This window comes from Podarcis raffonei, chromosome 13 (assembly GCF_027172205.1).
Source record: "Podarcis raffonei isolate rPodRaf1 chromosome 13, rPodRaf1.pri, whole genome shotgun sequence".
Classification (NCBI taxonomy): domain Eukaryota; kingdom Metazoa; phylum Chordata; class Lepidosauria; order Squamata; family Lacertidae; genus Podarcis; species Podarcis raffonei.
In genome coordinates, this window is record NC_070614.1 from 16,194,266 (window position 1) to 16,306,514 (window position 112,249).

General features: G+C 45.0%; 3 protein-coding genes and 1 pseudogene across 8 annotated transcripts; all 4 read left to right on the top strand.

Annotated features, from left to right (window-relative positions):
• Nucleotides 1-2,424: 2,424 nt before the first annotated feature.
• On the top strand, nt 2,425-17,993 carry LOC128400953 (tRNA N(3)-methylcytidine methyltransferase METTL2-like). The gene is made up of 9 exons (XM_053363706.1): nt 2,425-2,526; nt 3,920-4,011; nt 6,131-6,492; nt 8,677-8,726; nt 10,394-10,454; nt 12,171-12,310; nt 13,078-13,184; nt 16,098-16,163; nt 17,647-17,993. The coding sequence occupies exons 1-9, from the start codon at nt 2,435-2,437 to the stop codon at nt 17,838-17,840; spliced, it is 1,164 nt and encodes a 387-aa protein (XP_053219681.1). The 5' UTR covers nt 2,425-2,434; the 3' UTR covers nt 17,841-17,993.
• Nucleotides 17,994-22,195: 4,202 nt separating this feature from the next.
• TLK2 (tousled like kinase 2) lies at nt 22,196-57,446 on the top strand. Of its 6 annotated transcripts, none has more exons than XM_053363695.1 (22): nt 22,196-22,642; nt 28,392-28,474; nt 32,892-32,963; nt 33,420-33,489; nt 35,198-35,241; nt 35,585-35,680; nt 38,909-39,076; nt 41,194-41,289; nt 42,936-43,028; nt 43,476-43,586; nt 44,608-44,744; nt 45,511-45,663; nt 47,144-47,210; nt 48,055-48,152; nt 49,626-49,707; nt 50,289-50,380; nt 50,980-51,069; nt 51,933-52,102; nt 53,473-53,611; nt 54,323-54,434; nt 55,368-55,475; nt 56,360-57,446. In XM_053363695.1, exons 2-22 carry the CDS (start codon nt 28,394-28,396, stop codon nt 56,531-56,533), a joined length of 2,253 nt encoding a protein of 750 aa, XP_053219670.1. In that variant the 5' UTR covers nt 22,196-22,642; nt 28,392-28,393; the 3' UTR covers nt 56,534-57,446. The 6 variants fall into 6 exon arrangements, with proteins under 6 accessions (XP_053219670.1, XP_053219671.1, XP_053219672.1 ...); XM_053363696.1 differs by lacking the exon at nt 22,196-22,642 and adding an exon at nt 22,771-22,849; XM_053363697.1 differs by lacking the exon at nt 22,196-22,642 and adding an exon at nt 23,042-23,060.
• A 10,141-nt stretch (nt 57,447-67,587) lies between these two features.
• METTL16 (methyltransferase 16, N6-methyladenosine) lies at nt 67,588-78,765 on the top strand. The gene is made up of 9 exons (XM_053361684.1): nt 67,588-67,951; nt 69,884-70,086; nt 71,054-71,194; nt 72,087-72,202; nt 72,437-72,579; nt 73,390-73,459; nt 75,510-75,599; nt 76,828-77,001; nt 77,123-78,765. Exons 1-9 carry the CDS (start codon nt 67,824-67,826, stop codon nt 77,831-77,833), a joined length of 1,776 nt encoding a protein of 591 aa, XP_053217659.1. The 5' UTR covers nt 67,588-67,823; the 3' UTR covers nt 77,834-78,765.
• Nucleotides 78,766-101,766: 23,001 nt separating this feature from the next.
• LOC128400146 (40S ribosomal protein S23-like) lies at nt 101,767-102,235 on the top strand (annotated as a pseudogene).
• The last annotated feature ends 10,014 nt before the right edge of the window (nt 102,236-112,249 follow it).

Genomic DNA, 112,249 nt, shown 5'->3' on the forward strand with positions numbered 1-112,249 from the left:
AGTCATGCTCCCCAAATCTAACTCAGCCATATTTGAAAGTTAAATGAGACTGATATCAGGTCTGGGTTTACAGCGTGCTTCTTAAAAGATTGTGCACCACACAAACCTGAATTTTACAACCTAGGTAATTTATACAAAGCAACATGTGTATGTTTTTGCACGATTTAGGTTGTATACACATTACTGCTTAACTCTGGTTCCACTGCACACCTGCTGCTGGTATTTGAAGCTCAGTATACACATAGGATCCTGAAGCTGAGACTCCAATACTTTGGCCATCTCATGAGAAGAGAAGACTCCCTGGAAAAGACCCTGATGTTGGGAAAGATAGAGGGCACAAGGAGAAGGGGACGACAGAGGACGAGATGGTTGGACAGTGTTCTTGAAGCTACCAGCATGAGTTTGACCAAACTGCGGGAGGCAGTGGAAGACAGGAGTGCCTGGCATGCTCTGGTCCATGGGGTCACAAAGAGTCGGACACGACTAAACGACTAAACAACAACAACAACATACACATAGGGTTGCCATATTTCAAAAAGTGATAATCTGGACACAAATGTAAAGTTGTTGAGCTTTTTATGGCAAAATCACAAGTTTTTGAGCTATTTTTAATGAACATTGCCAAAAATGACACTGCCGACATGGGTTGCCATATGTCCAGATTTTCCTGGGCATTTTTTAGTCATTTCTGTCCAGACACTGCTTCCAACTCAGTACCTCTGCTATGTCCGTGAAATTCCAGCAACCCTACATGGAATTACCAGCAATCCATACCTGCCCGGTAGTTTATTCAGAAATGCTGCTGCTTGATGCATTTTCCCTCAAAACAGCTTCCATCCGATTTGAAAACGGGAGCCACATTCACTTTGCAGTTAAGCTTAGGTGTGTACGTTTGAGACAGCCATTGCATGTGTGCAGATGACAGCTTCATGAATAGTTCACAAGGGTTGCAGGTGTGGGAATACCAAGCAGGTAATGTGCATCAGGTGGAAGCATTTCACCCCCCGGCCTAGGATCCTCGTACCTACAGGACCGCCTCTCCTAGTATGCCCCGCAGAGGACCTTAAGGTCCACAAATGAAAATATTTTGGAGGTCCCAGGTCGCAAGGTGGTTAGATTGGTCTCAACTAGGGCCAGGGTCTTTTCAGTACTGGCTCTGACTTGGTGGAACGCTCTGTCACAAGAGACCAGGGCCCTGCAGGACTTGACATCTTTCCGCAGGGCCTGCAAGACAGAGCTGTTCTGCCTGGCCTTTGGTTTGGACTCAGTCTGACCCTTATGTTTCCCTCCCCTTATGGTTTTGATCTATGGCCTACTTTTAAAATGGGGCTGCATTTTAAATTGCATTTTAACCTGTATTTTAAATTGTGGTTTTTTCCCCTTTTCCTATTATGTTTTTACTGTAATTTTACTGGTGTTAGCCACCCTGAGCCTGGCCCTGGCCGGGGAGGGCGGGGTATAATGTTGTTGTTGTTGTTCTCTTTGTTTGTACAACAACATGCAAATACAATGAGGGAGGAAGTGACCTCATTGTGCTTCAAGCCGCTGCATAACTATTCTGATTGTGGTAATCAAGGTAGAGGGGACACCAAAGGAATGCAGGGGACTGAAGCCGTACCTTCTCATTACAGTGGCACCTCAGGTTAAGTACTTAATTCGTTCCGGAGGTCCGTACTTAACCTGAAACTGTTCTTAACCTGAAGCACCACTTTAGCTAATGGGGCCTCCTGCTGCTGCCGCACCGCCGGAGCACGATTTCTGTTCTCATCCTGAAGCAAAGTTCTTAACCTGAAGCACTATTTCTGAGTTAGCGGAGTCTGTAACCTGAAGCGTATGTAACCTGAAGCATGTGTAACCTGAGGTACCACTGTACTGGAAATCTTGCTTGCTCCCTCCACTTTCCCCATCCCGCCTTAAGGTGTAGCAAACTGCCTTTTTTTTACGACTGCATAATCGCAGTTCACCACCACAAACAAACATTCTGATTTCTCAGGGCCAATGGACTGCGCTTTCCTCGCAAGGCACCTGAGGCTGCAATCCTGTATCCACTGCGAGAAGATGGGATACTGGACCTTTTTCGGCTTGACCCAGTTCAGCTGGTCTCTTTGATGCAGAGTGACTTCCCTCCTCTAGGCGGAGGGAAATACAACAATCTACTGAAAAACGCGATTCACTCCACGTGCCGCTCTGCAAGTTTCTAGCTCTACGAGTCGGGAAGCTTAGACGGGGCCGAATAGTTCTCATTCTGGTCCACCCGAGGAAACGCGCCGCCGGGAAAATTAAGCGCGGAGGAAGGAGGCGTTGGCAAGCCCGACTGCGCATGCGCATTCCGCGCGTCTTTTCCTATTCCGCGCAAACGACAGAAGCGTCACACTGCGGTCTGCTTCCGGGTTCAGTTCCCTCCCGCCTTCTTTCCTTCCTTCCTCTCGTGCTTATGGCGGCGCCCAGCCAGGACGGGAGGAGAAGGAAGCAGTTTGGGAACCGCTTCCTCACCGACCCGGCTCGCCTCTTCCAGCACAACGCCTGGTAAGGAGGAGAGGTGGGGGAAATGAGGACTGCGGTGCGAGTTTTTCCGCTTTGTACCGATCTAGCTGCCATCAAAACCAAGGAGGAAGGTCCCTGCCCGCGTGGAGCTTGCAGTGAAAGAGGAGGTCGTGCACTCTCCTCCCTTCGAGGTTTTTAAGCATGGCCATCTGTCATGGATGCTATAGCTGAGATTCTTGCATTGTAGGGGGTTGGGCTAGATGACCCTCGGGTCCCTTCCGATTTCTGTTGGCAAGGCTTCTCTTTCATTTCAGAATCTGTCAGTCCACCCGCCCCCATCCCCAGATTAACACAGTTGTTCAGGACTATGTTGCCCTAGATCTTCGAGGCCAGTTTGTCTGCTGGTTAATAGTAGTAGTAATAGTGGTAGTTAATTATATATTTATTTATTCGTTTATTTATGGATGGATGGATGGATTTATTTATTTCTTACTTACATATACCCTGCCCATCTGGCTGGGTTTCAGCAGCCACTCTAGGAGGCTTACAACAAAAGGGTAAAGGTAAAGGGACCCCTGACCATTAGGTCCAGTCGTGGCCGACTCTGGGGTTGCGGCGCTCATCTCGCTTTATTAGCCGACGGAGCTGGCGTACAGCTTCCGGGTCATGTGGCCAGCATGACTAAGCCGCTTCTGGTGAACCAGAGCAGCGCACGGAAACGACGTTTACCTCCCTGCCGGAGCGGTACCTATTTATCTACTTGCACTTTGACGTGCTTTCGAACTGCTAGGTTGGCAGGAGCTGGGACCGAGCAACAGGAGCTCACCCCGTCATGGGGATTCAAACCGCCGACCTTCTGATCGGCAAGTCCTAGGCCCTGTGGTTTAACCCACAAAATACATTAAAACATCAGTCATTAAAAAACTTCCCTAAACAGGGCTGCCTTCAGATGTCTTCTAAACATCAGTTAATTGTTTACAGTGGACCCTCTAGTTACGTACCACTCTGGATACGTAACTTTCGGGTGCCGTGCGAAGAAGCAGCGCCTCCACCTACGGACTTTTCAGGTTGTGGACAGACCCCCAGAATGAATTTAATTCGTATTTGGAAGGTCTACTGTATTTCTTTGAAATCTGATGGGAGGGCGTTCCACAGGGCGGGCGCCACCACCAAGAAGGCCCTCTGTCTGGTTCCCTGTAACCTCACCTCTCAGGGAGGGAACCGCCAGAAGGCGCTCAGAGCTAGACCTCAGTGTCCGGGCTGAACGATGCGGGTGGAGACGCTCCTTCAGGTATACTGGGCCGAGCACTTTGAATTGTGCTCGGAAACATAATGGGAGCCAATGGTACACTTGCAGGCAAGGCTAGCTCGGCACAGATGGATTCCGGTATCTAGGGTTAACAAAACCAGATAAATACTTCTTTGCTTCCCGCAGGGATAACGTGGAGTGGTCTGAGGAGCAGGAAGCCGCAGCACAAGCGAAGGTCCAAGAGAACAGCACAGAGATTGTGCCACAAGATCAGCAAGGTATTATTAGTGCACGATATCACCTCTTCTGGCAGTGATATCTCTAGCCAGTCTAGAAGAAATGAGGTGTGATTAAGCCCCACTGAAGTCAACAGAGCAAATTAGTCTTAACGTTACGCTGGAGGATTGTGCCCGTAGGTTCGTTTTATGACTCATATGCCAGTTTTGTGCCATTGGGACTTGTGTTTGTGAAGCAGAGTTCCAAATCGCTATTAACTTTGGCATTCTCACAAGTCAGCCTCAAAGGTTTGTGCTTCTTGGAACGCTGTGGGTTTGTTGCCGTTTTCCCTTTTTACACATAGGAAGGCGAGATAGATGTGCTTGCCCACTGAATCCGTGTTTGCTAGGTATTGTGCTTAAGCCTCCCAATCCAATGGATCACACTGGTTATTTTGAATATTTGAAAACTGACAAAGGGTTAAGTATGCCAAGTGATGCCCAGTTCGAACATCCTTTGAAGCTTGCTAAATCTTTTCTCTTCCCCTCCCCCTGCTTATTACATAACAGAAAAAGGGAACAATACTGAAAAGGGGGTACAACTTAAGAGGGGAGGGAAAAGGAAAGAAAATTTACACAATCTGTTATTACGATAAAAATTATGATTACAATTTCATGTTGCAATAAAAGTAAAAAAATCTCATTATCTTTTATACCCAACTTTGAAGCGTGCTAAATCTTCATGTGTAACATACCATCACAGAATTCACATGGAGGTTTCCATATCTGTATGCAAAATAAGCTTGCAAAGCAAGCAGGGGGAGATTTTAGCCCACCCTTCTGCTGCTTGTGCATTTTGAGGTGCCCAATGAGTTCCATGTTTGTTTATTTTTAATTTATTTATTAAATTTGTATACTGCCTTATACCCGTAGATCCCTGGGCAGTTCACAACACAAAGTTACGGTGTACAGAGCACAAAATACATAATAAAAATAATCGAAGCACAAAATACGTAATAAAAATAATCGAAACATAAAGGTTAGTATAGATTTGACTATCCTGTGTATAGAATGCCACCCACCCCATATTTTTAGTACGCAGGTTTCTGGAAATTATCTCCCAACAGCTACTGGAAACTGGCTTGACCTAATACCACAAACCATAGTTTTTACAGGTCTGGGTATGTTTGTCAAAATAGATACGATGGTGGCAACCTGTCAGGGAACTGCCATCGGAACGAGAGGAGGAGGAGAGGCTCCACGACGATGCTGGAGAGGGGCCAAGTAGGGAGAGAGGCAGGTCTCCTGTTGGGGAAGAAATTCAGCGTGACACCAGGGATGGAGGGGGGCCAATGGGGGAAGCGGAGAGCAGGCTCCGAGACTCTTCACTGGACACCAGCGGAGAGAGCACAGGTCCTCCGCTACCCACGCCCACCCTGCGCAGAAGGCTTCCGCGCAGGGAGGCCAGGAGGAGACTGGGCGTCAAACAACTTTTATGTTGGAAAAGGTTGAAGAAACGCCCACTGTCGGATTCTGCCAGCGACTGAGCAGCCACGAAGTGAGGGGCTGTCCAGTCAGGAAAGGTTTAACCAGGCCACCTACCCAGGAGTGGCGGCAACTTATGCACGAGCAACCCCATAACCATTAGACAACCCATCATATTTGTCTTCCCCATTCAGGCATAAACTGGGGGGGGGGGTGCAGGTCTGATCTCAGCATCCAAAGCTGTAAACAGTTAAGGGGAGCGGAACTCTCTGTGGTCGATGACTCAATCTGTCCTATTCCTCAGCTTAGCTCTGATAGCAGAAGTGAACCAACCTGGAAAGTGCTTGGCGTGATGGACTGTAGGAAGGGAGAGTTTTGACTCCCCTCACCCACACGCCCCTTTTGATATTAAAAATTAGACCCACAGCCTGCTTTTTGAATCAATCTACGGAGGAGGTTTTTGCAAATAGGATGTTTGGAAACCTACGTCACTGGGAACAATTACATAGCAAAATACGTCTTCTGGGATTTGCTTCCTTGGAGTGAGTTTGATGGAAAAAATATTTAGCTGGCTTAATTTTAAAAAAACCACTGAGAGTTTCTTCTAGGTTTAAGGTGTTGTCTCCTAAACTGCAAAGCTCCTTCTCTGGTCAAGGACTTGGACTGGAGTTTTTCTCACTTGTACCCTTCTTTGCAGATGCTTATGAGACCAGTGCCAGCAAGTATTGGAATAACTTTTACAAAACCCACGAAAATGGGTTTTTCAAGGACCGACACTGGCTGTTCACCGAATTTCCTGAGCTGGCTCCAAACCAGAATGCCAATACGGTTGACGTGTGTGCCTCTGAGGCTGCTGCTGCGAAAAACACAAAAGGCTCAGGCCTTCGGGAGTGCAATGGACTTAGTTCACCGGAGACTGGGATCTTGGAGCGCCAGGACTCGGAGATAAACAGTTGTAACTCCACCCACCAAACGCAAACAGAAGTGGCAGCGCAGAAACTGGGGGAACAAAAACTAAGAGACTTCCCAGGGTCATCTGCTACTTACAGAATACTAGAGGTAACTACACAGTGAATCGGAATCAAAGCATGCTTTGTTGGGCGAATAGTTCCACTTAGCTCAGCGTTCTGCCTACCAACAATAGGCTTTGGGGAGACTCACGGATGGGGTTTAACGGTGATGTTTACCCTGTGCTATTGATCCACTCCCCCCCCCTGTAGTTGTCAGGAGCGCAGCCTACACTCGAGTAGGACCCTGGTAGAGACACATGCCTGACTGGCATGTTCTCTCCCTTCTGGTCAGTCATTCGGGAGCTTCAAAAGCTTTCTTCTGCCCAAACATCACAGCAACTGATGCCAACCGGCACCGGCACACTTAGGGATCCGCAGAGTTTGCACAACTTGCGTGACAGACTTCAGCAAATCAGCATTTTGGCTAATCTACTTTATTTACATCTAAACCCACACGGAGCACTGCAACATGGCTCCTTCTCTCTCTAGCATCAGACAGCAAAGAGAAAAAGAACAAAGGACAATAGTCCCACTTCATGGAACACAGTAACACAAACATCCTGTCTCTGTCACTTCCCACTCTGTGGAGTCGAAACATACACCATCATGTGATAGACAACAATCCCATGACTGCAATCATGGAGCAAGAATTCCAACAGTTATTGGAGAGATATTAGCTGTGAACATAAAAGGTTTTGATTCTGTTTTTATGTGGTTAGTGGGCGCCAGTAGACACATTGGCCATATAAAACTTCTTTGATGCCATTTTGTTAGAAGAGCTTTCCTTTCTGTGCATACAGCCATGATGCCTTTCAGTTTCACTGCATGATCACGAGTTTTGTAGTTTTGAGAGGCATAATTTCAAGATAATTGCAGGGGGTGGTGATTAAAGGAGTCTGCAGCTGGCAGCCCCTGGGCCAGACATAGTCCCTGAGTGATACCATATGATGCCCCTGTGTGGAGGGGAGGAGGGCATTGTCATGGGGCCTGTGGCAGTCTGTTTCAGAGTGGGGTGGTGCCCTGGCCAGCCACACCCCATCATTACCGTATTTTTCCGTGTATAAGATTAGGTTTTTTTATTAAAAGATCATGTTGTAAATTTTGAGCTCATCTTATACACCGATAGTGCATGGGGGGCCGTGTTGTTAGGATATTTCCGTTCCACCTTAAAAGGGAGCAGGCTTTGTGAGTCACAGAGTCTGCGTATTTCCTGTTCACAGGATGTTTATGTTTTCAGTTGCTTTCGTTTCTTCCTTGTTGCCTAAGCATACCGATGCAGGCGGTCATGTTTTTCTTTGTTCTGATCAACGCTGAATAAACTGTAAATATGCTCTCCTGCTGTGCATCTTTTGCTGTGTGAATTCTGCTGACAGAGTGTGCACCAGCCTAAGAATGTGGAATACTGATTTCTAAGGCTTCGTGTCGCTAATTGCTGATATTGCCTGTCTACGGGAGGTCGATGGATCGTCCGGCAGCCGGCTTGGGGGCTATGATGGCCTTTGTCTCCCTGGCAGTATCCCAACACGTGTTATATGTTGCCGGGAGCCAGATAGCGTCCGCGGCTATTGGGTGTGTTATTGGTGACTGAGGAAAGGGCCAGGCTTGATTGGAGGTGTCAACCCCACCCCACCCCCAAAAAAGCTCAACAACTCTGGGCATTTCTCCCCCGTTTTCTTAATTTGGATTCCCCCCAAATAGGGGGTGTCTTATACATGGGGGCGTGTATACCTGAAGGAGCATCTCCACCCCCCAATGTTCTGCCCAGATGCTGAGATCCAGCACCAAGGGCCTTCTGGCGGTTCCCTGGCTGCGAGAAGCAAAGCTACAGGGAACCAGGCAGAGGGCCTAGTGGCACCCGCCCTGTGGGATGCCCTCCCATCAGATGTCAAAGAGATAAACAACTACCTGACATTTAGAAGACATCTGAAGGCAGCCCTGTTCGGGGAAGTTTTTAATGTCTGGCATTTTAATGTATTTTAATCTTTGTTGGAAGCTGCCCAGAGTGGCTGGAGAAACCCAGCCAGATGGGCAGGGTACAAATAAATTATTATTATTATTATTATTATTATTATTATTATTAATTATACACGGAAAAATACAGTATTTCAAGGCAGCCCTCCCTCCTGTAAAAAGCTAGTTGCTGACCCGGGGAGAAATGTATTTGATATTGGCATTAAATGAGAGCATAAGGGGAGAGGCTTGAAAATATTCACTATGTTTGCTTTATTGGCAGGTGGGCTGTGGAGCAGGAAACACTGTTTTCCCCATCCTCCAAACCAACAAGTAAGAGAGACGGCAAGCAGATCATATGCTGAGGTTTACAAACCAATAAGATGGTTTTTTAGACTTGGTATCTAGAATGGTTCTGTTTCATGTTGCTTTCATTGGGATTCCCAATGTTCCCACCATGGCAAAAATGACCCACATGTGACCTCGTCTTCTTCCTTTGCTTCCACCGTGCAGAGGATTTTTGACATCGAGGTACAGGCATCCCCCTCACTCATGCACATTCTACTCGCGCATGATTGTGCATATGCATGGTGCCGGGAAATAATTCAATTCCAACCCGGAAATGGCCAGAGAGAGCCAAAAAGTTCTCGTGGCTCATAAGGAAACCCTTGTATAGAGAAAGAAGGTTCTTTTTATCATAACTGGTGGTCCTGTAGTAAAGTTAAAGCTTACTGGGAAATGATATATCATGAAATGAAAAGGATGTTTAAAATAACCTTTGTTAAAAAAAACCCAGAAGCTTTTCTTTTGGGAATTATAGGGACAGAACAACCTAAACTCTATAGAAATTTATTTCTGTATGCGACTACAGCAGCAAGAATGTTACTCGCCCCAAAATAGAAAGAAGCAGAAATACCAGCAAAGGAAGAATAGATACAAAAACTTATGGAATATGCAGAAATGGTGAAACTTACAAGAAGAATAAGAAATCAAGATTACAAGTTTTAAAAATAAAAGAGTGGAAATAGTTTATGGAATATTTACAAACAAATTATAAACTGTTAAGAACATTGGCAGGATTGTTGCAATAACTTGCAGTTTCATAAAAGCATATATTTAAAGAAGAGGAATAAATCAGCCAATTAAGTTAATTTGGATATGCAGAAGATATTAAAAATAAATTTAAGGAACTGCAGAAAGAGGGGGAAGGAAGTCAAGTTTTGAAATGTCAAAATGATTGTAAAATTTGTGAAATGTATAAACCTGAAGAATGCATATTTTTTATAAACCCCAAAAAAACACACCAAAACCCTCTAGGGAGCCCCAAAGAGAACAGAGGCACTGTGGGGCTTTCTTTACACTGTTTGGACTTCCGGTTCTCTGTCCTGCAGCTACATATGATATTCGTTCCTTATGATCCCAGCCATTCTATCTTTCATAAACCAGCATTTTTTTCCTTCAAATCCAGATAATATCATTTTCTCTTTCATGCAAAAAGTCCGTAAGAAATTTCCAAACCTTAACAAATGTCGGTAATGATTTTTCTCCAATTAAACTTTGCTATCTCAGCCAAGTCCAATAGTTTTATCAGCCAATCCTCTATAGTGGCTAGGGCTGTATCTTTCCATCTTTGTGCAAATAGCAATCTGGCACTGTAATCTTCCATAACCCTTTTCTAACTGTGTATCTGTTAGTCATAAAAGAAACAAATTCTGGCATCGATTGAATATTAACCTTTAAAACGTATGTATCCACATCCAATTTTTTAAAGCCTTTTTATATGTCCACTAAGCATGATAAAATGTCCCTTCATGTTCTTGGCATTTCCAGCAAGCATTTGAAACATCTTTGTTTATTAATTTCTCAGAAGTTAAATACCAACGATACGTCACTTTGTAAAAATTCTCTTTAAGATCATAGCACAGTGTAAATTTGAACCCCTTAGTCCGCATTCGTTCCCTGTTCTATCTGCCTTACCAGTCTTCTCTGGTTTATTTCAGTGATCCGGGTTTGTTTGTATATTGCTGTGACTTCTCCAAAACAGCGGTAGAGCTCGTCCAGGTAAAAAAAAAACCAAAGCTTAGTAAGAGAAGGTGGTTTAATCGTCTTGGCTAGGTGGGAAATACCACTGTGTTTCTAAAAGTACTTGGCCTTTGCTGTTGTAACTTAATACAATTCTGTTGTTAATGTCAGGAAGGCTTTTGCCCTTTGACTCTTTGCCTAGTAGCTGGTGAGTAGAGACCTCGCTGGAGAACATTGGCAGGAGCTGGGTGGAGGCCTTCCTCTTTGACCTCTGGGAGCAGCTATCTTTATTTAATAATAATAATAATTTATTTATACCCCACCGATCTAGCTGGGTTTCCCCAGCCACTCTGGGCGGCTCCCAACAAAATATTAAAATACAGTAGTCCGTCAAACATTAAAAGCTTCCCTAAACAGGGCTACCTTCAGATGTCTTCTAAAAGTCTGGTAGTTGTTGTTCTCTTTGACATCTGGTGGGAGAACATTCCACAGGGCAGGTGCCACCACCGAGAAGGCCCTCTGCCTGGTTCCCTGTAACTTGGCTTCTCACAGCGAAGGAACCACCAGAAGGCCCTCAGAGCTGGACCTCAGTGTCCGGGCAGAATGATGGGGGTGGAGACGCTCCTTCAGGTATACTGGGCCGAGGCCATTTAGGGCTTTAAAGGTCAGAACCAACACTTTATTTTATCTGCAGTATTTCTAGCCTGTTATTCATTCTTTCAATCCCGGAGGGGGGAAGAAAAGCAATAAACACAGAGGATAGCAATAGACCAAAATTACAAAATCATACAAACAGTTCTATCATAAATAAGCTTAATGACAAGAGCATAAATTAATATTCCCAGTTTAACGAAGTACCGTGTCACAAGTTTAATATATGATGCATGCTTTGTTTCAGATTTAGAAATTAGGGCAGTGTGACAACAACTACAACTACTACTACTACTACTAATACTACTTATTATTATTATTATTATTTATACCCCACCCACTCTGGGTGGCTCCCAACAGAATATTAATAATAATAAAGTGATAAAACATCAAACATTAAAAACTTCCCTAAACAGGGCTGCCTTCAGATGCCTTCTAAAAATCAGATAGTTGTTGTTTCCTTGATATCTGATGGGAGGGTGTGTGTTTGGTTTGCACATTTGGCCTTGAAGATCAAGATAAAAAGCTCTATTCAGCAAAAATTTTATTTAAAATACTTTGCATGTCACCTTTAAGAATCAAAGCTTTCCTCAAGTCATCAAAGTGGTGGTGATAATAAATAGATAATACAGACATAAACACAGCTCAAAACAGGACACAGAGCAGCAAAGAAGGCAGTAAATAAAGATTATTTCAGGCAAAAGCCAGTGAGAACAGGTGAGCTTTCAGATGTGTCCTAAATACAGTGCCCCCTCCCACATACCACCCAATTCAGGCTTCCTCAAACTCGGTCCTCCAGATGTTTTTGGTCTACAACTCCCATGATCCCTAGCTAGCACAGGCAAACTCCGGCCCTCCAGATGTTTGGGACTACAACTCCCAGCATCCCTAGCTTACAGCACCAGTGGTCAGGGATGATGGGAATTGTAGTCTCAAAACATCTGGAGGGCTGAGTTTGAGGAAACCTGAAGTAATTGAACTGCACTTTGTGACATGTAGGGTTGACGTGGGCAGGCTGCCGATTCTCGGCTTAATCTGTTCCGCAGGGTTGTGGCAAGGGTAGAACGTGAAGTGTGCTCAAAGAATACTTGTGTGAACATACAGGCCCATCCGGAATATGACACCTCTCGCTGCTTCGCCTTTGTCCATGACCTGTGTGAGACCGGGACCCCCTTTCCGATGCCAGACGAAAGCGTGGACGTTGTGGTTCTCATCTTCGTCCTTTCTGCTCTGCTCCCGGAAAAGTACGTATGTCATTCTGCTGCTGCTGTGTCTGTACTTGCCTAATATGTGGGGGGGGGGGGTGTTGCGGGGGGAGGGATATTTTGCAAAGTTGCATTTTGTATAACTGCAGCAAATCTAGAGCACCTGTAAGCACATGGGTTAACTATGCTGAATACGGGCAACAAAATTACAGTAATACCTCGGGTTAAGAACTTAATTCGTTCCGGAGGTCCATTCTTAACCTGAAACTGTTCTTAACCTGAAGCACAGCTTTAGCTAATGGGGCCTCCTGCTGCCGCCGCGCCACCGCTGCACAATTTCTGTTCTCATTCTGAAGCAAAGTTCTTAACCTGAGGTAATATTTCTGGGTTAGCGGAGTCTGTAACCTGAAGCGTATGTAACCTGAAGCATATGTAACATGAGGTACCACTGTAGTTTATTGGAAGCTTTATTTTGCTTTCACTAGTTATTCCGAACTGTTAGATTACAGTGGTACCTCGAGTTACAAACGCCTCAGGTTACAAACGTTTCAGGTTACAAGCTCCGCTAACCTGGAAGAGTTACCTCGAGTTGAGAACTTTGCCCCAGGATGAGAACGGAAATCATATGCCGGCGGAACAGTGGCAGCAAGAGGCCACATTAGCGAAGTGAAAGCACGCCTCTAGCTAAGAACAGGTTCAGGTTAAGAACGGACCTCCGGAACGAATTAAGTTTGTAACTAGAGGTACCACTGTACTAGCATGTTTCAGTGGCTGCTGAGTCTTTTCCCTCTGTTTTTCTCCCACAGAATGCAGTGTGTAATCAACAGACTTAGCAAACTACTAAAACCTGGCGGAATTATTTTATTACGAGATTATGGCCGTTATGATCTAGCCCAACTCCGCTTTAAAAAAGGTAAGGGGAGAGGCAGTATTGCCATTTAGTAAAGGAAGCAGTCGCCCCCTCTGCATCTCAGCGGTTACAAGACAGAAGTACTGTTTTGCGGGGACAGGGGTGAGCGGGTGTGGAGGACTCCCTGGCCCTGAATGGGGTAACTGTGCCCCTGAAGGACCAGGAGCACAGCCTGGGAGTCATTTTCGACTCACAGCTGTCCATGGGGGCACAGGTTAATTCTGTGTCCAGGGCAGCTGTTTATCAGCTCCATCTGGTATGCAGGCTGAGACCCTACCTGCCCGCAGACTGTCTTGCCAGAGTGGTGCATGCTCTAGTTATCTCTCGCTTGGACTACTGCAATGCGCTCTATGTGGGGCTACCTTTGAAGGTGACCCGGAAACTACAACTAATCCAGAATGTGGCAGCTAGACTGGTGACTGGGAGTGGCCGCCGAGACCACATAACACCAATCTTGAAAGACCTATACTGGCTCCCAGTACGTTTCCGAGCACAATTCAAAGTGTTGGTGCTGACCTTTAAAGCCCTAAACGGCCTCGGTGCAGTACAGTGGTACCTCAGGTTACATACACTTCAGGTTACAGACTCTGCTAACCCAGAAATAGTGCTTCAGGTTAAGAACTTTGCTTCAGGATGAGAACAGAAATCGTGTTCCGGCAGTGCGGCAGCAGCAGGAGGCCCCATTAGCTAAAGTGGTGCTTCAGGTTAAGAACAGTTTCAGGTTAAGTACGGACCTCCGGAACGAATTAAGTACTTAACCCGAGGTACCACTGTATACCTGAAGGAGCGTCTCCACCCCCATCATTCTGCCTGGACACTGAGGTCCAGTGCCAAGGGCCTTCCGGCGGTTCCCTCGCTGCGAGAAGCCAAGTTACAGGGAACCAGGCAGAGGGCCTTCTCGGTAGTGACACCTGCCCTGTGGAACGCCCTCCCACCAGATACCAAAGAGAAAAACAACTACCAGACTTTTAGAAGACATCTGAAGGCAGCCCTGTTTAGGGAAGCTATTAATGTTTAATAGACTATTGTATTTTAATATTCTGTTGGAAGCCTCCCAGAGTGGCTGGGGAAACCCAGCCAGATGGGCGGGGTATAAATAATAAATTATTATTATTATTATTATTACTTGAGAAACAAAACCTCTAGCATTCACCGGGAAGTTAAGGCACCAACACGGTCCTGGAACGTGTGCTTGTGAGAGAATGACAGACGTAACTTCTGCTTTTAGGTACCGGGGATGGATGTTGTTGTTTTCATACAGGCTAACTTTTGGGCCTCTAAGCCCACCTTTTTTCATCCCCACGCAGCCGAACGAGGAAGTAATTTTAAGCCAGGCGATGTCCCTGTTTGCTCTTGCTCCACCCTCTGTGAGATGAATGAATGAATCTTTATTTGCGTCAGCCATCGGCCATAGCGAAGAAACAACAATACGCTATACAAAAAATAAAAAGTCAATTATATAAAATACATTTTAGGTTTTGAATCAGTAGTCAAAGAGCGGATCTTATTCTAATTGCCCCAGCTAAAAACCTTGCAACCTTTGAGATGTGTGTGCAGCATATTGAGGATGAGCTTCTGATATGGACAAGGAGCAGGGAAGGCAAAGGGCTGGGGAAGGCTGCTCAGCGGTTGGGTTTTTAACATGCAGTCCGCAAACTTCTTCTGTACATTTAAAGGAGGGGGAACTGACACAAATATACAGCTGCAAAATGGGAGAATGCAAAACCCCAGATTTTCAGTGTTCAGTTGGTAAGGTGCTGAGTGCTTGTGAGCATGTTGGGGAGCAAAGTACAGGTTGGCTTGCTCCCTTTCAGCCAGGGCATCAACCTGTCAGGGAACTGCCATCAGCTCAGAGGCGAGAGGTGGAAGGGCAGCTGGGTTACAGGGAGCCTCCAAAGATCGTAGGAAGGAGCACTTCCTCAGCGGAGGAGGGAAGCCCCGCCTCTAGTGGGGAAGAGATGCAGGGCTTGGAGGATGCAAGAGAGAGCCAAAGCACCGAGCATGAACAAAGCGGGGGGGAGGCAGGTCCCCCTTTACCCACGCCCTCTCTGCACAGTAGGTTTACACGCAGAGAGGGGAGGCGTCGGATGGGGGTCAAGAGCCTACTCTGCTGGGGAAAGTTTAAGGACCTCCCACTCTCAGATTCTGCTAGTGGCTGAGCAAGACATGGAATTGAGGCGTTCTGCACAGCTGGACATATAAAGGGTCCCATTACCTTCAGTAGCTTTGGGCCTCATCAAACCTAAATCCGGCCCTGTATATATTGGCCGATTCCGACCTCTTTATCTTAATGCTGACATGGACCATTCATAACGTTAAGAATATTTTTCACAACTCAGAGCACAGCAGTAGGGTGGGGTAAGTAAGACAAGCTGCAACAATTCACTATAACCTTGTTCACTGCTCCTGCTCAGGCCGCACTGGAAAAGCATTTTAGTTCCTGAAATTCATCCTGATTGCGCAGGTAAAATCTCACGGATAGCATTCTACAGTATTAGTGCGTGAAAACGGTCTAGATCCAAGGATCCTCAGGCATGTACCTCCAGATGGTGGAAATGTCAAGGGACATCTTGGTGACCCAGGCATCTTCACTTGATCACAAGTGGCCAATAGGCACATGGCTAATTTTGAACATTGGTCGGACTAAACGACGCTCAGCGTCCCGGTAGGCATAACAAACCATAATTGATGTACACCTTGTCAGGCCTTTTTCCTTTTCTTTCTGAGCATTTTGCAACTGCTGAATTGCAGAACCACATCTCTCCGTGCAGGTCCCTGAGTATTAACCAAAAAGGGTAGATATCTTTATCAGCCTCTTGGCCATTGATAGTTTATCGCTGTCATCACTGTATTTTGGAGGAGGTGGAAGCAACAGTGAACTGAGTTGCAGTCAAAATTCTCATTCCTTTCTTTTAGGTCAGTGTCTGGCTGATAACTTCTACGTGAGAGGAGATGGCACCAGAGTTTATTTTTTCACACAAGGTAACGAACTTGCGGGACGCGGGTGGCACTGTGGGTTAAACCACTGAGCCTAGGGCTTGCCGATCAGAACGTCGTCGGTTCAAATCCCCATGACGGAGTGAGCTCCCATTGCTCAGTCCCAGCTCCTGCCAACCTAGCAGTTCGAAAGCACGTCAAAGTGCAAGTAGATAAATAGGTACCGCTCCGGCGGGAAGGTAAACAGCATTTCCGTGCGCTGCTCTGGTTCGCCAGAAGTGGCTTAGTCCTGCTGGCCACATGACCCGGAAGCTGTACGCCGGCTCCCTTGGCCAGTAAAGCGAGATGAGCGCCGCAACCCCAGAGTCGGCCACGACTGGACCTAATGGTCAGGGGTCCCTTTACCTTTAACTAACTTGCAGGTCCTACCGCACTCTTTATCAATTGGCTGTCACTGATTTAAAGGCTGAATCAGCTCAGGCTTGGTCTCTGTCCCAAAGCAGGCAAGAAATGATGTTTTAGAAGATGCTGGTTCAGGTGGCAGGGAGAAGAAATGATGCCAGGATGGATGCATATAACATGATGCTCTGAGCCATTTCCATTGCGGCCTTTCTACATATGTGGAGCAGTGATCCTGAGAACTGGACACCAATTTATTAAAAAGCAAAAACCCTGACAATGCAATAAAAAAAGGTTCAAGACTTACATGGGCTTGATTCAGAGGCCACAGCCAAAAAATTCTGTTTGTTTGGAAAATGCTGCAGGCTCCCATATTTCATATCACCGTTTCTGGGTTTCTGTGGCATCTGAATTGGGAAAACGATGGTTCATGCGAAACATGATTGTTGCCACTGAGCAGTGAGGATATTTCAAACACTTGTATCAATCGTATCAACACGTACAGGGTTCTTAAATTATTTCTGCATGGAACCTCTGAACGGGGGTAGATGTTTGTTGTCGCTGGTCCTGTCTTGCAGGAGGCGGCTGCGCCAGAGGGTCTTTTAATTCTGTATTTCTCTTCCAGATAAAATATTAATTTATACCTGCCAGTGTTCAGACTGGAACCAGTCAACGAAATCACATTATATTTATCTTTATTTCTGGGCTCAATTAATGGTGCGGTTTGTGGCCTGGAATCAGAATTATGTCACACATCGCTTTTTGCCATATAAGCCTGCCTGACAACCTTTTTATAAAAATCCTTTTACATCTCACTACGACATGCCATGAGGCACAAGAGGATGTATTGTATCCTTATTCATGTTTATATAAAATACAAATTAATGCCGTAGTCCCACCAAAATGATCATCCAATCCTTTCCTTGCCTGTCAATTTTCTTCTTCCAAGAGGTATTCACCTATCTTTGCCACTGCTCAGTTCGATAGGCTGCAAAACCTTTTTACTCTTTCGATCTCTTTAAAAGATTATCACTGGTTTTATTGTTATTATCTTGGTTTTTCCATCTTCATCACAAACTGCTTTGCAGCGTTATACTTTAACATTGCATTTCTTTCCTGTGTCCCTTAGATGAGCTGGATTTGCTGTTCTCTACAGCAGGCTTGGAGAAAGCCCAAAACATTGTGGACCGCCGCCTCCAAGTGAACAGAGGGAAACAAATCACCATGTACAGAGTCTGGATCCAGTGTAAATATCGCAAGCCAAAGGGCGACAAGGAATCTCCAGGAGAAAGGAGCAGCTTTCACCCTAGTGGCTGCACGTAGCGAGACTCGGACCTCTCCCCTGGGCGGTTGCCTCCAATACACTTGGGAACTCACTGCAGACTTGGTGCAGCAAACAGGACTGCATGGTGCTTATATTAGAGGCACAAAGTTTACTGGCACAAGCCCCAATACAGAGCAAAATTTTTAAATTTGCCTGGTGGGTGGGGAGAAACTTCTTGAGATGCCAAGTACCTGCAATTAACTGTAATGCAACTTTGTGGCTTACAGGGGTCTGGGGTCTGAGTTCCTTGGCCTCCTACTGAATTAGGTGGGTTTATTCCTGCAAAAACAGTATGATGGCACCTCCTTCTGCGGTCCTAGCTAGAGAGGCTGCTTCTGGCCACTGACTTGACCAGGAAAGAGGGAAGTCCCTTGCCAAATGGTCAGCTCTACTTTTCAGAGCTGAACAAACATGCAGGAACATGCGTCAGACCAAATGTTTAGATGCAGGAACGTGCATCAGACCAAGGTCTCCCATGTATGCAGGTCTGCCTGTTTAACTACCGGTAAATCTAAACAAGATCAGCATGGGTTTCAGAGCATTGCATCAGTTTCTGACTGCTTCAAGGAGTTTATGATAACCATGCCTTCTTATACCTACAACATAACTTTTCTACGTTGGCGTTGGTGGGGTGGGGGAAGAGTCTAAGAAAGTGTCCCGGGAATCTTGCGGGTTTCTAGAATAATTTCAAGTTGTTTTAACAAATATTCACTGGCATAAGTGATTGTTACTGCATCACAAGCACGCTAGAAAAAAATGGAACAACCCTCTCCTGCCGCCAAATTTGATAAAGTTAAATTATAGTATATTTAAAACAATTCTGAATTTAAGGCAAACAGAACATGTTAAAGCCTACCTGTGTAATCTCCAAAACTGAACCAGACTTGTGAAAATAAGCTTAAAAAATTAAAAGACCTTTTTAAAGATTTTGCATATGAAGCTATGCTTTAGTGGCAGCCAATGTTGTGCCATGCAGATATTGGACTGCCAACTCCCATCAGCCATAGCCAGTGATCAGGGATGATGTCCATTGGCTGAGGGACACAAATGAATGAGCCTCAGCTGTGCATATAGACCCCATCCTCTTCTGTGCTGTGGCGGCAAGGTAAAAAGTCTACAGCTTCCAATTCTGGCTGAACTTGGAGTAACTATATTAGCCTGTTGCTTAGTGCAAACATGGAAGATGGAAATGTGATTTATAACCCTGGCTTATTCACTAATCATAACTTAAACTAACCAGAGTTTACTGCATTCACATATAATGGGGAATGAAGTTAGTTTTTTAAATGCAAGCAGATTCTCTGATCACCTGCTTGTGAAAAAGAAGGGGGGGAAACCATAATGAAAAATCATTCTGGCCAGTTAAGAGCCCTAATTTTGGATTGCACCTGCAGCTGTACAATAGGTAAATGTAAGAGCTTTGAACTGCTTATTTCCTTTCCATTTCCTTTGGGTTCTTCATAAATTCACTCATGTCTCCATAGTACGGCCAATACTTGATGGGAACTTCTCTAACTTTGGTTCTGTGATTCAGACAACACAGTAAACCACGGCTTGCTTAAACTATGGTTTGCAACATCAGCTTCAAATGCTAGCTTCTTGACCCCAGAATGAACAATTTTGTGAGCAGGTTCCACTAAGGAGTTTGTCTTTAAACATGGTTTGCTGTTCTGCACACTAGATTCAGGCTTTTGCCCTTCCCACTTGCCTCTCAACAAAGTGACCATGGTTCAGATGTCACAATAAACCATGGTTTACTCTTATGGGAGTCATCCTAGTTCAATAATTAACTTGTTAACTATCCTTGCCCTCTCTTTTTCAGCATGTTTGTGAGTTTAGAAAATTACGTTTCTGTTGTTTGTTGACAGCATTTTAGTCTTATGTCTGAACCCTAAACTATGGCTAGTTTTAATTATGGTTTAAAGAAGCCATTTTCATAGTCCATTTTTTGAAGTTGACTTTTTTCAAGCAAACTAAAGATTAACAGTCCTTAAAATTTATTCAGATTTTGAAACTGGTTAATCAAAAACAAATAAAGGCTGTTAACCGCCATACCAGAAGAGAGAGATAAGCCTTAGGCTCACCTAGTCATTCCTTCCATAAATATACTGTGGCTTATTGTGATTCCAAATGGGTAACAGTGGTTAGCTGAAAACATAAGAGAAACGTTTGTGCCCTCTTTCTGTCTGCATTAGTGGAGATGACTGTTCTTGCACATACTCTCAGGGGGCGTGCCATGGGCAGGTCAGCAATAACTCACACGGTGTCAATGAAGTTAAGTCTCTTTATTCAAAGGGGGAAAAAACAAGCTCAGAGACCAGGCCTAGCGAGCACAGCAACTCTTCCCAGTAGATCTTGCCCCAATGAGTCAGGTGTGAGGTCCGCAGCTCCCTAAGTCTCCTTTCCCAGGTCCTTCCCAAGCAATCTCAGGTTCCTTCTTGTCTCTCGTTGCTCCATCTTCATCTCTCTGCATGTTCTGGTAGACTGGGGAGAGGGGAGCTGGTCGCAGCAGGAGGGGTAGACCCCTGGCTTCTTCAACAGCCTGCCTCATCTCTGCCTCTCCTCTCTAGCTGCCTCTTCTGCCCCTGGTTCTGGACTGCTCTCTGCCACAGCCTCTTCCTGCTCACTAAACCCTGTTGCCTCTTCAGCTTCTGACTCCTCCTTCTCCCAGTCTGTTCCCTCTTCTCCCTCTCACCACTCATCATCATCATCATTCCACCACCAATCCCCTGGCCCTCAGCCTTCTTCCCCAGCTGGTGTCTCCCACTACTGCTCTGCATCCAAACCAGTTCATGACACATACTTAGCACTGTGTGAATTCCTCCATTAGCTCAGGTGTGGGAACCTTTCTACCCTGAGGGACCAGATTGTCATCTTCCCTAACCCCCGATGGGCAAAGTTCGACAGGTGGGCAATGACATCAGGTGACCTTTTTCCCCCCTTGCAGAGTCTTCAGAAGCCCCACCGAAAGCACCATTTGACACAATCTTGGACTGGTGCCAACAAACCCAATGTGGGTGTGGCTTGGCCAAAATGGCCTCAGGCTAAATGGGGAGGACTGGGCATTCCCCACTCCTGCCTTAGCAATAGCTAAGCCACTGTTTCACAATTATATCTGAATCCCACAAATTAACCTTGTCTTGCATTGTTGGGCTTTCTCCTGGATCCGGCAAATGAAGCCACACACACAAACCCTTGTCCTTTGAAATATACCCTTTCCCTGACACCCCAGCACCTCCACATGCCTGCTTGTGATTCAACCTGCTTTTCCCCCATGATGTCTACACCTTTCCATGACACTTTCCAAGGCAAAACACCCATTCATCTCCCAACTAATCCTGTACCCACTTACCTGGGAGCAACCTCCATTGAACTCGCTCTGATCGGCTTTTGAGATACATCATGTAAAGGACTGTTGTGAGCTACTAACCACCTCATGCCTTTTGTACACCCGCATTTTCTCCTCCGGATCAAGAAATCCCCCACATGCTCACAAATCAGCTCAAACGCTTCCGCATCCTTCACTTCCTCCCGCAATGCCACAGATGAAAAAACACACCGGTTGAACTGTATATATAATCGCCTTGAAGCTTCCAAAGCACAAGAACCGCCCCCCTTCTGCAAATAACACCCCGAGACACAGACCCCCATCCCTTTGGAGACAAACCCACCACCTGCACCTGACCACAATGCAGAAAAAATACCCACCTACCTTAAGTCCCTATTATACAAAGGCGACCACGCCCCCCTCTTGAGTTACAGGCGAAACATCTTCCTCTGTGTACCCCAACACCCCCTCGCCCAGTATATGGGTCCATTCTTCGTTTTTTCTGCGACCCCCAAGAAGGAATGAAGTCTCCATGCCATGACCCCCCCCCTTTGATGAAAGCTCTGACTCAGCAATTATTTTTCCACCTGTCAGGCCGGACACGGTCCTGGATTCTGCAACAATCCCCACAGAGGGGGGGGGTGTCCATCCGCCTTTGGCAAAACCTGGTGCCCGCAAATAAGGCAGGGTTAAATAAAATTTTAAAAGCCACATGCAATGCAATGCAGCCCGGGCCCTCCCATCGCCCCACCCCGAGGTTTTTAGCACCTCCTTGCACTGACCTCTCCCCTTCCCCCAACCTTTTTCTCACCACCACCGACTCAACCTCCCCCCCCCGCCCCACCTCGCGCACCGCGCACCCGCACACCAACCTCCCACCCGTGCAAATCTCGCGAGACAACACGTGCTTTCACAAGTGGTTCCCCCCCCAACACCTCTTCTCCTTGCACCAATCGATCCGGGGGCTGGGCTTAAAAAAAAAAAGCCTAAGTAAAGGGGGGCGGGGGAGAAGGGGGTGTATAGGCGAGAGCTGGGGGGGGGGAGAAAAAGTGAAATGTGGGGGGGCTGCCCCGCCCCCATTGATCGCAACTTGCAACCAACCCCCCCACCTGAATAGCATTTTTGGGGGTAAACGCCCCCCCCCTCTCCCACCCACCCATCCCTAATCCCGTCCTCGGGGGAAAAAGAGGAGGAGGAGGAGGAGGAGAGCCCCAACCCTCTCGGGAACGAGGCTACCTTGGCCGGGCGGGGAGCCTACGCGAGGCCGGGGATTTTACGGCCTGCCTGCTCGCTTCTCTCCCTTCTCGGTATCTGCCGAGAGGGCGCAGCAGGAGCAGCTGCTCTCCCACCGCCACCTTCCTCCGGTGATCCCTCCTTCTCCATCTCCCCGTCTTCTCCTTGGGGCAAAAAAGGGCCCTGCAACCAACCAACCGGCTGGCCCAGGAGCGAAGCCCAGCCGAGCCGCCGCCACAGGTGAGAGAGACCGCGCGTCCCGGGCATCCCTTGCCTCGGTCCCACGTTGCGGACGGGCGCTGCGGGAAGAGAGAGGCTCGCTTCTCCCCCGCCGCCCTTCCATCCAGGCCGTGGCCGGGCGAACAGGCCGGCCTTCCCCTGGTAGGCCTAAGGAGGGTCGGGGAAGAGGTGCAGCTGCGGCGGCGGCGCTTTCCGAGGGAGGGGTAGGTAGGCCTTGCAGCTGGGGCTTCTCCTTCACCCCCAGCTCCGTTGCCGTTACACTTGGTGACATTTTATTTTTTTGAGGGGGGGGGGTCAACGGTCTGTGTAGGCCTCGCCTCCCCCCCAGCCCTATCGGTTGCTATAGCAACGCCGCGGAAGAAGGGCGAGTGCGCCCCCCCCGTGTCCCAACCTCGGGAAAGGGGCCCGGGTTACTATGGTAACGTTGTGGGGGGACGGACCCATACATGCCCCTGTAGGCCTTGGGGTGTGTGGGTGTCTCATATTACTGTGGGGTTGTTTTTATTAGGGCGACGTGTGGTGGGGTTTTTTTTTGGGGGGGGGGAGAGGTAACGCGCGTGGTGGCCGTTCTCTCGTGTAGGCCTCGAGACTGGCCTACGTTGCCTAATTAGAAGTTGCAAGCCCGGTGGGGGCTTAAAATAAGGGCGAGTTGGGGGGGCTGGCGAGCGCGCCCGGGCTGTTGCTATGGGAACGTTCTGGTCGGTTGGGGAGGGGGGGCGGAAGAGCCTCCCTCTCGCGTGCTGGGTGGGGTGGGGGGGCTCCGTTGCCTTGGTAACTTTCCGTGGTTGGGAGAGGGTCGCGCCCACCCGTGTCAGTGAACGGGGCGCGGTGGGTGGGTGGGCGGCCGGGCCTAGAGGTCTCAGGTGCCGAGCCTCCTTGGGCCTGGTCGTGAGGGGATTGTTTTGTTTTCCGGTCAAGGGGAGAGTGAGATGTCAGCGGCCTCTGGGGACGGCAGGCCCCCACGGGTGGGAGTCGCCACAGCTGGAAGTGTGGGTAGGGGTTGTTACTGCTTTTTTAAAATAAAAATAAAAATGGGGGGGTTAATAGGTTAGCAGGGGTTAAAGCAGGAAGGGAAAGGGGTGCTCTTCTGTCACTCCCCATTGGAGTAAAAGAGGTGGTCCCATCCCATAAGAACAAGTGGGTAAGGCTTGGAGTAAGGGGATGGATGCTTGCCTGGGTGTCACTTGCCTGGGTGGGGAGAGTCATTGGCTCCTGTTTTAACTATTGTAAATTCCAACAAGGTGGTGGTCTTGGGTCCTAAACTGTAGGGCCATCTCTTGAGAAGTCAAGGATAAAGCGAGCGGGATTGGAGGTTACAAAGTGAAATAAATGTGTCTGCTGGAATAGCAAGAAGTAGAAGTCAGGGCGAGGGGGACACTCAATTGAGGGACGTTACGTACTCGTTTATCATTTCATATAATGCCACGAAACAACAGTTTGTTTGCTTTATCGTCATTCTGCACACATACATGCTTGTTGTTGTTGTTGTTTAGTCGTTTAGTCGTGTCCGACTCTTCATGACCCCATGGACCAGAGCACGCCAGGCACCTCTGTCCTCCACTACTTCCCGCAGTTTGGTCAAACTCATGCTGGTAACCTCGAAAACACTATCCAACCATCTCGTCCTCTGTCGCCCCCTTCTCCTTGTGCCCTCCATCTTTCCTAGCATCAGTGTCTTCTCCAGGGAGTCTTCTCTTCTCATGAGGTGGCCAAAGTACTGGAGCCTCAGCTTCACGATCTGTCCTTCCAGTGAGCACTCAAGGCTGATTTCCTTAAGAATGGATGCGTTTGATCTTCTTGCAGTCCATGGGACTCTCAAGAGTCTTCTCCAGCACCATAATTCAAAAGCATCAATTCTTCAGCGATCAATTCCCACTTCAGGGAATTTAACATACCTTGAGGGGAAAGTGATCAGAAGTCTGTTTAAAACATGCACAAATGCCTTTCTCAGATGCCCGCCCACTTTAGGGGTTCAGAAGTCCTTGAGGTGACAAACCCACCTTTGTGTGGCTGCTTTAAACTTGAAAGCTTTTAATAATTATGAATGCTTCATTATCTTCCCAGCTGGTTCCTTTGTAGCTTATTGAGTTGTTTTAGAAGCCTTGTTGGGAGATTTTGGAATGTTTGTAAGCATACTCAATTAGAACCATTTTCTTCCTTCTAATAGATACTGTGATAAAAAATAAGCCTATTTGGACGTCCCATCACTTGCACTGATATGTATATTTCAAAGTAAAGTGTGGCTAAGGTTGTAGCTGTATGGTCATATTGTTGACATGTTCTTCAGACTATCACCAGCAACACAACAGCACTGCCGTCTTATTTATCTGTTATAAGTCAAAGATGGGGGACCTGTGGCCATCCATATGTTGTTGGACTTGAGTGGAGTTGTCCATCAGCCCTAGCCAGCATACCAGTAGTTAGAGATGATGGAAGTTGTAGTGCAACCATATCTGGAAGACCATAGGTTCCACACCCTCGCTATAAATATACAACTAGCCTTTCCATTTTAAAATATTTCAGTGGTTGATAGCATGATAACAAAACTATTGAACAGCTAAAAGGAGGTAGCAGATAACAGATAGTAAATACAGTGGTACCTCGGGTTACATATGCTTCAGGTTACAGATGCTTCAGGTTACAGACTCCGCTAACCCAGAAATAGTACCTTGGGTTAAGAACTTTGCTTCAGGATGAGAACAGAAATTGTGCTCCGGCGGCAGCAGGAAGCCCCATTAGCTAAAGTGGTGCTTCAGGTTAAGAACAGTTTCAGGTTAAGAACGGACCTCCGGAACGAATTAAGTACTTAACCCGAGGTACCACTGTAAAATGCTAAAGAGAAATGGGGAAATGAGGTTCCCTGGGAAGGGAGTTTCAAAATCTGGCTGCAGCTGTATCCCAGCCAAACACAACTGTGATGTTAGCAGGATTCAGAAGAGTCTTCCCCCAAATATCTTAATGAGCGGGAGAAAGCAGTCCTTTAACTATCCTGGCTGCTGTTAAAAACTCCCTGACTAGTGATTTTTAAAAATTCCACTTGATGCTTTTTCTTCTGCTGCAGTCTTCTAGAAAAGTGATAATGGGGACAAAATGGAGAGCAAACAGAACAACTGATGTGAAGTCAGTAGCTGGTCCCCCCCCCTTCCTCTTTCTAAAGGGTGTTGGTGGTCTTCAGGAATGTTCCTTCTAGGCATGTGCTAGAAGTCCAGAGTGATTCAGTGTTTTAACTTTTAGTTGGGGAAATGAAAGCGAATAAATAGTTCTGGAAACAATGCCTTTGGAAAAGTGTGAGTCATAGGGTCAGATGCACTTTGCTTTTCTACTGTTCTGTCAATCAATTATTAAATAATTGCTCCATTTAAGGGCTATAACACTACCTGAACCATAGTCTAGGCTTATGGGAACTGGCCTGGCCTCCTTCAGGGCTTTTCTCCTCCTAGCCTTTGACACAATCGCAAAAAGGAGATTGGAAGTTTCTGCTTTGGCATTGCATATGAACCCTAAACTATGGTTACCTTTATGCTTTGTGGAACCAAGCCATCTTTATAAACTATGGCATGAAGTTGGTTTTCCCCCCGTTACCGTATTTAAGATTAAACATAGGTAAAGGTAAAGGTACCCCTGCCCTTTCGGGCCAGTCGTGTCCGACTCGGGTTGTGCGCCCATCTCACTTAAGAGGCCGGGGGCCAGCGCTGTCTGGAGACACTTCCGGGTCACGTGGCCAGCGTGACGAAGCTGCTCTGGCGAGCCAGCACCAGTGCAGCACACGGAAACGCCGTTTACCTTCCCGCTATAAAGCGGTACCTATTTATCTACTTGCACTTAGGGGTGCTTTCGAACTGCTAGGTGGGCAGGAGCTGGGACTGAAAGACAGGAGCTTACCCCGCAGTGGGGATTCGAACCACCAACCATACGATCGGCAAGTCCTAGGCACTGAGGTTTTACCCACAGCGCCACCCGCGTCCCCAAAGATTCCTTTAATTATAGTTTAGTATTTCCTCTGAGCTAGTCTGAAATGTTTCAAGAACTCCCAAGAACTCTTGCTATACACATAGGCTAGCTCTGTCGGTAGAGCATGAAATCTTTAATCTCAGGGTCATGGGTTTGAGCCCCATGTTGGGTAAAAGATTCCTGAATTGCAGGGGGGTTGGACTAGATGATCCTCGTGGTCCCTTCCAATTCTACAGTTCTATTATCTGACCCATGTTGTGGCCTCTGTTTCTGTTTTAGTGTTTGGTTGTGTACCCTTCAGCGGTCAAGCTCATGGTAGATCTGTCTGGGAAGATGCTAAAGGGAATTGAAAAGAAAATAGACCTTGTCCCTTTGTTATCCATAAATGTTTTCATTTCTGTGATATTTTTAGCGTAACTTTTGAGGGGTTGGTCTATAAATTGTAGGGTAGAAGAATGCACGGTCAAGGATCTATCTCTACACTGAGGAAATGACTGTTTTGTCTGCGAACGCATATGTATTATCTCTGACTTTTGTAAAGAGGAATGAAATATTTTATTAGCTATATTTACTAGTTAGGTTGACAGTGAACTTTTTGAAACACAATACGTTTGTTTTACTTGTTTGACTTTATTGTTAGTGTATGTTTAATTGTTTATAAGGGACCAGATATTGTTAACCAACTTCAGAGGAAAGTTACTTAGAGTGGCTTCACGTGAACACAGAGGAGAACCCATCAGCAAACTGAAGAATTGTGCCACACTGATGGAGGACCAGAATCTCCAAGATACAATATTCATAGGAAAATAGGGTTCCAGTATATTTACAGTCGTACGCTGGTTGCCAAACGCCTTGGAACTCGTAGATTTCGGCTTCCGAACAATTGAAAACCTCCTGCAGCCAATCGGAAGCTGCTTCTTGGTTTTTGAATGGTTCTGGGAGTCGAATGGACTCCTGGAACGCATTCTGTTCGAGAACCAAGGTACAACTGTATGTGGAATAGAAAGGCCAGCCCCATGTCCTATTCTCCATTAGTGTTTTGATGTGAAATGTGGTTAATGAACGGAGATTGTCCAGTACTTTTGAGCTGCCAGTGGAAACACATGTTGCTACTTTGGCAGAGTGTGATTTGCAAATGTAGTATCTTCAGTGTTCTCTTGCTCTTCATAGGAAAGCATGGGATAGCAACATGTTTCTCAGAATGAGGAATATATTAGGGTCAAACAGGTCCTTCAGAAATGAACATACCCAGTCCTGTATGTGTGATATGGGACTGAAGCAATTAAAAATATATATAGTGCATCTTTTCTCTTTTTAGGAGTAGTGAATTGTTATGCATTTTCCCTTACCATCTCAGCTTCTTGATTCCTGGAGATCTTATGCGGTTGCTACTAATGATATTATGTTAAAAATGCTTGTTCCACAGACATTTACTAGGGTGAGAGAGAAAGGAATTTTGGGTATCCAAACTTTGCCCTTGATCCATGTGGAGAAGGATAATTAAATCACATTCACTTGTGCATAGTAAGGGAAGAGTAGTTAGTTCATACACAAAGAAACCACCCAACAATGCCGGGAATAATTTTATTGGAGAAATAAGAATGTTACCCACAGTTCTGGTTATAATGACACCATTTAAAACAACAGTGTTGTATCACTATATACCCCTTCATGTTTGATTGGTTAATGCTATTAATGTTTCCTTATATTAATGTTTTGACTTCAACCCAATAATGGCAAGCTTTAATTATCTCTGCATTGGATACTTATACACTGTGTTGTCTATCATTGTTGGCAGATATGATGGAAGAATTGCATAGCCTGGACCCACGACGGCAGGAACTGTTGGAGGCCAGGTTCACTGGAGCTGGCGTTGCAAAGGTTGGTATCAGCACAGCTCACTGACCAAAAGCATGTGCACACTCAGTAACCTTTCATTTGATGCTTGGTGGACTTCTAATAATCTAAAGTGTCAACTTTTGGCATCTTTTGCTTGCTGTCATGGGGATGGAGAACACTCCTGAAGCAAAATGTATGTATGACCTCTAAATGTTCATAAATCAAACATACTTCGAAAATAATCTGGCATTTCATGACCTCTGCAGCTTGTTTTGGAGTTGATGTGAAAATTTCATAATATATGAGCAGTGAGCATTAGTAGAAGTTGAATGCTTTTTATCAGTTGAGTAATGAACTTATCTTGGAAGCTTGAGAAGTTACCTTCTCACACAATGCTAGACATTCCTATAACTAAAGTTTCTTTTCTGTCCTTATATCAAGTATCTGCTTTTGGTAACTTCTTTCATTTTTTGTTTTAAATCCCACATCAATGTTGATGGCATTCTCTTCCGTCAGCCATCTCCAGTTCTCTCAGGTTTCTTCTGTTTTCACTAGCATATCATAACATCATCCAAACTAAATGTTCAAGACTGAATCGCTCTGTGTTCCATCTTATTTTTATGGATGGAGTTGCATGTTGAATTGGTTGCAAAAATGGGATCCTGACATTCTTGGGATTCTTAGAAAAACAGGCCTCAGCGACAATAACAACTATAATTGGTTTTCAAAGTGCCTCAGGTTTTATAGGTGCTTCGAAAAGATTAAAAAACTACAACCCCTGCTCTTGGTCTTATAGTATAATGCAATAAAAAATAAAAGGAAGAGGCAACAACAAAATCAAAGGTAAACTGGTACCAGTTCTTCATAGTTCTAAATTCTTACAGTAGATGCAGATTATATAAATGCAAATGTTGGTGAAAGGTGAGTGCGGTAGTCCTCTGAGGCTAGAGGAGAGCCTGCATGCGATAATCCTTGGGTGGTACTCCTACTCAGAATAGACGCATTGAAATTAATTGACATAACTAATTTAGATTCATTGATATCCGTGGGGCTAATCTGAGTAGGATTTAGTTGAATACAACCCCTTGCTATCTGTGTGCTTATCCATGACAGCTGCTGCTCACCCTAGGCAGGTAGCAAATAAGTCTGTGTTACATAGTTCCCATCACAGACATGTTGCTAGTCTGCTAATAATAGACTGGAGCAGGCATAGGCAAACTCAGCCCTCCAGATGTGTTGAGACTACAGTTCCCATCATCCCTGACCACTGGTCCTGTTAGCTAGGGATGATGGGAGTTGTCCCAAAACATCTGGAGGGCCAAGTTCACCTATGCCTGGACTGGAGGATTGTTGAAACAAAGTTTTTGTAGACCATATTTGATTTGGAACTGTCATCACTCGCTTTGGGTTTCATTAAGTTTGATTTTATGTGCAGCCAAGTTTAGCGTATTCATTTTTGCTCCATTAAATCTTGTCATGAGCTTATCATTTGGCTGTGCAGTATTTCAAGAAAATTTTTTTAAGCTTGCGTCTTGGGCTTTCTTAGTGAAAACATTTAGGGAATTAATAAAACAAGACAGTCTTGTGCCCCCGCCAAAAAAAACCAGCTGGGAATTGGGGGACAATCAGGAATGTCATGCAGTTTTGGTTCACATGACTGCAATGAAGGTGGAATTGGCAATGCCTCCTTACCTCTTTGAGGGACAGTTTCTTATCTTAATTTTAGGTCTAATTTTGAGGTCCAGGTTGCTCCACTTCAAAGAAAGAAAGAAAAAGATTCAAATTCCTGAGATGGCTAAAATGGTACTACTTTGGTATTTTATTAATAATAATAGTGTATACATTTTGTTGTTATTATTTCAACTTATTAGTTGTTCGGCAGTAAAAAGTCTCCAAGCAATTTACAAAATGAGAAAGCAAAATGCAAAGCATAAAATCAGAAAAAAGAGCAATCTATTGCAGTAAAAACCATACAATACAAACAAATCTAATAGAGCATCAGCAAAAAAAAGTACCATCAATAGACAGCAATATCATCTTCATTTGTCAAGTAGCTGGGAGTAGAGAGATTTTACCTGGAGCTGGAAGCGTGTTAATGATGGCACCAGGTGGGCATCACTAGCAAATGTTGTACTTAACACAAATCAACCTAGCCACTGTGTATGTTTTGGAGCTTCATGTTCCTTTATGTAGTTATTCTAAACTTCTTCAAGGGAAATATGATGAACTAAATCCCCCACTTTCTTTGAAAGATCTCACTGGTGTTGGTTCATGTGTATAGTCTCTCAAGTCTTTGTAAATCTTCTGTTAATAGTCTGTGCGCTGACTTGCATGTCAACATTAACCTTACTTTAACAATTAAATTTGCCAGCCAGTTCCGTCTGAGACTCCCAAACGTAAAACATTCCCACGGTATTACAAAGGTATTATGGGAAAACTTCACGTTATTAAAAATACACAAATTGTTGTTAAAAAACAGATAAGTCCACCATCTTTTGAAGACTTTTTGAATGAATAGGATATGGTTGGTGAGATAAGCTTTTATGTGTGAACTGAAAAGGAACTTAGGGAGAACTAGCCCTATTTGCCGAGCTGAGCCTTTTCCCTGATGTATTAATCTGCAAGAATTTTTTGGGTTAGTTATGTGAGGCCCTCATCTTACATCTGAAGTAACATTGTCAAGACACAAGTATACCACCTGATTGGAGTTTAAGGCCAAAGTATTCATGTGTGTTTCTCTGCAACCAGGAGGACATTTTTATTCAGTGCTTGGGCATCTGGTGCAGTTCTACTGTACAGTTTGTTGTGTGTGTTGCTTAGTCGTTTAGTCTTGTCCGACTCTTCGTGACCCCATGGACCAGAGCACGCCAGGCACTCCTGTCTTCCACTGCCTCTTGCAGTTTAGTCAAACTGTCCAACCATCTCGTCCTTTGTCGTCCCCTTCTCCTTGTGCCCTCCATCTTTCCCAACATCAGGGTCTTTTCCAGGGAGTCTTCTCTTCTCATGGGGTGGCCAAAGTATTGGAGTCTCAGCTTCAGGATCTGTCCTTCCAGTGAGCACTCAGGGCTGATATCCTTAAGAATGGATAGGTTTGATCTTCTTGCAGTCCCTGGGACTCTCAAGAGTCTCCTCCAGCACCATCATTCAAAAGCATCAATTCTTCGGCGATCAGCCTTCTTTATGGTCCAGCTCTCACTTCCATACATCACTACTGGGAAAATCATAGCTTTAACTATACGGACCTTTGTTGGCAAGGTGATGTCTCTGCTTTTTAAGATGCTGTCTAGGTTTGTTGTGTAATTGTAGCCAATTCTTCCTTGTATATAAAGATAGGAATTGGCACTTAGGTGAGAATATTCCTGTTGCTTGAGACTCCTGTTGGTAATGGGAGACATATTTATGCTCTGATGGCTATGCAGAGATTAATGTTTTTCGTTTTCCCAGGACCACTGCAGGGTCCTTCAATTTTTGTGTATCTATTCTCAGCATAGATATAATAGGCATGCCACCTTCCTGTTTGGTGTACTGTTTGATCTTTTTCTTTTAAAGGATTTGATTTGATTTTAATATTGTACAATTAATGCATGGTTGTAGCCCATCCTGCGATCTTGTAGTAAAGGGTGGACAAGAAATCTGTTTAAATATATAACACCCTTCCCCCACTAGGAACAGATGGCAGTGGTGCCCAACATAATGTCAGGATGCAAGTGTCCTTGTGTCACCAGTGCTCCTTAAAAGCTTTTACATCAGTTTTTACAAAAACAGGTTTAACCAAGTAAATGCAAGTTTTGTTTCATCCTAAGCTTATAGCATGGGGAGGCAAATTAAAGCCCGGGGGGCCGGATGCCCAGTCACCTTCTAAATCTGGCCCATGGACGGACCGGGAATCAGTGTGTTTTTACATGAGTTGAATGTGCCCTTTTATTTAAAATGCATCTCTGGGTTATTTGTGGGGCATAGGAATTCGTTTATTTTCCCCAAAAAAACTATAGTTGGGCCCTCCACAAGGTCTGAGGGACAGTGGACCGGCCCCCTGCTGCAAAAGTATGCTGACCCCTGATTTATAGTCTTTGGTTCAGGTGGTAGGTACCCTGGAAATACTTTTTGCATCCAGTACCAGAATTGGATATGGGAAGGGAACTGCACATGTGCAAAGAAACCAGGAGCTAGTTAGCACCAACAGAATTTCCTGTGATAGGTTTTGGCACTATGCTGTCCAGCATTAGAACTGAGATTTTTTGTAAATGCACCAAAGAAAGAGATGATTACTTTAATTTCTCATTTGTAGACAGTTCATTGCACTGAAAAGGGATGCAACAAGTCTGAGTGTGTGTGTGTGTGTGTGTGTGCGCGCGCGCGCGCGCATGAGAGAAAGTGAGAGAGAGATGCTTTTCTGGGGAGTTATAACCATTTTCAGCATAAGTAAATAATACTTTCGCTTTTTTGTCTATTTCGCCAGGGGCCCCTGAACAGTGAATCTTCCAATCAGAGTTTGTGCAGTGTGGGCTCACTAAGTGACAAGGAGCTGGAAGTAAGTGAACCTGGTGCTTACTGGACAGCCTGTCCTGGGGTCAAACCAGAAGTTACCTGATTACTGTCAACTATGTGAAAATAGGGTTCCATTCCAGCAGGAGAAAATATGCCACCTTTTGGACTCTCTAATTCCCTGCTATGCAAATAGCCTCAACAAAACTCAAACAATTTAGCCCTCGGGAAGGTGCAAGGCAGTGATCTTAACTCTCAAGTGCCTTGCAGTCTTCCTTAATGGAGTTAATTCATTTTAGGTGTAATACTTGCTGTTAGTGGGGGTGCAGTGGTCACTGATTTCATGTTCCACGGTTGCATTTAAAAGTATCAAAGAGGGGAAACATAACCCTCTGTATTTACAAACTGAGAAGTCTGCCAGAGGGTTTTGAATTTCTTAGTGTGCTTTGATGCTGAGATAGGTGCAGAAATTGATTTGGGATTTGTTTTTCTCCCCCTTAAGACTCCAGAAAAAAAACAGAATGACCAGCGCAACAGGAAGAGAAAAGGGGAATCCTTTGAGACCAACCAAGGTAAGCTGTGCTTTAGGCCCCCTAATTAAGATCCCCAAACATTCAGTAATGAGCACAGTTGTTTGAGAATTCTCTTTTCCCTTGATATCAATGAGTCTGACTCAAAGGTGTATTGGGCAACTTGTTATGATCTTGAGCTTCGAGCAGCACCCTTCCCTTCAGGGAAAATTTGCTGTCTGCATTATAAGACAAACATTTTTAGTCCTGAGGCGGTCTTATTGCAATGTTCACCTGCATCTGTTTCACTACATGCACATGTCACGTTTGGGCATGGTTTTCCAGTGGCTGCTTGGCAAAGATAGTCATTTGCAGTGATCACACATCTCTATCACACATGATTTTCACAATACTTGAGGCACTGAAGTAAAGGTAAAGGGACCCCTGACCATTAGGTCCAGTCGTGACCGACTCTGGGGTTGTGGCGCTCATCTCGCTTTATTGGCCAAGGGAGCCGGTGTACAGCTTCCAGGTCATGTGGCCAGCATGACTAAGCCACTTCTGGTGAACCAGAGCAGCGCACGGAAACACTGTTTACCTTCCCGCTGGAGCGGTACCTATTTATCTACTTGCACTTCGACGTGCTTTCGAACTGCTAGGTTGGCAGGAGCAGAGACTGAGCAGCGGGAGCTCACCCTGTCGCGGGGATTCGAACCCCCGACCTTCTGATCGGCAAGTCCTAGGCTCTGTGGTTTAATCCACAGCACCACCCGCGTCCCTGAGGCACTGAAGTACTTCCATGTAAAAATAATAATAATGGTTGAAATAGCCCTTAGGAATCCATCAGAAGTTGGTATACTGGAGAATGTAGACCTAAATTGTGAGGAAGAGTAAAAAATTTCCCTTTCTGATGCTTCCTTTCTTAAGTGGTCATTTTTGGTGTTGACAAAGCATCCAGAAGCACCTAATCCCAAGAATCATATGGAGCAACCTTTGCATAGTCTGGAATCGTGGCCCATACTGATGACACTTCCTTCTCAGGCCCCATTATGGTTGCTCCTTGTCCACCCACTTCTACCATGCCTTCCCCCATCCATCCTCAGTTTCTTTTATGTGCCTCTTCCAAGAACCTTTGCACTCATGCACACACATTCTTTGAGCTCTTGTCAGTTGTACCACCATTGCCACTTGCTCCTTTTGCTGTTCTGTGTGTGCTCACATGCACACATGTCTTTCTCCTTTTCTCCAACATGCTTTTGGGGGAGCAACAGAGAATCTTTGAGAATAAGTGTTACATTTCAGATAGTCCCTAGGTAACTATCCCCGAACTGTGTCGTTTCAGAGGTTGGTCCTAATTGGTATTTATTTTACATCAACACAGAGGCTCTGTCTGATTCTGGTCTACCACTCTGACACACACCATCTAAAGTGTGAGGAGGGAGTCCTCCTAAAATGTAGCTGTCATTTACATGAAAAGTACATGCACAATCCTCACTTTAAAAAGGAAGCCAGCTGTGCAGGATCCTTTTTTCCCCTCACAAAAAACATCAAGAGTCTTACATGTTAAGAGGAGCAGAATGCTACAGCACATGGATAGCTGAGTCTGGAAATTCCCTTATAATAAACAGGCACATCCATAAACTTTGGTACTACCCAGTTCCCTTCTTATCTCAAAACCAAGACAATTTTTGAAAAGAAGAATTAAACCCTGAAGCATGAGAATATTTTGATTTTGAAGGCTTAATACCACCTGTTGTTTTTTTCCTTCCAGGCAAAGTCACTCCAAGGGGACATAAAATTAGTGATTATTTTGAGGTAAGCCAGTTTTACGTGTAACTTTTCAGAAAATGACGTCCTTGCAAATTCTTTCCATGTAGGTTAGAGACAGGGACTCTTCTAAATAATATGTAAACATCTTAAAGAGGGAGGCCCTTGCAGTTAAATGACTAAATTTTCTAGGGAACTGTCTTCTTTATATTTTTAATATAGTTTTAGGGCAAAAAAAAAACCAGATCTTAATTGTAGCTGTTCCCTTGTGTGCATAGTTTTCTGTGCCCCAGTTTCTATGCACCTGTGCAGTGTGCTTTGCTCTGTGAAACTTCCACAGTGTTTCCATGAACTTACTAGTCTACTTTTTTTTGTCCCCTCCAAATTTTAGTTTGCTGGGGGAAGCGGTCCAGGAACAAGTCCTGGAAGAAGCGTGCCACCTGTTGCACGATCATCGCCACAGCATTCCTTATCAAATCCTTTACCTGTAAGTATTCGCTTGAAGGGACAGAATGTGGGCTTTTGTGAGTAATGTGGCACCCTGAAAAGGGTATCATTTCTATATATTGCTTTATTAAATCTCATTTTGAGCTTTAAATTTAAGCAACGTTTACAGTCCTAATAGGTGGTGGTTCAGAAACGCTTGGTGGTAGTGCAAAGCTCCCAGGGTCCAGGGGGTGGGATCTAAATGCTCCCCTTAACATTCCCTCTACCTGAATTCTTACTCCCGCTGTCTTTGCTGTCTGTCTAACCCAGTGTTGGGCTCTGTTTGATTAAGGTGTTTGTGCAGTAGCTAGGCAGCAGGTAATCTTCAAAGGAGGAGGCTCATACATACGAACAAGATGTGGCAGGAACTATATTTCTAGAAGAATGAAGGCCAATCAAAAGTTGAAAACCAGCATGACTCAACATTTCAAGGGCATAGGGCAAGATAGAAATCTTCTTAGCACTGCATTTCCTTCTCCTGCCCATGTAAAATTTAATGGCAGTGTCTGTTATCCATTGCTGTAAATAACTACACAGAAATGACAAGTGTGTCTACCTATGTGTGTGATTTTGTCATAAGGTAGCTTGAGCTAGAAGTACCATTACTAATCCTAGGACAAATAATTTAACAAAGAGGTTTGGTTTGACCACGTCACCATACCTTTCTGTGTCTTGGTAGGTTTTTCTAAAGGATTCTAAATTGCTCAGGAACAAGTTTAAGAAGAGGCAGGTTAGAGAAGTTATAGGTTTGCCCCAGAGGGGAATGGGAGGTAGATATGGAGGCAAACAGAGATATACAGTGGTGGGGAGTGCTTGTTACATCAAAGCCCTTGCTCCCTCTCCTTTGCCTGCTGTGCTTCAGAGTCGGGGGTTGCCAGTCAGCTCACCTGGTGGTGGTGGTAACTGCCAAGTCTGTCCAGAATAAAACATCTGTTGTCCACAATTTAATAGCAGGGGCTGAGTTGGCATTCATAACTGAGAACTGGGCAGATGACCTCGGTGGCCCTATGCTACTGCAGCTACGTATGTCCACTGGGTACTTGCTGCAGCACCATTCAGGTCAGAGGGGCGGTGAGGGAGAGTCAGAATCATCCTCACTAGGAGGACAGTCCACACTGTGTCTGAATTTGAAGGATTGTTTGTGGCATTGGGCGGAACAGGAATTTTGTTGGTGTGGCATCCACCTCACTGCATTACAGCCTTCTGAGCTGACAGAGGTAATCTGAGATGTGGAAAATCCATGCTTCTAACTATGGAAAGGGGGCATACAAATAAAATGATGAAGTTGGTGGAGGTGGCAGGGGGATGGCAGCTCGTAAATTGTGGAATTCCCTCCCCACATAGGTGCATCTGGCACCTTTCTTGTTGTACGCTGAAGTCGCACCTGTTTACCCTATCTGTTGACACTTTTAAGACCCCCCCTAGTTGTGATTGTAATTTGTTTCAAACTGTCTTGGAGCTGCATTTTATATTGCTGTAACCCACCCTGAAACCTTCTTGTAGAGGGCACATAATAAATCATTTTTTTATAAAGACACCTTATAAAACCAAATCTAGTACTTGTTTTTACAGTTTACTAAGCTAGAAGAATTGAAAAGGAATTGTTTATTACAACCTCAATTGCACATTTATCTTCTGCAGGATATAATATTCTCAAAAAGTCATTCTGTACATGTAGACTGAGCAAGTGTGTAATTGTTATGTGCATGCGTGTTGACAAATGGCAGGGTTGGCTTTTAACTTCATCCTTTTTAGGAGGTATGGTGTATGTTTTTCCCAATGTTGTATACATATATCATTGGAAGGATGTCCTGTTTTCTGTTTTTATAGGAAACATTTGCAAGGTTTGGGTTTGGTTTTTTCAGGGCCCAAGCTGAGCATGGTAGAGATGAGCACACTTTACTGGGTGTAGAGGATCTAGCCTGGACTAGCCTCATTTCCCCCCTCATGGTGAAGTGCTGATCATGCATGATGTTCATCCAAGCTTATTTCTCTGTATCTGTGTGTCTGTAATATGCCTAGTTTTTGTAAGAAGCGTTAGAGCCAATCAGAAGCAGTGCTAGAACAAGTAACAGTGAGCTGTTGTTCCAGGCCCCCCTCTAGAATGATAGGGAACTTCATCTCATGTCATTTGAGAGACAGAGGTATGCCACACTATCTCAAAAACTACAAGTCCCCTCCTGTGCAGGCAGGAAGTGTGAACAAGGATGTGGCAAACAAAATTTGGGTGCAGTGGTAGTCAAGTAATACTGATAGAATTTGCAGGTTCCCAAACATATGAGAATAAATAGACCCCATGTTATTTCAACGTATAGGAAAACTGGCAATGTTCTAGACGTCATTCATGAACAGGGGGAAAGGACTAAAGCATATTTGTTAATGCCAGTGAACCTAGATCTGGCTGTTCATTCAGATCAAGCAACCAGAAATGTAAGACAATTAAGCAAAGGGAACTAAAAGAAGCTGAATGACACCAATCAACCTTACATGTTTTAAAGAGTTGAGGCCTTTCTTTGTCACTTCTTCAAAAGAGACAAATCAGGGGGCAGGGTGTGTGTGTGTGTGTGTGTGTGTGTAAGTAAGAGGAGGGCCCATGTTGCAAGTTTGCACCAACCCAGAGAAATTATGCTTGGCAGTCTCTTCCATCATATTGTGATGCCTTTCCCCCTTCTGTTCTCATTCAATACATAGAGACACGTTTTGCCTGGACAAGAGGAGACGGGTGGGGGCAGAATGTGATAACAACACTCCTTTACCTGATAGACTATTCTATAGGAAAGGGTAAAAACTTGTTCTCTGCTGCCACAGAGAGCAGGACAAGATCTAACAGGTTCCATTTAAGAGAGGGTACATTTTGGTTTAACATTGGGAGAAGCTTCTTAACAGTAAGAGCAATACAGCAATAAAACTAAATGTCTGTGGTGTAGCGTTTGGAGGAGAGGTGTTTGGGAAGCCTGTGAGTCTGAGGCTCCATAATACCATAGGTTTCCATTGTGCCCAAAAAGGTGCAAAGGCATTAGGGACTGTGTCTTTTATTTCCCTAGTAGTAATGGCACCGCTTTTGGTAGCTAGATCACATGCTTCCTCGCTCCCTCCCATTGCTTCTCCTCGCTGTTTCCAAACTGCCGTATTTACTAATGCATGGATCAGATTTGTTATCTATGACCCTACCTCGCCCTCCTTCTTTTCTCTTCAAAGTATCTTGTGGTTTTCTTTAAATGTATTACAGCGGCGAATGGAGCAGCCGCTTTACGGGGTAGACAACAGCGCAGCCAAGGAACTGCAGGAGGATCACTCTGCTCTGCCAACGCTGGTGTCGGCGATGCTGGCGAAACAGCGGCTAGAGGGCGAGCAGCTGGCCCAGAGGGGTGCAAGCCTCTGTTTTCCATTTTCTTCGGTGAGCATGGTCTTAATGGCCACACTCAAGGGGGTCTGAGCGGGTCTGACATGGGTGGATAGCATACAATTCCCCCCCCCCCATCTGTATGGCCCTCTTATTAGAATCTCAGTTTTCTTTCTTTTTCTTCAAATTCTAGTCGTCAGTGATTGCAGCTTGTGACAGCAAAACTAGCAAACGGTTTTAGCTTTTCTTTTTTCTTTTTCTTTAGGAAGTATTCTTCCCCCAAACCCTACTTCATTGACCCCACCTTGAGGTACTCCTTTCTCTGGGGCCTCTTCTCCCTCCCATTTTCCTTGCTTTACCTCTCTCCCATCCCTTCATGGTGATGAAATGGAGCTGTCCATTTCTAAATGGAACACAAATTGAAGTTTAGAGAATTACGACTTTTCCAGTTCTCATGATTTGAAAGACTTTTTCGTTGTTTAATGGTTTCAACTTCAAGATAGGGTAGCATAGTCAGTTCTTTTGCAGCAGTGGCTCAGTGGCCATCACATATAAGTTCGGCATGTTGATTAAACTAGCAAGTAGCAACTAAAATGGGCAAAATGGCATTGTGACGTGCTTCCAAGGTAGCTCTTGGCTTTGAACAAGTTGTGTACTCCTTTGCTCTGACAATTACATCTTCAGATTGTGAAATGTAACCTAATCTTATTTAGAAGGCCAAGTGCTTCAACTTTAAAATGTTTATTTCTCATGATTCACACACCCCTCTTTTCTGCAGTGTCTCCTAAGATTCCACATTGAAATGCATCCATAGAAAGAATCTGTACAGGCTTATTAATTGCAAAGCAAATTGCATTTCTAGGGTTGTCATTCGAGCCTCTTAGCTCCAATAGCTAAATCTTTGTGTCACTGCCCCAGACCCCAGGCATTTGGCAAAGAAATGCTTTCAAGACTTTACAAACAATTCATTTTCTTAAAAGCATTTTGGCTCTTTCCCTGGAAATGATCTCTAATGTGCTTTTTAAATCATCTTAACTGTAGGTTGGGTCCAGATGTAGTTAGTTGTTCATTTTGTCCCATTGCAATCAAGGGGATGTAATTAGTCATGACTAGCTTATCCCATTGATTTAATGGAAATAAAGTGTGACTTAATCAGGACCTAGCCCCGTGCATGTGATCAGACAGACTTTTAAACATAAGAACATAAAAAGAGTCTACTAAATCGGGCCAATGACAAGCGTCCTATTCTCACAGTGGCGGAACAGATGCCTATGGGAAACCAGCAAGCAGGATTCAAGCACAAGAACACTCTTCCCAACTGGTATTCAGTAGCATTGCTGCCTCCAACAGTGGAGACCATAGCCATCATGGCAAGAAGCCATTGATAGCCCTGCGCTCCATGAATTTGTCTAATTCTCTTTTAAAGCCTTTGAAGTTGGTGGCCATCACTGCCTCCTGTGGGAACTGCATTGTATAAAGAAGTACCATATTTTTTGCTCTATAAGACTCACTTTTTCCCTCCTAAAAAGTAAGGGGAAATGTGTCTGCGTCTTATGGAGCGAATGCAGGCTGCGCAGCTATTCCAGAAGCCAGAACAGCAAGAGGGATTGTTGCTTTCGCTGCTCAGCGATCGCTCTTGCTGTTCTGGCTTCTGGGATTCAGAATATTGTTTTCTTGTTTTCCTCCTCCAAAAACTAGGTTCGTCTTATGGTCTGGTGCGTCTTATAGAGCGAAAAATACGGTACTTTCTTTTTTCTGTCCTGAATCTTCCAACATTCACCTTCATTGGATGTCCACAAGTTCTAGCGTTACAAGAGAGAGAGAAAAACTTTTCTCTGTCCACTTTCTCCATGGCATGCATAGCTTTATAAACTTATATGATGTCACCGCTTACTCGCCTTTTCTGTAAAATAAAAAATCCCAAACACAGCTACCTTTCTTAATAGGGGAGGGAGCCTGCAGCACCCTGGCTCTATTACTGCCAATGTTAATTCTATTTCCTTGGAAATATGAAACCTGCTGCCTATCAGAATTGACAGCACTCAACTAGGCAAGATAGGATTGCTTTCTTTAACCTTAGGTAACAGCCGGGAAGAGTGTGTGTTTGACATAATGCTTTGCCATCCTATTAATTTACAGCCCATGTCCTTCATTTACTCCTTTTCTTGCAGGCCCAGCAAGGCAGTCCTTCTTCAACGGGTTCAGGGAACACAGAGCATTCCTGCACCTCCCAAAAACAGATTTCCGTCCAGCATAAACAGACACAGGTATAAAAACGATGAACAACGTACTGCAATGTCTGTGTTGTATCTTGCTTGAGTCAAACACGTATCATTGGAGAAATAATGGAGGGCAATGAGGTAGTGACATAGCTATGCCAGAAGAAGGCTAATGTTTATTCCATTATCAATTGTTTTCTTCTAAGTGCCTTCAGCCTTAGGGATATTGTTGGCTTATTCAAAACAATGTGTTTTGGTCAGCAAATTTCCAGAGGAGAGGCTATTTTTCTTGCCTCCAGCCTCCCACCATTGTCATGTTCTTCTTTTTCCCCCCAATGGTAGACAAAGTTGTCTTTTATTTTGCTGTTCATTTGTTTATTTTAAAATGCTGCTGTCCTTCAACCCTGACTCCTTTTGCAAAATGGGTGCACGCTGTCTGAACAATTCTGAGTGCTGTGATCTGCATCTGGCATTTCCAACATATGCATCACCATCCCCAAAAGAAAGAATCTGCCTGCACATGGGATTTCCATGTGTTCTTCAAAATTCCTATTCGTACTAAGAGGCCTCTGATCAGGGCAACCGTATAAAATGATGGCTTTCAAACTTTTAGGACCCTTTCAGATGGATTTTTCTGCTGAGGATCCCATGTGCATCTGCTGCAGAGTCCCTTTAAATTGTAGATGAGTCTGGGATGTTCAGTGAGGGGTCCCCAGCCTTTGGGGCTACGCCATTGCGCTGTGGAGGTGAGACAGCTGCCCAGAACTCACCCTTCTGGTTATATAACGGAGGGGAAATTTGGTATTGGTGGACAAGCTGCCTTTCAGGGAAATGAGTCCCCAGATTCTGATCTTCTCATTGAAGACGAGAGGATCTTGTGAAACCCAGCCGTGGTTTCAGTTTTTAAGCTTTGTGGCAGTGTTGTATTTTGGAAAGGTGACCAACCGAAAATAGGCAGAAAGAGACCAATACCCCCTGAAAGGTAGGCTGCTTTTCTGAGGGGAAAGTGGCTTGCTCAAAGGCACACCATTTTGTACGGATGTAACACACTTTGGGAGGAGCGTGATTAAAATCTTCATAGGCAAGGCATGTCAGCTCCACACACAATCCTACCCACCCTGCCTCTCCTACCCTTTATAGATTTAGTGTGCTGAGCGACAGTGGTGTGATTCTGTTTTCCCCACAAAGTTTCAGGGAATACAAACTGTGCCCTAAGATAAAGGTGAGGAACCTGCGCCATCCAGATGATGGTGGACTACATCTCCCACCATCCCAAACCATTAGCCTTGCTGTCTGGGGTTAATGGGGGTTAACACCTGGAGGACCACAGGTTCCCCGGCCTGTATGGCTTGTCGCTTGCTTTTCCCCCCCATGACCCCACATCACTGGGATTAGAATGGAGTTTTGCCAGCTTTGCTACACTTGGGAAATCTCAGCCCTTTTTTCCCCCTTAGGGACTAGAGAAGGCTTTTATGACAGATGTGGAAAGATTTCAGCTCCAGTTGTACCATTTGCCTGATGTTTTGGTTTGCTTTTTGTAAGGGAAAACATTTTCTCCATAATCTTAGGTTGTTCCATTCATTGGTCATGAAGGAACAAAAGACTAGTGTTTGACATGCTTTTCTGTCCCTAAAACACCCAATCACCTTTTGGGTGATTTTTCACATTGAGCTCTTTACCTCTTCTTCCTGCAGTCTGATCTCACGATAGAAAAAATATCTGCACTAGAAAACAGTAAGAACTCTGACCTGGAGAAGAAAGAAGGCAGGATAGATGACCTATTGAGAGTAAGTACACCTGTAAACTCTTCTAAAAATAATAATACTTTTTTAACGCATAGAGCGGTAATGTAAAGTGAGAGAATGTATCTATAACATAGGGAACTTGTTAGTATAATGGGATTAAATTGTAGATGGGCTAGGATTTCTTGAAGCACCCAACCATGTTCTTGCAGAACCTGATTATTCCAATGAAGAATTTGTTTTCTATTCAAACAAAGAACCCTTTAAAATATATATATATTCTTATGACTACACCACTTAATACAAATGTGAAATGACTAAAATTCCTCCATGGCCCAACAGTTGAACCCTGTGGTGCCTTCTATGTTCTCTGGTACTATATTTTGACATCTACAGCATCTTCATCATTTCCCTCTCTGCCTGCCTGCCATCCAGGTGAGATTTGGGCTGTTCTCTGTTTGGCTACCTGCTTAGGATTCCTTCTATTTTCAGGCAAACTGTGACTTAAGGCGACAGATAGATGAACAACAGAAAATGCTTGAGAAGTACAAAGAACGGTTGAATAGATGTGTGACAATGAGCAAGAAGCTTCTTATAGAAAAGGTAAGTTTTGGCTTCCGAATTGCCCTTTACAGCCTTCTCACCTTTGCCCTCTTCTCTCCTCCCAGCCCTTCAGTTCTGTGCATTTTCTTGAAACTTGTATCCTGCTGTAACTTGCATACATTAATCGGAGTAAGGATTGCACAAATGTATTGGGTCCACAAGGACATTGTTTTATCATACTCATATGGACATGCATGCAAAGGTACCTATATTATACTGAGTCAGATCGGCTTGAGTCCACCCTGGCACTTTCTGCAAAACACTTTCTCTGCTTTTGAGCTACAGTCCCCCTCCAAATTTTTATTGTAGTATAACTACCACCATCTTTTATGAGCATTGCTTTTGAGTATGCCTCTTCCTAGTGACCTCCGCTATATCCCGGAGACCCGCTGAAAATCCTAATTCAGACCTTGTCACATGGAGGTGCATTTAGAACAAATGCTCACCATCACCAAAAGTTATTTTTGGGTTGTGGAATCAAATTTGTAATGACATTTACAATACTAGAGAGGTGAGCAGTGAAAGTTGCCAAACCTCAAAACCAAGCTGTGTTGCATCAGGAAGACAGTGTGGCTCGGGCTGTGACATTTATTACAGTGGGGTAGCCATTGAGAACATCTCTTGCTGTTTATAATTGATGCATGGATAAAGAGCCACTTTTTTTCCTCCTCCTTCAGCTCTGACCTAAAAGGCCCTGGCTTGAATTGTATTCAAAAGGCTATAAGCTACAATTCATTTTGATGGAAATCTCCCATTTTGTTCCCTCCCAGGCATATGCATGCAGCACTTTTGGTTTGAATGTGTGTATGTAGCCCTTTTTCTTTCTTTACAAAGAGCCAGTTGCTAAGCCACATGTAAGGGACCATATGCAGGCCACAGGTTTGCACATGACAGACTACTTTCTACACTTGAGGAGTGTTAAACTTTGCATCGTTCACATTTTCGGTCCTCATTGACTGACTAGCAGTGTGGTGAACCCCAGTTGTGGCAGCGTTGATTCATACTATCCTTCTCTCCCTAGTCAAAGCAGGAAAAGATGGCATGTCGAGATAAGAGTATGCAGGATCGGCTGAGACTGGGTCACTTTGCTACGGTGCGGCACGGAGCGTCTTACACTGAGCAGTGGACAGATGGCTACGCTTTCCAGAACCTTATCAAGTAAGTGCTGTAACTGCAACTTCTGCCTTTTCTCATGGCGGCAAAGTGTACAGGCAGTTACTTGACTTGTCCTTTTCACGAATCCATATGTAACTAAGGTGCTTCTACAAAACGTGTATATTTTTAAAAGAACCCTGTTTGCCAGGACTCAGGGCAGGTGACATACTTAACAATAGGGTTGCCATATTTCCAAAATCCGGACAGAGTTGCTAAATTGTTTTTTTGGGGGGGAGGGATGTACTTTGCTAAGTAATAGTATTGCTGCACAAAGCCATGAGCTGTAGAACTGCATATACAATAACACATCTTAAATATATGTTGAGATACACCTGCATTTACCACTGATCAGTAGATGCCCCAGTAAACATTGCCTCATGAAGAGGCATTCTAACACTTAAATGTACAGTATCATAAGGGTGAAAACCAGGAGTAGCAGGTGACAGCCTGCAAATTTGATAGAGTAAGTCAAGGCATGTGCAGGCCTCCATCACACCTTTATAAAACTTGCCATTGCCCCTTTCCTGATAGTGTGGTATTCATGTGATCACAACAGTTGCATCACTGTCACTTGTCCCAAGTTTTATAAATTGCAAAAATTCAGGGTTGTATGTTTTCTATAACATAGAATATGGTATGTTGTAGCAAATATGACCAGAAACCAACGCTTCTAATATGCTTGCCCAGGAATGCAGAAGATGAGCCACTTCTCTGTGTCATGTATTATATTTTGTTCTCTAATTTGTGTGCATGTCCTGCTTTTGTTTAGGCAACAAGAGAGGATAAATTCCCAAAGGGAAGAGATAGAAAGGCAACGGAAAATGTTAGCAAAGCGGAAGCCACCTGCCATGGGGCAGGCCCCTCCAGCAACCAATGAGCAGAAGCAGCGTAAAAACAAGACAAATGGAGCGGAAAATGAAACGTAAGTGCTGCAGAAAAAAATTCAGGTTGCTTTCTATGAGTCAGTTGAAATGCAGAGAATAGCTTGTGGGTGAAGTTCTCAGGTTTTCCACAGTAGATCTCCCCAAAACATACAAAATTATGGAGCCTTTTTTCTGCAGTCCACCTGTTGTTTTAAAATAATTAGTAGTTGGTTTGAAAGTGTTGCTGTTAATATTTGGCTTTGCCTCAGCCACAAACTTGTTTCTATTGGAAAAGGTACTTCTGTTTGTGCAAGTACACACATCGAATTCCACATCATGCAAAGTAAGTACAGTGGTACTTCTAGTTGCGTTCCACTCTTGTTAAAGACTTTCAGCTTATGAACGTGGCATGTTCGCCACGTGCACATGCGCAGAAGCTATCTTCACGCATGTGCAGAAGCGCTTGATTGCGCCGCACACATGCGCAGAAGAGGCACTCTAGTTGTGGACTTTTCGGGGTGTGAACGGCACCCTGAAATGGATTAAGTCCGCAACTAGAGGTACCACTGTACCTCTCATAAAGTGATGGACGAAAACTGGCGAGACAGATATTGTACTCTGCCTAGTAAAGGCTCAGTTTAATGACACTCAGGACCACGCCCTTACAATCTGCCCGTGTCCCTCTGCTCAGCACCTCTCCTGCAGAGAGAGATGCAAAAGTTCTTTGAAAAGCATAGTGATTAGCCTGGAGGAGGAAGTGGGAAAAGCAAGTGCTTTTGGCGGGGCGGGGGCACTTTTGAAGTCAAGCAGATAGGGAGGCTTAGAATAACAGAGAGTCAGACAGCTTCTTAGAAGGGCTACATTGTGGGTCTTCCTTAAAAGAGCAACATCTTCTAGGTGGCTGGGGGGGGTGTTTCTCTGTAGATGGGTGAGGGAAATAAATCGAAGACGGAGGATCTGTGTGAATGAGAGGAAGGGGGTGGATAGATAGATGTCTGGGGTGGTGTTAGCACCCTGTGCTGGCATTTGGCCTCCTACACATTAATCCCAAAGGAATGCATCCCTGGGCAAGGGGTGAAGGAGGTTCCCCACCTGTGCCCTAGTAAGTGTGGAGGCTTAGTTGGGGCAGTCCCTTAATGCTTGGAAGGGCAGAGTGATGGATGCCAAGCACAAGAGGAGAGGGGACTTAGTTCAGTGATAAAGCATAAGATTTTTAAGTGAAACACACACGATCAATCCTTGGCACCTCTGTTGTTGTTTTTTAAGACATTCATAGCAGAGCTGGGAAACACACTTGCCTTGATTGCCTTGGAGTGCTGGTAGTCATACTAGACAATATTGGGCTGGGTTTGAACCAGTGGCCTGACTCTGCTGTATTCAGTAGGCATAGGAAACCCCAGTAAAGTGTTACAAAAATGAAAAGGGGAAGCAGGAATGGGTCCCAGGCCTTTCTCTTTTTTTTTTTTTTGTCACCTGCCTTTATCCCGTTATTTGTTCTTCAGAGTAATCTTTTGGACCACTTATTTTGTGCACGTGCAGGTTAACGTTAGCAGAATATCATGAACAGGAGGAAATCTTCAAACTCCGGCTAGGACATCTTAAAAAGGTAAAATATTGTATTGCAAAATGACTTCAGAGAGGCAGTGGTTTCAGCTGCCATCTTGTGTTTTGTGTCTGTATGACTCTTCAGCATTAATCCCAAAGCAGTCTAACACCCCTTGAAGTGACCGAAATACTAGCTCTTATAAACAACATTCTCGCTTGTGCACATTGCAGGAGAAGATTGGGAGCAACGGGCAAGCTCTTTTGAGGGGAAGCTTGTTTTCTTTTTACTGATCGTCTCATTTTGCTTAATCAGATGAGCTTGATCAACACACTATTGGAAAAGCACTGATTTGAACAGGTTGATTCCCATAGCAATGAAATAAGAAATAGAACTGTCCGTGGCATTTGTTCCTTTCCAGTGCCTCAGTTCTTAGCCCAGTAGCTGTGAAATAGACTAGAGCTTTCCACACTGCTCAGACAATCCTGTTCTAGTAGCACTGTATTCTGTCCACAAAGGACTGATCTTCTGAGTCATTTTGCCCTGATTGTGCTGAGCATGTCACTATCATCTAGTCCAGAGAAGTAAAAGTCTAGGCCTGAGGATTGTTTCACAAGAAAAGCATGTTTATTGAGATGGAAGGCGTACTTACTATAACTGATTCACATTGAATCATCTCAGCAGGGGCGACAGGGAGGAACAAGATACAACCCTTAATTTTAGGAGTTCAAAGCCATAGTAGTCATGTACATTTTCTGAACACCATTAGAATCTCTAAAAATGCTTAACTTTTCCCCTGCCTGCAACTGCTTTGTTGTTCAAGACAAACATGTTCCTTTCGTCAGGTATACAGAGTTTAAATTTAACTTTTGGTATAGCTGTTAAAGTGATGTTTTTCTTTGTGTAGGAAGAAGCAGAGATCCAGGCAGAACTGGAGCGGTTAGAGAGGGTTAGAAATCTACATATCAGGGAATTGAAAAGGATACATAATGAAGATAATTCACAGTGAGTATTGGGCATGAGAAAGCTGCCCAAAGTGGCTAGGCACCAAATCGCTACAATATGTCTTTTTTGCTTAAGAGTGTGTAGCGGACTTGCCACTTAATACCAACAATTAATAATGTCACGGATTAATACTTTGGTTCATGAGCAAGGAGCATGTCTCCTCTGTTACTCACTCTCTTAACCACCCCACACCTGAGATCTTCTTAATAGTGTAACAGACTCAAGGGATCACCTCACCCCTTGTTAATGGTTCGGGATTCTTCAGTACCTAGAAGAACTCTCCCCTCCTGGTTATACTGAGACCCATGTAGCCTGTATTCCCACAAGAGCTACCTCTCCCGGTTCAGTCACAGCCCTCCCAGAACACTCCTGTCTGTATACCTTTCCCAGACCCCCTACCTAGTCTCCGTATCCAAGCTGCGAGGTTCTGTCCTCTCGCTATCGATAGTCTCAGTGAACCATTTCTCCTTATCTCACTCCCTAACTCACAACTCCAATCAAACCCTATCTCTTAACCTGAACCTTTGTCCTATCATCTTAAATCCAGCCCCATCAAACTCCCTCGGAAACTGCTCCTTTTATTGCCCCCCCCAAGTTCTGTTCCTCCCCCCTTTGTGGCTAGCTGACTCTGTCACCGATCAGAGAGAGGCTCCAGTACTCTGGTGTCTGTCACAGAGTGATATGTCTAACAAGCAAAAGAAATTTGGACGGTTCTGTAGACAGCATGGTCAGGAATGATAAGACGGCCTCAGGTTTTCCATACTTGCTATAGAGAAACCGTATTGTACCCTTAGGGTTGTGTTTGTTTCAGTTTAATGTCCCCACATGATTCTTTAAATAGCTCATGGTAGTCAACAATTTTAAAGACATCATTTACTTGTCACCTTTAACTTCTGATGCTGAACGGGCCAACTCGGTGCTAGCTGTTTTAGTATTAATACAGTGTCATAAATGTTTACAGGGGAACATCAGCAAACGAAAAAGGAGCTTACATTCTAGATTGTACTTGACCTATCATTAACAAATGTGATATCTGTTTGAGATTTTGCGTAAGCTCTTCTAGCCCCTTTTCATTTTCACCTGCTGCTTGTGGCTGGCTGACCTTAGGTGGATCTCCCTGGAGATGTAACGCATATCCTGCCACACTGCTCAGTGCAGTGTTTGATATTATCAAAATACAGACCTCTGTAATCCCTGCTCTTGTAGGTGCCCTACTGCCGTAATCTCAAAGCTCCTGATCACTCACCAGTTGTGCGGTGGCTGTAGTGCCTCCAAGCAGCATGTAAATCTAAAAGGTGCATAGCTCTACAATTTGTTGGGTTACAGATTGTGTGAGAAATAGTATACTTGGCTCAAAACCGAGAGAAACTCCCTTTTGCCCAGGATAATCACTATTCTGAGTAATTCAGCTGAAGATCATGATATTATAGGTGCTGCATGAATAAATAAAATAATCTCTCCTCTCCTCTCCAGATTTAAAGACCACCCAACACTAAATGACAGGTACTTGCTGCTACATCTCCTGGGCAGAGGCGGATTTAGTGAAGTATATAAGGTAAGTTAGATCTCCTTTGGCTGATTGGCTGTCCTAATTTGACTCCTTGATAAGATGACTCTGAAGCCAGTGTCTTAATTATCTGGCATCTCAAGAAATAAAGGTGGGACAGACCTCTGCCCGAGATCCTCACCATTCAGCATGAATTGATAAAGGGTATGTTCAAGTGCTTATCACAACTGGGTGGCTTCCCTTGTTTTTAAATTTAAATCATATTCATCTCGCTTTGGAGGTGCCAGGTTTATAAATGCATTCATATGAACTTGCAAACACTCATGTACGTTCATATATATATGCATTCATATTGGAGCAATTGCATTATAAGCAAGCATACTAAGGGAAATTCACATCCTTATTGACAAAAAGAATCTGATTAGGGAACAGCATTATGCATGAAGCAATTTGCCTACTAAAATACTATGTGGGGGTGGTCTCAAAGAAAATGTTCAACATCCACACAAAATCGTTTAAAATCAGTTTGGAATTGCTGGCTTTTTCCCCCAGTGGAAGGAAGTGAAATTTGTTTAGGGTCGAGGTGTCAGCTCTGATAGTATTCTGAATCAGCTCTCTCCATCTTCCAGGCATTTGATTTAACGGAACAGAGATATGTAGCAGTAAAAATCCATCAGTTAAATAAAAACTGGAGGGATGAGAAGAAAGAGAACTACCACAAGTAAGTAACTCTGGATATTGAACTGCAGAGAAGGTTTGGGAGGGGGACTCAAAAAAGGCATAACTTCTAAAATGACAATGTGGTTAGTAAAAGAGGTTGATTGCTTCTGTCTGAAAAACAGCTGGTGGTTCTATTCTTGTGAACCAAAAAAACCCCTTAATTTCTGCCCGTGTTAGCACAGTAAATGGTTGAAGGAGCAAGACTTGAAGGGAGCTGAAACTGCTTTGGAAAAGGAGAGGGATAAGAGCAGAATGTTTAGGGACTCTGCAGAGAAAGACCCCTGAAAAAGAACAGGTTACACTTCAGCATCTCTGTAGGTTCCTCATTATCCTGGAATCACAACCCTGATCCAGAACAGTGAAGCTATATTCTCTTGCCTGAGCTATTGCTAGAAATATAGTGAAATGCAACTGTGCAATAGCATTGGGTTTTGGTGGTCAAAATGTCCATTTCTAGTGATTTTACAAAAATGTTAGGTCTGATTTGTTTGATATTTTTTTAAAAAAAAGTTTTGTCATTGTAAACTGCCCCAAGTTTTAGGTAGATAGTTGAGAATAAGAAAATTAAATTAAACAAGGATGTTTTCCTTGCTGTTACAGGCACGCATGTAGAGAATACAGAATCCATAAAGAGCTGGATCATCCTCGTATAGTTAAGCTGTATGACTATTTCTCGCTGGACACTGACTCGTAAGTGCTGCTCTTTTTGCAATTCTGCCGTAAACCCAGCTACTTGAATGACTGTGTTTGGGAATCTTGGGTCTCCTTATTGCTCAGAGCTCAACGTGAAAGTGGGCGTGTGTCATGTAAGACATTCTGTGTCAAGGGTTTAGAATACAAAGGGGTCTATAAAAGAGATCAGTTGTGTTGTTCAGGGTACCCCTCACTCCCCAGTATGTATTCCCTTTCAATGTGGGATGAATTCCCACGCAGCATGGAATTGAACGGGGCAGAGGGCATCCTGTAGCCTTGCCGCCCTGTTAATTGCCACGATTGAATGTGCAGCAGTGTGTGTGGAAGGAAACAAAGCTGTAATAGGTTTTGTAACTATTACAAAAATTACAAAAACTCTCCCACATTCGAACCACCGGACCCATTGGGAATAACAAATGACACACTTTCAGTCAAAATAAAGTTAGCAATGATGCTGTAATTGCAGATTGGTTTGTGGTTTTATTTATTTTGTGTTAATTTACTTTGCTGTCTAAATTATCAATGCTGCTTTTAATGGATTCAGTTTTGTGATGCCTTGAGGCCTTGACCAGAAGGCCAGGATGTAAATCGGTAATTGAAAATTTCCTGTTTATCCAGAGAACAAGATCTTAAATCTCTGATAAAACCCTTGACCCAATTAAACAAATTGAAGTAAGTTAAGAGTATTTTTTTCCAGGATAACTGACTGATGTAACCCTATCACAGTGAGATGAAAGTGGTGTTTTGTTACAAGCCAGCCCCTAGTTGCAACTACAAAATTCCTGCAGATAGAAAGGGAGGAGACTTTGCAGCACTGTTATAATGTCATGAGCCAATATGTTTGACTCCACTTCTTTCAGGTTTTGTACAGTGTTAGAATACTGTGAGGGGAACGATCTGGACTTCTACCTGAAACAGCACAAATTAATGACTGAGAAGGAAGCCCGGTCTATTATCATGCAGATTGTGAACGCATTAAAATATTTAAATGAAATCAAGCCACCCATTATTCACTACGATCTCAAGCCAGGTATGTTGATAGTGGGTCTGAAACAGCACAAGAAAGTGGGGCAGGGCGCTCTGTATTCTGCAGATTTCTGTTGTGAGAATTGCCGTGTTCATTGGTTGTGTAATAAGCAAGCTTCCAGTGCCCATAATTGCATGATCTTATCATGTATATATAACAGGGCAAGGAATGTGAAGCAGAGCACAGGAATAAATGAACAGCTCTCTCGATGGAAGGATGTAGAAAGTGAATGTGTGCTTTTTATTTGTTCATAAATGTTCTAAATAAGGGGGGTGAGCAGTAAGGTACCCAAGTTTGCTGATGATGCCAAATAGTTGTAGTTGAAACAAAAAGGGATATCTCCGAAATGGGTGAACAGATACTGAAATGGCAAATGCAATTCAAAGTAAGCAAAGTAAGGGATTTATATTGGGGGGGGGGATTCTAACTTCACGTATAAGCTCATGGGGTCTGAACTGGTGGCGACTGACCAGGAATTGGGCAGGTAGCTCAACAAAGGTGTTGACTTGTATGTGACAACTGAGAACGGCGAACTCCGTGCTTGGAATCGGTAGGAAAGGGATTGAAAACAAAGCTGATGGTATCTTAATATTGGTATACAAATCTACACTGTAGTAGCCCTTGGAATATTGTGTACAGTTCTGGCACTTCACCTGAGAATGAATATTGCAGAACTGGGAAACGTTCAGAAAAGGACAACCAAAGTGTTTGTGGGGTTGGAGCAACTCCTGTGAGGAAAAATTACAGCAATGGGAAGATTTTCAGTTTAGAAAAAAGACAGGGGTGAAAACGACATGATAGCAGTGCATGCATAGTGTAGAGAAAGTGGATAGGAAGAAGTCATTGGGAGAATTTGCAAGTGGGAGAATTCTGTTGCCCTCGGGAGCTGCTTGGGGTCTTCCCCATGGCATCTGGTTGGCCACTGCGAAAACAGAGTGCTGGACCAGATGGGCCTTTGGCCTGATTCAACAGGGGCTCTTCCTAAGTTTTTGTGTTCATTTCAGAGCCTTCAACTGAAAAGAGCAATTTTGATTCCTATGCTCTGCTTGTGTCATGTTGCATTCTAGGTAAATGTTTTAAACAGGAGGTGGGAGAAGGCTGATGGATGGGAGATGGTTGCCTTAGGACAGGGGCTGGACCTTAACAAAGGAACCCTAAACACCCTGTTACTGTTTAGGAGAGTGGGGTTCTGATAAGGTCGCTTTTTGGAGGTGGTCTGTCATTCTGGCTGAAAATAAATAAGTGTATTTGAAAATAAATGAGTGCATTCTCATTTGTAACAGGCTGCTGCTTCAGCAACCTCCTCCCACCTGCCCGCAAAATGTAATGGGCATATTCACCTAGAAAGTTTGTTTGGTTTTTTTATTCTCCAGGTAACATCCTCTTGGTAAATGGTACTGCATGCGGCGAGATTAAGATCACTGACTTTGGCCTCTCAAAGATCATGGATGATGACAGTTATAATTCAGTCGATGGCATGGAGCTGACATCGCAAGGGGCTGGCACTTACTGGTGGGTGCCCTGGTCTGTTTCTTGCACTGAACTACCCATAATATCGTAGAATGTGAAGAACAGGTTATTCAGCTGAGCGGGCCAAGTCATATATTTTTTACGGGGGGGAAAGCTGCTTGGAATTGCCTCTGCACCTATGGTGGAGCCCACCTTGAAAAACTGTGTTAAGGTGAACAGCTCTTCCAAGTGCTTGCGTGTCATGCCACCAAAAAATATAATCCATACATCCTTACAACACTAATAATTATAATAAAAACAACAATCTGACTGGGTTGTCCCAGTTACAGAAAGGTAGCGGTGTTGGTCTGCCATAGTCAAAACAAAAAAAAAATTTCTTTCCAGTAGCACCTTAAAGACCAACTAAGTTAGTTCTTGGTATGAGCTTTCGTGTGCATGCACACTTCTTCAGATACCTTCTTCAGATACCTTCAGATACCTTCAGATTCGTATCTGAAGAAGTGTGCATGCACACGAAAGCTCATACCAAGAACTAACTTAGTTGGTCTTTAAGGTGCTACTGGAAAGAAAAAAAAATTTGGGTTGTCCCAGTCACTCTGGGTGGCGATAGGATTCCAACCTTGTAAATGACTGGAGTTCACTCCTTTGGTAACTTCTACTCAGAGGCATGGAAGGTTGATAGTGAGGAAAGATACGGATTTCTATATAAATGAATACGGCTAGTCTGCAGCTGTTAATTTCTCTGTCTCCTAGGTATTTACCACCTGAGTGTTTTGTAGTTGGGAAAGAGCCTCCAAAGATTTCAAATAAAGTTGACGTCTGGTCAGTGGGAGTAATATTCTACCAGTGCCTCTATGGCAGAAAGGTAAGCAAAATAATTTGACTGCTGCTGAATTTACTGAACTATTGAATCATAACTGCAAACTGAGTTTTTTGTTGAATTCTGTGGTGTCTTCGGCACAGAGTTCAGGTTCCTGAGACTCACTTAAGCTTTCTGGTTTAATTTTTTTAAGCACATTTGTTGTTGTCATGACTTGAAGGAATTTTTCAGCGTGTGCAAGGAAACTTCAGTAGAAGCTCCAGTGCTCAGGAAACAGAGCTTTTATAACTTCAATTAAATAATTAAATTTTGTTACGCAAAGGTCTCCAGGCAACCATATTATACCACCAAACAACAAAAAGCACATGAATTATAAACATCATTTTAGAATCCTGGGGGAAATATGTATTTACCTGGAGCCATAAAAATATCAGTGAAGGCGCCAGGCAGAGCTCACTGAGAAGCACATTCCACAACTGAAAATGCCCTCCTTTGTCACCAACCTTCAACCTGGAGGTGGGCCAATATTGCCTTGTTCTCCTCCAGTCATCTTACCTTAGCACTGCACCCCCTAAATGCAGCATTGATTGAATTAATATTCTGGGTTCTGCCAACTGATTTGGGGTGGGGTGGTTTGGGAAGTGAGAGAGCCGATGCTTATAGGAAAAGGAGAGGGAAGCAAACTGGTAAGGAGCGATGATTGAGATGCATGTTGAGTGATCGGAAACTCTATGGGATGAATAAATCTTACTTCCTGACTGAGAACATGCTCATACTGGAATTTTGCTACCTTTTTAGCAAAAATCCCTTACACCACAGTTTTTGTACACCACAAAGTAACCTAATGTGCTTTTTTAAAAAATAAAATAAAATATGGCTACATTTCTGTGAAACCTACTGGATCCCTCTTGTTGAAATGTGAATAATGACCGTGTTCTAACATATGCATGTTGCACTCTCCCCCTCTCCCCTCCCCAGCCTTTTGGCCACAACCAGTCTCAACAAGATATTCTGCAGGAGAACACAATTCTGAAAGCAACAGAGGTGCAATTTCCTCCAAAGCCAGTGGTAACGCCAGAAGCAAAGGTAAGAGAGTGTTTCTATTTGGTATCGGCAAGGAAGCTTGGGGAAATGTAGTGGTGATCTGTACTTGAAGGACACCTTTTTAGCTTTCACTCAAATGGCAGTATTCAGTAATGGGTGACTCTTCCTATCCACTTGAAGAAATGCTTCATATTTCTACCAGGAGAGGAGGGCTCCCTGTTTACTCCTGTTTCCACTGAGGTTGCAGGGATGTCCACAGCTTGTGCTGAGGAAATTGTAGAGCTATTTTCAACAGATCTTTACTCCCGCCCCCCTTTCTGTTCATGACTAGGATGATGATAAAGTCATACCTTTCATCCCAAACGCCTTGCAAGTTGAACGTTTTGACTCCCGAACGCTGAAAACCTGGAAGTGAGTCTTCCGGTTTGCTAACGTTCTTGGAACCCAAACGTCTGACAGGGCTTCCGATTGGCTGCAGGAGCTTCCTGCAGCCAATCAGAAGCTGCGCTTTGGTTTCTGAACGTTTTGGAAGTTGAATGGACTCGTCTCTTCACTTTCATTCCATGGTTCTGTTGTCAACTCACCCAGTTGCCTGATGGGTAAAATTGGGGACCAGCTTACTGCAGCAGGCTGAGGGAGGGAGCAGAAAGAAAGGGTGGGAGAAGTCCCTGCTACTGCTTTTTATGCCATTCCATCAGACTTGAAGAGTGGTGCCTGGTAAAAGCTTGGCCTGGAAGTTCCTTCCATGACCATCTAGACAATTGCAGGATGCCCAGGAGGGTGTGTTTTACACACAATTTACTTACCATACCTATTTTTTTTTTAAAAAAATTTTTTAGTAAAACCAGCCTGTTTCTGCTTCTGGAAAAGAGCTACCAGTACCAACTTCTCATGCCCATTTTCTCTTCTTTCTGTTTGTCTTCCAGGCATTTATCAGGCGCTGCCTGGCCTACCGGAAGGAAGATCGAATAGATGTTCAGCAGTTAGCATGTGACCCCTACTTGCTCCCTCACATCCGCAAATCTGTATCAACAAGCAGCCCGGCTGCGGCTGCCATTGCCTCAACCTCTGGATCTTCTAATAACAGCTCTTCAAACTGAGCAGGAACAATAGGCCAAAAAGATATATATAACCGGAACTGCAGAAAGAAAACCGAGAGAGAGTCAGAGACGTTTTGAGAAGCAGCCTTCGGGATTGGCAAGGAATCCACAAAACGGCCTCCAGAAACCGGTATCGGTGCTTTGTTTTCCTCTTGCGCTCTTGTCCCATCCGTAGAGCAAGGCATCATTGATTCTCGGCAAGGTTCTATGGCGACTTAAGTCCAACTTAAGTGGCCAAGGAAGAGGAGATTGATTGGTCTCGTGCTGAGCAACGGCAAAGGCACTAACCACTCTGGGCAGCAGAGAGAAAAGATGGCTCCATGTACTGTGAACTTCCAAACACCACGGACCCCGGGTGCGGTTCCAAAATGCAGGGTGCACACACTGTGGAGAATTGCGGACTTGGCAGCAGGGTAAAGAGGCTGGACTTGGTCCACTGTCAATATTTAAAAATATGTTCCTCTTTTTTAAAAAAAAACAAGACGAAAAGCAAAATAAAGTTTAGGCTACATCTCATTTGGGGGGGAAAACCCCACAGAGCTCAATGCTGTGAGGTTCCATTGAGGGAGCGGCATTGGACTCTTGAGCCCTTTGCAAGGGAGCCAAGTATCCTGCCTGTTGATAGCACCAGCATTAGCATGTCATCCCAAATAATTTCAGTTTTAAAATAACCAACTTTTATTGGGGGGGGGTTGGTTGGAAGGTGAAATAACTAGCAGGTCAATGTGGCAGCCCCCTCTCCCTTTTCTTTAGATTGGCCTCATATTCTGTGAAGGAGGAGTACAATGTAATGCAGAGGGTGCGTTACAGCTAGGAACATAGGTTTCTGTCCTCGCTCCAGCCCCCCAGAAAACTGCTTTTTGGCAGGTACTTGACGGTTATCCCCCTTCAGAATAAAACCAAGCGTTTCTAATTTTTTATTTTCCCCCAATGTTTTCCTCGTGTGGTGTTCGGATCCATTCACTAAAGTCTCTTTTGGGTGATGGCATTCTCTTTTAACACACACAAGGATGACAGAACTCTAGACAGATTACCTCCCTTCCCCTCTTTCTCCCTCCCTTTATCTTCATTTTTTAAAAAATCTTTCTGTACTGTCTCAGAAACATCACCTACATTAACACCCCAAAAGGACACTTATCCTGAAGAACAGCTAGATTTTTTTAAAATCTTAAACTTTGTGTTTCTGTTTCTTTATCAGAGTTTTGAGTTTGCTTTTTTTTTTTCTTTCCTTTTTTACATTACTGCTCTTGGTCCTTGACTCTCTTTTTTTTCACCTTTTAAGAAAGACATGTAAACCAAAGAAGAATCCAGTTGCTTGAATCTTGTGGCAGAATGCTACTCCTGCACGTGGCCAAAACGTTGTTTGCTGAAAACCTTGAAAGCCGTACTGTATGGTCAGGTACCCTGGCCAGGACTTCGATTCTGCACCCACAAGTGATGATTCTCAACCCTCCCTCCTCAGCTTCCTGCAGATTGGGGTGCAAGTAGAAGTAGCAGGGGCGAGGCGAGGGGGACCAAGCCATATCGAGATTTAGGGGACTTGAGGGAGAGCTGAGCTGGGAAGTGGAGGCTGTATGTGTGTGTGTGTTGGTTTGTTCGTTCATCTCTAGCTACTCCTGCAGATCAGGTGGAAAGGACCTGGGTGGCCGAGTGTAGCTGTCTTGTGTGTGCCTCACCCTCCTTTTTATCCAACGACTTAATCACCAGGATGGATGAGGTACCATTTGATCAGGAGGCGAGCCTGTGCCTCTGTTTAAATGGCGTTAAATGAAGTTGTGCAGGGAAGTGAGGAAATGTGATGTGTCATCATTACAAATGATGGCCCTGCAAAAAGGCTCTTTTAATGCTTTTTTAAATAAAGAAAGAAGGAAAAATCTCACCCCAAACAGGTGCCATGAGTCCACCTTCGGGGACAGAAGGGTTTTCCTCACTTGTTCCTGAGAACTGAGGGTGTAGCTTTTTTTAGTTCCTCTGGTGGAACAACTGATATTTGGACTCCTCCTACTGGGCAGAAAGTAAGTGAACTCTAGGGCCAGGGGGAAAGGCGAACATACCATTAGGCTATTGTTAAGGCTTCTGGTAAAGTTTATACACAGACACACACAAACACCCCACAATTTGCCTCTGAGCATGAGAATAAAACACACAGCCAACTTTTTTGTCTTTTCATCCCCACCCCAACCTCCTTTTCTTGTCCTAGGAGAAAACCAGGTCTTATATTAATTCCATTTAGGGTTTTTCTAGTCCACGGTTACTCGTCATTTTTTCACCAAAACGCAGCTTGGGGCTATGTGTGAGCTGGCAAAATGCAGGGGCTGGTGTCTTGGCTGCCACAGCAGAGTACAGCTGCTGTCTGCTTGCTGAGCCCTTGTCTCAGCCCGTTTGGGGTTGGGCTCGTGTTATATTTCTGCAGCTAAATTCAAGACTTGAAGCATGCTGTCCTGGAAAGCACTCAGTCCTACCATTTTATCCTCCCGATTGCTGTGCTTGGAATTTAGCCCAAAGCAAGTTTTCACTTCAGGCAGGTTAAAACTTGGATTTACCAGCTTGTGGTGGAGCTAATTATCGATCACTCGTGGAGGGAACCCTGTCCCAAGTGAGACTTAAAAAGAAGTTTTTAAATTTTGTTTTCTAAAAGCCCAACCTGCCTTTGAGCCATAAATTGTATTTCTTTCCCTCTCTCCACCCACCCACCCCAATTTACATAGTGACTGTCAGCTGTTTCAGTCACTATTGGTTGTGCCTGGGTAGGAGCCTCCATCTTTTCATGGTGTTCATCACAGAAGCAGGATAGATCTCTCTGGATGAAAAATGCAGACTGTGACTTTCCCTTTTCTTTTCTCTCCCCCCCCCTTTTTTTTTAAAGCTGTTGCTGAAATGGGTTTTATTTCAGGTAACAAAACCTTTTTATTGCCACACTGTTCATTTTACTGAAAGGAAAGAGGAAATGTGTATGGATTTGTAACTTGAAACTAGGCCAGACTGTTTTGGCTTTGCCCAGCAGACAAAAATACGGATATTAAACAAGTTTTAAGAAACTAAACTTGATGGTTTGTTGCATTTGAACTGCTGGTTGGTCCTTATGCTATGGGGGCAAAGACACGTGGCACAACCTGAGAAACCAAATGCGTATCACATTCGTTAGGATAATGCAGAATGATCAAACAGCATATTAGGTGCCATAAAATACTATTACCCATCCACAAAGGGAACAAAAATATTCAGTGGAGTCATGGTTCTGGCAACACTTTCTGTTGGAACATTTGAGTTCATAATTGATATAACTACAGTGGTACCTCAGGTTACATACGCTTCAGGTTACATAAGCGTCAGGTTACAGATTCCGCTAACCCAGAAATAGTGCTTCAGGTTAAGAACTTTGCTTCAGGATGAGAACAGAAATCGTGCAGCGGTGGCGGCAGCGGGAGGCCCCATTAGCTAAAGTGGTACCCCAGGTTAAGAACAGTTTCAGGTTAAGAACGGACCTCCGGAACGAATTAAGTTCTTAACCCGAGGTACCACTGTAATTCTACTTCTTAAACGCTCCAAAATTTGGAGGTTTGCAAATATATGGAGTCTTGGTCTTGCATATAATTGTAAACAAAGAGTGGAGGAAACCTTGGCAACAGTGACGCCAGGAGCAAAAATAATTTCCCTGCCATCAGTGATTGCTCGATGATAGAACATTGATTTGGGGCTATTTGCATACGAGAGATTTAATATGGAATTGCAGAGGTTGGCTTCTTTTTCTTCACTTACAAAATGAGAGCCTAGGTTCTGTGAATCTATATAAAAGAGCAGTAGATTTTACTGGATCCAAAGCAACCATGGTTGTAGCAGATGCTCTGGGTTTTAAATTTTACTTGCATCACGCCTGTGGTAGCTCAGCTGGTAAGAGCATGAGCCTCTTAATCTCAGGGTCTGGGTTCAAGTCCCATGTTGGGTGAAAGATTCCTGCCTTGGACTAGGTGCCCCTCATGGTCCTCTACAATCCTATGATTTGTGGTGGTATGTGGAATCAGGCCTCATGCAAATTTCTATTTTGCCTTGCCAGTGCAGATTCTTCCTTTTATCACTAGAGGGCAGAGTAATTGCAAATACTATGTGAGAAATTTGTGACTTGCGAACACTCTTACCTTGTCCTGAAAGAAAGACAGATTCCTGTGAGTCCAAAGCACGCACTCACAGGGAATATTTATGCGGGGGGTCAAATTTGACCAGGGGGTCCGGCGCGCTTCCTCCGCGCAGCTCTGCTCTTCCCCCTTGGAACCTTTGACTCCAGCAGAGTAAACACAGCAGAAGCAGAAGCCGGAACGTTCTGTCGTGTGGTGGCAATAACTCAGAATGACACGCAGCTCTCCTTATCTTAAAGTCTTTATTGCTGTACAGATCAACACATCGTAAATCTTCCCGGTGAGACGCAGCTCATGTTGCTCCTTTCTCCATGGAGCCTAACACGCAGACTGAAAGCACACGGAGAAATCCACGCCCCTTCCGTGTTCTCTGCCCGCCCTCAGAATGTGAGGCGTCATCACTCAGAACTCTTAACCCTGTAAGTTCTGAGCCCCCTCAACACCCCCTCTCGAATCACATTCTGAGAGGACTTCTGAGTGTTCAACACCTTCCCCATTGCCTTCCGCCCCTTCCTGGCATCGTTGTTAGGCACCTGTTGAACCCCACAAACCTCAGGTTCGCACTGTGCGAAACCAACCCACGCATTTGTGACCTGAAACCTCTCAGGTGGAATTCCCTTTGTTGCCCTTGAAGACCGCCTGGGCACAAACTGGGGTTCTTCTCCTGACCCACTGGGGCCAGCATGTGCGTCTTCCTCATCAGAAGACTCCCCCTCTGACTTGACACGTCTGTGAGCTTTCTCCATTATGCGCACAGGAGATGAGGGCTCACTCTTGGACACTCCCTTAACAACCTGTGGAGACGCCCTACTCTGTTCAGGGACCTGGTCTCCACCAGCAGGTTCAGGCTCTGGCTCTCTTTCCTCCTCAGCGTCAGACAGACAATCTGAGTGAACGTCAGAGCGCACTTTGCGCCTAGCCCAGCCATCCTGCTCAAAGAACTCAGCCTGTTTACTGACCAGAAGCTTGGTCTGATCACCTTCTGGGTATGCGAATCTCCACCCCTTGGTCGCGGGTTCATACCCACAGAAGATCATTTCCTGGTACCTTGGACCACCTTCTTGCTGCAACCACTTTGGTACAGGCACCATGGCCCTGCAACCAAAAGTGCGGAAGAAATGCACAAGCGGCTTCTGCCGATGAAGCAGGAAATACGGGGTGTCACCTACCACTGCATTGTAGCACCTGTTCATCGTGAAATTGGCCGTTTTTACCGCCTCCCCCCAAAAACTGTGAGGCAAACCAGAGTCATCCAGCAGAATTTCGGATGCTCGAACCAGAGCTTTACTCCTCAGCTCTGCCACGCCACTCTCCTGAGGAGAAGTCACCTTGTGACGTATCCCCCTCTGGCGAAAGAAACCCTTTAGAGCAGACCCAGTGACCTCAGAACCACGGTCAAACTGGAAACCTTGCACCTTGGTGGAGAACCTCAGTTTCACCTCTGCAACCCAATCCTTGATCAGTTGCGTTGCCTCATCCTTCGTTCTCAGCGTGAACGCCCATGAGTTCTGCGTAAAATCATCTGTCAGCACCATCAGCCACTTGGCCTTGCCCAGACTTGGCTGTGGCATACCTACAAGGTCTGCATGCATAAGCTCAAAAGGCTTTGTGGTGACCCTCTCCACCCTGGGATGGCTAAATCCCTTGTTTCTGGCTTTCCTGCAAGCCTTGCACTTCAAAGGTTTACCACATTCTTTTACCTTGCAACCTTTGGTGCACTCTGATAACAACTGGACGTCCTCACAGGACCCATGTGACATCCTCTTGTGCCACACGCAAGCACACGACACATGAGTGTGGTCAGTGGCTTTCCCCTCACCCTCGAGAGGTGATTCCAGAACAAAGAGGTTGTTCTGATTTCTTTCAACACGTACCAGTTGCTCTCCACCTCTGGAAATTGTACAAACATCATTTTCAAAACTCACAGAATATCCCTCCTGTAAAAGAGAAGGTACAGACAGCAAGCAATGCTTTATCTCAGGGAGAACATAAACCTTCAATTCAGCCTGTAAAAAAGAGACAAACAAGTTAGAAATATGGGTTACACGGCCCTGTGCACCTGTAGCAAATCTAACAGTTTTCTCAGTTGAAACAGCTTTGCAGTTCCACATTTGTCCATCAGGTGGCGCTGTTACCAAATGGGCATTCGCAGCTGAGTCAACAACCCAACGTAGGACCCTCCCCCCACTGGAGTTGTCCTTCTTTGTTGCCTTAGCAACTGACTTGACCTTGGAGCTCTCGCTGCAGGTGGTGTTGTCCAAAACTGCCATCGAAGCAGACAGTTGAAAAACGCTGTCCTCCCCTTCCGGCCGACCCTGGGACTTTCCACGCTGGCCTCTTCTCCCGGGCTGGTTCCCATGGGAAACGACCTTGGGCGCATCCTGCCTTGGCTCTTTCGCTCTCTGTGGGCAGTTGCGTCGCAGGTGTTCAGCCGAGGCACAAACAAAACATCGCCTAGTGCCTTTGGTCTTCTCTGCCCTCCCAACCTCTCCAGCAGCTCTCCTTGAGGCTTTTCTGCTGTTGGGAAAATGGCTTTTGGCTTCTGCTGTGGTTTCTCTGCAAACCCCTTTCAGCTCCTGCCAAACAGCCTGGGCACTCTCAAGACCCTTGGAATGGCCTCTCTGGCCTGCACCCCCAAACTTGGATGCACAGCCTCCAGAGGAACAGCTAGCCACTGCTTTCCTCTTCCCAGCTTCCAGCAGCTTTGCAGCATGCAGCTCATACGTAGGGGCATTCCGGCAGCCCTCCAACACAGTCCCAGCCCCCTCTGGGCCTTCTGGGCATTCCTCAGCCTCTGTGCAGCATCTGGCCCCCTCTGGGCCTCCAGCCCCCTCTGGGCTTCTTGAGCATGGTGCTTCCTCAGAGCAATTCTCAGCCCCCTCTGGCCTGGCTCCCACTCTCTCCAGTGCCTGCCTTCTCCCGGCCCAGGGCTTGCTCCCGTCCACCTTATCAAAAGGGATTGACGACTTCTGGCTGTCTGCCATCTCTCCCCGGGGGCCCAGCTTACTTACAGGTACCTCCCGGTCCGGCAGATCCTTCCCAGCGAGCTCCCTTCGGCTGGCTCCAGCTACTCCTTAGCTGGCCTTCTCATCGGCTGGCCTCCGGCTGCCGCCTCCTCACACGCACGAACGTTGCTTATCTTTATTGCTGGTCTCCCATAACCTATGCGGGGGGTCAAATTTGACCAGGGGGTCCGGCGCGCTTCCTCCGCGCAGCTCTGCTCTTCCCCCTTGGAACCTTTGACTCCAGCAGAGTAAACACAGCAGAAGCAGAAGCCGGAACGTTCTGTCGTGTGGTGGCAATAACTCAGAATGACACGCAGCTCTCCTTATCTTAAAGTCTTTATTGCTGTACAGATCAACACATCGTAAATCTTCCCGGTGAGACGCAGCTCATGTTGCTCCTTTCTCCATGGAGCCTAACACGCAGACTGAAAGCACACGGAGAAATCCACGCCCCTTCCGTGTTCTCTGCCCGCCCTCAGAATGTGAGGCGTCATCACTCAGAACTCTTAACCCTGTAAGTTCTGAGCCCCCTCAACAATATTGTGCACATAATTAATTCAATTTTGTTATTTAAAGCATTTCTACCTTGCTATTCCTCGAGAAGAGGCCAAGGTGGCCCGCAAAAAAATAAAAGCATTATCAAGGGGAAAGATCCAAAAACGTAAGATCTGTGACCCAGTTCCATTAAAACCATTTCCAGTATTGTTCATTGCTCAGGCCTTGCCTCTTACTGATCAACCTCAGCTACTGTCATGCATAGGTTTTGTTTTATGATTTGTATCACTCAGTCGCCCCCAAATACAGTGGTACTTCAGGTTACAAACTCCGCTAACCCAGAAATAGTGCTTCAGGTTAAGAACTTTGCTTCAGGATGAGAACAGAAATTGTGCTTCGGCGGCTCGGCAGCAGCAGGAGGCCCCATTAGCTAAAGTGGTGCTTCACGTTAAGAACAGTTTCAGGTTAAGTACGGACTTGTGGAACGAATAAAGTACTTAACCTGAGATACCACTGTACAGGGATGCAGCAGAAATTGGTTTTCTCAGAGGAAGCTGTTGGTCATCTCAGCCCGAGTAATTGCTCTGGGCTTGCTTCTTTCCGGTCCAGAAACATGTCCAGAAGAGTATTGTGCAGAAGAATGGAGTGGAGTCTTCTATGGCCGTGTCATTTTCACTTCTAAATTATAAAAAATAAACATTTTGGAGTTTAACCATGAAGTGACCTCCAGTTCAAAGCCTGGAATATATGTGTCTCAGCTATCAGAAGTTTAGAAAACACTGATAAAATTTTATTCTGCAGGATTGCTTCATAATTTAAACGGTGCTTTATTTCATCAGATGTGTTATCTGGTTTGTAGTATTGTAAGACCGAGATGGGGAACTGGTGGCCCTCCAGATCTTATGCCATTCAACTGCCATCATCCCTATTTGCCATGTTGACAGGAGCAGATGGAAGCTGGGATTCAGCAACATCTAAAGGGGCTTCAGGTTCCCCATCCTAAAGATCTAACAGTATCCTGGATGTTCACTGAGCTCCAGTGAGGTAAAGGCTGTGCAGAAAAGAGAGGATCCATTTCTGTCAAAGGAGCATGCAGCCTGCAATAGACAGACATGTACAGCAACTCGTTCAAAATGCAAACGGCATATGATTTTATATTCCTTCAGGTGTGGCAATTCAAAGCGATTCTATGTGGCAGGCATGTGTTTCACAAGGAGCTGCTGATCACTATTCTACCAAGAGTGGCAAATTTGAAACAGGTCTGTGAACTCCCATCTCATTGGACAGGAATGACCAGGTGGCATCTTTTCCCCCTTAGCTAATTTTGCAACATCCTGAAGGAGCTGGGTCTCCAGTATGAATGATAAGAGAAGAAAGAACTTAGTCCTCCAATAGCCATCTTGTTACTTCATCTTTACCCAATTTACACCAGAAATTTCCACTGCAGTCTTGATCTTGGAAGGTGGACGTCATCTGAGAGGGTGTTGGATCATGTATAAATAGGCTCTGAGCACAGCCCTAAATCCCGGTCCTGGGATATACCTAGGTGTTGACAAGGTCCCCAACTGTGTCTTGCTATTTTAAGTGGCTGCTAAGTTGCTTTCTAAACTGACCCCTCTGCATCTTAGCAATGAAGATCCAGGAAGATAACTCTGTTACGGCCAGCGAGGGCTCTTCGATGTTATCCAAGCCAATCTAGTTTTCTTCTGGGGTCATGTTAATTACCCCCCCCCCCCGGTGCTTGTCCTTCCAGCAGAAGCACCAAGAAATAGACAAGGACATCCCAGGGTAACTGTTGGACATAATGATTTTGCAAATACCAGCTCCAGATTTAGGGCAGTGTAGCTGGTTGTTCCCCTGCACACGGCTCCAACCCAAGGGGGCACAAAATAATAGTAACAGTAATACCTATATTTATATGAATACCTGCTGAGATCCATAAAAAAGCAACTGTACCAAAAGGAATTATTGTGAAAATAATATTTCGGGACGGCACCAAATTTTGTCCTCACTCCAGGCACAATATTACCAAAGTCCACCTCTGCAAATACCATCTCTTCTAATGATGTTTTTATTAACAGGGAATATTTCTAGTCTTGGAAGATGTTGGATTTCTCCAGAATGTGTGCATTGTATGCTAAGAGCTGGAAGTATCCCAAGGCAGCCTTGAAACTTTTTTTAAAAAAAATAATTAGCTGCCTAGATCTATATTCCCTCATCCAAATTCTGCCGGGTTCTGCTGCTGCTAGTCAAAGTAGTGACGGGCTATATACTAGCCTCATCAGTGCAAGCTACAATCATGTTCATAACTGGTGTTTTCTTTGATACCGTTTGCTAAACCCAACAGCAAAATCAAGAAGCGCCCCTTCCTATTTGTGTGGCTATCCTAAAAGTCCAGGAACCATTTAGTACAATAATCTTAAGCGGAGCTTGGGTGAATGAACAGTTCATCCCTGACAGAGGGATTTACGTATAAGCTAAACAAGCTATAGTGGGGCCCCCCCAAAAAATTAAAGGGGGGAAAATGGATGTACATTTCCAAACGTGGGTGGAGCTGTGGGTTAAACCACAGAGCCTAGGACTTGCCGATCAGAAGGTCCTTGGTTCGAATCCTCGCGACGGGGTGAGCTTCTGTTGCTCGGTCCCTGCTCCTGCCAACCTAACAGTTTGAAAGCACGTCAAAGTGCAAGTAGATAAGTAGTTACTGCTCCGGCGGGAAGGTAAAAAAAAAATGGCGTTTCCATGCGCTGCTCTGGTTTGCCAGAAGTGGCTTAGTCATGCTGGCCACATGACCTGGAAGCTGTACGCTGGCTCCCTCGGCCAGTAAAGTGCGATGAGCGCCGCAACCCCAGAGTCGGCCACAACTGGACCTAACAGTCAGGAGTCTCTTTACCTTTACATTTCCAAAATATAAGATAAAAAACAAAGTAAAACCTATATACAGCAGCAATGTTTTGTGTTGTGTAGGCTCCTATTTGTTATGTGCAAATAGCTTTAGATACCTAGTAGGTCCAGAAATTACCATATAGCATCTATTCAACACAAAAAACAGCGACAATTTGTTGTTGACAAAGGACAGCTGGCCATATAAAGGGCCCCGTTACCTTCAGTAGCTTAGGGCCTCATCAAACCTAAATCTGGCCTTGGGTGAACTAAGTAAGAGATCCCTGCATTGCAGGGAGCTGGGCTACCGGGTGACGCTGGTGTCCCTCAGAACTCTATGGTCCTATGAGAACGCGCGCAGGCGCAGCTGCCGCTCTTTGGGAGGGGACGGGCGGACCTTTCAACCATAGAGTTGCCCAGCGGGATAGCTGGGCACAGCAACCCCTCGTTGCCTCACTTCCTGTCTGTGTCTGTGTGTGAGAGACAGAAAGGTGACGGCTGTACCGGAAGCGCAAGGCCGCCTACAACTCTCGGGCTTCTCTCCCATTCTCTTCGCCTTGGCGTCCGGGGACGACGACGACGACTCGGCGCATCTCCTGCGAGGACTGCTTGCTGAGGGGGCCCGGCATCCTGAGCGGCGAGAGATACCGCGCAGCGCAGGCCTTTTCGCGTACGAGGCGCGCGCGTGCTGCACGGGCGCCTTTACCTGCCAACAGGTGTTTCGTTTCCCAGAGCGACCCCCGTCCGGCCCGCGCTCCCCTCCCCGGCCCCGGGATGGCCCTCAACAAATCAATGCACGCGAGGAACAGATACAAGGACAAGCCGCCGGATTTCGCTTACCTGGCGTCCAAGTACCCGGAATTTAAACAACACGTGCAGATAAATTTGTCCGGGAGGGTGAGGTAAGTTCTCATTAGCATATGTATGTATTCTGTATAATACGGTATAATATAGTATTATTATTATTATTATTATTATTATTATTATTATTATTTATTTATTTGAAATCAATTTTTTAAAAAGTTTCAGGAGAGTCTTTATGTATGTTACAGTTGCTGCCAGAATTCTAATCGCAAAAGGCTGGAAGGGAGAGGATATTTCCATCTAAATTAGAATGGCAAAACAAAATGAGAGAGTGCGCTGAACTGGCGAGATTATCAGCAAGGTTAAGGGACGTTACAGATGGAAAATTTATCAGAGAGTGGGATATATGCAGAGTATATATAAAAGAACATTGTCAAAAGATCAATCCGTTGGCAGGTCTTGATTGAGCTTCGGTGTGTAAGTAGGATAATTTTATAAAATAAAATTTATAGTAAGTCAAATAACATAAAGAAAGTAAAGTTTAAGCGCATATTTAAGGAACTTAATTTTGGAACGCAAGAGGAAGATCGGAGGTCTTGTCAAATTGAATCACAGATGGATGTACAAAGCAAGTACTAGTTAAAGAATGAATAATTGTTTATTGTTTATTTCGTATTTTGCCTGTAACATCCATTGCATATTTCTGCCATAAAGTTTTCAACCTATAAAGCATTTAAAAACTGGGCGGGGGGAGAAATGAAATCATTTTTATTTAATTTTACAAATATGAATTTATAACATTCCAAATGCGTATCCATATATAGAGATTACTCTGAATCTTGAGACTTTCCCCGCTCCATGGGTCCTATTGTCAACATTTACAACTGCATATTATGCCATACAAAAATAATAGTATTATTTATATAATATAGTAATATTATATTATAGAAATAATACTATAAATAATATCTATATAAATAATATTATAAATAATAATTTTATTCTTGTCAGTAGCCTAATATAATGTAACATAATTATAATTATATTAGGCTGCCAACAAGAATCGCACTTCATGCTGGTAGCAAAAAGGCAAGGTTTTTTGTGGGGTTTTTTGCCCTGCATCCAAAAACTTGAGCCACTTGGGGGTTGGAGGAGGAGGAATCACAGAATTGAAGAGTTGGAAGGGAGCCCCCCTCCCCCGGGGTCACTTAGTCCAACCTGCTGCAATGCAGGAATCTTTTTACCCTATGTGGCATCCAGAGCCATGTTACTGAGATTAAGTGTCTTATGCTCTACCGGCATAAACTGGAGTTTAGGATATGCGTTGTGTTCATTTGCAGGCACGGGCCTGGTTCAGCCTTGGAAATAAGCCCACAAATGCTACTATAGTCATACCTTGTGTTGTGCTCTGCTCTTCTTACGGACTTTCAGCTTACGAACATGGCAAACCCAGAAGTGTTTACTTCCAGGTTTGCCGCATGCACAGAAGCGATCTGTGCGCTTTGCGCATGTGCAGAAGTGCTTGATCATCGCACACATGCGTGGAAGAGGCGCTCTAGTTGCGGACTTTTTGGGGTGCGAATGGCACCCCAAAACAGATTAAGTCTGCAACTAGAGGTACCACTGTAGATCACTAAGAGACTAGTAGCTTGCAGTTTCCATTCCAGCCACAGAGGAGGGAAGCCCCTTACTTTGCAGAGAGGTTTGACCACAGCGCACCAAACCGAGCTCCTCCTCATTAGTGCCCCCAAGTGGATATCTTTATTCTCTTCCCACCTCCACTGAAACAGCTTTTTAACCTCTGGAAACTTACTGGCCCAGCCAGCTTTCTGTACTGAGTAGAGTGGTGAGATAATCAGGCTTGGGTTGAACAACAAGGCCTCAAAGCTTTTTCTTTCCTTTTAAATTCCCTGCTACTCTTATTTGCAAGAGTGAACATAGCCAAGTCTGGCATCTGTAGTGCATTCCACACTATGTTCCTTGATGCAAAACAGGAATTCTTCAGCTTACCTATATCTTGTGCCTTTCAGTGTGAACTTCAAGGATCCAGAAGCGGTGAGAGCCTTAACATGCACCCTGTTGAAAGAAGACTTTGGACTACAAATTGACATACCTTTGGAAAGGCTCATTCCGACTGTCCCCTTGAGGCTCAACTATATCCACTGGGTCGAAGATCTGATTGCTCAGCAGGACGCTGCTGCTAAAGATTCAGCTACATGGGGAATAGACATAGGTATGCTTCGTGTTGGTGACTTGCAGATCAGTCCTAAGTCCCACTACACATGTGGGCCACTTGTGTTGTCACAATATCGCCATAATTTAGCCTTTGTCCTGTGAGTTCCCAGCACAAAAGTTGAGAAGGAGCAGGGGAATGCTATTACAAAAAGCGCAGAGCAGAGCATCAGCCACACACCCCAGCATGTAATGGGAGAAGACTGTCTATGCTCCCATGATAACCAGCCCACTCACATCAGTGGGGAGACACCTCTATGATGTCCCCTTCCCCATACATAACCCACCAGGCAAAATGACACCACAGTGCCCTCCCATGTAATGAATTGGGGTTGTTGTTTATGTCCAGGAGTCCTGAGAGAGGATACATATAAGAGTTTTAAGAAGTCGGGTGTTTGCAAAGCTATTTGTGTGAACTTGTAAAGTTGACACAAAATGTCCTTTCTACATAGTTTTGATCACCAAAGATTTCCCGCATCAACTCTCATGCATGTGATATGAAGCCACATTTGCCTTTGTTACTTTCTCCCTTTCAGGGGTTTATGTACTTCTGTGGGTGTGCTCTGACTGGGTGTAGATTTAGTCTGAATCCATTGTGAAGGAGTAAGTGCTTTTTGACCATACAGTCCAGTGGATTATTTTTCATTCATGCCACTTCTGTAGCTGGTACAGAGTTCTTCTGAGGACAGCGTTGTGGTGAGGCAGAGGTGGTTAGAGCAGGCCTTATTTCGCCTGCTTGTGAAACATCAAGTGTTGCAAGGTATTTTGTGGAATAGGAAATACTCTTCTCAAACAGTGGCACTAAGTAGAAAGTAATTTAGCATGTTCTACCTAATAGTACTTGCTGACCAACTGGTAAAATCCATATATTGATAGATAGATAGATCCTTAGAAAATGCATTCTGGGTTGTTTATTTTGAATGCTCTGCGGTGTTTTAACTTTTGCACTTTTCTTGGGTGTGTTGCAGGAACAGGTGCCTCTTGTATTTACCCATTACTCGGTGCAACTTTGAATGGATGGTATTTCATTGCAACAGAAGTGGATGATGTGTGTTTCAGCTTTGCCAAGAAAAATGTGGAACAAAACAACTTATCCAACCTTATAAAAGGTATCATTATATCCCTCTTGTCCCAATCTTATGCTGCAAAGTAGTTTGCATACAGGCAAAATTATCCATGCATTGCATTATTTTGGGGCAGAAGCCGAGAGTTTTGTTTATACAGTGGTACCTTGGTTCTCAAACTTGATCCATTCCGGGAGTCCGTTCAGCTCCCGAAACTGTTCGAAAACCGAGGCATGGCTTCCAGTTGGCTGCAGGAGCTTCCTGCACTTAATCGGAAGCCTTGTCGGACGTTCGGCTTCCGAAAAATGTTCACAAACCAGAGCACTTCTGGGTTTGTGGCATTCAAGAGCCGATTTGTTCAACAACCAAGCCATTTGGGAACTAAGGTACCACTGTATTTAATGATTCCCCCACCTCAAATTTTTGTTGGAGACTAGTGCCAACAGAGAAGAAAACAATCCCCAAAATTCCTAACTGCCTTCCCAATCAACCCAACCTGTAAAGAGCAGAGAAAGAAAAAAGGGGGAGAGGTTAAAAGAGAATGGAATGGGGTGGCTGGCAGGAAGATGGCCAAGAGGAAGCACAGCAACAGCAGAGGTTAGGGGACCTAAACTCTGAGAGATCTGGTGTATTACTCCTCAAAGTGGATTGCTTGTTCAGCTTCTGCTACTGAAGTGGATCTCCAATCACCGTTGGAAAAGTGAGCAACTAATTTTTGAGGTCTAACAATAGTGACATAATAGCATTTGTATTGTGAATGTCCATGATGCGGCCAACATGTTGTGCTATGGTTATGATATTAAGCTTTCCACCTTTATAAAAGTGGGTTGCCTTTGTCTTTTTTGTCTGAAGTAGCATATCACGATTTCTAGAAGCTCAGTTGAAAGTAAGCAAATGTCTGGTTTTCCCTAACCCTCTGTGCTTCCTTTTCTTTCAGTGGTTAAAGTACCACAAAAGACACTCCTGCTGGATGCCTTAGAAGAAGAGTCTGGGGTCGTCTATGATTTCTGCATGTGCAACCCTCCTTTTTTTGCCAACCAGCTGGAAGCAAAGGTATGTTGATTGCTGATCCTCTGCCCTGGGCTTCTCCTGTTTGTGTTGACACATGCTCATTCTGGAAAGGCCCCTTCACAGTTGAAATGCTTGAAGTATAATTTGATGCTGTGCAGGAAGACATTTGGGAGAGGCGGAAGAACCTAAGCATCTGTAAAGTTTTTCATACAGTCAGTTTGCATGGCTACGGAAGCAATCTAAGAGGTAATGATGCCCACTTTCATTCTTTACCAGGGAGTAAATTCTCGTAATCCCAGAAGACCCCCTCCCAGCTCTGTCAACACTGGAGGGATCACTGAGATCATGGCTGAAGGAGGAGAGCTGGAATTTGTCAAGAGAATAATCCACGATAGCCTGCAGCTTAAAAAAAGATTACGGTAAGAATTTAAGTATAACATTTTTATTGTTTATATGCCACCCATCTGACTGGGTTGCCCCAGCCACTCTTGGCAGCTTCCAACAAAACATAAAAAACGCAATAAAATATCAAACATTCAAAACTTTCCTATACAGGGCTGCCTTCAGATAACTTCTAAAAGTCAAATAGTTGTTTATGGGAGGGCGGCACTGCTGAGAAGGCCCTCTGCCTGGTTCCCTGTAACTTTACTTCTCGCAGTGAGCAAACTGCCAGAAGACCCTCGGAGCTGGATCAAATAAATCAAATAAAAACTTGTTGTTTATAGCCAAAGGCCATCACAATCCAACATTAACAATAAAAAATAAATCATTTAAAATACGCACATAATAACGAGAATATCAGTATCTTCACCGTAGATTAAAAGCAAAAAAATCAATCCTCTCCAGTCTTCATAGGAAATAAAATAAAATCATCATCATCATAATGTTGATGATTTATACAACTGAAACCACTGATTAAAATGTATTTGTGATGTGGCACGAATTCCAGGGCTTGGAATAAAGTTGTTGGGCTTTGGTTTTGAGCAGCTGTTTTGCTCTAGTGGGAGGAAGAAAAGGTGCGCTCTTAACGTTATTTCCAAATCTTGGAGTGTGGTTCACCCATGACTGTAATAGAGTCTGCAGTTGTTCCTCAAAGCATTTTCCCTTTTCAAATTGGCAGTCATGAGACCTTTGAGTTTTGAAACTTGAACCCCCTAAGAGGCTAGTTTTGAGAGAGCTTAGTCTGATTTCTAAACTCTTTGGTTCTGAAATGTCTTTGATTACTGCAGGTGGTACAGTTGCATGCTGGGGAAGAAGTGCAGCCTGGCACCCCTGAAAGAGGAGCTTCGGGTCCATGGGGTAAGCATTTCTGTAAACACACAGCAGCTATCTGTATTACATCTGTTTGCAGCTGCACTTTCCATTTGTGTAAAATACTAAACGGTTTTTCCACTGGCAGGCTGCAGAACCTGGCACCCCTATCTATCTAACACACTACTTGAAAGGAGGTCCCACCGACTGCAGTGGCCCTTAGATCCTTAGACACCAACCTTAGTCAACACAGCAGAGTTCGAGAATTTAATGCACAATGGACAAAAGTAGCAGCATTCCTCATGCATTAAAACCTGTTTTTTTAGAGGTGTGTTCTCACCAACAACCAATATGGGGTACACCGCGAGACATGTATCTCCCTTCGGCTGCATGCAGGGCTCCTCAGCCCAGCCCAGTTGCGGCTGCCGGACGGGCTGTCCTTCGGAGCCCCTTTTGCAGAAGTTCTAGTACTTGGATTGAAAATGCAGCTGAAAATAGTGGTAGCCTTTTCAATGCTCCACCTGTCTGATAAACAGCAAAGATAGACCTCCCTGCAAGGAGAAAAAGAGTGTGCCAATCCTGTTGTGCCAGCTTTCTAACTACAGGGAGTTGTTTTCTGTGGGAGAGCACTCAACACTGCATCTGCAGTCTGAAGTAGCCCAGTCAGTCCTGTTTATGTTTGTATCCTGCTTTTTCTTCCACTGAACTCATTTTAATCACAGGAATCCAAGGTGTGCCACCATGTAGGAACTAGCCTGACCTAGACTTGCTTAGCTTCAACAAGGTGGCTGCATCTTACACCTAATTCTTCTTATAATGCTTTATTTGGCTTTTACCTCTAATCGGAAAATCCGCTGCTTGTGGTGGTGGTGTGTGGCTTTGGCAGTAGAGTGCGGTAGAGCTGTGAGCAGGCTCAAGCCTCTTCCTTTCCCCCGCGCAGAAACATCAGGCGGCGGGCTCAGGAGGGCGAGTTCCCACGCTCTGCTGGACCCCTAGGACCCCCACTCCTCTGTGGGTTTTTTTTTGGGGGGGTCTCCTAGCCCTGGCGGGACGCGGGTGGCGCTGTGGGTAAAACCTCAGTGCCTAGGACTTGCCGATCGTATGGTCAGCGGTTCGAATCCCCGCGGCTGGGTGAGCTCCCGTCTTTCGGTCCCAGCTCCTGCCCACCTAGCAGTTCGAAAGCACCCCTAAGTGCAAGTAGATAAATAGGTACCGCTTTATAGCGGGAAGGTAAACGGCGTTTCCGTGTGCTGTGCTGGTGCTGGCTCGCCAGAGCAGCTTCGTCACGCTGGCCACGTGACCCGGAAGTGTCTTCGGACAGCGCTGGCCCCCAGCCTCTTAAGTGAGATGAGCGCACAACCCTAGAGTCAGACACGACTGGCCCGTACGGGCAGGGGTACCTTTACCTTTACCTAGCCCTGGCGCTTGCCCCCAAGTCTCTATCCACCAGAACCGTGTCGTCCTTTAAGCAGACAACATGGAGTGCACCGCCATTACCTCTGCAGCGAACCGGAAGTCTGCCTTCAGAGCATTTCCTGGCCTCCAGATTACTCTGCCCCCTTCCTTGTTCCTGCTCCATTCTACTGCACTATAGACCCAGCCTCATTTAGCTCCCTGTGAACTGGACAAGAAGTTATTTGTCTATGCTGCCCATGATCAGAGACTTTGGAGGAAAGGGTTAGACACCTATCTGTGTGTGTATGTGAAATGCTGTAATTTTGAGCTAAAAGAGTAAAATGCCAGCATGGGATGTTTTGGGGTCCCAGCTCAAAATACAGTAGTACCTTGGGTTACATACGCTTCAGGTTACATATGCTTCAGGTTACAGACTCCGCTAACCAAGAAATAGTGCTTCAGGTTAAGAACTTTGCTTCAGGATGAGAACAGAAATCGTGCTCGGGCGGTGCAGCGGCAGCAGGAAGCCCCATTAGCTAAAGTGGTGCTTCAGGTTAAGAATAGTTTCAGGTTAATAACGGACCTCCAGAACGAATTAAGTACTTTTCCCGAGGTACCACTGTAGGTCTGAAGTTGTAATGAGTTACTGAAGGAAATAACTCCCCAAACGTAAGACTGGCTTGCTATTTTTCTTTGTGTGCAGGTTCCTAAAGTCACCCACACCGAATTCTGTCAAGGTCGTACCATGAGGTGGGCGCTGGCTTGGAGCTTCTATGAAAACGTCAAAGTGCCAGTAAGTGCCCTTGTGTCTTTCCCGCAATTTGTTATCTTGTGTTGTCGCTTAGGACTCTCCCTTAATGCATCGCAAGCTCCTGAGTTTCCAAAGCAATTTACATAGGCCTGGTGGGATGGGGTGAAGAAGACCTCTGTTTGATAAACACACATTCAGATCTCTGATTAGTTGCACAAAATTACTTGAGTGATTACTCGAGTAATCAAATTTCTGTTCCCCCCCCCCTTTTGCTTCTTCCTTAGTTTCTTAACAGCATACGTCAACTATGTCAGTGAATGTACAGACTGTAACTATCAGATTCAGATGTACGAAATTCTCTTGGACCATAGTACATAACTGGCAGAAATTGAATTACGTGCTTTGTTCAATATGAGTTTAATTTTTTCCCCAATTGCTGCTGAACAGTTCATTTTTTTCCTCCCTCAGTCCATATGTAATGTATTTATTTTGCAATATTTGTGTTTTTGTGTTACACGTTCTCCCATTTCCCCTGTTTGGGGATTTTCTTTCTTTCCAATACTAATCATTCTAGCTGCTGTTGCTGTACGATGTAGTTCTTGGTTTGGGTCCTATGAAAGCTTAACTTACAGAAGTTCATAGAAGGAATATTTCCTATTACCTCTTCTCTCTATAGCCACCTGTGCCCCCCAAGATGTTATTCGGGGGGGGCGCTCCTGGACATCATGTGATGTAGCGCAGAGTGTTATTGAGGTGTGGGGATGGGAAATTTTCCTTCCGTGAACCCCCTTAAGTCACCACATCTTGATAGTAATTATTTAAAGGTAAAGGACCCCTGACAGTTAAGTCCAGTCGCGAATGACTCTGGGGTTGCGGCGCTCATCTCGCTTTACTATCCAAGGGAGCCGACATTTGTCCGCAGACAGTTTTTCCGGGTCATGTGGCCAGCATGAGTAAGCCGCTTTCTGGCGAACCAGAGCAGTGCACGGAAACGCCGTTTACCTTCCCACTGGAGCGGTACCTATTTATATACTTGCATTTCGACGTGCTTTCGAACTGCTAGGTTGGCAGGAGCTGGGACCAAGCAACGGGGGCCCACCCCATCGCGGGGATTCAAACCGCTGACCTTCTGGTTGGCAAGCCCTAGGCTCAGTGGGGACCACAGCACCACCCGCGTCCCTAACTATTTACACATTTTCTATTCATGTTCTGAATACTGCGTTACTATTCTTTAGGTTTTTAATTATACCATTTCCTCTTTCCCCCTCAGTCGCCTCCTTCTAAGAAACGAAAGCTAGAGAAGCCTCGGAAACCAATCACATTCCTAGTCTTGGCATCTACAGCTAAAGAGTTAGCTACTAAAGCTTCCTCAGTGGGGATTGATGCTGTTGAAGGGATGGCAGTAGTTGCAGCATGGATTAGAAAAATCCTCACCGACCTGAAGGTAATAGTAACTGCAACAATTCTCCCTTTGCCTTCCTCTTTTAAATGTGATGTCATTTCAGGAAGCGGCAAATTTACACCAACGAATCACACTAAAACTCTCTGCGCGTTTGCTTCAATAGGTGCAGCACAAATGCATTCCCTGCGGGAAAGACGAGATCAGTTTGTTCCTAACGGCAGTAGAAAACTCCTGGATTCACTTGCGGAGAAAGAAGAGGGATCGTGTCAGGCAGCTGCGCGAACTTCCTCGAGCCTCTGTAGATTTCCTCCAAGCCACAACAGAAGGAAAGAACCTGAACGATGCAAGTAACATCACAGAAGGCGACCAAGGTGGGCCTGCTGGAGGAGACAAGGAAGGACTTGCTGAAGATGACAGAGGTGGCCCTGGGGAAGACAACGGAGGTAGGTGCACAGAAGATGGAAAAGACAGATCCACAGAAAATGCATTGGCGGGACTTGGTTGCAGCCTTGGGTCACGAGAGGATGGCAGACTGAATAGAGCACCTGATACTGAAGAAGAAAACCTCGAGGGACATACCAAAGAAAACAGCCAAGCAGAGGAACCGGCTGTTGTTTTAGCAAGCTTAGAAGTTTCCAGTGATGGAAAAGAGGAGAGGTCCAAGGACTTTGGCACTGGTTGCCTAGGTATTGAAATTGGAGAGGGTGCCAACATCTCTAGTGAATGGTTCCTTTTCAAGTGTATGTTAGTTGTGAAGAAAGAAGGGGACGATTCTTTAGTAGAAATGCACTGGATTGAGGGGCAAAACAGAGACTTAATGAACCAGCTGTGTACCTATTTAAAGAACCAAATTTTTCGGTTGGCCACAACATGAGGATATATGTGAATGAGGAAGATTATGTTAGCCTTATTTTTGTAATCATGGCTTTTGTGTTAGCATATATTTAAGGACATCTTTGCTATGAAAAGTGGCCATTTTTAAATCACTTGTGAAGTTTGAAGTTCTGGAAATTCATAAAGGCCTTGAAAATAATTTGTGGATAGCATCCAGACTAAACTAGGTGCACTTAGTTCTCGTTGAAACCAATGTGAAAATTCAGTCATGACTTTAAGTTGCACAGACTTCAGTGGGAACTAAGTGCAAACTAGCATAATCCTGGACCCTACGCATTTTGTGTAACAAATTTTTAGCTGTTGAGATAACATATTAGAAAGCAGCACTGTGTCTGCCTTAAAAAGGTAACGTTGTTGTGGATTCTTCATTGGCTTTTCCATGTGCTTAGTGGAAATTTTCCACAGTTGTATCTGTCCCCTGTTTCCCTTGACAAGTGATATTATTGGCAACCATGAGTCAGCAGCTGTGTTCACAAGTCACAGTAAAGTGGGATGATGAACAATTTAACCTGAATGCCAACATTACTCCTGCTTTGTTCCTCTACTGATAATAAGCAGCAAACTATGATCCTTGGCTAACCATTACATTTGAAATCAAAACTCTGGTTTGTTTCACTCAAACCCCCGTTTGGTAAGCCAAGAACCAGAACGGCAAAGGGTATTCAGGTACAAGTTACAAAGAATTATGGGATGGATTGAAAATATATAAAGATACTTTAGAGACTTGGCAAGCATGTGTGACATACTAGAGCCAGGTGAAACATCCTAAACACTTCAAGTTGGGAAGAATTTGAGTGCCGTAAAATGGATATTGTAAAGAGAGCAAAACTGACTGTGTTAAGCTACATGATGATGTGATATATTGATTTTTTTATATTAAAAAAAAATCACATAATAAAATATTTTTTAAAAGCTGCTGTTCTTTTTTCAGGTGAACGAATTGTGCAATGCTGCACCTCTTTCTTCAAGCTCCCTACTGCCATCTGGTGTACAATTCATGCAGTTCTAGTCATCCCTCTAGTTGCTCTGTGCTTGCTGTTTGATTTTATATATATATAGCAGTTGTTTCTTCTCTCTAACCTTGTGAGCAGTGGGCCTAAGCTGGATTCTTCTGCAAAATGTGTTGTAAGGAACTTTACTGCAAGAACACACCATTGGGATGGAGGCTTTCTCTTAAGTAAGGGAGGAAAACATCTCCCTCTGGGGATTTAAACTTGCCTGGGGATTTAAACCAGGACTTAAAGCGAAAATCATGATTCTAGAACAAGAATGGGAAGCCAGTAACTCCCACCAGCTCCAGCCAATATGGCCAGGGATGATAAAGAACAATACAAGTTCTCTGCTGCAGTACAGGAAGCTGAGCAAAGGAAATGTCTGCAGAGGGACTGGGAAGGAAAGTGGTCAAGGTCATCTTTTCTTGGTGGCACTGGCCTACAAGCACCCAGTAGACAGAATTGATACCAACATTCCCACCATCTTTTACTGTCCAGAGAATGGGGCCAAAGGCCGATCTTGTACCGTTCTCTGGGCTCAGGCTAGCCAGCAGCAAAGAAACAAGCTTGAGTGATCAAGTGCTTGCTTGCTTTGTCAGACATCTGTATTCTCAGAACAGTTGGGTTTGACTTGGGATAAAGAGGAGAACACAGAATCATAGAGTTGGAAGGGACCCTAAGGGTCATCTAGTCTAACCCCCTGGAATGCAGGAATCTCAACTAAAGCATCCATGGCAGATGGCCAACCAACCTCTGCTTAGAAACCTACCAAGTGTCGTGAACTGGCAGGATGACAGAGAGGAGGAAGAGGATCCCGTCAAGGAGTGTAGCCAGCACTGGGACAAGCAGGGGATGGGGAAGGAAGTACAGGGTGACAGAGGATGGCGAAGGGGTGGGGTTAGGGCACAGGAACCAGAGCAGCAGGACCCAGAGCCAGAGGGGCCCCTGTCTCCAAAATGGTGGGCTCTGAAGCAGCAAGAGAGGTGCTCTAGGAAGCTGAGGCAAGCAAGGGCCCACAGCCCAGCTCACTAGCTGGCCAGGTGGAGCTCACTAGTTCTGGGAGGAGGTGTGTGATTCCTCAGCTGGAGAAGGCTTGGAACAGGTGAGAATCACATGCCTCATCAAGCCCAGGTGCTGCACTCAGCATGCAAAGTGCAAAAGGGAAGCAGAGGTGCTGTGTCTGTTCAATTGGCTTGGATGTTCCTGGACCTCTGCAGGGCTGTGCTTTGGGTTTGACTCTGGACCATATCCTGACAGTTGGACTTTAGACTTGCCCTACTTGGATCGAACCTGGCCTGCGTTTCCTGACCTTTTGGATTTTCGACTTTCCTTGCGTGGATTGATTTCTGGTCTTTGAACTTTGGACTTGACCTACTGACTTGCCACCAGGTAGGCCAGGGGTTCGGGACACCACAACCTCCTGAGGGAATCTGTTCCACTGTCCGAAAGTTCTTTCTGATGTTTAGCTGGAATCTTCTTTAAGCCATTGGTTTGAGTCCTACCCTCCAGAGCAGGAGAAAACAAGCTTGCTCCATCTTCCCATGAGACAGCCCTGGAGATATTTGAAAATGGCTATCATATCTCCTCTCACTCTCCTCATTTCCGAGTGAAACATACCCAGGTCTCTCAACATGGAGACTTCTGCTTGCTTCCTTGGGCATTGAACCCACAGTCTCGGTATTGGTTACATCTCCCTCTGACCCAACACCTCTTTCAGCTAAACCATTAACTTGTGGGTAGCATGGGCTGGTAATCGTGTGAATAAATTCCTGTTCTCGTGCAAACTTTGGAAATTCTACCAGCTGTGCACTGAGGCCCGTTGTCTGAAATTAATTCATTGCATGTGTTGTACCTGAAAATTTAACCTTGGTTGCCTTGAAGAAGTGGTTGCAATAGTTGCAAGCAAGTACTGTGTGCCATGACTGAACATCCTCTGCTGCTACAGATCCATTGCTAGAACTTGGCAGGTCCTGTTGGGTGACATCTGGATTTGTCATGCGCACTTTGTGGTTCTGTATTTGCTACTTTACACAGATGCTATACTACAATATCTTCAGTCTTTGCATTCAGACTGGGCCAATACAGTGTATCCTTTGCCTGATGTTTCTGGAGAACTGCTCCAAGATGTCCTTCATTAATCATTTGCAGGATACCTTTGTGCATCTCCTGGAATTGCCTGTCTACTCTTCTTTGAGCATCATGCCATTTTCTACAGCTCTGTCATTCTGAAAGTCCTGGACTGGCTTGGGAGCCTGTTTGTGCATGGGCTGTCCTGTCCTTATGCTTTCCCTTTGGAGAGTTAATGAACCAGCACTGTTTGTTGTCTGCTATTTAAACTGCCGTGCTTGCGGATGCAGGTAAGCATCATACAAACATGTGTACCTGTTTTTCCATGACTTCCTCCCCTTTCATTTATTGCGTATCTGCCGAGTGTTAAGGCAAGAAGTCTACCATTGGGATTTCTTTTCTGGATTTTGTATTTGATGAATAAGGCGGTATTTTTGCAGGTTCAGTATCTTAAATCAATGTCGTATGAGGATGTCAGTGCTCAGAGGAGAGAAATATTTAGTATGTTCTTGAGTAGTTTGTGAGCCATTTTCACTGCTACCAGCTGCTCCTTTCTCCAGCACTGTGACTACATTTCCTGTTCTAGTGACAATCTGATCTTCCAGCATGGTCCTAGCCAGCCCCTTCTCTCTTTGTCTTCCTGCTCTCTGAGAAATGAATTATTAATGGTGCATTAAATGGAGGCTGGCTGGGGGCCAAGGGATGGTGCTAATCAGGAGCTAATTGAGGAAGAAATGAGATACTCTTCCCAGCCGTCTAAGCATGGGGTACGCAGTGGCCTGTTACCAAAGGTGACCGCTTCGTAATGCCTAAGCTCTGGGGAATGGCGCATAAACAGCCAGTGGGGCACCCTGAGTGTAGCTGGATAGAATGCTGCTCTGCAGCCTTCCATAATTCCTCGCCTTTCCTTCCCTCTTCACCATCGCTTGCTGTCAAGGCTTATTTGAGGCAGGGGCCGTGAAGACTTTGCCCTGGAACCTGCCATTGGTTAGAACTAAGAAATTTTCACACCTCTGAGCAAGAGCCGAATGCCATTCCTTTTCTGCCCAATGACCAGAGTCTGTTTCCGCACTATGAACTATGGGGCAAGGAAGCATAATGTGTCTTCCTCTTGAAGAAGAAGAAGAAGAAGAAGAAGAAGAAGAAGAAGAAGAAGAAGAAGAAGAAGAAATTTATCATTTATAGCCCGCCCATCTGGCTGGGTTTCCCCAGCCACTGGGTGGCTCCCAACAAAATATTAAAAACACGATAAAACATCAAACATTAAAAACTTCCCTTAACATGGCTGCCTTCAGATGTCTTCTGTAAGTCAGATAGTTGTTTATTTCCTTGACATCTGATGGGAGGGTGTTTCACAGGGCGGGCACCACTACTGAGAAGGCCCTCTGCTTGGTTCCCCGTAACCTCACTTCTCGCAGTCAGGGAACTGCCAGAAGGCCCTTGGAGCTGGATCTCAGTGTCTGGGCTGAATGATGGGGTTGGAGACACTCTTATATACTGAGCCGAGGCCATTTAGGGATTTAAAGGTCTGACCCACAACACCTCTTTTTTAAGGAATTAACTACTGCATACCCTCCAAGTGTCCTGATCTTCCAGGGACAGTCGTGGAATTGCAGAAGCCATTCTGGTTTCTGATTTGACCCCAGAATGTCCCGCTTTTCCTCAATTGGACATCATTTTCATCGGAGAAAGATTGTAGGGGGATGCTATTGCTTACCTCTAATTTGTATCATCAGAGATGCTGGGATTCTAGCCTGTCTGAAAAGGAAAACTTTGGACAGATCCTGGCAGAAACAGATGACATATTTATTGAAGAAGGAGAAGGAGAAGAGGAGTTTGGATTTGATATCCCGCTTTATCACTACCCGAAGGAGTCTCAAAGTGGCTAACATTCTCCTTTCCCTTTCTCCCCCACAATATACACTCTGTGAGGTGAGTGGGGCTGAGAGACTTCAGAGAAGTGTGACTAGCCCAAGGTCACCCAGCAGCTGCATGTGGAGGAGCGGGGAATTGAACCCGGTTCCCCAGATTACAAGTCTACTGCTCTTAACCACTACACCACACTGGCTCTCAAATGCAAAGGGCAGAGCTAGCTGATGGCTCATCTTGGCCCTAACTCGTATCTCCCGGCTAGGCCTTGGTACATCCAGCTTCTTCATTACTTAGGTCAGCTTTTTCAAACCTGGCACTCTCCAGATGTTACAGACTTCCGACACTCATCTACCCCAGCTAGCTGATGGAATTTGTAGTCTAAAATTTCTGGAGGGCACCAGCTTGGGGAAGGGTGACCTAGACCAAGAGTTTCTCAGCACCCGAGTGCTCTCTGCCTTTGGGAAGTCTACAGTTGCTATCTGCTATTGCTGGCATATGTCACTTACCTCAGAAATCTATCCAATGAGATCACCAGAATTCTACTATTTATTTCCCAACAAACGGACCTCTCTGCATGGAGAAATTGATGTTTAGAGCATATCCCCTTTTTATTTATTTTTAATGTTATCCAAGGATAATCTTCCTTTTAGGTCGCTCATGCCTGATACACCCAGATTTCCATTTTAGCATCATGAGAAGAATGGAGGGAGCTACTCGAATGCCCAGTAGTGGCTGTTCAAAGTTATGATATAAAATAAAATTAGGTTTATTCTGCAGGGAAACGGTTATTTCTGGAGCAGTCGTGGAATCGGCTTGCTTGACATTTTCTTAGCCCCGAAGGCAGAGGTAACCTTCAGGAGATCAAGAGCATGTTCTTCACAGCAACAGCAAAGTTGGGGAGAGGGTTGAAAGAAAATTAGGGAGGGTGTGGATAGATTGGGTTTTGAGTTGTTTTGCTGTCTTGAAGTGAGAATGTAGCCATGCTCCACTCTCTCTTCCTCTGGGCATGTCCTTGAGAGTGTTCCTGATTGTAATCCCCTCCTCCTTCCCTGTTAACATAAAATGTGAACAACTTGTTCTGTGTGGGGTTAGACGTGCTATTAGTGAGGTGACCCTCTCAGGCTGCTGATTTCGGTGTTGTGAAAGGACAGCAGATTGTCGGCGATTCAGTTTGTTAGTGTTGGATTTTTGCTGCCAGGAAAGCAAGACAGGTGCTTGGGTTTTCTGCCTCAAGGGCCAAAATAACTTGGCCAGCTTTGGGTGCATCGTGATCTACGCATGTTCATGTTGTTTTCTGCTCCACCTCGGGTAAGAAAATGTCATGGGAATTGGGATAGGCTTGGGGAAGAGGAGCTGCAATTCAGAAAACATGGCGAGAAGATCAGAGGGGACAACCCAATTTTCTCAGTCCACGTTCCTGATTAAACTGGAGTTACTGGAATTCTGCCATTCTAGGCAGGAAATTGCCTGTGCTTTCCATTGGGTGGACCCTGACACAGGACCAATCAGAATGGAGACCCAGTGTTGGTGCATGGGTCTTGCAAGTGTCATATAAGACTAGACCCACCAAATTGGGACATCTATCTACGCAGGGCTTGATTTATATTAAGACCTTGCTAGTCCCCAAAAAACAGAGCCATGGCCTAAAATATCTGAAATATTAAACAAAGAGTTCTTCTGAAGAGCTTTTGCATTGTACAGGGCTTTCGACAATACTGCTGGATGATTCAGTCCTGTAAAACTTGCATGTCCAACAGAAAGCCATCCCATCAATCTGGCTTACTTCTCTACTAGGGATGTGCAAATCTGTCAGTGTTGGTTTATAACTTTTCCAGTCTTCAATTATCCACATCAGTTTGCATTTTTATTTAGGAAATGCCTCATGAAAACTCAGCAGCATTTTAGTGTGAATTTCATCATTTTTTGCAGGCGACATATTTATTTGCTGAGGAATTTTCCCCAGTGTGTTGTTATTTATTCTTATATGTTATTTTCAGTAATGTATTCATTGCCATGTATGTATTACTTGGCCGGAGAATACATTGCAACATTCAGAGGAGTGTGAATTAGATAGGCTTGCATTTGAATGCAAATTGATGCAAATTTCTGCCCCATTGCCACTACCCTGCAGACCGCAGGTATCCACCGCGGAGCTGACCAGCCGTTGGACTCCAGTTCCCATGAGCCCTCAGCCAGCATTGCCCTGTGGTCAGGGATTATGGGAGCTGGAGTCCAGCAACATCATTGGCTGCCCTTGTTGTACTCCATCTTAAAAGCTCTCTTGCTAATATGTGCATGGAGTGAATTTTCTTTAAAAAGTTGCAGCAAACTGTGACCTGGAATGAGGCAGTGGCTGAGAAAGGAAAGAACAGCCACCCCAAAATAAGTTTGTAGTTTCTCAGTCAGCATGCCTGATCGGATTGGGAAGGATAGGAATAGAGGTCAGCTGTAATGAAGTCTTCTGGCATTATTGATTGTATCAGAGGGAAGCTAAGCTTTTCTCCTCGCTGCACCATTCTGATAACAGCTCTGCTGAGAAGAAAATAAAAGGTACCAGAGAGGTTTGGAACATGGAGGGAAGGAAAGCAGGAGTTTGTGGAAGAGATCCCCGCAGTATACCCACACAGCTTGCCTATTAGAGGCCTTCCTTGTAAACAATCCTAATTCTGTGTAAAGGGACCGAAATTCCTCATTTAGCTTGTATTATTCGTGTCCTGTTTGTTTATATATTGGTTGCGGGGATGGGACTGAGTCTAAGGCATTGGGAATCTGCGAAACAGTAAATCATGCAGAACTCTGAAAGCTGCTCTCACTGACTACTGGAAGCCCCTGACATTCATAACCTCCAACAGTTCTCTGATGAAAATAAGGATGTCCTATTCCTTAATAATAATACAGTGGTACCTCGGGTTAAGTACTTAATTCGTTCCAGAGGTCCATACTGTTCTTAACCTGAAGCACCACTTTAGCTAATGGAGCCTCCTGCTGCCGCCGCGCCGCCACCGCAAGATTTCTGTTCTCATCCTGAAGCAAAGTTCTTAACCCGAGGTACTATTTCTGGGTTAGAGGAGTCTGTAACCTGAAGCGTTATGTAACCTGAAGCGTATGTAACCCGAGGTACCACTGTAACAACAACACTAAGAATAATATTATTATTTATACCCTGCCCATCAGGCTGGGTTGCCCCAGCCACTCGGGGCAGTTTCCAACATGTATATAGAACATTAAACATTCGAAAACTTCCCTATCCAGAGTTGCCTTCAGATGTCTTCTAAAGGTTGTATAGTTATTTAACTTCTTGGCTCGGGGGGTCACATATCTCCATACTCTCCAACAAAAATAGGGGAAAGCGGAACATTCCGGGATCAAATCAGAAACCAGGACTGCTTTTGTAAATCCAGGACTGTCCCTGGAAAATAGGACACTCGGAGGGTCTGGGCATTTTGGCCAACAGTAAGTTGGAGTGGAGCCAGACATTTTGCCCCTGACATTCAGTTTTCAAATCCTCGGCATGTGTGCTGCAAACAATGAGGACTTAGAAAACTACCTTTTCTGGTTCCATAAATGTTTAAATCCTGTGGCAGCAATATCCCAACCACTGGAGGCTAGTCTGTTAGGGCAAAGAGGGTGCTGCTCCACCCCACCCCCCTTATCTGCGAGCCCTGACGCATCTGCCATTTTGCTTGCATATAATTCAAGGGAAGGGACACGGGTGGCGCTGTGGGTTAAACCACAGAGCCTAGGACTTGCCGATCAGAAGGTCGGCGGTTCAAATCCCCGCGATGGGGTGAGCTCCCGTTGCTCGATCCCTGCTCCTGCCAACCTAGCAGTTCGAAAGCACAAAGTGCAAGTAGATAAATAGGTACCGCTCCGGCGGGAAGGTAAACGGCGTTTCCCTGTGCTGCTCTGGTTCGCCAGAAGCGGCTTAGTCTTGCTGGCCACATGACCAGGAAGCTGTCTGCGGACAAACGCCGGCTCCCTCGGCCTATAGAGCGAGATGAGCGCGCAACCCCAGAGTCGGTCACGACTGGACCTAATGGTCAGGGGTCCCTTTACCTTTAATTCAAGGAAAGACACTGATTGGAAGCTTCTTGCTTCTTCGTCTCGGGGTTGCCATTAACAAGGAGGAAGAGGAGGATGAAACTAGAATTAGTTGTCTCTGTCTTGTCATTGGTTCTGGCTCCACTAACAATTGGCCTTCCTCTAACTCCTGGTTGGCAGGGCTTACCTGTGCCTCCCCCCCCCAATATTTTATTCAAGTTGGCACCCCTGGGCAGGTGGGTGGGTGGGCAGAAGCAACAGAAATCTGTTGAAATCAGGCAGCTCAGTTGAGCGAACTTTGAGAAGGGATGGTCAGGGTGGCTCTGGAAATCTCAGACCCCTCTTGCCCTGTGTGTCAGGTGTGCGTGCAGGAGCCAGGCCCTGTGACCAATAGGACTCTGCAGGACTGGGGGCTTCCTAAGTTTGTTCTGAAGAGGCAAGGCGTGGCCGCACAGGTGAGGCCGATTGGTAACTCGCAGCACCTGGTGGCAAGAGCTGGGAAGGGATATAAGGTCAGCATTTTCCCTTTGGCTCTTTGCCACAGCAACACGTTCCCTGCCTTGCTGCGTTTGACTCCTTGCTTCTTGATCCTCGGACCCCTGACTTCGTGACTCCTTGCTTCTTGATCCTCAGACCCCTGCCTTCGTGACTCATTGCTTCTTGATCCTCAGACCCCTGACTTCGTGACTCCTTGCTTCTTGATCCTCGGACCCCTGACTTCGTGACTCCCTGCTTCTTGATCCTCAGACCCCTGACTTCGTGACTCCCTGCTTCTTGATCCTCAGACCCCTGACTTCGTGACTCATTGCTTCTTGATCCTCAGACCCCTGACTTCTTGACTCCTTGCTTCTTGATCCTCAGACCCCTGCCTTCGTGACTCCTTGCTTCTTGATCCTCAGACCCCTGACTTCGTGACTCCCTGCTTCTTGATCCTCAGACCCCTGACTTCGTGACTCCTTGCTTCTTGATCCTCGGACCCTTGACTTCTTGACTCCCGGATCTCTGACCCTTGGACTCTTGGCTTTCTGACTCCTGGCTTCTGGACTCCCGTTCCTGCTCCCACCCCGCTATCTTGCCCCTAGTCCCAACGTCCCCAGCCGGGACTTCGATCGCCCGTGAACCAGACCGTGACACACTGTATGCTAGTTGTTTAATTTGGCAAGCCGAGATGCTAGACGTTCCTGAACGGAGGCCTACCTCAGTTCACACTTGAGATGTGAACTGTTTTAACAGTGAATCTCTGTCCTCAGGGAGGTTAGGGAATCTGTGGTACTCAATTTCCAGCACCCTCGCCACATCACAAGTCCCAGGATTATGTGGGGGCAGCTGTGAGAGTTACAAGCTGGTATCAAAGTGATATTTTGTGTGTGTGTAACTAAGCCAAATGAATTCATGAGACTTAAGAAACCGTTTTTAATTATCCACCTTCAAAGCAGAGCTTCAAAAGGAAAACTGGTGGGTGGTGGGGAAGAAAGTCGGCTGGATTTTAAATATGTCTGAATTCTTCCTTTCAGTCCGGTAGCCTAGACTTCTTGACCAGACTTTCTCAATCTCCTGAGTCACTAGCATTAGTAGGTTTCTTTCTGTCAAATAAGGTACCTGGCAGTTGGATCACAGAAAGAGAAGTGTCCCCAAGGGTGTTGCCTTAACCTGAATTGGTCCCTCCTTCATAAGCTATGCAAGAATTCCTCTAAGCCAGTTAGCAGGCCAGCAGAACATGAGATTTACATGAGATTCTGTGTAAATAAGGAGCACGCCAGGCACTCCTGTCTTCCACTGCCTCCCGCAGTTTGGTCAAACTCATGTTCGTAGCCTCGAGAACACTGTCCAACCATCTTGTCCTCTGTCGTCCCCTTCTCCTTGTGCCCTCCATCTTTCCCAGCATCAGGGTCTTTTCCAGGGAGTCTTCTCATGAGGTGGCCAAAGTATTGGAGCCTCAGCTTCAGGATCTGTCCTTCCAGTGAGCACTCAGGGCTGATTTCCTTCAGAATGGTGTTCATGGTGAGTTCCGGCACCTCTTTTTCTAGAAAAATAGCACTGGTTGGGAACCTGCACCGAGTTGCAGTGAAAAGAGGGGGAGATACTCACTTTGTTCCCCTATATTCTTCTTTTCATGTAAATACCCCAACTTCCTATTTACAAGGAAACAGAACTGATTCACACATACCTGCCCTGTCCCATCTTGCTTGGCCCTGAGAATACTTTGCAGTTCTTACCAAACTATGTGAAAAAGTTCTTTATAAGACCCAGAATTGTGGCTTTTTTCCAGAACTACGATCAGTGTCTACTCTGTGCTCTCCCATTCATTTAGTGGGATTTCCACTAATAACAGAAAAATTAAGCTTTGGGCTCAATGCAAGATGGAAACCTCCAGAATATGCTTTGGAAGTAGTTCTCAGGACTCTAATCAAAGATACCTAGGCAATAATTCAATTATTGGAATGGGCTTTATTTGTGACTGCAAGCGGCTTAAACAGTACACCTGAGCATGTGCAGAGTGCATGTTTGTTATTGCGTAACCTCCAGCTTTTTAGAGGGCTTCAATTCCTGCAGTTACAATTCTGAAAAATTAAACCTTAAGGAAACCCGCATGCGCTTTCTCTTTTTCTTGCATACTCTGCAGTGTAATATTTATACAGCTGATGTACTTTCAAACGTAAAGTTTTATCTGGCAATTTCATTTCGGCGATAAGTGTAGATAATTTATTTATAATTAATGGAGACCTCAAGTCCCATCTTAGCACAGCCTCTGACCTTTCATCTATAATTGGGAGGTACAGCCGCCTTCCAGAATCCAGCTTTCCTTATTGGCTCTCTTCTTAGTTTTTCTTTACCCATTCAACAAATGAACATGCTTCCATTTACCTTTGCATCAGAGGCGCTGCGAAAGCCTTTGAAAATGCTCGTTGTGTAGGGAAACGAGTCCTGGAAATATTGGGGGAGAGGGTTCTTTCCTTTTTAAAAAAACAAACAGATTTTGTAAACCCACGCAACCTTTCTCGCTGACACCTCCCCCAATATGTGTCCCCTCTGCAATATAGCATGAAGAAATGGGTCACTCACATATATGTATGCACTGGCAATGGAGGAGCCTCACCTTGTGGATTAGTCTGAGCAGACTTGGGAAGGGGAGGGTGAAGCCTGATCAGTGCTGGATTTATGTATAAGCTATAGCTTAGGGTCCCACACTCTTGGGGGGCCCCCAAAAAATGTACAGGAAAACAAACAAACTGGATATACATTTCCAAAATATAAAATATAAAATAAAATAAAGCCTACATAGAGCAACAGTGTTTTGTCTTGTGTAGGCCCCTCTAAGTAATGGGCCCCGCCTGCTGGCCTGCTCCCTATACTATCACACGTTTGCTCATTTCTATATATTGGGTGCCTGCATTCTGCAGGTGCCAATGGCTTTAGATACCTATTAGGTCCGTAAATTACCATATAGCATATATTCAACACAAAAAACAGTGACAATTTGTTGTTGACAAAGGACAGCTGGACATATAAAGGGCCCCATTACCTTCAGTAGCTTAGGGCCTCCTCAAACCTAAAGCCGGCCCTGAGCCTAATAGACCTGGAGGTGGGGAATGAATAGCAAAAAACACGGCAGGCAGAAAATAGCCGTCACTCTTTGCTCCTAGTGATGCTCCCTGAGATTTACCTCAGTTTGACTAGAGTCCCTGAAGAGGGAGCTCAAACTCTGAGACCAGGCAACTGTAGCAGATGGATAGACCCTTAGCACTCACTGCCCCAGACCTGGCCTATGCAGAGGACCTCACAGAAGCTAGTATTACATGTCCGGATGAGGATGATTTAATAATAATTTATTATTTATACCCCACACACCTGGCTGGGTTTCCCCAGCCACTCTGGGCAGCTCCCAACAGAATATTAAAAGCAAAATAAAACATCAAACATTAAAAAAAACTTCCCTAAACCTGGCTGCCTTGAGGTGTCTTCTAAACTCAGGTAGCTGTTTATTTCTTTGACATCTGGTGAGAGGGTATTCCATAGGGCGGGCGCCACCACCGAGAAGGCCCTCTGCCTGGTTCCCTGTAACCTCATTGATGGTCCCCTTATTATATGTGTATAATTAAATAAAATAGTGAAGATGCTGGGTTTTTTTTATTTTCCTTTGGCCACTGTTATTTTTTTGTATGTCCCCTTTCCAACCCTTGCCAAAAAACCAGTTTGGATTACCAATGTTCTGTGCTTGCACCATTTAAGTTAATTTGGCAGCTGTCAACATAAAACCTATTGGGGGTTTGTTGTTTTTTACTCCTGAGTTCTTTGTTTTGTTCCTCACATAAACGTTAAGAGAGCTAAGAGGTAGCTGTCATTTTTTTCTTTTCAAGAATATATTTGTTATTGGGCATGTACCTTTATCATGACAACCTCTCCAACATACTGTTTGCATTTTATCTCGTATAAAATAACAGGTATGTTTATAACCATCTAGGCAGAGGTTTTGTTTTCTCTGATGTGGGCAGTTTTCTCGTCCCGTATTGGTTGCAGCAGTTGTGCTATTTAGGGAAGATCACATATTTTTTTGAGGCCCTTGGTTGTGTTTTGGAAGGTTGTTGGTTTTTTGTGTGTTTTTTAACTGCTCTTGTCACCTTCTAGAAGCTTTCCTGAATACTAATGGCACATCCCTGGCCTTGCTTTCCCTGGTATGTTTGCCTCAAGGAAAGAGAAAGTGATTGTCTGCTTTTGTCAAAATTTTCCCCAGGGCCATCCATTACCTAGCAAAGGCCCTGAGACTAGTTTGAAGGTGACTGCCACATGCATTGTGTCCCCATGACTTTCATTAAAAATAAATAAATCAGCCTGTACCAAACAGCTCAGGAAAACTGAGGGGCATTGTAATAAGACAAGCGTCAAACATGTGAAAGTATTTGCGCTTATCTGAGACGTGTAGGACGACATTACACATCGGTTTCTAAGTGATGGTGGCCTCATAGACTATTTAGTCTCACAGGAGTGTCAGCTTTTGGTGAACTGGTTGTGGTGTAATCGGGGCTTTTTTTCATCCGGAACATGCCGGAACCTCTCAGGTGGGCGCCATTGCTATTCTAAGAGAACGAGGGAGGTGTTCATAGTGAGTTCTGGCACCTATTTTCTGGAAAAATAACACTAGGCAGAATCGCTAGGCTTGTCAGGTGCTGTAGTGTGAGCCTCTCCTCACTACTACACGTTTTTAATTTTGCCGTTATCCTGACCAAGAAATCTGCTTAGGGTCAAAGTGTGCAAATCCTTAACTCTCGGCTATCTGTGTCATGCCTTTATTTTATTTTCATTCTCCTTGAACTCTACTGAGCTTTCTAACCAAATATGTTCAGGCCAGTAGCCCTTGTAATTCTTTGGTTCAGAAGATTTTTCTTATTTTTGGTATGGAGGAGGGTTCAGCTGCACAAGCTACAACCCAGTGTGAAATGGCACAGCCTCAACAAGGATTTCCCACCTCAATGCAAAGCAGGCTTTGGTGTGTAACTACTTAACTCATCCCCAACAACAAGGCCTAAGTATGCACAAACTCCATTTGATCACACTTATCCTGTGTCAGAGGGACAGGGGTGGCGCTGTGGGTAGAACCTCAGTGCCTAGGACTTGCCGATCAGAAGGTCGGCGGTTCGAATCCCCGCAGCGGGGTGAGCTCCCGTTGTTCGGTCCCAGCTCCTGCCCACCTAGCAGTTCGAAAGCACCCCTAAGTGCAAGTAGATAAATAGGTACCGCTTTATAGCGGGAAGGTAAATGGCGTTTCCGTGTGCGGCACTGGTGCTGACTCGCCAGTTGCAGCTTCGTCACGCTGGCCACGTAACCCGGAAGTGTCTGCGGACAGCGCTGGCTCCCGGCCTTGTAAGTGAGATGAGCACACAACCCTAGAGTCGGACACAACTGGCCCGTACGGGCAGGGGTACCTTTACCTTTACCTATCCTGTGTCAGTTTTGCCTCTTCTTACTTCTGCTTCCATCAAAGCTTAGGTTGGAAGTTCCCCAGGTGTCTTTCTTTTGTGTTACTCAGCCGTGGATCATGTACATTGATCAGTGTATAGATAAACAATCCTAGTATACACTAGGCATCTATATCAAATCCTACGCTAGTGTAAGTAGCTGCCTAACAAATCACCTGCCTTGGGAAACTGTGCTTCGGGGATGGCAAAAGCAGCTAGACGACTTGCGCTTTCATGAAAACAAACACCCACAGAAACCACAGGGTTAGCGGAAGCAATTGGTTTGTCTCCAACGTGTGGGTGAGTAATTGTGGATTTGAAGGTTTGCTCATTCAGAGCCTTGATGCCCATAGCAACAACAGCCTCCAAGTTCAACTCTTCCCCTCAGAACCATCAGTAGAGGCTTCCTGTGGTCAGCTGATGAGTGTGTCTTAGGTGGTTGCAAATATAATGTCAGAAAGACAAGATCTCAGTGGCTTCCATCATCTGTGGAACTCCGTTGGGTAAAGAAGGAACATAATTAAAATCACACAGCCATTCAGTATTCAGGGGGAAATATACATATCTCCATTGCTGGACCGCTAAAGCAAAATGCCCTTAGTAGATAGCAGCCATTTGGTGACTTTCTCGGAAAGCTCTAACTTCAAGCAGCGTTTTCCAGGTAAAAACACTTAACCCAGGAGAAAGAATGTGAGTGCAGACCCGCCAAGGGTCCCTATTTTCCAGGGACAGTCCCAGATTTACATAAGTTGTCCTTTTTGTCTGGTTTGATACTGTAATGTCCTGCTTTTCCTCAATAAAGGTAAAGGTAAAGGGACCCCTGACCATTAGTTCCAGTCGTGACCGACTCTGAGGTTGTGGCGCTCATCTTGCTTTATTGGCCGAGGGAGCTGGCGTACAGCTTCAGGGTCATGTGGCCACCATGACTAAGCCGCTTCTGGAGAACCAGAGCAGCACACAGAAACGCCGTTTACCTTCCCGCCGGAGCGGTACCTATTTATCTACTTGCACTTTGACGTGCTTTCGAACTGCTAGGTTGGCAGGAGCAGGGACCGAGCAACGGGAGCTCACCCCGTCGTGGGGATTCGAACCACCGAATCCCCATGATGCCGAATCCCCTTCTGATCGGCAAGCCCTAGGCTCTGTGGTTTAACCCACAGCGCCACCTGTGTCCCTTTTCCTCAAAAGGCCATCCCTATTTTCATCAGAGAAAGGTTGGAGGGTTTGGTAAGAGATGTCCCTATCTTGCTCTGTGCACTTGTAATGTTGTACTTTTTTATTTTTCGAATAAAGAATATAAAACACCCCCCAAAAAAGCAAAAGAAAAAAGATGGTAAAAGAATCATTTTACCCCTTCAAAACTATGATTCATGTGCAGATCTATGGAGATTTAACCGGGTAATATAGTGAAGTTAAACGTACAATTAATTGACTAACCATTGCCTCTAACAGGGTAACGGCCCAGTTTATGACTGATCTCTTAACCATCACCATCTCGAATGAAAGATGAAGTTCCCGCAGTCCTTTACGCCAGACGCCGTGTGGCATACTGAAGTGAGTTTTTCTCATCCAGGTATCGATCGACTGCCCCTTTGCACAATAGTTACCAATGCATCTGCTTCAGAGCTGTGATTACTGCACTGCTATAGACAAGCTGTTTGGTGGCGCTTATTGAGTCCGCTAAACGCAAATGGAGGGGGTGCTGCTGTCTCCCTTACCTGCTGCCTTGAACGCGCGGGTGTCCCCAGCTTCCCCTCTGGTTAATCTGGTCGTGATGAGTTTATATTGCTTTCCAATCTCCACGGAAATTGCAAAGGTCATTAAGTCCCTGACAACGTTCACTTTCACTGAAGCATATGACTCAATGAGCAATTAGAGGCTTAGTGGCAGCGAGAGCAGCTGACTTTAGCTCCTTGGCAATGTCCAGGCACCCAGTGCTAGAGGGAAGAGAGACCAAAGGGAATGGATCGCTGCCTGGTGGGAGATTTCTTTGGGAAGAGAAAAAGACACAGCTAAGCTTTTTTTCTGGCAGTGCGGTGGGAAAGTGATGGGAAAAACACTTATTGGCTTCATTTGTATGTGTCAGGCTGCTGTCAAAGGCACAGGGCTGCATTTTGAGCTATATACCAAATCTCCAGGGACTATTGACAAGCAGGTACAATAGCTGCTTCACAAGGTGTGGTTTTTTTTGGGGGGGGGTGAGTAATCAAGAAGTTAAAACTGTAGACTCGCTATTCTTTTCTGAGCAATAGCAGGCCTTGCCAGAGGTGCAACTTGAATCAAATATGGGGGGGGGGCAGGTAAGCCCTACGCTGAATAATCAATCACAAGTCACAGCACACGCAAACCATGAATGGTTTGAATGGCAACACCCACCAACTTTGGGGGGCGGCCATCTCAAATATTTTATTGGGGAGTTGGCTCCTATGGTGCTTGCTTTTACCCCGTGTTTGGTTTCCTTTCAAAAACAGCAAGTGGAGGCTTTTCAGTGTTTTGTAGGCAATTTATTGGCAAACACACAGTTTGAACATGGACAGACTCGGGGCTTTTTTCCCCAGCTGGAACTCAGTTCTGGCACCTCTCAGGTGGGTGCCATTGCCATTCTAAGAGAACGACGGAGGCGTTTATGGTGAGTTCTGGCACCTCTTTTTCTAGAAAAATAGCACTGGGTGGACACAAAGCTTTAAATACTCCAAAAAGACAGCCAAAGTCCATTGCTCCTGCATCAGATCTCCGGAGAGACAGCTAGTACCTGAAGACACTTACAGAGCTCTAACTCAGTCTCTTTTCCTGTGCCTGTCTCCATATCTAATCACAAACTGCATCACTTTTCTTCAGGTAGCAGACACTAGGATTTCTTCATCCTTAGCTGGGCGTGGGGAAGGTGTGGCCTCTTCTGTGAATAGTTGTTGTTTTTTCCCTTTCTACACAGAACATTCCCCCAAATGGCCCTCTATTTGAGAAGCAACGGTCTAAACATCCAGTTACCATGGCAACACAACACCTGTAGTTTACCTAACAAAAGGATGTGCTTATCCGGACTCTTTGACCAACCGTTAAGCTGTCCCTCAGACCCATTAATTTTTTGTTGTCCAACCTCCAAATGGGTAATAATGCATTGGTCTTGCAAGGCTACAACTTCAGCTATGGCAGAGGAGGAATGGTATGAAAATGTGCTGAAATCTGCAACGATGAAACATGCAGAGCTCCATAGGAGTGGCACACCACTTGTTGGAATGCAGTTTGGTGTTAGGCACTTGAGTCTGGAGCTCAAGGCACAGAAACTATTAGGATTCCAGGGAGAGAAGGATTAGAACTGTTCCCATATGTGTTGTGAGGCCAATCTGTGCAAAGTGCTCTTTCCCGACAGCAAAATTGTCCTTTGTGAGCTCTAAGTGTGCATGAGCTAGATAGCAGGGTACATCCTGTCATTTAAAAAAATATAATATAATATAATATAATATAATATAATATAATATAATATAATATTATTATATTATATTATATTATATTATATTATATTATATTAATGTTTTTAGTAAAGATTTTATTGAGTAACAATAGAACACAGAACCTGTTTTCAAGTCAGAGTCATTCAAACTACAGTCATACCTTGGAAGTCAAACGGAATCTGTCCCGGAAGTCCGTTTGACTTCCAAAACATTCTGAAACCAAAGCACGGTTTCCGATTGGCTGCAGGAACATCCTGAGGCCAATCGGAAGCTGCACCAGATGTTCGGCTTCCAAAAATCATTCGAAAACCGGAACACTCACTTCTGGGTTTCGATTGTTCGGGAGGCGATTTGTTCGGGAGCCAAGGCGTTTGGGATCCAAGGTATGACTGTAGTTAAGTCATATTCAGAGTGAGGCATTACTGTTATAGGCAATATAGGGTTGAGGGAAAAGAGAAGTAGGAAGAGAGAGGATAAGAAAGGGGAAGACAGCAAAATTTCTTTCCTTTACATAGTATACAGTGGTACCTCGGGTTAAGTACTTAATTCGTTCCGGAGGTCTGTTCTTAACCTGAAACTGTTCTTAACCTGAAGCACCACTTTAGCTAATGGGGCCTCCTGCTGCCTCCGCACGATTTCTGTTCTCATCCTGAAGCAAAGTTCTTAACCCGAGGTACTATTTCTGGGTGAGCGGAGTCTGTAACCTGAAGCGTATGTAACCTGAAGTGTATGGAACCCGAGGTACCACTATATGTGCTAACTTTTCCTGTGGCAGAGAAAAGTCTATACTCAGAGGCAGAAGCTGAAGCTGGAGAGGAAGGACCTCAAGAGGCAGACGGGAGTCAGGCTGTCAAAGAGTCAGGGGTGTCTCCTTCTGCTGCCACAACAAGCTCTCTCTCTGTTGCTCTTCCAGAACCAGGAGAGGCATGAAAAAGGTGGAGGAGAAGTTAGCTTCATGCAGGGACAGTCTCCAAAGGATTGGGGGGAAACCCTGGAGAGGAGGAGACTGTGGGGAGTCTCCGCAACTGCTTCATGGGGGCAAGACCTGCCAGAGGAGAGTTGCTGTGCTCATTAGGCATGACAGTCCGGTGCAGATTCTGGTTTTGCTTATGAAGAGTTACCGTATTTTTTGCTCTATAAGAGACACTTTTTCCCTCTAAGAAGTAAGGGGAAATGTGTGTGCATCCTATGGAGCGAATGCAGGCTGTGCAGCTATCCCAGAAGCCAGAACAGTGAGAGGGATCGCTGCGCAGCGCTCCCTCTTGCTGTTCTAGCTTCTGGCTTAGCCCCTCTGTCCCTTCCCCTACCTCCCGGAAAAGCCCCCAAGAGCTGTGCTCCCTTTAAAGAGCAGCGTGGAGCATGTTTGCGGCTCTTGGGGGCTTTTCCCCGAGGAGGGAAAAGTCAGTGATGGGCTGCCCTTCTCCCTCCTCGGGGAAAAGCCTGCAAGCGCCGCACACACGCTCTGCGCGGCTCGTGAAAGGGAGCGCTGAGCAGAGCCTGGGATGTATACAGGCTCTGCTCAGCGCTCCCTTTAAAGAATTTTTTTCCCTTGCATTCCCCCTCTAAAAACTAGGTGCGTCTTATGGTCAGGTGCGTCTTATGGAGCGAAAAATACGGTAACTCCAACTTGCTCAGTGTGATTTACTGCTGGCCTGCTCCTTGACATGGGGACTTGCAGTAGGCATGGGTGGGTTTGTGTGACTGTTGCTATTTCCTCCCGTGCTAATGGGAGTATCCACAACTAATGCAGGAGTTGGCACAACTGACCTACTAGGGTGAAGTCAGATGTAATATAAGAAGAGAAGTTAGGGCAGGTTTTGAACCAGTGGGATGGGGCTCGACTACGTAAGCTGTATGACAGACTTAGGCTGTGTGCACACAGAGTTTTCAAGTGCTTTCTATGCACACCGAGTGTGGATGTTTTGTACATCACGTCATCCATATCCAATGCGAATTCACTTAATGTACCTACTTCTTCACAATATTTAATGTGATTAAGAGACTAAAAATGCAATATAAATTATCATTGCTCCATTGTGGACATCAGGAAGTGCATTGTGTACATGTCTGGGAATTTTACGCTGTTCAGCTCTCAGTCTTGCACTTTCTCTCGTGCATTAGTCCTCTCTCCTCCCCTTTTATAGAAGACATTTTTAAAACTGCAAAACTGATGTCACAGGCACCAGATGCCTTCCATAGTTGGGTCTTCCCCATTCCACCACAATGAAAAACTGCATCATTTTCCTCTCTCTCTCTCTTAAAAGCTTTCCCTGGAACAGCAGCGGGTCTATTTACGAAGCTGCCTCCATCCCTTTCATAATGATATATGTGCCTATTTCCTCACTTGTGAGTCTCCAGCATGCTGATGCAGTGTGTCAAAGCAGGACAGTTTCTGGAGAAAGCTGTCTTCTGGAAGAACGAATGACACCATTTTGGAGCGATTTGGGATCTTTAGCACCAAGTTCTGCTTTTGTTCATGCTGCCACTTTTCCAACTGGTGTCCCATAACCTTCTCTTAATCTACACACCAAACTGGAACCTAATTTAAGAAAGCCACACACACAGCCTAACAGCCTTATCTTGGCAGGGATTTCCTTAAACAATAAAATTAACAGCTGCAAATAATTACGTGTGTGCCAGGTGGCACAAGCTACTGTTGCTAAGCTAGTATTTAAGCCTGTATGTGTTGGACACATGCTTTATTGGACATTGGGAATGACACATCTAATAAGATGAAGCCATCCTGAATATACTGTTTGGAGAAAAAGACTATAAGAACTAACTCTTACATTATGCTGTGGCATACATATGTTTACCACCAGGGGTACATTCGGCAGGCCAGTCCTGGCCTCATGATTTACATACGTGTATGATGCATTTGTCTGCAAGGAAATATTTATCACATGCGCACTTAACGTTTTAACTTTTTTCCAACAAAAAAATACTTGTAATTAATTGATACATTTCAAAAATAGAACAGTATGGAAAACTGGCAAGGAAAACAAGGGAAACAAATTTGGATACAAACTTTTTTATTATTATTAACAAAAACACATAGCCAAAATGAAAATGGCACTTATTCTGTTTGCAGTTTCAGACAACATGTTTATCTTCTTTCTAAGTTAATGCTTATAAAATATCTGTATTTAGAAATATGTATTCCCCTTCATTTTCACACAGACACACAAAATGCATATATATATATGCCTGTCTTTCTATAGAAACAGTTATAAAGTATTTTAAAAGTAACATTTTTAGGTGTACAGGTTTTTTTTGTTAAAATCACGTGTGAAGCAATCCAGAGGCAAAATTAGAGTTCTGATTATCACAAGTGGCATGGCTGAAAAGGCATTACCCATTGCCTTAAAGTATGCCCCTAATTCTTTTGCCATTATCAAGATCTAAATCCGTATCAACAGTTATTCAGCTTCTAAATAAAGCTTGAATTCTGGGTCAGTCTTTGTAATTGGTTTTTAGCTGTCTTCATCAACCACTGCGTGTGATTAATTTGGGAATATGGCAAAGTTAAATATCATGATTTTTTATTTTTATTTTTTAGATATAGGGACACGATCCTGCTTTTTGTACTCTTGGCATTTGAAACGGCAGGTTGGGCGCTCATTCACAAATAGATCTTTCAAAGCAGGTGTCCCAGCTGCTGTTTGAAGCAGGACTGAAAAGGTTAGACACTGTCTGTACCTAGGTAAAAAGGTAAAGGGACCCCTGACCATTAGGTCCAGTCATGGCCGACTCTGGGGTTGCAGCGCTCATCTCGCTTTATTGGCCAAGGAAGCCGGCGTACAGAACCAGAGCAGCGCACGGAAATGCCGTTTACCTTCCTGCCGGAGCGGTACCTATTTATCTATTTGCACTTTGATGTGCTTTCAAAATGCTAGGTTGGCAGGACCGAGCAACGGGAGCTCACCCCGTCGCGGGGATTTGAACCGCCGTCCTTCTGATTGGCAAGTCCTAGGCTCTGTGGTTTAACCTACCTACCTACAAATGTATTTGCGACTAAACTCCTGAGCCCTACCATTTTACCCCATTTTGCATCTTTGTCCCTTAATTATTCTTGCAGTGCTCTTTCTACAGGAGGTATGTAATTGATTGCCATGTCTTCTGACTCTGAAATTCAGGAAGTGGTGCTCGGCTGCTGAGGACTGGTGCTAACAGTTCAGTTCAACTGGAACTCTGCATATGTCCCAGGAGATAGAGCAAGCTTGTTTTCTCCTGCTCCGGCGGGTAGGACCTGAACCAATGGATTCAAGTTACAAGAAAGGAGATTCCAACTAAACATCAGGAAGAACTTTCTGGCTGTAAGAGCTGTTTGACAGTGGAACAGACTCTTTCCTTGGAGGTTTTTAAGCAGAGGTTGGATGGTCATCTGTTATGGATGCTTCAGTTGAGATTCGTACATTCCAGGGGGTTGAACTAAATGATCCCCTGAGTTTCTTCCAACTCTATAATTCTATGATTCTAACTAAGCGCTTATTTCAGCTTTGCTTTGAGCAATGTGTGGCTGTATTTGCGAGGGAATCGGAGAAAGCGACACTGGTTGCAGCGAAGTATCGTTCCATGGGAAGCCCTAGTGGTTCCTGCAAAATCTACTCTCCATAGTCGCAACTGTACAGAGAATTTGTTCCCACAATAACGCATGTGCACAGTGAGATGGGTAACTTAAGTGCAAAAGCCTGATTAAGTTCAGGAAGCTTGCTTTCTACAATTGCGCTCTCAGTCCTGTTTTGTTCAGTTTTCCACTTGGAGAACTGTTCCACTTCTTTAAGCTGTTCTGGAATCCTCCAGAAGTCTACTCCACACTGCTCTGACCTTGTTGATGCCTGCAGGAGCCAAACTCTTCTGCAGCTTATCTAGATCCATACCCTTGCCTCCATTCCCTACTTCTCATCCGTGCTTGTTATTCTTCGGTCGAAACTTCATGTGGAAAGCACAAGTCTGGGTTACCCCAAAAGGGAGCTTGTATCTATTTTTGAACTTTCCACAGAGCCCAGGGGGGATTGGACTTAGCTGAAGTGACCAGTGAAGGCTGCCCTATATTCTGCCACCCAATCATCACTTGAAGATGGGAGTCCCTTTCCTGAATGTTCATGCATTTTAAAGAAGACAAGCATCTTGTTATCAGACACCCACACCCCTATTTCATGCCTAGCCTTTGATCATAACCTTCAAGACTCAGCTACATGGGTCACATTGAAACTCGGGAAACTGCTTGTTTTCACTCTCCCTTCTTCTGGACTGGTAATTATTAGCACCTCCTTCCTCTTTCCTATTTCTGTCTTTCACATTTCCCTAATCTGTCTCTGAGCTTTTTTGTTAATCCAAACCCTAGTCATTTGCATTTGAGCATTTCCCCTCAATGTGCTTAAACCTCCACTGCATTTTGCCTGGTTCCCTAGCACCTCAGTATTAGCAAATCTCTCTGCCTAAGTCTAGATCTTTATGGCCCAGTTTAGGTAGCCTGTGTCAAGTGTAACGAGTAAACATGTTGCAGATCTCGGGTTCCTTTGGGTGAGCTGGCAGCAGCAGCTGGAGGAAGATGGGCAAGTGCCTTGGGCTTTGGACAGCCAGGAAGCTGCGCAGTCATCGCCAAGACCAGAAACAACATGACAAACAATACAAGAAGGCCCATCTGGGTACTGCTTTGAAAGCCAACCCTTTTTGGGGAGCTTCCCAGGCCAAAGGAATTGTCCTGGAAAAAGTTGGTGTTGAAGCCATCCAACCAAATTCTGTCATCAGGTAGTGTGTCCGAATTCAGCTTATCAAGAATGAAAAGAAAATAACATCCTCTGTTCCTAATGATGGTTGTCTGAACTTCACTGAGGAGAACAATGAAGTTGCTGGGTTTGGTCGAAAAGGGCTTGGTGACATTGCCGGTGTCCACTTCAAGGTTGATAAAGTAGCCAATGTTTCTCTGTTAGCATTGTACAAAGGCAAGAAAGAGAGACCAAGATCATAGTATCTGTTATGCTGCATTCATCTATAATAAAACTTCCAATTTGACAAACAACAAAAAAACACAACTCTAACCATATTGCAAACTCATATTTCTAACTTGTGTTGTTTTCACTCTGACAGTGTCTTGCAAGATTGCTGCCATGTGTTCTATGTGGGGCTGCCTTTGAAGACAGTTCGGAACATGTAGCTGATGCAGAATTCAAAGGCCATATTGTTGACCAAGCATATAAAATATTTTCTGGCACGATTAAACTAGCTACCAGCTAGTTTTCAGGCCTAATTCAAAGTGCTGATTTTGACCTAGGAAGCCTTCTGTGGGCTCAGGATGCTAATACCTCAAGGAAATACCTCTTCCACATGAACCAACCTCGACTCTGCATTCATAATCTGAGCTCCTTTTCTATGTGCCCCCTCTGAGAGAGGTGCAGAGGGTGGTAACACAAGAACAGTGTTTGTTCAGTAGTTGATACATGCTAGTGCCAGAAAGGCATGCCAGCATCATTATTGGTTTTCAGGCATGAGGCAAAAACATTTCCCAAGCTTTTGATCCTTTATCTGGAGGCTATTAGGTGCATTTGTGGCCTCTCCCCACCCTCATATTTTTAGTGGGATGTTTGGACCAGTGTTATTTTTCTAGAAAATAAGGGGCCGGAACTCACCACGAAAGCCTCCCTTGTTCTCTTAGAATGGCAATGGCACCCACCTGACAGGTGCTAGAACGGAGTTCCATTGAGTTCTGGCTGCAAAAAAAAGCCCTGGTTAGAACTCCCTTCTTAAATACATTATAGATCTGCTTTCTCTGTTTTTATTCTACTCTGGTTTTTTATACTTGGTGGTCATGCTCGTTTCACTTTGTGTATTGCTTCTGGGTCCCTTTTTGTGAAAAAGTGACTAATACATGCAATAAGAAATAATGATAATGTAAAAGCTGGGCTCGTAGATATCCCCTTCCTATCTTCAAGGAGGAAGAGCCCATTGCAAGCACATGATCCCAAAGCATGCCTTTGCAGCATGCTTCTTTTTTCTCCCAAAGTAGAAAGGGACCTCTACTAGTTAATTGCCCTGAAGCTACATCACTGCCTTTATTCTCTCTTCTAAGTCTTTGCATTCATGTTCTTGGCCTTCCTCCCACACACATCTGCTTATATACCATCCCCTGTTCTCGGAGCAGTACCCCTATTCAATCCACCAAGCCACTTTTCTATTGTTCCACCTTTCCCTGGAAAGTTGCTCCTGAATCACACTCCTCTCACCTTGCCTGCACCTCCATTTTCTTCTGACTCATTCCCTCCCATATCCCCAAGCAACTGCACTCAACCACCATGACCTTGCCCTGCTGTTTAGAAAACTGACTGCCATTGAGTATGGCTAGCTATTACCAGGCAGTTGTATTAATAAGACACGTTGTCGGGTGCATGAGTGTTTAAAGCAACGTGGGCTGACTCACGGCCATACGTTTATGGTTTACGTGAAGAACTTTCTCCTGACTGAGCTGAACTCGCTGCCAAGCAGTCTCATTGGATGAGCCCCTTCACCTTTATGAGAAGCAAGAAACATTCCTGCGCCATGCTTATTATACTGAGTGGTAGTTCTTTCTCCTGGAGACTTTGGATCATTTCACAGAATCACAGGGAGGGACGAGAGAGTGCCTACCCCCAGACCTGTAGGAATAACGGAGACAACAGGCGGTTGGATGCAGGTGAGCTGTGCGGAAGCACGCTGGCAAGCATGCTCCAAGCAAGCTGCCGGCTAGCTCTGCCGAAGCTTCTTTTATTAGCAGAAGTCAACAATTGGAAACAGTTGCGAAACCACCCTGAACTTAACGTATTTCCACCTAAGCACATTTCCAGCATTAGCAAATACACGTGTCAGCAGGTGTTTTCCTCAGATGTTCCCCCCGATACTTGATTACGTCTGCATTCCCGGTCATGCTCTAGCCAAGTGATATGTCTAACAAACAAATTGTGAGAGGACAAAAGTTCAGGGGGAAAACCCTGTTTTCTAGCCAAGAAGGCAAAAGGTCAGCGAAAGCAGGCGCAACGCTCCTTGACATACTGTTGCATGTCTGGTGCGAGGTTTGCCTTCGCAAAGTGGAGCGTTACCTCTATAGTCACCCAATGCAGCTTCTGCGTTGCTGCCCAATATGGAAATGAGAGCTCAGTTCTTCCCAGGAGTTACCACCTGCAGGGAGACTTGAATTCCAGCTTTCCTATTGGAGCTCTGCTCTGAACTATTATGCCACTGTGGGAAACCATAGGCCCAAGTAACTTAATAATAATAATAATTTTATTATTATTATATTTATTGAGTTTATATACCGCCCTATACCCGGACCTCTCGAGGAGAAGGCACACGAAGGAGGGCCTCTGAAGATGATCTCAGGGTCCAGGTAGGTTCACATGGAAAGAGGTGGTCCTTGAGGTACTGTGGTCCTGAGCCTTTACTGGCTCTTTCCTTTACTATATTCCTTTATATTGCCCGTTCATTATTATTTCTGCTCACGGTATTGGGATGGTTAGGCACAGTCCTGCTATGAGCTCTGTTTGTGTCGGCAAAAGTTTTGGACTGGGCGTACTGCTTCGTTTTGGATCAACACGTCCCCCGTAACTGCCTGCCTGAAATCCTGCAATATTTTAGACACAAACGTTCTGGTTCGTTCTGTGTCCCGCTTTTGTTGTGCTATAGTGGAAGAGTGGAATAATGCAATACCACTGGGGAAGCGCTGCAGAACAACTAATAGAGTGGAATGGCCTAGGGACGGTCCAGTATAAATTAATCACAATTATTGTGTCCATGGCATGTTGGGGGGGGGCAGTCTGAAGGGGCCCTGTGACTGGATTGCTGTTCTTTCCTTCCACAATAAAAACTTCCCCTTCCAGTTACTGTACTTTAGTTCCACGTTTGCTGTTCATGAACTCTATTCCTGCTGTGCTTCCCAGTCCTGAAAGCCTCCCATGTTCTGGGACAACTTTTGAGCAAACCAGATCTTTCATAACTTCTTGATTGGGATCGAGGTAGCCAAATCTGATACAGGACTCCAGATGGCGACTTACAGGCTTCATACACACATTCTCTCCCTCAAAGAATTTTGAGTACTGTAGTTTGTTAAAGAGGCAAGGCCAGCTCCTGAGGCAAATCCCAAAATAGCATCCGTCTCCCTACCAGCAAAGGAGGGGCAAGAGAAGATCTACATCAGGAACAAGGGGTGGGGGAGACAGAAAGATCAACATTGGGGACTGCTGCCTGAGACGATGACCTCACCTTGCCTCATGGGTGAGCTGGGCCTGCTGTGTGAGGTAAAGTACAATGTCCAGAATTATTTGAGAGAAAGAATGTGCTTCGACTATACTTTAAAGGTATAGTATATACCAGTGCTATTTTGATAGAAAAAGAGGTGCCAGAACTCACCACAAACACCTTCCTCGTTCTCTTAGAATGGCAATGGTGCCCACCTGAGAGGTGCTGGAACTGGGGGGGGGGGAGCCCTGGCATATATGCAAACTACTGTGAATTTACTTGACTTTCCTATCCTGCTGCCATCCTTTTCCACACACAACGCTTCCCACTAAAGTCTACCAAACCCTTCAATATTGGGTTTAGAATGGCATGCAAACTGAAGGACATTATAGAAAGGCTGCCTTCGTGTTGCATTTTGGTTAATGAATCGCTCGCAGAGGGCAGATGAAGGTGATGGACTATATGGAATTGGCGGAAATGACTGGCAGAATTCGAGATCAGGGAGAAGAGTTGGTGGAAGAAGACTGGAAGAAATTTAAAGACTATTTACAGAAATATTGTAAAATTAATGAATGTTAGAATGATGTTGGATTGAAATTAAGTGGTTTCTAGCTGTAATGGTATAAAAGAACATGAAAAAACGGTTTTTTATAAGTAAAAATCTAATGTTATAATAACTTAAGATTAAAGATCTGGGTAGAATAAAGAGGGAAAGAAACTGCTAAGTTAATAAATTGAACTGGAATACAAAAAAGGGAGGTAAGAGGAGGTCCGGGAAATAAGTTAATGAAAAATAATGTGATGAAAAGATTGATTGTTTTTAATTATTTTTATTTTGTATTTTTTCTTTTTCTATTTTGTAATGTAAAAACCCTAATAAAAATTTTATATATATAAAAAAAATGAATCGCTCGCAGAGAACTTCACTTTCTCTGGGAATTTATTAAACAAGGAATAGGGCTCCGGACTAGGCTTAAGACGTTCGGAGAGCACTTTGAAAGAGCAAAGCTGCATACAAGTAGTGATTGCAGCAAAATACTGGCACTGTCATCTCCCCCTCTTTAAATAAGTTGGCTATAGCACTGCTATCAGCATCTTGACAGCTAAGGTATGAGATCCATTAGAGCATCTGTAATTATTTATAGAGGAGAAAACATATTGCATTGATTTTTATTTTTTTAAAACAGGATTGCCCAGCAAGGGAGCACTCCCTGTTTCTAGGGAAGAGTTCTTAAAAAGTAATAATTATCTTAGTTATAACTGCCAGCAGAATGAAAGCTCTTCACTTTCTTTCTGAACATTATTTCACTCTGTTCAGTGAACTATATAGCACTTAACCCGCAGAAAATGCTGAATGGCATTTAACAATTCTGGGGAAGGTCTAAGTTGTCCAATAGATATTATATAGTACAGATTTGGGGGCACACATATTTATGCAGAATTTTTTTGGTACAAGCTACATGTTACATGGACTGTAAGTAGATCAAACCTATCCATTCTTAAGGAAATCAGCCCTGAGAGCTCACTGGAAGGACAGATCCTGAGGCTGAGGCTCCAATACTTTGGCCACCTCATGAGAAGAGAAGACTCCCTGGAAAAGACCCTGATGTTGGGAAAAATTGAGGGCACAAGGAGACGGGGATGACAGAGGATGAGATGGTTGGACAGTGTTCTCGAAGCTACCAGCATGAGTTTGACCAAACTGCGGGAGGCAGTGGAAGACAGGAGTGCCTGGCGTGCTCTGGTCCATGGGGTCATGAAGAGTCGGACACGACTAAACGACTAAACAACAAAAACATGTTACATCCTACCATTTTTGGTGACGTCACAGAATATGCCGTGGTTGAGCTCTCAGGCTGGAAGCTGGAAGCTGTACATGAATTAGAGGAATGCAACCAAGAATCCTACACAATGTCATATACTTGCTAGGTCCTATTACTGCACAATGTCATGTTGCTTAGTGTCAGGTGTGCGTGCAGGAGCCAGGCCCTGGGACCAATAGGAATTTGCAGGACTGGGGCCTTCCTAAGTTTGTTCTGAAGAGGCAAGGCGCGGCCTCACAGGTGAGGCTGATTGGTAACTCACAGCACCTGGTGGCAAGAGCTGGGAAGGGATATAAGGTCAGCATTTCCCTTCAGCTCTTTGCCACAGCAACACATTCCCTGCCTTGCTGCGTTTGATTACTTGACTCCTTGCTTCTTGATCCTCGGACCCTTGACTTTGTGACTCCTTGCTTCCTGGCCCTTGGACCCTTGGCTTCTTGACTCCCGGCTCTCTGACCCTCGGACTCTTGGCTTTCTGACTCCTGGCTTCTGGACCCCCGTTCCTGCTCCCACCCCGCCATCTTGCCCCCGGTCCCGAAGTCCCCAGCCGGGACTTCCACCACCCGTGAACCAGACTGTGCATGCAAGCTAAGTGTTGAGTGTCCTAGGGCAACCTGCCAACATCAAAAGGGAGCACACATTTTGGGTTAACATGTCACAGTTTTGTAGCTCCAGCCCTGCCAAGCCAAGAAGGGACAGTCTGGTTTAAGCCCCCCAGGTGAGATCCTGGAGATCCTGGCAAGTAGGGTAGGCACAGCTTTGTGGTTCGTTGACCATCTCTAGTGACTCATTTGGAAGACAGAAGCTTCAGGCTAAGAAGCAATATTATAACTGATGGCGTATCTAATTTTTTCTCTCTGCACTGCTTAGAGTCTAGATGCCACTGAATACTAGTTGCAGAGGGGCAATAGAGAAAGAGGACTACTGTGCATCCCTGGTTGTAAGCTTCTTGGAAGCATCTTGGCTGGACATTGTGGGAAACAAATGGTGGACTAGACGGGCCTTTGAGTCAGCTCAACAGGGCTTCTCCTACAGGAATTTCACCAGTCCAGACTCTGCTCCCCCTCTCCATCCCTGGCTTTCTCGCATGCTCCAGATCAGGTAGGTGCAGCACTGCTTGCAGAGAGTCAGTGGGAGATTTTGCATGATCTATATACCAACAGTGGTGAGCTAAATCAGGTGGTGTGGAGGAAAGCAAAATAACAATTGGCCTGAGTGGTAATGATGGATATGAGAAACCTTTTCTAGATGGCAGTCCATTTTGACAGGTGGGTGTCAATCACTTGGAGACGTTAGATAACCCAAAGTTTTTTTGGGGTTTTCTCCATTTGGGGTTGTAGCTCAAGCCATACCTGCAGAGGAAGATATTTTGCATTGCCAGCTTCAGGAAAACATTGGAGGTTTATAAGCAGAGGTTGGGTGGCCGCCTGCCATGGGTGCTTTAGTTGAGATTCCTGTATTGCAAGAGGTTGGATCAGATGACTGGCAGTGTCCCTTCCAACTCTACAATTCTATGTACTGACAACAAGCCTGCTATGGGCAGGGATTGGCCATGCTACAGGATTCCTCAACAGGCACTCCACCGCTTTTGATCCCAGCAGGTTTGCTGTCAGTACTGATCAACTGAATGGTGCTGACAGCAAGCTTCACTTGCCAAGGAATAACCAGGAGTGTACTTTAAGGCTCCCTGTTTGCTGTCAGATTCATCTCTGCCCACCCCATATATGGCATCAGGAATGGGACTGGTGAATGTAGTTTGGGGAAAACGGCTGTGCACCTAACTGGGACTCATGCCATGCCTACCTAGGCCCATGGAATTGAGGTTCCACACCTCTGATGTATTTATTTATAATTTTATTTATCAAATTTGTATGCCACCCTTCATCTGAAGACCCCAGGGCGGTTTACCGCATAAAAATACAAAATAGAAACACAAAATACAAAAGAAAGAAAGAAAGAAAAAATAACACCCCTCCTTCCCACAAGCACATTTAAGATGGATGTTACTCAGCCAAAGGCCTGGTTAAAGAGGAATGTTTTCGCCTGTCACCTAAAGGTGTATAATGAAGGTGCCCGACAAGCCTCCCTGGAGAGAGGGAGCAACTACAGAAAAGGCACGTTCTTGTGTTGCCACCTTTCGGGCCTCATGGCAGGGGCACACAAAGAAGGGCCTCCAATGATGACCGCAGGGTCTAGCTAGGTTCACATGGAGAGAGACGGTCCTTGAGGTATTGGTATCCCAACGTAGGGCTTCCAGCCAGTAGGGTTACTGACCAAAAGAAAAATTGCTCTGTCTTTTGTGTATTTAACAGCAGCTTGATCTACAGGAATAATCAGGTGATGCTTATCATGGCAATGAGATAGGCATTATCACCTGCTAATGTCTAGCACAGGGGTAGATATGGAACATGTGGCCCTCCAAATGTTGCTAGTCTACAACTCTCTTCATCCCTCACCACTGGCCATACAGCTGCTTAAATGCACAAGAATGGAGGCAGATAAAAATATAAGAACTGAAAGCATCAGTGGATGGCATTCCCTTCCTGATTGCATGCATGGAAATTAGATTCCAAACATGAGCGGAGCAGTCTAGCAAATCTCTGCTGGACCACCAAACTCCTTGAGGTATTTCTATTTGGGACAGTACATGATGCCCCGAAGAAAGGATCTCTCCAAAAGTCTGGAGAGAGGGAGTCCTGACTACAATGAGCTACAACTTGCAGGGGGTGAGGAACAAAAAATTATTTCAAATCTGCTGTTAGCCCTTGGAATGCGGCCTTCTAAAAAAACCCCTATCCATCAGATAAGTAAAACTAGTGTGCAGATTGAGTATCAGTTTGCTTGTTTCCTTGGGCGGAGGGGCATGTGTGATGAGCTTCTGTTTTTATAGCTGTCCACCCAGTGGCTTTTAAAGCCTTGAACTTTCGGATGCTGGAGAGTAATTAATAATAAAGCAGCTCTGCAAAAGGAGTCAGCGAAAGGAGTTTTAAATAAAACATCCAGTAGCCAATTTACCCTTACTTAAAAAGCAAACACCCTCTTTCCGGGAACACGAAAGGGCAATATAATTGTATATATATCTATATTGTTTTCCTGCCCTTGTAGGGTAGCTGGATTTCAGTGCCGGTTGATTTCTGTAAAACGTGGTGTGCCTGGATGGGGAAACTGTTGGTTACTCCCAACTGCGTTAAATGCTAGAAAAGAAATAAAAATTAACTATAGCATCTGAGTCAAAGCTTTCTGATGGCTGAACATGGCTTACTTGACTTGCCAAAGGTGGTTGTTGGGTCAGTGTGAACAGCAAACAACTCTGGAGGTATTTGCTTAATTTTGAAGTGTTCCAAAGGCCGTGCACTCATGAAAAGGCTTTCATAACAGATGCTGTTCAACGTTATTAAGTGGCCCCAGTCCAGGACAGCTGTTATAATGTGAGCCTTTCATCGCCTCCAGCTGAACAGTACGGGATTTCCACCCCTAAACAAGCCACCCTGAGCTGTCAGTAGTGGCCTCTGTGTGATATATTCAGGCCTCCTTCTAGAAGTGTTTGTTACCCGTGTTCTTTTTCAGGGATACTGTTTTCCAAAAGCAGGCTTTTCAAAAGTCTATTGTGCCCCCCTCCCCAAAGTTCACCACCCACTTTTTCCATCGTTCGGTTCCCCTGACCCCTGCAGCCAAAATCATCCATGTTGTGTATTTGGTTGCCTTCTAAGAGTAGTGTGATGCACTGGCCAGAATATTCATCTTCTTGCCATAAAAGGTTTCGCTTTCGAACACATGCATATCAAGTTGCTGAGGAGTTGATCTGCCAGCAACCCTGATGCGGATGCGAAGCTGGCAGTGACACTATCCTGTCCCTTAAAAGACAACGTATGCATAAGACATCACCTTGCCGACAAAAGTCCGTATCGTTAAAGCTATGGTTTTCACAGTAGTGATGCATGGAAGTGAGAGCTGGACCATAAAGAAGGCTGATCGCCGAAGAATGGATGCTTTTGAATTATGGTGCTAGAGGAGAGTCCTTGAGAGTCCCATGGACTGCAGGAAGATCAAACCTCTCCATTCTGAAGGAAATCAGCCCTGAGTGCTCACTGGAAGGACAGATCCTGAAGCTGAGGCTCCAATACTTTGGCCACCTCATGAGAAGAGAAGACTCCCTGGAAAAGACCCTGATGTTGGGAAAGATGGAGGGCACAAGGAGAAGGGGACGACAGAGGACGAGATGGTTGGACAGTGTTCTCGAAGCTATGAACATGAGTTTGACCAAGCTGCAGGAGGCAGTGGAAGACAGGAGTGCCTGGCGTGCTCTGGTCCATGGGGTCACGAAGAGTCGGACACAAATGACTAAACAACAACAGCAATGCATATGTTGCATGGTCCTCACTAATGCTGAAAGCAAAACATGGATGGGATGTTGGGCACAGAGGTGTGATCCAGAAGGCAGGGCCCAAGAACCAATGGGTAGAAGCTTTTGGGAAGCAGATATCAGCTACATGTTAAGAGAAATGTCGTAATAGTATGAGTTGTTTTGCCAGTGGAACAGACGGCCTATCAGGAAGTGATGAGCTCTCCTTTGCTGGCTGGCGGGCCACCTGCCAAGGGATGCTGTAGCTGCTGCATCCTGCACTCGCAATCCTAAATTGAGTTGGACTGGATGACCTTATAAAGGTACCTTTGAATTCTGTGATTCAGATACAAATTCAGAATTCAGAGCTGAACAATGTTAACTTACTATTATCAATAATAATATTGAATAACAGCAGGCTAAAATTCTGCAGGGAAAGCTGGGGTGTGCTCATTTTGAGGAATGCTACAACTGTTGAATTTGACCTGTGGTTCACCTGTTCAATGCAAAGAACAAAAAATGGACACGCTCCCACCTTCTTTCGAATTTAAGGAAGAGCCTTGACTCCTGGATGAGACAAAAAGAAAAGCCCATCTTAGCCCAGTATCCTGCTGCCAAAAGAAGCCAGCCAGATGCTTCTGGG

Excerpts from the sequence above, each read along its gene's own strand:
- LOC128400953 (XM_053363706.1), top strand. The coding sequence starts at position 2,435 with ATGGCGGCGCCCAGCCAGGACGGGAGGAGAAGGAAGCAGTTTGGGAAC. Across the intron at positions 6,493-8,676 it reads CTACTTACAGAATACTAGAG|GTGGGCTGTGGAGCAGGAAA; the intron begins GTAACTACACAG and ends CTTTATTGGCAG. Across the intron at positions 13,185-16,097 it reads CCAACTCCGCTTTAAAAAAG|GTCAGTGTCTGGCTGATAAC; the intron begins GTAAGGGGAGAG and ends CCTTTCTTTTAG.
- TLK2 (XM_053363694.1), top strand. The coding sequence starts at position 23,572 with ATGTCAGCGGCCTCTGGGGACGGCAGGCCCCCACGGGTGGGAGTCGCC. Across the intron at positions 33,490-35,197 it reads ATCCTTTGAGACCAACCAAG|GCAAAGTCACTCCAAGGGGA; the intron begins GTAAGCTGTGCT and ends TTTTCCTTCCAG. Across the intron at positions 41,290-42,935 it reads TCCAGCATAAACAGACACAG|TCTGATCTCACGATAGAAAA; the intron begins GTATAAAAACGA and ends TTCTTCCTGCAG.
- METTL16 (XM_053361684.1), top strand. The coding sequence starts at position 67,824 with ATGGCCCTCAACAAATCAATGCACGCGAGGAACAGATACAAGGACAAG. Across the intron at positions 67,952-69,883 it reads AATTTGTCCGGGAGGGTGAG|TGTGAACTTCAAGGATCCAG; the intron begins GTAAGTTCTCAT and ends TGTGCCTTTCAG. Across the intron at positions 71,195-72,086 it reads CTTATCCAACCTTATAAAAG|TGGTTAAAGTACCACAAAAG; the intron begins GTATCATTATAT and ends CTTTTCTTTCAG.